The sequence below is a fragment of the Dermacentor silvarum genome, chromosome 1, assembly GCF_013339745.2.
Source record: "Dermacentor silvarum isolate Dsil-2018 chromosome 1, BIME_Dsil_1.4, whole genome shotgun sequence".
NCBI lineage: Eukaryota > Metazoa > Arthropoda > Arachnida > Ixodida > Ixodidae > Dermacentor > Dermacentor silvarum.
This window is the reverse complement of record NC_051154.1, coordinates 136,018,950-136,163,128: the sequence shown is the minus strand read 5'-3', so window position 1 is coordinate 136,163,128 and position 144,179 is coordinate 136,018,950. Positions and strand designations below refer to the sequence as shown.

At 44.6% G+C, this 144,179-nt stretch overlaps 3 protein-coding genes across 3 annotated transcripts in view; 1 reads left to right on the top strand and 2 right to left on the bottom strand.

Moving 5' to 3' along the window:
• The window catches only part of LOC119436082 (adenylate cyclase type 2), a 650,431-nt gene extending 621,968 nt beyond the window's left edge, over window positions 1–28,463 (top strand). The window contains exons 14-23 of the mRNA XM_037702828.2: window positions 4,332–4,475; window positions 6,158–6,271; window positions 9,557–9,723; window positions 13,677–13,758; window positions 16,148–16,306; window positions 16,969–17,115; window positions 17,226–17,327; window positions 20,470–20,584; window positions 21,583–21,707; window positions 27,486–28,463. Coding sequence (XP_037558756.1) covers window positions 4,332–4,475; window positions 6,158–6,271; window positions 9,557–9,723; window positions 13,677–13,758; window positions 16,148–16,306; window positions 16,969–17,115; window positions 17,226–17,327; window positions 20,470–20,584; window positions 21,583–21,707; window positions 27,486–27,620 — 1,290 coding nt within the window. The 3' untranslated portion in view covers window positions 27,621–28,463. The remainder of the gene's footprint in view (window positions 1–4,331; window positions 4,476–6,157; window positions 6,272–9,556; window positions 9,724–13,676; window positions 13,759–16,147; window positions 16,307–16,968; window positions 17,116–17,225; window positions 17,328–20,469; window positions 20,585–21,582; window positions 21,708–27,485) is intronic.
• Window positions 28,464–47,834: 19,371 nt separating this feature from the next.
• On the bottom strand, window positions 47,835–66,173 carry LOC119436081 (NADH dehydrogenase (ubiquinone) complex I, assembly factor 6-like). The gene is made up of 9 exons (XM_037702825.2): window positions 65,924–66,173; window positions 65,755–65,854; window positions 65,576–65,656; window positions 65,418–65,516; window positions 64,124–64,226; window positions 58,734–58,867; window positions 56,263–56,358; window positions 53,286–53,342; window positions 47,835–48,037 (listed from the first exon to the last, which is right to left on the bottom strand). Exons 1-9 carry the CDS (start codon window positions 66,085–66,087, stop codon window positions 47,909–47,911), a joined length of 963 nt encoding a protein of 320 aa, XP_037558753.1. The 5' UTR covers window positions 66,088–66,173; the 3' UTR covers window positions 47,835–47,908.
• A 3,975-nt stretch (window positions 66,174–70,148) lies between these two features.
• On the bottom strand, window positions 70,149–141,677 carry LOC119436080 (membrane-bound transcription factor site-1 protease-like). The gene is made up of 26 exons (XM_037702824.2): window positions 141,480–141,677; window positions 140,891–141,194; window positions 137,195–137,346; window positions 136,732–136,840; window positions 136,462–136,541; window positions 131,251–131,368; window positions 130,707–130,817; window positions 130,496–130,605; window positions 129,897–130,013; window positions 115,485–115,552; window positions 115,280–115,382; window positions 110,051–110,127; window positions 108,617–108,691; window positions 103,182–103,491; window positions 101,455–101,637; window positions 97,787–97,863; window positions 97,584–97,679; window positions 95,486–95,565; window positions 95,345–95,380; window positions 93,132–93,413; window positions 91,845–91,922; window positions 89,337–89,480; window positions 88,983–89,105; window positions 87,528–87,654; window positions 75,803–75,965; window positions 70,149–70,528 (listed from the first exon to the last, which is right to left on the bottom strand). The coding sequence occupies exons 2-26, from the start codon at window positions 141,081–141,083 to the stop codon at window positions 70,268–70,270; spliced, it is 3,273 nt and encodes a 1,090-aa protein (XP_037558752.1). The 5' UTR covers window positions 141,084–141,194; window positions 141,480–141,677; the 3' UTR covers window positions 70,149–70,267.
• Between the last annotated feature and the right edge of the window lie 2,502 nt (window positions 141,678–144,179).

Below are 144,179 nucleotides of genomic sequence, written 5' to 3'. Positions count from 1 at the left end.
AACTGCCAGTGTTTATGAAGTCGCCGCGCGTAAACACCAAAAACATATAGAGTCAAGTGCATGCGCATTCCGCCACTGGTACTTTCTGAGTATAGAATATAGCTGCCTGAAAGGTTCTTCCGGTTTCGCGCGCATCCGACGCGAGTTGGTGGTTCGATCAATCGCCACTTTTATTATCTTCAAAAGGTTGTTTACAACGTTGTGCACGTCAGCGTTAGTGCACGTTGTATTTGTAGCCAGTAAGCATTCAAATAAAATGCATTGCTTTTCTAGTATTTTCAGTGTTGCTACTTGTTCCTGTGGTTGAAAAAATTAAATTATGGGGTTTTACGTGCCAAAACCAGTTCTGATTATGAGGCACGCCGTAGTGAGGGACTCCGGAAATTTGGACCACCTGGGGTTCTTTAACGTGCACCTAAATCTAAGTACACGGGTGTTTTCGCATTTCGCCCCCATCGAAATGCGGCCGCCGTGGCCGGGATTTGATCCCGCGACCTCGTGCTCAGCAGCCCAACACCATAGCCACTGAGCAACCACGGCGGCTGCGGTTGAAAAAATGTTCATTCTAGTATATCAATGCACAACTATCCCGCTGATCAGCGTTAATTGAAAAAAACTTTATAGTACGGCGTCTCTTAGCAGCCACACTGGTCCAATTACTCACATCCACCGTTTCAAACAGCACTACTGTAACCACCAGTTCTGTCCACTCTTGCGCTTGCTATTTATTTATTTATTTATTTATTTATTTATTTATTTATTTATTTATTTATTTATTTATTTATTTATTTATTTATTTATTTATTTATTTATTTATTTTTAAGCCTGGGCCAGCTTAATTTCAGTTTTGTGAGCTTAAAAATGAGCCCAAGCGCCGATGAATACAAAGTGAGTCATAGCGTTTTCGTTAACACGCCGAGATCGCGCTCTCTGTAGTTTATTCGTGGTTACTAGAGCTGGTAACACAGCCCCGGTACATATTCATTTGGTCAACGCTCTTCTAACCTGCTGCCGCAAAAGAAACAACTCTACAGACTTGCGGCATGTGCTACATCCACCGCCAAGGCTATGAGTGGCGGCAGTGGCTAACAATCCCAGGGTCAGTTCTAGTAAATAGACATAAATACCACTTTCTGGATGGGAAAACGGCGCCGCGGTAGCACAGTGGTTAAAAACATCGCACGCGTAATGCTAAGACGTGGGTCCGTATCACACCTGCGGACAGTTGTTTTTCCAGCCACTTTCATTTCCATTCATTTATCATTTCTTAAATTGAATTAAGAACTGCAGAAATTTCCCCTTTGCTGTCCAGGGTGTGCCAACTATCATGCACCAGGGTTTAAAATGTGAAAATGCCACGTAGCTGGACAGAACCAAGGTAAAGTTGTTTGCCGTCGCTTAGAGATGCTTCGATTGTTTTCTTTTTTTTTTTGCCTTCCGCCTAATTGCATATTTAGTCCTAATGAATTAATCAAGTGCTCAAATATTATAAATAGATGAAAAGCGTCAATAAGAAAATTGTAGAGCAACATGAAAAACTCGCGATACAGCTTGTTGCTCAATACGTGCTACATAAAAGTGTTTTTCCGAGCGTGAAAGAAGCCCGCGAATACACGCAAAGTGCTCGAGCGGCCAGTCGTGTGGAAGTTTTGCGCGTATTCGCGAGATTCTTTCACGCTCGGTAAAACACTTTTATGTAGCACGTATTGAGCCATAGAAAGTTGTATGGAAAACAACTTTACCTTGGTTCTGTCCAGCTACATGGCATTTGCATATTTTTAAATCTTGGTGCATGATAGTTGGTGATGATGCTGTGTAGCATCTTCGGAGCGTGCGCGGTTGTTTTATTGCAAAATGCTACTCAGAGTGGACCAGCGTGCTTTTCTATCAGCTGCTTGCAAACCTTTGCGTCTTAAGCGTTCTATGCGTCGTCTCTTGACTTGTTTCACGTGGGGAACAGTTCCTAGTTGCTATGGTATTTTGAGCCCGCATGGAGCGGAGTACGTCAAACTTGCTACCTTGTTTTCTTTTTCTTTTGAAATTGTTAATTCGAAAGCTATTAGTTTACCGGACGCCGTCTAAGTGATGCAAAGTGGTCTTCGACGTAACACAAAATATAAGAACAAGAAACGGTGGGCCAGAAATGAAAACATCGCCAGACCTGAGCTTGATGCGATTTCCACACCTTCATGCCTATTGCGAAAACAGCAATGAAGCGCACAGAAACACAACAGAGAACGTTTGGTTGCAATAAAATGTAGAATAAAGCACTTTTATAATAAATCCGTCGCGAAAGAGAAAAGAAAAAGAAAAAATGATCGCTACACTACCACTATTGCTTTAATGAACGTTTTTTCATCATTTGGCCCGTACTTCTTCGGCAAGGAATTCTCTCTAAGCACAATCGGCCGATACTTTCTTTCAAATAGGTACAAATAGCATTTAGTCAGTGATCAAAAGCTACCACAATCACTTCCGTAGCTACTGATGCAGTAAATAAGTGTATTCTTCGCTATAATATATTCGTTTTCTTTAACTATAGACACATTCGCCATATAAGAAAATAAAAAGACAAGGAAGTCTGTAGAACTCCAGGGTTAAAATTGGGACCGGAACTTCAATTCACTATATATGCAGGCTGTATACTTAACGAGGTTATACGGCATTGCTAAACGAAAGAACGTCATCATTGTCGAGCACGCAAGGTCGCTAAGGATAACACCAGAAACAAAGCACAGTTACATTTCGTTAATGAATGAACCATTTATTTGGTTAGGGCGCCTCATTCGCCTAAGTGAGAAAGGGAACGGCAGAAGCAGAAAGAAAAAAGAGGCACACACTAACAAAGTGGTAGTTTGTTAAAGAAAATAATGAGCAGTAAACTATATTAAAACGCTTTTTTTAGCTACTTGAAGAACCAAATGCTATGCAGATCCAACGCACGTGTTGGAATCTACGTGAAGCTAAGCTTTCGCGAAGCGGTTTATTAAATGCTATAAAAATAAATGCGACAATTGTCCTTATTTTCTTACTATGCAACGTGTAATGTGATGCAATGTTTGTGTTTATGCAGCACACAAGTATTGTCATGGAATGCTCATGTTTCTGCAGTACACCGTTAACAAGCTATGCCGAAATGCAAACAGTAGTTCATGTGAATGCACACTGTGAGAAGTCGACGCAGCGATGATGTCACGAAAACGAATACAATGTTTGATGTTTGTCGAGGGTGAGGAGAGGTGTGGGCGGTGAGAGAAGTGCGACGCACATGTAACTGCATTTTAAGGATTACACACCCCTTTTGTCGCAGTGGCACTTATACATTCTGGGAGATTGGCCAGAATGGGCACATAGCCAGTGGCCCAATAATGGGCTAGGCCAAATACAAGAAGCCTTTGAAATCTATGCGCTATTCCATTACGAGGTCTGTGCACCTCGGATATACCTGTGAGCCGACATTGCATTTGCTGGTTTTGTGCAATGATTTATTGTTAGATTACACAGAACAGAAAGAACAGAAGTGGCGTTTGCTGGTACTGCTTTGTTGGTGAAACTTCCTGCTATAAAAGCCAGAGCATCCGGGGCACATACCCATTTGCCTAAGAATGAGGTAGCTTAAATTTAGAACATCAAAGAAGTCGTTTAATAGGTTGCACTATTCCATTAAGAGGTAAGTATGGTTTAGAGATATCTAAGAGAGGACATTTTATGTACAGGTTTAGGCTGTGTTATAATGTTTGATTATGCAGAACAGATGTGTGCTCACTGGCAGCGCTTTGTCGGTCACCATGCAGTGCTATAAGCCAATGGTAATATATATATATATATATATATATATATAATGTATATATGCAGTGCAGTGCTATATACCATGTAGTGCAGTGCTATAAGCCAATGGTAATATATATATATATATATATATATATATATATATTGTTACACTGCTCTGCACAACATCGAGGAAGAGGAGCACGAGCTTGGGGACGACGCTTCAGTGACTGGCCAGTTGTGTCAATCCTTGTCAATCGTGTACATATTGTACATACATTTCCTGTCTTGCTTCTTTCCTCCGTCACAATATATATATATATATATATATATATATATATATATATATATATAAAAGTATGGTGGGCTAGGAAAACAAAGCTTCGCTTTGACACTGTATCGTGACGAAAAACTTGCAGAAAAACACATACACCATTATACGCGTGAACAATGCTCCTATGGTATCCAAAAATAACAGCGTATCTTGTTGTGACTTTTTAGTGAGAAAGCCCTAAATCTTTCCTTTTTTTCTCACTATTTTTTTCTCTTATTTTATTTGTAAGAGCATGGACGGCGAGACTTCAGCGCACCCTACAGCTATCCATCACCCCCCGTGCATTCCTGGACTTGCGGGGAGTCTGCTGCTTCGCATCCTGTTCTTTATTACCACAATCCTCTTCATAATGTCAGCGACGTTCATAAACATGGTACGTGTGTTGCTAATTGCGGCCACCAGTTGGGCACTAATGTAAACATTATAAATGCATAAATTGTGGAAGAGAATAACTTTCTGTTATATGTGAAAGCAAGAAAGAGAAACCATAAGTAAAGACATCTGGTTACGAAAGAACAAGACGGAACAGCACATTTACAATTCTCGGCGTCTTGCATCACGTCGTCTACGGAGAGAGTTTTATATCTTTCCTGATATTTCAATGAATAAAATAAACGAATAAAAACTGAAATGTACAGTCTGGCGTTGCTTACGCTGTTTCTTACGGTGAGCACTATTCTCACCCAGCAGAGCCAAATAAATAAGCAATATTTATGTTTTATTGTGATTCAGTAGCAGACTAGTTACAAGTAGAAAGGTCAGTCACAGCAGTAAATTAAAGAATAGCCTAATGTACAGTAATCAGACGGCCGCGGCACCACTAATCCTGCTTAAGGTCAACAACGACTTAGAAATCGTGATCGGAATAGTCGCCTGCAATACAGTGGTATTTGACGTAAATTGCAGAACGTGGCCTTGCAGTCCTGTCACAAATTAATGTTCCCGGAAACCTAACAAAGAACAAAAAACGCAGAAGTCCATCATTTCCAAGGACAATTCCGTAAAGCGTCCTTGCTTCGCCGTCTACTTGCAGTGCTGTACGATTCTGCTGCTTGCCTGAAAGTTTTAATGAGTCTTACTTATGCAGGGTCTCTGAGATAAAATCGGAACATTTAAATTTTCCAAGCCAACAATACGGCTGTAATAATCTGTCATGTAGCACCTGCGCGGCTACGTCATTCGACAAAGAAGGACTGATTGATGAACAGACGCAGTTTTGTTCGACACTCCGCTGATGTCGGAATGTTGCTCAAGAGTTTTAGCATGATTAGCCTTAAGATATTGCACAAAACTTGCATGCTAAGAAGTATGAGAAATATATGAGTCGGTATACACCGGAAAAAACGACTTAACCACGAAGAAAATAATAAAAATAGAGCTAAATACGGAAAATTTAAAACAAAAACGAAACTCAATCGTCAAGTTAACGTCAGCGAAAGGGAAGGGAGAGTGGCTGTTGTCAGCAAGGCCAACGTGCTGGCCACTCGTGAAATCATAAGCTAGCGAGTCGGCAATAGGTGTAAGGCAATATGTGTTCGAGCATGAGTCGGCTCAGGCCAGTTGAGTGAAAGCTGCCTTCATAAGGAACGCACCCTACCACTTGCCTCGCTAATTCGGTTCGCCGCGGAACCTCGTCTGAAAACCCACTTGAACGTTGCGTCTGGAATGCATTCGAAATAGAGGTGAAAGAGCAATATGGTACTACTAGAAACGCCTGCGAGCTCTGCATGAAGTAGGTAATATTTCGGGTGGACGAGAATCACGTATAAGCTCACCTTCCCGAGATTCAGGTCCAGGCTTAAGACATATTTTGCTTCTGGCGAAGGCTGTTTCAAATTATGTAGAAATTGTTTATTATGAGCGAGTTTTATGGAAATTATCAATTTCTGTAAGGCATTTCTCGTGCTTTTTTTTTTACTTCGCCAATTTTTTCTCTTTTTGCTCGAAGACACTGAATGTAATTAATATGCCTTCCGATCTTTCCTGGCGACATAAAAGCCAGTTCTCAGAATCTGCGTGCACCGCATGTATATATTAGTTGCATTTTTTTTTCAGATTACTTGCGGAAGCACAGGTGGAGAACACATCATTTTGGCTAATAACGACAGCAACGGAAACTTCACGACTGCACTAATTGAGGAAATTCCTTACGACTGTGGACTCGTCCGTGTAAGTAGCTTATTTTCCTATATTAGGACTGAAAGTGCATGAAACGTCTGTTTTCACTGCCAATAAGACAACCCGTATGTTGTTTATCTCCCATGTAGCAATGATCCACCTGTGCAGATTTTTTTAACGTTAGCTGTATGTCTGGCATCAAGGGACGAGCTGACAAGTGGACTGGTGACGTCTGGAATACAATGAACGTACAGAGAGAGAGAGAGAGAGAGAGAGAGAGAGCAAGGCGAGGAAAGGCAATGAGGTCAACTAGACGAGTGTCCGGTTTGCTACCCTACACTAGGGGTAAGGGAAAGGGGGAATAGAAAGAGGGAGAGAGGGAGTACAGAGTACACATGGGACGATGCACAGGGACACTATAAGCGGTCTCTTAAACCGGTGCACTTTAAGTAGTGTGCTAGTGCCCGAATCGCTTTTTGTACCAGTGACGGGTGTAGCCACGGTCCGAGTATCTTTGACTCAAAGAACGGTCTCGAGTCCAGTCGGTTTAAATTTGTCCTGAGAGAGAGGCGTTGTACGTCGTAGCGAGGACAGATACACAATAGGTGCTCGATGGTTTCCTCGTACCTACAGGAGTCGCACATCGGCTGTAATAAGCATCACTAAGGTAGCTACTTGGGCCTGTTGGTATGCCATAAGTATGTACGATGTTGCGCATAAAGTACACGGACACAAGAAGGAACGATGGGACACAAAAGGCGCAAGCTTTCAACAATTTTATTTCGGAAGGATCGTGACCCTTTTATACACTTGCTACAACACAGCGCATGTCCCGAGAAATATATTTACATACGTGTGCATCCACTCAAAAAAGCTATCTCTTTTGCTGACAGTGCAATCAGTGAAGCTTCAATTGCACTGTCAGAAAAAGAGATAGCTTTTTTTTTTTTTTTTAGTGGATACACACGTGTGTAAAGATATTTTTCGGGACACGCGCTGTGTTGTAGCAAGTGTATAAAAGGGTCACGATCCTTCCGAAATAAAATTGTTGAAAGCTTGCGCCTTTTGTGTCCCATCGTTCCTTCTTGTGTCCGTGTACTTTATGCGCAACATCGTACATACTTATGTTATAAGCAAGACATTTTCAAAAGTACGAAATGTGCAGGAAACTTAATGACAAAATTGGTATACACCCGAAATTAGCACGAAGCTACAAAAGAAGTTCATATGGGTTCCACAAAAAGAATGTTCCACAGCTGAAGACTGTCGGAGCCTTCTTTCTGCGAAATAACTTTTTGTGTTACCTGTATGGGATTTTCTATGTAACTTCGTGCTCGAGTAAGGTCGATGCGAACTGTTCTTTTTCTGAATGGCATATTGATGGTTGCCTGTAACCTGGCCGCAAATGCAGGAAGTTGAGTTGCCTATGGTAATCGGTGAATAAATGACTTCAAATGTGTGAAAAACGCTAGATAGCAATTATTTATATTAAGTCAGGGACCTGGTCTGAAACTTGTGGCGTTCCTGAAGCTGCTAAACCACAAACAAAATAGGACAAACACATACGTCGCTATAGAGTTTATCAGTGAAGGAAGTCAGTGCTTCTGAGGTAACACACATTTCGCGGCTCTTTCTAATGCCAGTAAAGAAGAAAAGAAATTAACCCCTGAAATTTGAAATGTCCCAGCGGCGTTAGAAGCATGATCTAAGTTAAGAACGGTTATAAGCAATAATTACGGCCAACTAGTCCTAACATCAGCGATACTAACTTCACCTCAATTAGGGAACTTGTTCCCTGAGTCACAGTCTGCTATACTTTTGAATGTGCACCTATTTCGCATTCACTCTAGGTCCTTTTGTTCGTCTTGTTTCAGACAAATTCTTTAGGGGCTCTAGTGCATAGTTTTTTTTTTTTTTTTTACAACGTTCAGATAAGAGTTTGCGCTCGTGGCTGTTTTGTTTTCGTTCAAGTTCTGCAATATGGTGGAATATTTATTGTATTCAACATTCAACTTGGCATCGTTATTTGCATGATTTGTCCGGGCATTTCGTTGCCGACAGCTCAGCAAAACCTGTCCGCCTCTCCTTAGCAGCTCACTTTTCCGATGGCCAGTTGCGCTGACGGCAGATTTCTTTTTTTTTTCTTTTTTACAGCGAAGCTGTTAAGGGCTCACTCTTCTATGGTCGCGTCCGGCAATAGAAAAAAAGCTGTCATTAGCCGTATGCTGTATGTGTGAATGAAAGCACGCGCGGGCGAGGGACGCGCGCTTTCACGGGGAGCGAACGCACGGCGGAGAGCAAACGCACGGCGGAGAGCAAACGCGACTTCCCAGTGGAAGGGGAGCGGTGGGCGAGGAGGGCATCGAGGCACCCTATACTGTGCGTGCACTCTCTCCCACTGCGGCGCCTGCGCGCAGCCCAGCCGGCCTCTGCCGCCTGTACCGCTGACTCCCTCTGGGCTCTCGCCCGCCTCTCCCCTAACAGTGTCGACAACGGCGTTTAGCCGTTCCGTCACGTAGCCAGCGTTTTGACAGCGGTTTTGTGCGGTCACACAAACAATGCGCACAACTTTTGTCGACGGCGGCGGCGTTTTGTCCGCGTTCGCACCGAACGCGCGCGGCGTTGGTGACGTGTTTATGAAGAACGTGCCAACCTTTGCCGTACACCCTATGGCGGTGTACGTAGCAAGCATAAGGCCATGGTCCCTGTGGTCACTAAATAAATGAAAACCACCGGATCATATATATTTCTCATTCTTTAATCGTTCAAATATAACCAATTACATCATCACATCTTAATCGTCATAATTGGAAATACATAATGCCCACCATAGTACAGCTTCGCTGGTCTTCCATCTCCACCCTATAGTGGAAGGCTGACAGTTTTTTTTTTTTTTTTCAGACGATTCAGGCAAGCAAGGATAAGTGTTTCTGAACGACGCGGATTTTTCTTTTTTTTTAATGCAGTCTTGTAGCAAAATTCGAGCGAGAACAGCGCAGGGGTATAAGTGAAAAACCTTCTTTTAATGTCGTCAGAATAAAAACGCTGGTCCCTGTAGAATGTCTTTTAGGAAGAACTTGGATCCTTGGAGTTTCGACATTCCCATTCTACACAACTCCAAGTATACGGTCCCACTTTCTGCCAATTTTTGACACCGTTTTGACGCTTGTTGTCTTCTTTAGACACGTGCGTTATTGCTTTTGGCTCAGTGGCCCTCCAGTTTCCTTCTGGGCTTTTAAAAAGAATGCATACACAGTTAATTTTTTTTAACTGCAAGCAACTGCAGACAATAAATTCATTGAAGTGATGCTCTATTTTCTCTTCCCTCTTGAACAGTACCAGCTACCATGCTCAATGCTAGCGCTGACAGCTGTGTCGGTGTATCTGAGGATAAATTTCCTCTTGAAGCTGCTGGCGATGATCAATGGATTGGCCTCATTTTCCCTGGCATTCATTTTCTTTCGGTCGGACCTCTACGGAGACCCTCTGGAACCTGAACCTGGGTACGTGAAGCTCTTTCCTTTACTACGCCGCTCTTGTTCTGGTATAGTGAACTTAACTCGCACCTAGCACCGGGTCAGCTTTAACAAAGTAATTGAATCTTTAGCTGCTCCTCAGAGCGCTCCATTATGTTTTCAGTTTGATTTTTATGTATTCACATGCGGCCGCTCATACATATAGAATTCTAAGTAGCCCGATCAGCTGCCACGAGTAAATTACTTTACTTCTTGTTGTGTCCACACTTTCGCGTTATCTAATTTGTAAGGTAACGTAATGTAACACATACGGAACAAGCAGCCACCCCTAAGTAATAACGTTAAATGGAGCGAAACAGTGAGTCGTCAAAATACGAAGCCGAACCTTCTTTTTCTTCTTCTTTTTCGATATCCGCATAGCGCGCGTGCAAGAAAAGAACAATAACTTGCTTACTCTGGAATATTTTATTTTGGGCACAGGTAGACGTGCCTGCTACACACCTTAATAATATATCTATCACAATTTGAGGCCGTCGATGTGCACGTATGCGCTTGTTTGTGAGCAATGTGCTCTACCTCTTAGCTAGAAGAAATGAAGTGTGGGCTACTCACAAACTCAAGTAATGTTTAAGTACAGCCAGTCGCAAAAGTCCGGGTATCACTGGAGTCGTCAAATAACCAGAGTTTCTTCGTACCTTGCGCGTGCAACATTTGAGATACGCACCGAATCGGTAGCACGCACATGTACACTCTGCGCTATCCGATACAAGGCTCAGAAAAAATAATAATGCTAAGATTTGCTTCTTCCGCTGCTTCCTCGTGCCGTCTTTTGCTCCTCGATGCTGCAGGCGATGGGATTCAAGAAAAACCGTGAAAGCGTCGTGAATTCGGCCCCTGATAACTTGCAGCGGTATCTGCAGTGCAGCTATAATGAGGAATATTAACCAATTTATCGAAGTATTTTAAGATATATATGGCAATTATCGCATCGGATACAATTAATCCGCTCTATCTTGTAAGTGTATATCTAATACTTTTCGCCTCAGTATCTTGTATAAGTATCATAATACATTTGCAAGGTATCTTTGCCCAGCCCTGGGGCGCTGTAACGTAAAATGACTCCAAACTGTTTTGATTCCAAACTCCTGACGTCAAATTTACGTAACCACCGACGCAAGCATCGGGCGGTGACCCGCAGCGTTGTCTGAACAACCCAATCAAACACTTTCCTCGTTTTTAGGAGGTCACCTTTGTTCGCTTTCAAAACCAATAACATTGTCTACACTCAGTGGTTTTTCTTATCTAATTGGCTGACAAGAAGCGAGGAGCACGCTCTAGTGGAGAGGGTTTCGATGGGGCCGAGCCAGCACAGTGAAAATAGATAACCGCATGAAGAGGGTGGTGCCGGCGTCTCCGATTGGTCCGCTTCGCCTTACTTAGCTTGCGGTGGCAGGTCGAAAATCGCGGTGGCGTGCAACGGCAGGATAAGAATGCCGCTAAAACGGATCCTCAGCAAGGAAGAGTTGGCAGAGCGATGTCGTATGCATGCCGAAAGGGCTCGATAACGTTTTACTGCTACGCAAAAAGGTTTATCGTGCGCAAATAAATACATGCTCACCGGCAGGTGCGAGTAGCGAGCGCCTGAGCGATCGGCGGGCAGCCATCTTCTATTTCTTTCGGAACGGGGCAGTCTGTGGCTTTTCAGAAAAATTTTCAGTTTTGTTCGGCATATTAATGCATTTTTTTCGCGTACACGTCACTGTGACGTGGTGAGTTTTCGCGGTTTTGGGACGTCGCGTGACAGACAGGCGAAGTGGGCGTAGCCAGAAAACATTGGACCAATAGCAGAGGGCTAATGGTGAAAATGCGTCGAATCAGGAATGATTATTTTTCTTTTTTGCGGTTTAATCATGCATAATCAGTGTGCACACGTTATATCAGATGGGAAGCTGTCGCGGTTTTCGTGACGTCGCGTGACAGACAGGCGAAGTTGGGAGTGGCCCGAAAATGTTTTGACCAATCGTGGAGTTGATTGTAGAAATTGGAATCAAAACAATTCGGAATAATTTTACGTTATAGCGCCCCTGGTACATACAGAACGTTCCACACAATTTGAATCCAACCCGCCGTGGTTGCTTTGTGGCTTTGGCGTTGCGCTGCCAAGCGCGAGTTTGCGGGATCAAATCCCGACCGCGGCGGCTACATTTCGATGGGGGCAAAATGCAAAAGCGCCACGTTAAAGAACCCCAAGTGGTCGAAATAATTCCGGAGTCCCCCACTACGGCGTGTCTCATAATTATGTCGTGGTTTTGGCACGTAAACCACCAGAATTTAATTAATTTGATTCAAAGCTTTTGGCAAATAGCGGTTCAACCTACGCTGGTGGCAACAAAGCGGCTCTATTAACAGTCACCTTGTACAGTATTTGTGTGTTATAATTTATTTTAATCACATAAAATGAATATTTTAAATGTAGTTTATGGAGCACGAGGTCACGGGATCGAATCCTGGCCACGGCGGCCGCATTTCGATGGGGGCGAAATGCGAAAACACCCATGTACATAGATTTAGGTGCACGTTAAAGAACCCCAGGTGGTTCAAATTTCTGGAGTCCCCCACTACGGCGTGCCTCATAATCAGATCGTGGTTTTGGCACGTAAAACCCCATAATTTAAATGTAGTTTATGAACATATCAATTTTATGATTGCGTGTTAAACTCGTAGAGCATCGTTGAAAACGGCGAAATCGATAAGTTGCCAGTGCGCTATTGCTCTTCGCAGCCTTCCGTTCTCTCATCTTGCATTCGACTTCATATTTAAACAGTGTTGCGTACGCCTTGCTTGGAGCGATCACATCAGCATGGAAGATCGCTTATAGAATTTCGTATGGGCTATGATTCCTGTTACTCGCGCCGGAGATGTTGCACAGCGTTTCAGCATGCTTGCGATTATTTGAAATAACAATGCATTTAATTTGCACTGGCTATTCGTAAAAGAACGGCTTCCTCTCTCCCCTCCTCACTATTGTGCATCCACCATTTCTTTACTCCTGAACAAACAAGTGTAGCTTTGTTACATAACCGTTATGCCTTACAGGCAAAGCACGCTTTACAGAGTTCAGCGCAAACCATAGCACAATTTAATCCATTCCTTCATTCACCCGCCACGCTGGCTCAGTGGCCATAGCGTTCTACTGCTGTGAACGGGGTCGAGGGTTCGATTCCATGCTTCGATGGTCGCATTCTCGTGGGTCCGTAATGTAAAAACGCTCGTGTACTTTGATTTAAGTGCGCGTTAAAGAACCCCAGGTGGTAGAAATGTATCCGAAGCCCCCCACTAAGGTGTTCTTCATGACCCATGACTCGTATTGCTTTGGGGCGCTAAATCTCTTGATATAATTTAAATAAATAATTTTGTGATTATTTTGGAGACACATTCGTATGAACCGCTTGTAATACCGCGTGTTCGTGCGATGACTAACTCAGGTTATTAAATGTAGAGCATTCGAGACAAATTGGTTATTTTTGATGACCAAGCTTTATAGTTGTGTACATCGGAATTTGCGCGTTAATCTCGAATACAATTATTAAGGAGACTTCACAAATGAACTTTTTAATGAATTACTTGAAAGAGTATGTTGCAATTGCAGAATTTCAGTCGTCCGGTACGCAAGGGATTACAGTTTGCTCGAAACTTTGTGCCTAGCACCGGTTTTGAGAAGTAAACGCTCAAAATATGAACCGAGATGCATTGCTGCTCCACTTCAGCATTTTCCGTACTGTATTTTTTCACAGTAGAAATATATTACTGCGTATCAGTTTTAACTGCATATTGTCATGCATAATAGGTGAACACCTTCCAAACACGGATCACAACCAACACAACACGACAGACTGTGTGCTGATACTAATCCACCAGTCCTTAGCCCAATTCTTACTCTTAATGGCCGTGAACAGGTTTTTCTTTTTTTCTTTTTCCAGGCTGTCGAACGTACCACATAGCGCTTACGCAGCTCTTTTTCTCGTGTTCTACGTGGTTGTTCTTCACATTTTGGACAGGCAGGTAAGTGACAACTACCAAGTGTTTTAAACTCCGAATTCCATGTTATTGTTGAACCAAAGAGCCAGAAAAAGCGGTGAAGAAAGGGAAGGTAGAATGTGGATTTTTTTTTCAAGTGAAGCTTGTATACGCTAGCCTGCGCCGGCGATGTAACGCTACAAAAAACCAGCTGCTCTCAGAGCTGCACAGGTGGTCGGCACGCCCTCGTGCTCGGCACGCGCTCGTACCACTGCTCCCGCGTTCGTGGTTGTCGTCTGCTTGCACAGCTGGCTGCGTTGCCGCTAATCATTCCAGCATGGATTTCACTTCTCTTCTGTCGTCGTAATGGGGAGGCCGTGTTTACGTGGGTATGAGCCATTGCTTAAGGGGGTATGAGCCACTCATTGTCTTACGTAACGGACAGATTTAATTTTGAAGCAATTTCATGGAAATCCATCCAGAATGAACGCGCTCGGGAAAGGGCTCGTCGTCGACGGGACGATTCCAGCATGAGGGCTTCCGAAGCCCAGGCGAAACGTCAGCGAAGAGCCGCGGACCCCGAGTTGAGGGAGCGATGTTGAGGCCAAACGTCAGCGTCGTCCTGCCCTCCAGGAACCCGACAATGGTGGTGCACGCCTCGCCAACGCTAGCGCCAACTTCCCCGGTGCGGTGGCCAGGTTTCAACGCGAGTTTCTCAACCGGAACTTCGGAGCCGGCTGCAATGCGTGTGACCGGTTGTAGTTCGAGCACAACGTGGTACTCATTAGTGTAATTCGTTCGAAGGAACACCGAAGAAACACACCGACAAGCTTCGCTTAACCCCATTTCCTCGACAGGGGAAGGGCTACTAATTTGTTTTTAATTATTTCTTCCATGTGCACCATAATCATAACTGCGAGAGCGTTGTTGTTTGGCACTTCCGAGTTTCGTCCGTTAACTGCGCAGCCTACAACTGTGAACTGTTCCTCTTTGAACACGAATCAGTTGCACTCAGAAGACGAAAACAGTGCAGAAAGCTCAGGATTCTTGTGGACAACTCTCGGTCATATTATCTTTAACAACTGCGTTGTTTATGGTTGTGAAATTATCAAATATCCGACTCGATCCTGTTGAAGTATGCTACTTGCTCTCAATTTGGAAAACTAGCGCCGGTTTCTTGCTTCTGGCTGTGTTAGCCTGTAAGCTTTCGCAAAGGCTGATGAGGGCTCGGGCTGTAACAAAGGGGTTTTGCCTCCATTTAGGAAGCACAACGCCAGGGCATATGTGAGGCGTAGGTCGCTAATATCTGATTACCATTCCGGCGCTTATCCGGTGCTACAATTATGAATTAAACCACCATTTTCTTTTCTTCTCGTTGCGCGATGCACGCAAGGTCGTCCTCGTCCACTACAGTATTGACAGTTGTGGCCTCAGAAATATATGTACAAAAGCAACCACTCTGAGTATGTGCATGGCGCAACACCTTGCACCAAATAGCAAGCGTGAATGATGCGCGATAGCGTAGTGGTTAGCGCGTCTCCCACCGAAGTCCACATTGCCGCATGGTCATAAGTTCGAGCCCCAGTGGCCGTCCCTATAGGCAAAGTTCTGCTTAAAAGCACGTAAGCGCTTATTTGACTGCCCTCCGCGCGTATTTCCAATGTTCGTATGTAACACCTAGTGTGTTGAAATACTGAAAGTGTTAAATATCAAGCACTCTTCTATTAGCAGGTCTGTGTCTAGATTTATACCTGTGAAGCAATTGTATATATACGGGTATTATTTCGTGATTTATTGCTTTATTACGCAGAACAGAGATGCAATCACTGGCTCTACTTTGTGGATCAAGATGCCGTGCTATATAAAAAGGTTTGATTGGTCTTGGGTTGTTTGCAGCTCGAGCAATGCAGTGGCGGTAGTGGGCAAAGTTTTTTTTTTTTTACTTCCTTATTTTTTCGCCCTGTGATAAGGCTGAAGCTGAGATTGAGGATATGGCCTGATGACGACGATATAACGATGACGACTATCACAGACGGCGGCGGCGGCATAACGGAAAGGACGGACACAGCGAACCCAGCGAACCAAGCTTCTAACAGCTGTGGCAGTAACAAAAGTCGGTGATAAGCCATGGCGCACAGCCAATGCGTAAACTCGGAAAGGGCTAGCAGCGAGCACGGGTCTGCGCTATCAATCTTGTGTTTCGCGTCAGTCAAACTGCTCAATCAGCTGAAAACACAGTCATCGAGCTCAACAATACATATAAACTATTAAGCAAGAATACAGCAACTCCCACAAGAATACACAACTCCCACTTACTTACTCCCTCCTCTAACTTGTTAACCCCAAGATGTGCTGTGTTCGTTTTTGGCGTCTAGTGGTCACTCTACTATTCCTCGTTGTGCGCGTAGCAAGAGCAGCGTGTGGTCTCACGCAGGTGGAGTATATGGCACGCGTAGACTTCCTGTCCAGAGCCAAACTACGCGTCGAGCACGACGAGATGGAGACCATGGGAAGCATCAACAAAATCCTCTTGGAAAACATCTTGCCGGCCCACGTCGCAGCGCACTTCCTCAACAGTAGTAGGCTCTCACAAGTGCGCACCTTCGAGTTTCCATCTCTTGGCCGATTCTGTTGCACCGCGGTTTAAAACTGAAGCTGGCTTGCGGAACGCTGCTTCACTTAGCGCCCATCACATTTACGTGCGAAGTGTTGCAATTTTATATTGTTGTCTTATTATGTGCGCTTCATTAGCCACGCTTACACATCATCCACAGCACACAGCGTTAGACGCTGTAAAGCCGTGAACCATGCAAACGCAGCGCAATTGTAACACAGAAGTTTCATGTACAAGGCAATGTATTTGTTTTGCTTTTCTGATCAGAAAGATCTCGACTGATTTTCTTTCATTCTTCCATCTCGTCCTAGCATACATGTTTATAGCAAATTTTACTCGGCAAACAAGAGTAGGCTGAAGTTCACCAGATGTTCACCCACGAGGGGGGTGAACAAACTCTTGCCAGGGCACTATTTTTACTACTTAAAAGTGCTCCAGCTTACCTAATCAAATTCACTGTTGAAGACCTAGCGAGGAGAAGTTCGGCCTGGCGAGCGTATAGAGGGCTAAAGCATTTAGAGGAACATTTCAACTAAGGCCTAAAACGCAGCCGCATGACTGAAGCTAAATGGAATGTGTTTCCTCAAATCACGCACTGATTTAATGCTCAGTGTCGTTATGTTTCTGTCTATTCACGACAGGAGCTCTACCACGAACGCTACAGCAACGTGGCGGTAATGTTCGCTTCCATACCAAACTACATCGAGTTTTACGACGAGACTGACGTTAACAAACAAGGGCTGGAGTGCTTGCGACTTCTTAATGAGATCATCTGCGACTTCGACAAGGTCTGAAATTTACTGAACGACTTTCTGTTTTTTTTTTTTTTTTTTTTTTTTTTGCACTTCGAAGAAGCGCCAGCGCTTATACAACCATTGTACGCTCATTTGTGTTTCAGCTCCTCTTGAAGCCCAAGTTTAGTGTTATCGAGAAAATCAAGACTATCGGCAGCACCTACATGGCTGCAGCTGGCCTTCAACCCGGTCGTGAAGAAAATGGGGTGAGTGTAAGCAAAAAAAAAAATAACGAAAAATAAACATTTTATGCATTTACGCCAGGCGCCCATCGACTGCAAAAAAAATAAAAATACTGCTGTTCGCACCTTTAAGTCTGCGTGCGTTGTCACTGTAGCCTGCAGTTTCACTGGAGCCATATCCTCTAGTAGTAACAGTAACTACAAAACCTGCCATGAGATCTGTATGCATTTTACACATGTAGACGTATGTGTACATATACCCGTTAGTCGGATATACGCGGCAATATGCGTTGTGTGGGGTTGTATGTACATCATAACTTATTTTACATCGTTCAGACGAGAAGTGCTGTTTCAAAGCTTTCGAAAAGTCAAAGCGCCTCCGTATCGAGCACACACACACACACAATTATTCGAATGTCTTTTTTTATGTTATTCAAAATGAGTTAGCGACGTATATTCGTCACCAAAGAATATCGACCTATATTCCTGAACAAAGCTAGCAAAAGTACCGAGCTAACGGAGTCACCCCGCGCCGTAAAGCCAGTCTGGAGATTATCCAGACTGGCTTTCAAGAAATGCAGGATATACAACGCACTCGACGGCGCTCAACGACGACGCCACTTTGAGTGCCGAGGTCGCCTGTGATTCATACGACGAGGACGACTTCTCAGGCAGTTCCGACGCGACCCGCCGTGGTGACGTCGTGGCTTTGGCGTTGTGCTGCTGAGCCCGAGCGTGCGGGATCGAATCCCGCCCGCGCCGGCCACATGTCGATGGGGTCAAGTGCAAAACGCCCGTGTACCGTGCATTGATTGCGTGCACGTTAAAGAGCCCCACGTGGTCAAAATTTATCCGGGGTCCCCCACTACGGCGTGCCTCGTAAAAATATCGTGGTTTTGGCGCGGAAAAGCACAGAATTTATATATATATATATATAGTTCTGACGTACTGATGCGGCTTGTGACACCGACAGCCGAGATTTAGTAGCCGGGCCTACGGTTAATAAAGCTTTGTCATGGTTCAAGGTCTTTCGTTCTTTTTCTAAAAAGATACGGGTCGACCTGTATTCGAATTGTTTTTTTTTTTTTTCGACAAGTTCAATATATAGGGGTCGACCCATATTTGTGTTCGACGTATCTTCGAGTAAATACGGTATTAGTTTCTTGGTAAACTGGATCCATACACGACAGCAACGCTGCAGGCGCCTATAACACACAGGAGAATGAGAAGCGGTGAGGATGAAAGTCGCCAAAATTTCTTTTCGTTTTTTTTTTCTTTTTCATCTTTTTAGACGTGATCTTAAACTCTGGCGTTCCCAACCACCACCACCGCCGACCTTCTTCTTTTCTTTTTCTTTTTTCCTGGTCTAGAAAATGTAGCATTTTCGCACTAAAACTTGCCGCCATGCTACTCGTCCAAAAAATTGGCTCTATATACTACAATTGTATATCAAAGCATGTATGTCCTTCAAGCACCCTTCCTCGCTTGAAACACGCGAAAAATATAGCCGCTGGGAAGTTTTATTCGATTCTAGCAACAAAAGCGGCCGACAGCTAATCGTGACATATGAACCTGCGCGAGATGCCGGCTATAGCTTCCGCCAATTTGCAGAAAAAAAATAATGCAAACGGCAGAGAAGGCGGAGACAGATGATTCTGAACAAAAGCACGAACAAACAAATACGCGAAGTACGAGCTTACGCACACCTGTCAGCTAATTCTTCTTTTTTTTTGTTATTATTTTTCATTAAGACGCGAACCAACACGGCGGTAAGAGAAAATAACGCTTGTGGTGACATTTTGCGCCTGCTTAGGTTTTGGCGGAGCCATTGCAAGCATCACAGCCAAAGAAACCGCGACATACTTGTATGCTTTCAAACTACGCTCTAGGCACGGTTGCGCCGCGGCTCGCCTCCCGATATTTTCTTGCATGGCTTGTGGTATTTAAATCGCTTATACTTAAGCCCTCTCTCCAAGCTGCTTCGGAATTCTACCTAAACTTGCTGAGAAGCCGTCAGAAGGACCACTTTCTCACGCTAACGGCCGGCTAATATGTATTTGCTCGTCGTGGTAAGAAGGGTTTCTCAGATATACCATCAGTCGTGCAGCGTCGTTCTCTCTGATACTTCGATCTCAGCACAAAGTCGTTTAATACTGTTAGGTACAGCTGCAGCGTAAAAGGATTAGCACAAGTGGCCGATGACCGGTGCAGGGAAATTGCGGTGCGCGGCGCTCTTGTTCACGTGCACACTGGTGTCTAAAGTGCCAGATGATTCATGCTTCAAAGAGGGAGTGCCTGGCCCTCTCGTTTTAGGCGTGCTAGGGAACAACACCATCGCGTGCTGAAATTTATCTGCTCGGAGGATCGGTCACTTGTGCAAATATTTTTCCGCTGCAGCTGCACATTCACATTATAACCGTCTGTTCGGGCTTTAGTTGTGTTGCAATTTACTTTGCTTCTATGATCTCTGTATAACCTGCAGTAAAACACAAACTGAAGGTCCGATTTAAAATATTATAGCTGGCGTAAAGCAATGGAGGGAAATAGCATTGTGTTCACTTTCTGCGTCGCTTTGTAACCGTGAAAGCAATTCGAGAGAAAATGAGTGCGTACTTACACAGAACAAAACTAACGACACTTCCAGCATTTTGTACGAATTGGTGCCAAGGGGAAGGAAGCACAGTCGAGGACAGCAGAACATAAAGTGACGTTAAAAGAGAGTGCAAACAAGAGAGAGTTTCACAGGAAGATGTAAACATGAAATAATCAACTGTGCTCGAACGAGAAATGTCGCTGGAGCAAATGTTTTTAAAAGGTGACTTATCTTCGTGAGGACAAAGACAGGTCATCTTGTCTAAACGCTGGCTGCAGCGACATTCCTTGTTCGACTGCCGGTGACGAGACAGTGAAATTTTCAGGCATAGGATAGAGTAGGTTGACGCAACACAGGCGCAATTAGAAATCGCCGAGAGAGGTCTCCGTCTTGCAGCGGACATAAAATAGGCTGAGGACGATGACGATGAAACTGACTTGACATCGCAAGCCTGCCATTTAAATGTCACATGCATCTTTGGTTATATTAATTCTCGTCACATCTAACATGGTAATTCTATAGCCGTTTTTAACCGTGTGCTACTTGTCGGAAATGGTGCCTTATCTTTTGTAGGACAAGCCACGTGATGATCACAACGTCGTCAGCCTGGTGGAGTTCGCCATCGCCCTCACCGCGCTTCTCGAACAAATAAACAGAGAATCATTCCAACGCTTCAAGCTCAGAATTGGTACGTGATGTGGACTGCAGTCGGAGACTGGCCTTCGCCTTTTTCGAGCGCCAGTGCGCAAGTTTAACCTCACGCACGCTTTGTTAGTTACTATGAGTTACACGCTGTAGCGCCACCACAAGTTTTCTTTGGTCGCCAAGCTGGAACAGTTACAGCGGGCGTTAGCTGCAAATATTTCTACACAAATAATTTTCAAAAAAAAAAAAAACTTATCGCAAGAAGCGCGAGAAGGTGATTAATTCTAGCCGTAGGAGAAACCGGGAGTGAACAGCTTTTACCCTACTGCGGCATTGTTTGTATTGTTTGTATCAAAGCCCGTGGCTGTGAAACGCTAGAACCACCTGTCTGAAAATCCTCACTAACGTTAATATATGCCAGTGCTCCAACTCATCGAATCAATTTGCATTTACTGCACCTGTGTTGTTATGCACCTCCCCACGGATACAATTGTTTTGTTTTTTTTTTTCTTCTATCACCCACCGCGGTGGATCAGTGGCTATGGTGTTGCGCTGCAGAGGTAGCGCGTTCGATCCCAGCTGCGGCGGCAGCATTCCGATGGGGGCGGAATGTAAAAAAAAAAAACATTTACCGTGCTTTGGGCGCAATGCTAAAGAAACCCAGGTGGTCAAATGTAATCCGGAGCCCACCACCACGGCGTCCCTCATAACCCGTTGTTCAGTTTCGGGACATTAAAACCCCACATTTAACTTTTCTTCCTTTATCATCATCCTGGGTATATAAACGCAGCACGCAAAAATAAAATGAAAACGCGATTTCCTTTTTTTTTTTTTTTTTGCGCGCGTAGCTGTCTACGCGAGTCATGAACCATGCATGCATGAGCCGGAATAATGTCTTTCTGCACAAATGCATACTTTTTTCTGCTATTGACTTTTCTCTCTCTCTCTCGTATTTGGTACTCGCCGGAGCTGCGCGAATGATATGCACGAGCCTCGTACATTGCAAATAACACAAAGACTATTCTCACCACAACCTCTCAGGTATCAATCATGGCCCAGTGATAGCCGGCGTCGTGGGTGCCCAGAAGCCCCAGTACGACATCTGGGGCAACACTGTCAACGTGGCCAGTCGTATGGACAGTTGCGGCGTCATCGGCAGGATTCAAGTGCGTGAAATGTTCACCTATTCAGCTTTTTTTTCCGGAAAGAGACATGCCAAAATGAAGCTAGTGTGAACTCATTAAAAAAAGAAGCAAATGAAGCGAGGGCTGCTGGTTTCCACCCCCAAACCAAGCGAAAGCTCACTGAAAATTGCTTCAGCATGTTAGCTCTTAGCACAACAGTCGAGTACAAAGGAAGGCATTCTGAATGTAAAGCTTACGTGTAAAAAAAAAAAGGATGGGGGAGAGGTAAGCCTATATGTTCAGAAAATGGTGGCGTGTTTCAACCGTCGCCATCTGTGTGTCGGTGGGACAAGTCAAGTCAAGAAAAAAATAATAAACAAATAATGACATCACACCAGGAAGTTGAATCGACGTCGTGATTTACGTTTTTTGCGCGAATGTTTAAGTTCCTTTAAGGTCCGACATTTTGACTGCTACTCGAAGTTTCTTTCTTTTCTTTTTCTTTTTTCTGAGTTTGTAGCTCGCCTCAGCGTATTGACCCTTTTCGCGGCGATCCCGTGGGCGCTGCCATGTTTGATCACGTGGTGACGCGTCCATTGCTTGCCTCAACTGCCTCCGTTGCCTCCGTGTTTACAATGGATGCGTATGGCGCCGGTGCGGCTTAGCAAACCTCTGTTTCGAGAGATATCGTAGACCGTGACTGGGTGGACGACACGAAGATCTGGCCACAGCTTCAGAGAACATGCAAAAGCGCTTTCGGAGCTGATTAAGATATATGTCCAAACGGCGTGAGCAGCGTATACGATGCTTGCTCTAAAAGCGAGGCTAAATATGTATTCGAAGCTATCCAAACTTTCCGCTCATGAATTGAATCATGCAGGATCGTAGTGTTTTGGTCTTCGTTCTTTATTTGGCAAATATTTTGAAGCAGCGGCTTGTCACGTTTCTGACTCAGTAAGGTTCCTCGGTGCGGTCACTATCTGATCTTTTTCTGCCGAATCGCTCGTGGGTGTGCTGCAGTTCTGTTAGATTTGTTCTTGCTGCGCACAAGGCTTGAAACGTAGCTGTTCTGCAAATTGTAATACCTTGTAGCAAATGTGTATTATCGCTAGTAACTCGCTTACTCTTGTGGGCCGTCACGAAACATTCAGCTTCGACCATTCGTGCGCTATTGGTGTAGTACCATCAGTCATTTATTGTGCGTATATAGTGCGCATATATTCAAGTGTGCGCCCATTCACTTATTCTTGACACGTCGTCGAAATAACCGGTGTAAGTTTCCGTGCTGGTTGGCGTAGATGTACATAGATACTGTGCGCGAAACCTACTACTATAGGAAGCAGCGCTACTCCCGTTATCATTGTTTATCGAGCGGTACTCACTCTTGCCGACGTACCGGGGCTGAAGCCCTTTCTTTGAAGGTTAGCAATACAACGCTGGCGGACGAGCAAATTTGTGTATCTTTGAGGAAAGCCGTAAATCTCGAAGTGCCGGAAACATGTACGGACAGTTGCAGCAGCGGTCCGCGATCTTGGCCCCCACATATTCATTACATTCATGAATATGCCAGTCACTATTTTTGCAGCCGACTACTGCACACGTCTTCAATCCACATGATTTAAACCAGCATGAATGGAGCACAGTGCGTTAGCGAAAACTCAGTTGCATTTCCGACAGCTGATCGCACAGAAGCAAGGTAGAAGCGGTAATGGTTTCGTATTCGTGCGCGGTCGCTGAGGAGACGTATGGCGCGCCGCCTAAGCGCCATCTCGTTTCTCCAGAACAAATTGCTCCGCGAAAAGGGTCAATACGCCAGCGTGCCTTTATAAGAGTGGCCTGTGTCTCAAGGTGAACACGATTACGCTTGTATAATGACGGCCACTGGTTTTGTACGTTCCTTAAAGGGACACTAAAGGCAAATAAAAATTCAAGCTAAAGTGATACAGTAATGCTTTACAACGTCTAAGGCGTCAATATAATCGCGAACAGAGCTTTAGTAACCGAGAAATGGAGGTAAATGCAGGACAAGATTAGAGACTCCCCAGGGACATTCAGGTACTTACCCGATGACGAAGGCACTCCTCAGAAACATTGCCACTAGTGCTCAACCACTCGAATTAAAAAGATCATTTCATTGTATTATAAGACGGAATAAAATGCTACTTGTCTACTTCTATTAGATTCTTAGAATAAATATCTTTTTTTGGAGTTAAGCCCATTTCACATGGTGCGAATTTGACTGCATTTTCGCGCTTGCGAATTCGCAGTTGCGGCAAATGGGCCGTGCGACCCTTCGTGCGTGCGATTTTTCGATGTTCGGAGTGCTGAACTTCTCTGCGAAAACGCACATGCGGCAAGTACGGGGAACCAATCACAACGTGGATCGTAGACACGTCGTTGTGGCCTGCCTGCTTAATTTTTGTTTTGATAAAGTAACGCAGTCAAACACGAACAACTGTCACGAAAACAGTTTCCAAGTTGTTTTACTTTGTTTTCACCGAAGCGAACCGCCGCCAAGAATAATTCAGTCCTCCGCTAGGTGCTCGCAAATCCGAAAATCGCAGCTGCCGCACTCGGTGCATGTGAAACAACATTGCGAAGTTCGCATTTGCAGAAATCATAGCTGCGTAAAACGCAGTGCAAGATTGCACCATGTGGACCTGGCTTCACCCTTGAAAACGACATGGGTGGTGTAAAGGTTTCGTTTTCGCTCGACTCTGCGCCGCGCTCTTTCGAGCTTCAGTAGTTCCGTTATCGCGTAGTGCTGCGCTGGCGTTACATGGCTCACTAAACTCGCACTTGAATTTGCAAGCAGCAGAGAATGACACGTCCATGTGATGTCGCGGGATGCCCGAACGGTCCGCACGACGGCACGTCCAGACGGTGACCAGCTTCGCCGCCCGACGTCGCATTGCTCGCTGCTTTCGCGCTCGGAAAAGCCGGTGTCGAGGCCGCCGTCGTAGTACGCAACGACGCCGGCATCGCGAGCCCCCAGCAGCATGTCACGCTCATCGGAGCTGAAATCGCTAAAATTGAGCCCAGCATCGCGAGCCTATGAGTCGTTGTCAGTATCGTGAACAAGGCCCATTGCGACGAGCGTCGACGATCATGATTTACAATTCGGCGCACGCTTTTCGTTCCGCTTTCGCACTGCTGTCGGCTCTGTCTTGGCTCTGTTTCTGGTCGCGCATCTGCGTTTTCCGCAAAAAGCCGTAGCGCCGTCTGCGGGCGGCGTTTTACTCAACGGCAGCGCAACGTCACTATGAGACCTGACGTCACCACTTCTCGCTCCGAAGGGCGGGCGACTTGAATGGCGCTAGAGGTACGCGGACGCTTCAAACGCAATTTTCTCATAAAGTAAGTCTTTTCTTGGCACGAAACAACCGTTTCGAGGTTTCTGTGATCGTATTTTAACATCCCACGTTGACTTAATATTTGCCTTTAGTGTCCCTTTAAGAACGTGAAGGATTAGGATGAGAATGATTGACAGTGCGAAAGAGATTTCAAATGGCAATTAACTTTTATTAGCATATAACTCTAAAGCCAATATACGTGACCAAATAAGAAAATATGTTTCAATGGATGAAAAGTATTATGGCCAACGCATAGTCACAATATTGCAATATATGCAAAACCTATATATATATATATACTCACAGAATTCTCGAGGCACTCCAAAATTCTTTGCAACGCCATGTATTCATATGAGACAGTTATCAGACAAGACAGCGTTGCAGCATATTATCATTTAAAAATGCATTTCAACCAACCAACTTTGCTCCCTGTAGTGTGCTCAGAGCTTGTGTTACAAAAAGTGAACAAAAAATTGCCCGGCATTTCTTGCACGGTATACAGCACTTCGGATGCAGCAGCATCAAGGTTCACCATAAGGCACAGTTTGCAGTCACATCTTCCTATACCAAAAAATGCCTTTTGTTAAAAAAGTGAAGAGCTAGCTACGCCTTTAGCCAACACGCAAAGAAATGAAAGAAAAAAGAAAAAACTTTGACCCAAGCGCCGTGCTCAATCCAGCAACGCCATTTTAAGTAAAAGCTGTACAGTTGCTTTTTTTAGGACGCCAAAATAATCTGAAAGTGAAGTGTTACTTTATTTGGCAGTATTGTGCTAAAACATGTTTTCCCTATAGGTTTGTTTTACTTCAGTGTTTGTCACCTCTCACCTAGTCGCGCTTCAAGTGCGCTGCACTATGTCTCTATCAATAAGAGTTTGGCACGCTTTTCGTTCCAAGTTTCGCGACTCGTGCTCGTGCTCGGCACGAGCTTATACACGGCCGTATAAACTTGTAAACATAGACATACTAATTAAATTATCAAGCACGGGAGTATGAGCCATATGCTCAAGTGGGTATGAGCCATTCATTGTCTTACGTAACAGACAGATTTAATTTTGAAGCAATTTAATTTCGAAGAATCGCAAGCGGCAATGGTGGGCGAATGCTGCTAACCACGCCGCCGAGCAAACTCGAGACATCGCGAACGCAAGCGACAACGGCGGACTGCGGGTATACCGTCAGAGACGTCGTTCTCTCCATCGCAGCTGAACGTGTACGTGTGTAACCTCGTAATTGAGAAATACTTTAATGAACCGATCGGGATTAACCCAATGATAAACACCGGGACCGCACATTTCAGCTTCGCTGGTTAACCATCTTGACGGAGTGAAAGGGCCGACAAATTTTTTTTCAAGAAACTGTAGAAGTTCGCAACATTAAAAATGCCGTAGTTTCGCCCGAAAGGCGAAACATCGATTGCGATAGCAAACTAGTGGTCAACTATACGAAGTAAGGATAGTAGTTTTATCGGTCGTATAAACTTGTAAACATAGACATACTAATTAAATTATCAAGCATGGTGTCACGCGCAAACAAGCAAACATGAACGCATCTCACTCGATGAACGCGGAAACTTGCTGTCTAAACGCTGTAGTGAGTAAGCGCGGCCGCAGTAGCGAGCGAATTGACCTTCGCCCCGCCGCTCACATCAACGCGAACTCAGCGCGAAAACACAGCGCAGGGAGGAAGGACTCTGCCCCCAGCCGCAGATGGCATTCAAGATACAGCCGCCCGGGCGGGAGCGCGCGGCGTATTGTGGCCTCCCCCCTTCCTACCCTCCCTCCGGAGCCTGCGGAGCTTTGCGCCCGCGGGCCGCCGGGCCGCTCGGGCGGCGCGGAATAAAACGCCCCCCCCCCCCCCCCCCCTCCGGCGCGTTGCGTGCGACTGGAAGATGGCGCACTTCCTTCCCGCTTCCTGCCCTTGCGTGCGCGTGATTGGTTCACCCTCGCACGCTTTCACTCGTACATAGAGCATACGGCGGGGCGACGATTTTGTCGCCCGTGGACTTTATACGGAACCTCACGGTGACGGCGACGGCAGAAATGCGCCCGGAGTGTCCATGTAATTTCTATCGCAATAAAACTGCTTATTCGTGAAATGGCAGAAAATTACTCACTTTCGGCCGCTATTGTGAGGGACAGACACGGGTTACCTTCTAGCAGCCGGTCACCTGGCCCCAGAGGGATTGTCTGGGGCTGTAGAAGGTCAACGCTCCTCACAGAGTCCAGAACTGCGGGCCATAAAGGCCGAATCAAGACGTCGGCGATGTTGACGAATAGTATGTGTGCCGATGTTGACAGCAGACTTCAAGGACGTGTTACGGACGATCGCATACTTGGGTGGTGTTCGCATCAGAACCGATGCGTTATCGCGCTTACACATTTCTAAACCCTTTACATCATTGCAAGACTTCGGTACGCATGTACCGCCGATTTTCGCGATCACAAAAAAAAAAAAATTTCTCGCAGGTCACCGAAGACACAGCCAAGAAGCTCCAGGAGTGCGGTTATGAGTGTGAGTGCCGCGGATCCACTTACGTCAAGGGGAAAGGCACCCTGACCACGTACTTCGTCAAGACGCAGTTCGACAGGAACGACTCGTGAGCGACCACTCCCCGCATCCGCCGGATCCGTGCCAGTTACGCAGCCATTTCAGCTGGCCCACCCCTTCTTTCTGGTTCGGCAGGCACAGACCGCCGAGTGGAATATGAGAGTCCGAAATCGAATGCCCGGTTCCTCTGCAGCACGACGCCTTTCAGCGGTGCAGAGGAGCGCACGCGCGCAGCAGGGTGAAAGTAACTCCCCTGCTGTCCCACACACCTTCCAGGAGGTATATAGACGTTCTGCGTCTGCACCCGCGTGACGTAGCCACCATGGACAAAAGAGCTGTCCCTTAGACAACCAGCACAGACTGAAAACATGTATACATTAAGAAACAATGCCACTGCGCCCGAAAATCAAACTCTACTGGGAACACGTGCAGCCACCCCATTGAGTCACGTACTACTTTCACGCGGCCTCGTGAGATTGCTTCTTCGATAGCCTGAGAGATAGAGGCGACCATCATGGTGCACACTATACAACGCACTGAGAGCATCCCTAAGGCGAATCCCATGAATCGACTCGGAGCATCGGAAATTAATCCTAGCTCGCGCACTCACAGAGAAAATCCACCACTCGATCATAGGAGCTCCAGGGATTTCCAACGCTTCATCGTTGAACTCCAGACAGGCGAGTGAAATTTATGATCAAACTGACGACTCCAAAGTCATTCGTTGTTTAACGGCTGCCCTTATTGTTAATATTGTGAGCAAAGTATCGCGTATAGCGTGTATACAACGTCGGAGGAATCAGGAAAACTATATATTTATCTTCAGAGAACCGCTTTACCATCCTGTAGTATGAACCTGTTAAGCATCGTACATTAAATATTTTTCTCTCATCGTATCTCACTTCTGTGTATGTCTACTATACTGGTTACGCACACGACGAATTGCACTCAGTGGTCTGCTCGTACGTGCATTTCGCGCCATACAGAATAGAGAAAGTGAAAACTTCAACAAGAAACGTGGACCACTCACAAACACGGTAAGTTAAGAAAGGGTGCTATTTCCTGCTACGGAACCACTCTCTGTCCCTAATGCTGCAGCAGGAGTACTGGAAGTGTTAGGTAAATAGGCCGGACCGGGGTATGCAGCTAGTACTTGCCCGCCTGAGTCAGTGTACTTTCACGTGGCCAAGCGAGATGCGACCAGAATGTATGCGCGTGCACACCACATCAGAGTGCGCGAAGGAGAGGGAACAATATTTCCCTTCTCTCTTTTTACTTGCAAAGCCATTGTCCCACCGCCTTCAACACGAGTTAGTAACAGCCAGATAACGTGACAAATAGGGACACGGTTCAGCTTAAGCATTGTTGTTCGTCGCTATCAGGTTCCTTCAGGTTCACGATAAGTCCGCACAAAAGAACTAATGCGGCGCAGCGCTCTAACTTCGTGAAACAACCCCTAGATATAAGCAAGAAGAAAGCGCCCTTCCATTCAAGTACAAATCTTAATGCTAATGCGGCCAAAATTAGAGCGTCGCACTTCGCGATAACGCAACGATGTTCAATCAAAAGCACTGAACAGGTGCTGCTTGTTTTCTGCGCGGTGTAAGAATAGTATAGGCCATCGACCTTGGTTTAGGCTTTGGCACTCGCCGCCGGCACGGCGGAGAACCCGACCAGATAATTTCGCAGCTGCGCCCTTGTGGATTATAATGATGTTAATTTAATCATCCCCTTTGTAACGGGACGGCGACAAACAGTCACCTAGCCTGCTTGAGCTAATCAGGTTTTACTACATCTATCGTAGTCTACCATTTTGCCTATCTCGATTTGTTATTTCTTCATTACAACGTTTATCTCTATATTGTACACTTACCTATGCATGCGACGACACCGGTTCTATCAGTCTCTTCCCTGCTTTTCTCCACCAATACTCTAAACGTATCTTGCTTATCTCGACTGCTGACCAGTTAATACTTCCATCCGCTTTGAAACCCAGCGCTTCTGGAAGATGGGCGTTTCCTAAAAGTCTTGCTGGGAGAATATCTTGGCATTCCACTACGATGTACCAAGTCGTTTACGGACTTTTGCCAAGGTAAATACACCTGGTAGCGAAGCTTCCATAGAAGCCCATACGTTCAAAACATGGCGGCTTATCGGCGGTCATAGAGTTAATATAACCTACTCTAGAGGAAAAGCTCCCCATAGCGCCCATGTATTGAAATCGGGAACCGCAAGGGCGCAGCCATGATGCTACTCCGTGCAGGCGCGCAGGCGCAGACGACGAGATGCAATTTAGACGAGGCGCGCAATCAACGCGATCCCGAGCCTCCGTCGGTATGGTAGCGCCATCTAGTTAAGGCGCCTGCAAACGCAGCCTTTCAGACACCGTAAATTTTACATCAAACTTTTCTAAAAAGCCATCCAATCTTTCTGAAAAATATACGGCATTAACTTCAAACGTTGTCCGTGCCTACGTGCTACGTGTAAGTGCTTGCTTTTGCATAATATTTTGAATATTTTTATGTTACAAAAATGAGTCGTAGCATAATGGCGGCGCCTTGGGGTTCCCACATTTTGCGCCCAGCTTTTCCTCTAGAGTCAGTATTGACCCTTTTCGCGGCGATCCCGTGGGCGCTGCCATGTTTGATCACGTGGTGACGCGTCCATCGCTTGCCTCAACTGCCTCCGTTGCCTCCTTGTTTACAATGGAAGTGTATGACGCCGGCGCGGCTTAGAAAACCTCTGTTTTCGAAAATATCGTAGACGGTGACTAGGTGGACGACACGAAGCTTTGATCACAGCTTCAGAGAACATGCAAGAGCACTTTCGGAGCTGATTAAGCTATGTCCAAACGGCGCAAGCAGCATATATGGTTCTTGTTCTAAAAGCGGGGCTAAATATGTATTCCAAGATATATCCAAACATTCCGCTCATGAATTCAGTCAGGATTAGTGTGTTTTCCTCTTTGTTCTTTATTCGGCAAATAGTTTGAAGCAGTGGCTTGTCAGTTTCTGACTCAGTGAAGTTCCTCGGTGCGGCCACTATCTGATTATTTTCTGCCTAATCGCTCGCGGGTGTGCTCAGTTCCGATAGATTTGTTCTTGCTGCGCACAAGGCTTGAAACGTAGCTGTTTTGTACATTGTAATACCTCGTAGCAAATATATATCAGACCTAGTAACTCGCTTACTCTTGTGGACCGTCACGAAACATTCAGCTTCGACCATTCGTGCGTATACAGTGCGCATATATTCACGTGTGCGCCCATTCACTTATTCTTGATACGTCGGCGATAGAGTGGGCGTAAGTTTTCCTGCCATTTGGGACAGATGTGTATAGATAACGTGCAAGAAACTTACTATGACAGGAAGCGGCGCTACTCCCTTTGTCATTGTTTAACGAGCGGTACTCACTCTTGCCGGCGTACCGGGGCTGGAGCCCATTTTTTGAAGGTTAGTGATACAAGGTTGGCGGATGAGCAAATTTCTGCATCCTCGAAGAAAGCCGTACATCACGAAGTGCCGGTAACACGTTCGGACAGTTTCTGCAGCGGTCCGCGAACTTGGCCACACAGATTCATTCTATTCCTTAACATGCCAGTCACTATTTTTGCAGCGAACTTCTGCACACGTCTTCAATCCACATGATTCAATCTATAGCATGATTGGAGCACAGTGTGTTAGCGAAAACTCAGTTGCATTTCCGACAGCTGGTCGCACAGAAGAAAGGTAGAAGTGGTAATGGTTTTCGTATTCGTGCGCGGTCGCTGAGGAGACGTATGGCGCGCCGCCGTGAGCGCCATCTCGTTTCTCTAAAACAAACTGCTTCGCGAAAAGGGTCAATACTAACTTTATGTCGGCGGTTCATGGGGCTTAGCGCCATCTGTGTGAGGAGGGAACACTTGCGGCGGAAAAAAAATAATTTGACGTCATATCCGTTAAAAACAGAAGTGACGTAATTTTGTTTTCAGGCGCGAAATTTGTTTTCGGAGGCCTGCCATTAGAGCTGTATATTCAAATGCCCCGCCATTCGACTTGATAGGCGTTCCGAGCTTTCAGCGCGGAAAGCGATGCAGGAAAATTTCAGCCGTACGGGTGTCGAAATCGCATCGCTGCACAGAACATACTTTCTTTGGAGGCCGACGAACGCTTCGGGCGTAGATTGCGTAGAGTGCTCGTCCATTCGTCGGACGCTAAGCCCGTCGGCCAGCGCTGCCGCACGAAAACAACTAAAGTAAACAAGTATCTGACGGTCGCAACTCACTAATTTTGACTGCACAGATTAAGAAACAATAAAACTACCCGCGTCACCTAATTCAGACAAACGTCGACATGCAAAACAACACAACATGAGAGGGAGGCGTATTGTAACAGGTGAACTTTGCGAGCGCGTTTCTACGCACTCCAAGAGCTGCATTGCATTGCAAGTGATAGCGGCGTCAACGCCCGCCGCTAGAGTTACTGTATATGCTATCAACTCCCGTAGGGAGCATATACAGTAACTCTACCCGCCGCTATCGATGGGCGCTCTCACGGTGGGCACTGAAAAAAGGTATTTATTGATAATGATCAAGTAAAATAGAGTTGTATCTTCTCGCCATGCGTATATAAAATTAATTAGGAACTTTATTTTCGTTGAATAAATTTAACTGCGTGTCGCTTTAATAAAAAAAAACGCTTTTTTTCTTTCCCAGTGTTTATTCCCTCCAAACATGGTCGCGCTTCAATCGCTGCTCCCATAACCACCCTTGCTGATGTTGGTGACAATTGGTTCTGAACCGCTTTTCGCCCGAAGCTTCGCGACCTATGTGGATCGACCTTGCTTTTGCTGCGGCAGACGCATGCCTCATCCTGCTGCGAATATTTCAATGCGAAAGCATTATATGTCCCATGAGGGAGAAAATACGGCGTGATCAAGCGATGGTACCAAAAATGGCCGTCGGCGCAAAGATAAAAAAAAAAATGCTCGGATTGACAACAAATTTCTCAGGGAGGATCCTGCAAACAACATTCTGATAAGGCTCTGAAAAGAAAATTTGGGTCTGGGTGGGAATCGATCCCGGGCCTCCGGGGCGCGAGACGAGCACGCTTCCCCAACGCCAGAGGCTCCACGATTCTGGCTGACTAAAGGTGTGCCTAGTACGTGCGTCAATCCACACGTCACGTCGCAGCCACGTAGAGTACGGCGACTTAAGGTGGAGTAAGATGAATTGAGGTGAAGTAAAGTGAATGAAGGTGAATGAAAGTGGATCAAGGTTGATTAAAGTTGATTAAGGTGGATTAAGATTGGTACAAATTAAAGTGAGGTGGATTAAGGTAGAGTTGTCAAGGACACGTGACAATGTAACGCCACGTATGGTGGTCACGTGATAATTGGAAGTGAAATTGATTTCGAGATGCTCGTGTATGACGTCACGTCACGTGTCACGTCTTGAAATCACATCATGCCACCTCATGCCATGCGCTACCATTGGTCCACGTGCCGCATCATACGATGCAACGTGTCCACAGATTTACTGCGCACATGATTGGAAAGAGTAGTATGGAGAGGAGGAAGCGCCGCTACGGTAAATGAACGCCGTGGCACGCGGCTTCGTCACTCTGCCAGCTAGATGTCCGTCTGTGGTGATTCGCGTCCCATATCGTGATGGAAAGTGCTTCTATGTCGACTACGCCGGATGTACGACGTACCACCCGTTTCTGTGCCGTCTAAGCGCGGTAGAGCGCGCAATTACGCCAACAAGGCCGAAGCGCAGGAGGCAAAGAATGCAGCGAGGACGGCCAAGCGCCAGGAGCTTGCTGCTCTTCCAAAGATCTCGATGTCTGCAAATAACTCACTAACATCTGTCGCGTGTGTGTCATGGTGGTATAATGAAGCAGTCACAATATGAACTTGTAGCTACTTGGCGACGAGTTCTGAATGGTTGCGGTCTGGTGATTAAGAATGCAGAGAAAGGTAGGCGAAGAACGGAACGCAAAGACGTTGTAGTACTGAAGAAGTCATTAATTGTGATTAACTTAGAGAACTCATAATTTATAATTTCGCTTTCAAATCATGTAAGGATACTTAAGTGACTGTCAATTTTATTCTGATATATTTTTGTCCTCACACAGGGCTCAATTAGCAACACACTGCCCTTTGTGTTATCGTACGTAGAGCTTTTCCCTCCCGATTTTTTTTATTTATTCATTTGTAAATCTCCATAGTCTATTTTGTTTCCTTCCCTTGCATCCAATTTACTGCCTCTCTTTCTCTCACTTTCTTTTTGATGACTGTTGGTTTTCTATTTAAACTTTCAATTACCCTGTACTCGGTTGCAAACTTTCTTGACTTCTTCCTTCATTTCCATGTCCACGCTGATGATGATATGTGGCTGTATCTTTTTTTTATCGGACAGACAAATTGGGATTGCCCTAGCAAAGGAGATTAAAAAAAAAGAAAGACGAAAACAAATTTACCGCAGCATCAGTTCACTGCACACAATATTCTCCACGGGTGACATTGTGGACATTGACAAATTCCGCCACATTGTCAAATTCGCCATCCTGTCAGCTCTGATTAGCTGAGAAGGCTGCTACGCCCTCTCCAGGGGCTGATTCAGTCACTTCGCGCCTAATGTAGAACCCGACTGTCCAGACTGTGGCGAGGAGTACTACTCTTTATCTCATATGCTCTGGCAATGCCCTGCGTTACGCAGCTCATCGCTTACCACTCTAACGGGCTGGGAGGCAACCCTTAAGAGCGGCGACCTCTCGGAGCAACTACGGGCTGTCCAGAGGGTCTGCGACAGGGCGGTGGACCACGATCTTCCGACCCCAACGTGGGTGCGGCCCGCGACGGATACAGGGACTCCCTGAAAAGGGAGGCACCCTAAAGCGGTTCCTGAGGACCACCAATAAAGTTCTTTGTCTGTCTGTCTGTTTGCCCTCTCTTATTGGCTCAAAACGGCTGGCATTACAGAATTTGACAATATGGCGGATTTGACGATATCCAGAATAGCACCCCAGGTGTTCGACTGTCATGTACACTCGCAGCATTAGCTAACGACGTATCGAACGCCACCACTGCGAGTCTCACCTTGGTTATGCGGTCAACCACGGCGACGTTTCTGTGTGTCTTTGTGCAAGGTAAAGTATCGACTGAACCCCAGCCCCAGCAATAATGTGGTGCCTCTGGCTGTAGCGAACCCAAACGGCCGAAAGACTTCAAGGCCTGTTTCGAAGTCACCGCGATTGCGTGAAAACACCGGATGTGGCAGCAACACGGCAATGTACTACACGTAGTTACATCTTAATCTCAGCGTTTAAACAATGAAATGCAGTTTTTACCACAGCTAACATGAGGAGATGATGGAGATATTCACTTTTTTCACGTACATGGAGACGGAGTTCTTGGCATCTATCCGTGGTATTCAAGTTTTAAAAATTGTTTTTCAAGTTCATGACATAACAGTCGACAATAAAAACTACCTTGAAGAGTGATTATGTCCCGTTGTTGTGTTTGGGTCTCAGGGGGATATTAGTGAACGTGAGTAACTTTCTATTTGCAGATCTGAAGCGCAGTATCCGGACTGCGCATTTGAAGACCGAAGTGGAAAGTGCCATATGTGTTGCACTTGTAATAGACGAGCACCAAAGTTGCAGTTAGAGATGTCTAGAGTATTTCCGGTGCTGCCTGAAAAAAATTCATCTAGGAGCGTTTCTTTGGATTCTTTTTATCTTCAGATAATCTGCCGCTGGCGATGTTCAAATTCGTATAATATACGTAGTTTGATGTGATTTTTAAATTGCTCACTTCATTTTGCCGCAGGATTATCCGACACTATATTTTGATTTTAAAAATCAAATGTAACATTAATGTAACGACACGTTCCAATGTTAGAAGTGTAACTGGAACGCGTTCCTTTTGCATTAAAGTAACTTGTAACGGGAACTCGTTCCAAGATTGGGAAGGATCGAGGAACGAGCTTTCGTTCCTGTTTTAGAGGAACGTGTACAAGACCGAGCGCCAGGAGGTCGAGTGTCTCCTCCTTCGCATATATCCGGCACACGCCGCCACTGAGTTGGCAGATGTGTTGAAGCGGCCACGGTACACAATCGTTCGCAGTGCTCCAACGAGTGCTTCAAAGAGCAGACGACTCCCGCTGCCATTATCGTACTGCCGTTCCATGGAAATAGCACTCCTGTTTGTGCGATAGACACACATTGATCGCCTAGCTCTCCATCGCATTCCGCCCTTGCACAGTCTCTTCTTCGCGCACCTGGGCTTGAACGGATTTTGTCCATATAGGTTCGGCAACTTGGTTTACTGGTAATGTGAAAATAATGGGCCAATGGTGGCGATGTTTTAGAGCGCAATTCTTAAGCACCCGTTTCCTGCGACGAGAGTCGGCGTCCTCAACGTAATTGAGCGAACGAGCAAGGCAGAGGATGAACGAGCGAACGCGGAGCGCAGCGGGTGATGAAAGACGGCGATGGCGAAGAGAGCGTGAGGAGGAAAGCGGAGAAGGAGGTTGTAGCGGAACCATGAGGCGGAAAGCGGAGAAGGAGGGTATGGCGAAAGCGTGAGAAGAAAATTCACCGACGATTACACTACTTCCTAAGGCAAAATTTGAGCGCAGCTCTATACGTGTTTTCATTGCCCAGTATATTGGCTGGCGTGGACAATGTCTCGTGCAGCACGTTGCAAACGGAAGTGTGGCGTGACTGCCTCGCTAATTGGGAGATCGCGATAGGCAGCGCGCGGCTGACGCGTGGGTGCGATTCACCGCAGCCGCCGCAGACAGACCTCCGCTAATGCAGTGCTTTGTTTTCACACGCTCGCCGCATGCCTTATCGATGGCGTAATCGGTGAACAGATGACGCGCGCTACTCTGGCGCTATCTCGAAGCGATCGTCGCCGAACACGTCTTGCGCGGCGCTCCGCTTACCTCCTCACCCTTTCGCTATACTCTCCTCCACTTTCGTCTTCATGCTTCCGCTGCACCCTCCTCCTCCGCTTTTCTCCTCGTCTTTCATCTCCCGCTCCGCGTTCGTTCGGTTACGCCGAGGTAGGACGAGGGACGCCGATGCTCAATGCAGGAATGGGCGCCTAAGAGCTGCGCTCCGAATAAACGAACTTCCTGCAAAGGTTGTGCACGCGCTTTCTCCACTGAGTTTTTATGCCTGAACAAGCGACGGGCCCATTTTTCGTCGACCATTCGACGTAGACGGTGCTTGAACATATGATGATGGAGGCAAAAGCGCATCAGAAACAGGACACAAGGAGAACATAGACAACACACACGTTTGTGCACACACTTTCATATCTCACGGACGAGCAGGAAACAGTTTCAACCTCACGTAGGCTCCTCCGGCGTGGTACATTTGCCGCTCTACGTGATGCTTGGTAGATGTTCTTCTCGTGGGCAGTACACACATCCCTAGTTGTACTGAACGTCACCGCTAGATATCGATACTCCGTGCTTCCAGATATCTACATCCCACCAAGCAGTAACACATCAGCCTTGGTCTCTGAGCCTTAAAATACGAGCACCGCGGATTTTTGAGGTGAAACGTCTTTAAAATTGGTCAAAGTGGGTCGCTTACTAAAATAAATCTAACGAAAACATGCTATAGCATTATCGCTTATATCTTTATAACCGTAGTACCCACGCGCCTTATTTTGGCATCGTTAAGAATCGTAGTGTAGAGGAAAGAAGCCTTTACTCGATCATGCATGTGTCGTGTCACATATGGCGCCGTTGTCACGCCTTAGATGACGCAATCGGAGCTAAATTTAACTTTTCGCTCGGCATTCAGAAGGCAGTACGTTTGTCGATTCGATCGGGAGTGGTTGTGTTAGAGCTCACTCGACCCAAGTAGATATTATCCATCAAATTCAAACCTGTGTTCATCAGGAGTTATAAGGCCTACAAGTGGTGCAGGTTTTTGCAGAAAATTCACGCTTGCTCGGTTATGGCGCCGTCACGTTTGATACGCAAGGTCCAGAAATGGCACGGAGAGACTGGGGCAGCAAGACAAAGGGATGCCAATTCGCGTCCGGCACATCTGACCAACGACTAGGGAGCAAGCTTGATTGCAAGATTATACCGTAGGAACCCCACCATCTGTATCATAACTTAAGCATGTAAACTTTCCAATGCGTGAATAGATGTCATGCGCTTTACTTTGGTATCTCTGTGTAGAGGAAAGAAGCCATTACTCAATCATGCATGTGTCACGTGCGCAGATGGCGCCATCGTAGCGCCTCGCATGACGCTATCGGAGCGAAATTTAGTCTAAGAATTAAAATTAAATTATGGGGTTTTACGTGTCAAAACCACCATTTGATTATGAGGCACGTCGTATTGGGAGACTCAGGATTAATTTGGACTACCTGGGATTCTCTAACGTGCACCTAAATCTAAGAACACGGGTGTTTCCCGTATTTCGCCCCCATCGAAATGCAGCCGCCGTGGCCGGGATTTGATCCCGCGACCTCGTGCTTAGCAGGCCAGCACCATAACCACTAAGCAACCACAGCGGGTTGAAATTTAGTCTCGCTCACGGAGTTGAGGCGTAGCTCTGTAGTACGTTTCAATTCAATTCAATTTTTTTTTCAATTCATTTTTATTGATAAGTAAATTATAGTGCATAGACTAGTATACAGGAAGGGGTCCCAAAGTAAAAACTGCAGGCGGGACCCCTTACGATGAATTAAATATCGAGTAATGAAACGAAACTAACACTGCATAGGTGAAAAATAAACAAGCACATTAAAGACAATATAATTACAGTAATATCATGCATAATCATATACTAAAAAAAACCAAGTTACAAAAATGAAAGCTGTACAAAAATACAAGAAAACCGGCACAACATAACAAAAAAAAAAGAAAAGATAATAATACCATGGTATAACATGTCAGCAAAATAAATTTGAAAAAGTGACGAATACATTCAAAGGCAATAGCATGTTAATTAGAACAGTTATTTTTTTATTCAAATAGGTAGTCCTTTAAATATCAGATTTAAATATGGAAAGGGAGTTACATTGTTTTAAGTCGGTAGGCAGGGAGTTCCAGACGGATATAGCAGAAAAAAGAATAGTTTGTTTTGCATAGTTAGTGCGTCCTTAGGCAAAAGTAGATTGCCCTTAACAGAAAAACGGGTGCAGTTAGAATTAACGAATACAGATGATGGAATTATATCGAGGTAGAGAAAGCGATGAAAAACTTTGAAAAATAATAGACCAAGATTATAGTAATAGGATAGGGATAAAGGTAGTACGCGATTGTTAAAGGGCCCCTAAACCACCTCGGATATTTTTTGAACATTTCAAGTAAACACGCGCATCGAGTTCAGAATGCAATCACGATCAACGATGCCAAACGCTGCAGCGCTACGCGCCGCGGGCGCGCCACAAAACCAAAAAAACAATGCCGTCCTCCTCCCCTCGCCATTCCGCAACCCCAGCGGTCGTCACGACGTCAGCAGGGGGAATCTGGTGATGTCAACGGTGGATACGATGTCCATTGGTCGAACAAGAACCTACGACTTCCGGTTTGTCTGCTAGCAGGTACGCGCGCTCCCTGCTCATCCTTGCCGTGTTGCTCGCTTGTGCGCGCTTGCGCATCGGTATTTACAGCCCGCAACGCAAGTGCCAAATCGCTCGTGTTCCAACACAGTCATGCTTAGCGGTCTGAGTGTGACGGTGTTGGCCTTTCCAGACGTGCGCGCAACACTGGGTCTATAGCGGCACGCTTCGCATAACACGCGCCGGCACCGCAGCAACATCGGGTAGCCGAGAAGCGCCGAGTCCACGTCCACGTTACCGGCACGCTAACTCGCCGCACGCCGTTTGCCATTCGCGGGCCGCCGTTCGACAGCGGTTTTGCTCGCGAGCGGCGAGATTTCCTTGCCGTACGTAGCGAGGATGAGACCGGGACTCATTTGTGCGGCAGCCTCACCGCCGCTGATCACTCGACGGCGCCGATATCGTCGCTAGGCCTTTTCCGGTTCCCTTCAAAGCTAAAGCGGACGGCGCTTCGAAATGAGTTACCGACGCTCACAAGCCGCAATATTTTCTTACCGTTGTTATCGCTCTTCGCAATAATTGTACACAAAGAAGAAAAATACGCTGATATTAGTGGCGCCGTCGGCTGCGATGCGAGCACAGCCGAGCCGGTCGTCTCCCGTCGGTAGCCGTGCACTCAGCAGCAGCCGATGTTTTTCGTTGCCGGTGGCGGAGGCGCGCAGCTTCGCGGTCGTCGATTGGCCCGTTGATGGTGCAACCGGCGGGGCGCCGGCCGTCTACTTTGGACACCTCTCGCGCGGCAGACAGGAGGCCGCTAGTATGGCTAGCGTGGACGTGCCTTAACCGGAAGTAGGCGTTTTGAGAAGCGCGCTGGCGATGACGTATGTCACGTGACATTTCGAGCAGCACTCGGCGAGGAGGGGAGACCAGCCGACGAGGAGAGAAGCGAAGGAAAGAGCGAAATGAGCGAGGGCCGTTTTTCGATCATCAAACGCGTGTAACTCCGCTATTACGGCACCATTTCGAAAAATTCTCGCGGCTGCGTGTTCGTTGCAGACTCGTGCAGAACTGCAACACCACAACTAAATTTCGACCTCTGGGTGGTTTAGGGGCCCTTTAAGAACGGGAGTGAGTGAGATTGCCGAGGTGCAAAAGAAATAATACGAATAGCTTGCTTTTGAAGGGTTAGGAGAGGTGATAGATGGATATTATATTTGCTGCCCCAGGACTCAATACAATAATTGATATGACTGAATAAATGCATAATATAAAGTGACAAGTGTTATATCAAAAAAAGCTCGAGCGCGAATTAGTGCCCGAAGTCCTGGTGCGGTTTTTCTAATAACAGACAAGATATGGTCGCGGAACTTTAGGTTAGAGTCAATAACAACACCTAAAAAGGTAGTGCTACTGTTAGTTTTGATTTCTTGTGATTGAATATATAGAGAACGAGGAATTGAATTTTTTTTATGAGGACACGTAAAAAGCATAAAGCACGTTTTCTTTACGTTAATTGTTAGTTTATTTATAGAAGACCAATTATCAAGAGAGTTTAAATCTGTTTGAAGGTTGGACATTAAGTTGTCAAGTTTAGTATGGGAAGAAATAATGGTGGTGTCATCTGCATATAATATACACTGTGAAGAAGATAGACACTGGGGGAGATCATTAATGAAGATTAAGAAGAGAATCGGTCCCAAAATAGAGCCTTGAAGAACTCCACAATTTATAGTAATTGGGTCGGAGTTAGCACCATTAATAGAAATGCATTGTTTTCTATTGTTCAGAAAACTCCGTAAAAGGTTTAAGGGGGGACGTGGCTTTGAAAATCAACTTCCTGATTTCTTCATGGATTTTGATGAAAATTGGCACAAATGTTTAGAATGCCTCCCTGATACTTCCATAATAGTTTCAGAGTGATACCTTGAGAACATTTTATTGAGCAGAATTTTTCTCTCTTGAACTTTCTGGAGGGCCTGGGGAGCTTAAAAAACATGATGGAAGGCTCGTTGAGTATTGACTGCATAGCTCAATGCGTGCTGAAGGTCGTGACAGTCTTACTTTTTTTTTTTCGCAACACAAATTTTTTAGATAGATATTTTTCAAGTTACCTTCGCACCAAGTACACTTTCAGGGTAAACGAATAGCCACGCCATAAATTTATAAAAAGTCAAGATAAAAATGCGACTGTCTCGACCTGCACTGTAGTCCAAGGAACGTGACAAAAAAAACAGAATCAAAATAGGCTAAACGGTTAACGAAGAATCAGCTCCAGAAACTGAGCAGAAAGGCGAAAAAACAGTTTTGAGAAAACGGCTCTCAAAGTTTCACCTTCTCTCAGTTCTCTAAAACGCACCAAATTGTAATCTTTGATGTTTTGTGATGTGGGGCTTCTTGGACATGTGGCCTCTGGTCTGCTGTGCCTTTGTTCTGCGTTTTTCATGTTTGTATGGCATTCTTTACTGCTGCTCTACAAAGAGCATGGTGCCTGGGTTTCAACCAAGTGAGGTGCAGAACTATGTGGGCATAAATATACAGTAGTTCTAGCGTTGTATCTGCAGACTGCCTCATTGATAGCAGCCTCTAGTGCAGTCAGTGAGGCATTGTTTTCTTTTGGTAGAATCGACCCATGTTACTGAATGAAGGCTCTCAGCAGCGTTCTGGATCATCTTCCATTGACAATAGCTATGGATGTTAGGAGAGTCACTGACAGATAGGCAGCAATGCAGCTGCTAGGTGCTTTCCAGCCTGTACATTTGTATCATGCCTCACTTCTGCAGCCAGGTGTCTGTGCCAGCCCAAGTGGCCCAGTGAATAGAGCCATGATGAGGTTCTCTATGAATTAAAGGGTGGTATGATAGGTATTGTTACGAGATATCGTAGCATTACGATAACAGAGTCGCGCGCGATGTGATAAGTCGCGGGTCCGAGGTACCGATGTGCGAAATGCCTGGTCGCGGGTCCGCGGAATAGACTCGACGAGCGCGCAGTCCGAGGTGCCGATACGCGAAATGCCTGTGCGGGTCCAAACGCTCGGTAAGCTCAATCGCGCAGTCAAGGTGCCGACGCGCGAAATGCCTAGCCGCGGGTTCGAGGAATAGACGCTCGAGGTGTCGAAACTCCATGAGCGATGTGCCGACACGCGAAATGCCTAGCCGCGGGCTCGAGGAGTCGACGCTCGAGGTGCCGACGCGCGAAGTGCCTAGGCCGCGGGTCCGAGGAGTCGACACTCGATGAGCGATGTACCGACCGCGCGAAATGCCAAGCCGCGGGCTCGAGGAGTCGATGCTCGATTAGCTTAGTCGCACAGTCCGAGGTGCCGACGCGCGAAATGCCTAACCGCGGGCTCGAGGAGTCGACGCTTGCGGTGCCGACGCGCGAAGTGCGTAGCCGCGGGTCCGAGGAGTCGACCCTTGTTGAGCGATGTGCAGACGCGCGAAATGCGTAGCCGCGGGCTTGAGGAGTCACGCTCGATTTGCTTAGTCGCGCAGTCGGAGGCGCCAACGCACGAAATGCTTAGGCAAGGATCCGAGAAGTCCGCGCGCTATGTGCTATCGCCGAGTCGGAGACGCCTACGCGCGAAAAGCTTAGCCGCGTGTCCGAGCATTCCGTGCCCGAAGCTCGGTCGCGAAGTCCGCGTCACCGATGCTCGGAATGCTTAGCCGCGTGTCTGAGACGTCCACAAAAAGCGGGATCGGCCACGCTACTGCGATGTCCGCATAGCGCCCGCTTTAACACTCGTCGAGATTACGGAAACCGCGACGCAATTCCTCCTTTTGGCCTCATCAATTCCAGGGTCATCACCATCAGCGCGGCGCATTTTGTTGTCTCACACACATGGCAGCTTTTGCGCGAATACATTATTATTCTGTGCGCATCTCTATACGTGCTTTCATTTCGCGATATATTAGCTAGCGCGGGGCAAACCATGACAATCTAAACAAGCGCGAACGAGACCAAACAAAGCAAACCAAACAAGAGCGCGCGAGAGCTGACGCGAGCCGACGATAGTATAAAACTAGCGGTCCGGCTGATACCACATACGAGTCCACATGACACGTTTCCCGCGCGCACGTCACTGAAGCGGCCGCTCTCATTGGTCTCCGCCGTTTGCGGCTCGCGTCCTTCATCTCCCGCTCCACGTTCGCTCTTTCATATTTCGCTGTGCTCGTTCGCTCGGTTACAGTGGCTGTACCTCAGTTACGCTGACGCTCATCGCAGGATCGGGCGCCTAAGAGCTGCGCTCTAAAAAAGTAGCAATAAATAACACTGACGCAGTGGCGCACCGACCGGGGGAGGGGGGGGGGGGTCGGGGGTTCTAACCCCCCCCCCCCCCGAGGCCGAGTTAACACCCCCCCCCCGCGTCCAGCCCCAACAGTCCAACGTGTACCTTCAGTGCTCTGTTCACATTGTCATTACAGTTCAGGAGGTGGCTTGAGGTCGAATTTTCCCGTTTAACAAAAACACTCTATCATTGTCTTGTATTCATTCATTCACTCTTAAATTCAAGGAGGGCCAACCGCGTGCTAGATAGAGCCGTTAGCTGACCCTATATGAAACCAAAGGGAAAACGGCACATTCAAGTCGTGGAAGCAGCAACAGGGGTTAGTACCGGAAAAAAATAGAAAAAATTGCTTGGTCCAAGCGTTGCGACTCCATCCATCGCCAGACTTGCCAGAACTCTTTGCGACTTGTTGCTTCCAATCGTCGGGGATTCGCGAACGCTGCCAGTGGACTAATGTGTGCCATAACTTCTGTATTTTTTAACTGTCATTAGTTACTGTTAAATATAACCATGTACATTGTAAGCTCTAACTGACGACCTATCCTAATGCCTGTGTAATTGTTAACGTCCCCTTACGTGTATTTTTTTACTTATCATCGATCAATAGTATGTGTATGTCGTGGCAGTTTGATTTTATTTGCTTCATTCATGTACTCGTATCTCGTCAGATATAAAGCAATTTTTTTTTTCAACCCGTCTCTGCTCCCTTCACTATGTCTGCTTACGTACAGAACGACCAAATCGTGCTGTCATTTCACGTCACCGCCTTCGCGCTGACGATGTGCGAGTGACAGCTTGTAACATACAAATTATTATTTTGGTGGTCTATCAACGCTATTATTGACATTCCCGAGTTCTCTCACTCCATCAGTCATAAGTGACCTCCTCAGACACTGCCACCTCTCACTGCTGCCACGACCGTTTAGATAGGAGCCTCAACGGATGACCACGTGCACTGCTCCGCAGACCAGCTTCTTGGTCCTATCAAGCTCTTTCAAGACTGAGTAAAACACTGAAGAAATAAACATCGTCATCATCCTTGGTGTCATTATTATAATTCTTAGGCATTTTATTTGCTGACGGATCCTCTGACTAAAGCAAGGAAATTGCATATTATGCAAAGTGCTTGCTCCCCCCTGGCAGAGATCCTGGGTGCACTACTGCACTGACGAGAGAACAGCCTTGAACGTAGCCCCTGCACGAACGAGAGGTGGCTTCACTGCACAAAACTGCATTGCAAGATGGCGGACCTATGCAACGCTGCATCCTGTCGGAATTGGTTGGAAACCACTGTTGTGTGATTGTTGGTAGAAGACAGATGCCGGGTTGAACCATGTGTCTCTACTTATGCTCGCAATACGTTTCCACGCAAATCCACGGAAAGATCGTCACTGAGGCTTAACAATGTGACGTAACCCGCCTGGATAAATCGACCAGATAATTGTAGTCAGAACGTTCTGGAATAAAGCAACTGGTTCATTATAATATGACCTTACATCAGCGAGAAACATTAACGTAGAAAACCTCAGAAGAAACGTCACCGTTGCCAAACGCTGCAACGAAAGTTGCAGGACCAATGCGGTGATATGATGGCAGTTCGGCCTACATTCGAGGTAAGTTTTTTTTTTTCTGACTTCGAACTTTTGGGGGGTCGGCTTAGAATCGGAGTCGGCCTAGATTCGAGTAAATACGGTACTTAAAAATGCAAAAAACTCAACACAATACGGTCATGTCAGAACTCCATTAAACAAGCTGCCAGGCATATTTATCAGCTGTGTGATTTTGTTGCATGACAGCTTTCTATGTGACTAGCTTTGCTGATTCCACTCGCACCAAAACATTGTGCAGAACTTTCTCTGGATCGCCAACATCAAGTCAGCTGATGTCGGCGATCCTGAGAAGTCAAGGCGAGCGGTCAAGGGAAAATCGACAAAGCAGTACGGCACATTTTGTCAGCAAGCTATGCATGAAGGGGGGGAAAATCTGCAGGCTTAGCGGTTCTTCCAGCTCCGAACTTATTTACTGTGACCGCACCTGGCTCTCATAGGGTCCTTGCATATGGCTTATACAGGAACACTAGGCTCTCACAGCAGTTACCACCACCTGATGATGATGCTGAATTTCTCCGAAAATGGTAGAAACCCACTGTGGGGGATAAGTCAAGAATTGGGTGGTTTTATAAGAACAAATATATTACAATGCAAAAAAAATTTGCCATAAATCAAATAAAGGAATGCGTAATATGTTAGTCAGCCTTACAAAAAAAGTATTACTAATAACAAAAAAAAGTGTCAGGGCAAAGAATGAAACAGTGCTCCATAGTTACAGCTAGGTTGCTAAGTCTAGAATCCACACTCCAGAGCACAAATACATTTTTTTCCCGAAATTGTGTTTTTACTGGCAAGGTGCACAAAGCTCTCAGGAACTTTGCAACAGCATTGCAACTTTTGTGGCCTCCAAAAATACATGCACAGATGCCACCATTCTGAGGCTGTGTGGGGCCCAAAACCATGGACAAATTACTAAGCGCCAAAGCTACACTTCTACCTTTACAGTAAAAATCTAACTCCCACACAGAGCTGTCCAGTTCACATGCGTTTGCAAAGTAACATATGTACTGAGGGTAGTCTAATACACTCAGGAGTGTATATGTAAGCTCCATAGATTAGTTATAGTCAAGCTCGTTTAAACAAGCCTTTTCCTAGTATGGTAATCACTTCAGCTGGTGTACATAACCTTATACTCAAGATCGATACTATGAAAAGTACTGGGCCAGACAATATACCAGATATGTTTTTATGGCGATATTCTGAATGGAGCTCGCGGTATTTATCCCTAAATTTTTTCAAAGTCTGTAGAATCATCTACTGTTCCAATACTCTGGAAATGTGCTAAGGTTGTTCCCATTCACAAAGACGGTAATAAGCAGTTAATGTCTAACTACAGACCTATTTCTTTAATATCAACATCTTGCAAACTATTGGAACACATTATTCATAAATATATTATTGAGTACTTATCCAAACATAATGTTCTCTCGCATGCTCAACATGGCTTCCGTTTGGGATTCTCGACGGTAACTCAACTTCTAGAATTCTCCCATGATATTGCAACCACGCTCCACCTCAGAGGACAGCTTGATGCCATTTTCATTGATTACAGTAAAGCTTTTGATACAGTGTGTCATAAAAAACTTCTTATTAAACTCAAGGCAATAATTCATGATGATAAACTACTAGGTTGGATACAGGACTACCTAAGTACAAGAACCCAGTTTGTTGCATTTAACCATGTTCACTCATCTCGTGTCAATGTTACATCCGGTGTACCACAGGGGTCTGTCTTGGGTCCTTTGCTGTTTATTGTCTATGTAAATGATGTCGTTGAAGTAATTACGGGTACTTCTGTCAAAATAAGACTATATGCTGATGACTGCATCCTTTATTCTACTATAACCAGTAATCATGATCAGTTAGAGCTGAATGAAGTCTTTGCCCGTTTTTGCGAATGGAGCAGAACATGGCAAATGTCACTTAATTTTAAGAAAACCGTTTCAATGACTTTTTCAAATAAAAAACAACCATTACGATTTACATAATTTAATGAAGCGCACAAGCTTGCAAGCGTCCACACGTTCAAATACCTTGGTGTTACTTACTCCCCTGATCTGAAATGGCATGCTCACATAAAATGCATAACCAACAAGGCTCTGAGAAAATTAGGTTTTCTTAAAAGAAACTTACGAGATGCAACTAAAGAATGTAAATTAACGGCATACAAATCACTAATAAGGCCTCTACTTGAGTACGCGTCGGTAGTGTGGTCACCACATCATTCCAAAGACATAGACATGCTTGAGTCTATTCGGAAAAAGCCATAAGATTTATATTTAATGGTTATGACCGCCATTTCTCACCGACATCACATGCTAGTAAGCTGCTACTAAAGCCTCTGGCCCATAGACGTACTTGTGACCGTGTTGTTCTGCTACATAAAATTGCTCATGGGAAAACTTACGTCAATGCACCTATTGTTTTCACAAACCCTTCTTCTCGGCCCACCAGAAGAAGTCATCGTCTTAACATTGTACCTTTGAATCCATCGATTGATTGTTTTAAGTTTTCCTTTTTTCCACATACAATTGCGATTTGGAATGGCCTTGACGGGTCCTTGCGTGAGTTATCGAGTGATGAATTTGCCGACCTATTTCCTAATTATGTTCATTAATTAACTAGCTCTTCCTGATATTTGATTTTTCTATATTGTTTGTTTTATTTTTTGCCACCAAAATGTATTCCTCAATTGATTGACATACATGTGCACTCACTCCTGCAATATCTTGCTATGCAAGATGGCAGTGTATATGTAAATAAATAAATAAATCAATCAATAAATAAAGGACGGTGGCGAGCCAGATGACCTTGCTGGTTTGAGCCAGCGGGCTGAACTCAAGTAAATATGAGTGATTGTAATGAAGTGTTTATTTAATATACATCTCCAATGAGTCGATGACAAGGAAAATATACTACTAACCTAGCAGTCTAAAAAGTTCTCTTTACTTTATGCCACCATAAGGATAAAGGCAGCAGGCCATTGCGCACATGTAGTCGTCCATCGTACACATTGAAATCGGCATGACGTAGCTTTTCCAAATATGTGCTGGAAGCAACCTGCAAGCAAAAAATATATCATCAGCCTATATTTATGTACACTGCAGGACGAAGGCCTCTCCCTGTGATCTCCAATTACCCCTGTCTTGCGCTAGCTGATTCCAACTTGCGCCTATAAATTTCCTAACTTCATCACCCCACCTAGTTTTCTGCCATCCTCGACTGCGCTTCCCATCTCTAGGTAACCATTCTGTAACTTTAATGGTCCACCAGTTATCCATCCTACGCATTACATGGTCTGCCCAGCTCCATTTCTTCCGCTTAATGTCAACTAGAATATTGGCTATTCCAGTTTTTTCTTTGATCCACACCGCTCTCTTCCTTTCTCTTAACGTTAGGCCTAACATTTTTCGTTCCATCGCTCTTTGCGAGGTCCTTAACTTGTTCTCGAGCCTCTTTGTTAACCTCCAAGTTTCTGCCCCATATGTCAGCACCGGTAGAACGCAATGATTGTACACTTTTCTTTTAAACGACAGTGGTAAGCTCCCAGTCAGGATTTGGCAATGCCTGCCGTATGTACTCCAACCCAATTTTGTTCTTCTGTAAATTTCTTTCTCCATGATCAGGTTCCCCTCTGAGTAATTGACCTAGATAAACGTACTCCTTTACAGACTCTAGAGGCTGACTGGCGATCCTGAATTCTTGTTCCCTTGCCAGGCTATTGAACATTGTTTGTCTTCCGCATATTCATCCTCAACCCCACTCTTACACTTTCTCGGTTAAGGTCCTTAATCATTTGCTGTAATTCGTCCCCATTGTTGCTGAATAGAAGAATAGGAATAGGAAAATATATATATGTTTGTTTTAGTGCACCTGTGACATCAAAGAACCCCTGAAACAATTTTTGTTGTATACCTAAAAACAATTTCACTGGTGAACAGAGCTCTCCTTTCCGCATTTATTGGTTTCAGTAGCACAAAACATAGGTTCCTGGCAATGAATACGTGGAGCCGCAGTGTGCCTGTTCATCTCAATTGCACTGCAGTGGGAATTTAAAAAAAAATTATTGTGTGAAAAGCTTTGTCACATGCACTGCACACAGATCAAATGTACATGACAAATTGCGTGTGACATCAGTGTGCCGGCTTCCAGCACACAGATGAAGTCGCTGAATGTCAAGCTGCCACAAAATGCTTGTCCACTCACTTCACATTCAATTGAATTCAAGTTTATTATACATACTTAAGAGGTTACATAGTTGTGTATATACAGAAGGAGGTCCCAACGTTTTAATCTCCGTTGGCGGGACCTCCTGCATGCAGCAACTGAGAACCGCAGCCTCTGAACAAAATTCGGCAGAACCCATTTCCCAATGACTGTCGACAGTAATGCGTTTAGCATTAAATGAATATACAGTGGAATCTCGATGATACAAATCTCACGGGGTCACGAAAAATATTCGTATTAGCCGAAATTCGTATCATCGAAACACAATTAAAACTAGCTAAATTAAAAAGTCAGAGGTGAACTAACTCGGGCACACGCACGTAAAAAGCATTTACAGTATAGACCACTTATAACATAACCGTTTATAGTGCAGAACTGGCTATAACGTGGCCTTTTCCGACTCTATTTTACCCTCCTATAGAACTCCATGTATACGCATACCGCTTACAGTGCAGCCGCGCGAGATGCGGTTTCCGCGGGAAAATGTCGCCGACAAGGGCGATAGCGAGCACGCTTCTCAACAAGGTGCGCCCACCGATGGGAGAGGAGATCAACGAGGGCGATGCGGAGGAGGAGCATGAGACATGGAGCATGAGTCCAAGGGCGATAAAATCGTCGCTGCGCGCCGTATATGCGAGTGAAAGCGCGCGGGAGACGCGCGCCTTCACGGAGAGCGAACGCACAGAGGAGAGCAAACGCGACTTCCGTCGCGCGAAAGGCCGTGGGGGTATGGAAGGGAGGGAGGGGGGGAGGGGCGACGCTGTGCTGCGGCACCAAATGCCTATCTTGCAACCTGACGAAAGGGTAACTGGCGATGCAATCTCCCACGCAAAAAGAGCAAAGCGGGAAGGCAGCGCGGAAGGAAAGGAGGGAGGGGGGGGGGGGGGCGGCTTCTACTCTGCCAACAAATGCGTTCTTGTACTTTGTGCCTGTGCCGGCTGTCGGTGTTGTCGCGCACACAGTATCTTGAAAGCGATCTCTACACGGCTCTGACCTTTGTATGCTCTGTGCCTTACGCTGCTCAGTTTCCGTTGAAGCGATAGACCGCATGAAACTTCGCTCGCTGCGGCTTCCCACGCCTGCGTGGGGAAAAGCACAAAAGCAACAAAAGCGCCACCGCTTCAAACTCTTCGCGCCCAGTCGTGGCCTCCGCGCTGTCCGGCGCCGCGTCCGCACCAAAAGAGAAAGGGAGAAAGTGCATGACTGCGTGCTGTTCTCTTTCGCGGCCGTTGGTGGGGCAGCGTTTATTCGTATCAACCGACGCAGGTCGAAAATCGGTTCGTAACAACTGTTCTCTAGCATGTTCCAAAGTAATGGGGCTCGGTTGGGACCACAGGAAAATTCGTATCATCCGGAAATTCATATTAGCCGTGATCGTATCATCGAGATTCCACTGTATCGAGACAATGTATTGCCACTGTCAAAACTAGTTATGCATTAGGTAGGTACTGCAGCGGGACTCCTTTTTCGCAGTTCCTTAAGAACACTCAGTGCCATCTAGAAGTGTCAAACAAATGAATGTGAAAAAAGACCTGTGCATGTGATCCCATACCTCCATAAGGTATCACACAATCTCAAAAAGTAGCAAACCGACACACCGTAAATGTAGTTTTTACCGCATCTTGCAAGTTGTTAACAGTGTGCAATCTTCAAAAGAACCGGTGAAGTATGCAATGCGAGAATAACCACCAGACCAAATACACCATATGCATGTCTAATGTTGTATATGAAATACCCTTAAGTTGTGGACGTGTTTATACAGTGGAACCTCGTTGATACGATCCTGCGTAATACGTTTTTTGGGATGATCCATTTTTTTTTTCTTTTTCCGATAATACGATTTGGTTGGATAATACGTTGAATGATACGATTTTCAGATGCTACACTTTATTTTCTGGTTCCCGTGAAGATTGTATCAACGAGATTCCAATGTATAGGGCAGACCAGCCAGTGCTTCAATGACAGGGCAAGACAGCACAATAATGACATTCAAAAAGGATACGGAAGCCACTTGGCTGAACACTGAAAAAAGTGTGCATGTATACTTGTGTTTGCTAACACAATGTTTTATATATTATATATTGTGTATTATATATATATATATATATATACTCTGGGGTTTTGCGTGCCAAAACCACAATTCTATTATGAGGCACACCGTAGTAGGGGGCTGCGGCTTAATTTTAACCACCTGGGATTCTTTAACGTGCACCCAATGCACGGTACCAGGAATTTCAGCATTTCACCCCTATCTAAATGTGGCTGCCGTGGCCGGGATTCGATCCGCGCCCTTGGGCTTAGTAGCGCAACACCATAGCCACTACACCACCACGGCGGGTTTAACACAATTTTTTTTAAGCAAAAGAAAAACTAAGACAGAACTTGAAATAGTTGACGTGCATTACATAAAGGAAACTGGTGATAAGTGTGTCGCTGTCCTTCTCTGGCATTGCATGAAAAAGAAGTCCAATTTATTTCCTGATAACAGGTTACGTGAATCGATCGACTTGTGCAATCTTTTGTATGATGATGTGCACCTGACGTACAGTGTGTATAAAACAGCCGGCCAATTGAAATAAACGCTAGTTGGAAGTTCAGTGCCCGTCCTGTCGTTTGTGTACTTTTCGTCCTCATCCATAGTGCTGTATTAAGAACACTGTCAAGATGAAGCCATTCGCCCAAATCAAGGAATTGTTGCGCTCACAAGGCACGACATTTTTAAAATCAATTACTAAATCAGTAAAGGATTTATGCAGAGCTCTTGAACTTGGCCCTGATGTCCTTGTCAGTGAGAGCGACAGATGGGGTACTGACGCAACCAACATAGAATTTCTCTCGCTTCAATTATCTCACGCGTGACATGATCTCTGTATTTGGGATGATACTGCATTTTTTGTATCTTGCCCTGCATCCACACGTGCAGCAGTGGGCAGAAAGCCATCCCTGTTTTGTGCGGTCTACATTGTACATGTGTTCCTTCAGCCTTTCATTTACTCATCAGCCTGTCTGTCTGGTGTAATATTTGCCACAAGACAGAACAATCCGGTATACCACGTTGTTTACACAATCTATAGATTTATTTTGGTGTGTGATAAGGCACCCTCGTTCGGGCCTATATGCTGGGATGGTCATTTTTTTTTATAATGCTTTATTTAGACAATTCATTGTCTGGGATGTAGGGGCTAAAGGCAGATGCAACTGCCTGACAAAGGTCCCCCTACCCATACATTGCTCAGGGGGTGGAACTGTGGGGATGCGCGACTCTCGCGTGTCCCCAGATGTTGTTTTCTCCACATAGCTTGCGTCTCCTGTAGTCCGGCTTCTCTGCGTGGCTAAGCGCTGGAGGCGGTCGTAGTGGCTGCGGCGCATTGCGAGAGATGGCGCGAGTGTTGCGATGCTAACGTCACCGAACGGCGGGGTGCCTTGGGAGGAAAAGGTCAAAAGTGCTTCCTCTTTCGCTTGGTATCGGCGGCCAACACGCACGAACGCTTCGCGCGTGCGCCGGCCCGCTTCGCGGGACTGTCTCGCAAGGCTAAGAGCAGGACACCGGTATGGACGAACACGGATCATTCGAACGCGCCACCGTTCGCGTGACCATACACGTGAACGACTAGGCGATGGTGTCACAGCATGGGGCGAACATATTCGCTCGCTATCGGGTCGCGGTGAGTCGGACTTCCTTGATTTGTCGCGCGCCCATGTGAATGTTCTATTGGTAGTAATTCGGCTAACGTGCATTAGTGTATGAAAGGCGCAATAAATGCCCCTTTGTTTATTTGCACTACTGTGTTGTCGTTCCTTTGTCCCAAGAGTACTAGACTTATTCTGAAAACATGGGCAACTTGTACTGCTAAAATACGCATACCTTGATCTGATGAGTACACTATTTAACTATGTTTTTGGCTTAAATTACACCCTCATTATAATAAAGTCTTACTGTCTCTCTCCCATGAGGTTAATTATCGTGGTGATCAACTCTGACATGCATTCAATAATTTCTTTCTAAGTGCATCTCAAGTCAATCACAGAAAGATAATGCTGTGTATTCTAGCTTCCCAGGGACACACAGGAGACAACTTACCGCAGGAAGGTAGACTAGTCTTACATCCCTTGGTACATCTTTCTTCAAACTGCGTGCCTGCAAGAGCACATAGTGATGTTAAGTTCTGCTACTCAAGCTGCATCATTTTACCTTCAGAAGCCACCTCTAGAGGAGCTGCCTGTGCCAAGGCACTGCTGGTGATTACCACAGCACAAGTGCCTATGCTGTAGGCAGCTGAAAGTGCACACATTACGCATCCTTCTTAGGACACATGCAGGTGCTGTGCACACTCGCAAGCAAACGTTTGGAAACAACGGCATCAGCAAAAAATTCAAATCTCTTCTAGTACAGCTCCACAACGTGCAATTACTGCAATACACTGCATTGGTTGAACATGCTCACATAGGCTGTACCAGTTAATTTCAGCCGGCGTGACCAGGCTGCAAAGAATAAATTTTTCACGGCCCAATTGGTCTTACCGCAAATTTTTGCTCGATTGTACATTGTAGCAAGCTCTTACCAGTGATACACTGACACCTGGTTCTGAAAGGAAACTGCACATCATACACACCGCGACAGGAATGTATGATAGGAATGGGCAGGAGTTAGTAGTACTGCCTTTGAAATGGTGGTGTGATTTTGTAAAGATCTTGTACATATGGTCTCATTCAAGACACCCTACCATACATAGTATGCAAACCAGCCTCTTAAAAAATGCAAAAAATTGACTGCATCTCAGCAAGCTTCATTCAAAATGATGACTAAGAGCGCAAGTGTCATGGTGCTATGTCTGTGCACTGCATGGATATCAGTCAGTGGCAGCATCATAGCAATGCCATAGCAGCCTAGCCTTGGTAATGTGCAACAAACAAGCTATGATTTGTTTATGTTCCTGAATACATGACTAGACTTTTAAAACCAGATAAATTTATTGCCCGTGTTTTACACGGGTGTTTTAAGGCAGATTCTTTTATTAAAGGGACACTAAACAGAAAAATTATTTCAGCTGTGAAAGTAAATTACCCTTGTACAATACCAAAAATGCCACTCTTACCACGAGAAGACATTCGGTAAGCCAGACAAGACACAAAATCAAAAGACAGGTAGCGATGCTGTCTTGAAGTTCCCGCACCAGCTGCCGTGACATCATCGATTTTCACGGCATCTTCTTGGGCCTAGTTAAATTTTCATCAGAAAAATGGACCACATTGTATTTTAAGAAAGCCCAAGACTGAACTTAAGAATTTTCAAGAACTTCTACTGAGCCACAACAGGCCAAATGTGAAAACAAACTTTGAAATCCTTGATGTCACACTGACGCACCGCCTCTGGAGTTTCAGTGCGAAATTAGAAAAATGGAACTTTGATCTTCATTTTCTCTTCTACTAATCAAGCAATTAGCATGAAATCCAAATAGAGTTCTTCAAGAATACTTTATCTATCCAAACTGATTTAGCGTTTCTCTTTAGTGTCCCTTTAATAAACATGTCGACAAAAATACAACATTCTCGACTCAACATGTGTACAGCATGTGCAACCGTCTACACATAGTGTAGATCATGGGTAATGTGCATTGTCTTTCTTCTGCAGGAGCACTAAAATGTTGCACATTAGCTGCCTCCTGAAGTTTCTGTGAGTCAGTAAGATGCATGTAGGAGAGCCAAGGATGAATTTACTGAATAATTTTATTTAATTAGTTAATTACAACAGTCACCCAAATGCAAAATCTTCATGACTTAATTCACAATATCTGTAGCTAAATATCAGCAGCTAAAACAGTACTAAGCGTGCTGATTTTAGGATTTATCCTGACCAAACACAATGTGGATGGCAGGGCCAATGTGGATGCATTAGCTACAACAGCCACCAGGCAACAAGCTTACAGCTACAAGTATGCCGAGAAAATCTTTTCGAGAAATCATTGCACAGAATGAAGCCCAACCAGAGTCTCAATATGTGTTTCGGTCCAGACCCACTTTCTTTTCATCTTGCTGCTTGCCTTCAGAATCTGAACTTCGAACACTATGTTGCCTACTGAGTTTACTGCTTACCGTTGGGTGATGAATCATGATGGTGATGAACACGAAAGAGAGAATGGAACCTTTGAAAAGGGAATCCATAAAGTACGTGTTTAACATATTGCTGGAATGACCTTGGGCCATATTTTCTCTTCTGAAATGCACACAGTTTCAAATACCCACATCACTCTGATGCAGCACTAGAACTGCCTCCGTTAACTGGGTCTAGTTTCAACAAAAGGACAGCTCCTCTAAAGTGCAAATGAAAAAGTGTCGTCAAGTCAACTGAGAAGAATCTATGAATATATATGGGAATGTATGCAACAAGGCCAAACCGTAATCAATTTCCTTTACGTCTTTTGCAAGAATAATGCTTCATTATAAAGGTGCTGTTTCCATTTCAATGTAAATTACTGGTAGATCATCTTCAAACCAAAAGTTCAAGGAATGCTGAAAAATAGGACACTCAAAAAGAGAAAAAAAAAAGGGAGGCAGCTAATTATTGCAATAAATAAATTAAGTAAGATAGCATGAATAAATGTAGACTGTGTTGAGGAAGATAAAAGTTCATAATTAGTGCCCATCAAATTTTGAAAATAATAAATTTCAGGAACTCAAGCAAACAGTCAATACTCTCAATGTTAAGCCGGTTTCTGCCATGCCATGAAACTGGCTTGTCCACTATGCACTACTGCATGAAATGAGTGTGTGTATAAACATCATCATCATCATCATGATCATCAGCCTATATTTATGTCCACTGCAGGACAAAGGCCTCTCCCTGTGAACTCCAATTACCGCTGTCTTGCGCTAGCTGATTCCAACTTGTTCCTGCAAATTTCCTTATTTGCAGGCGCTAGTTATCATTGACTGCTTTTGTTGGTATAGTCAGATAGTTATGAGAAAGGTCTTAAAACCCTATATGTCTAAAGTGACTCCATGGTACATTCCGACAAGCAGCTTAAGAGCATACAGTAATGAGCAAAACTGCACTGTACCGTAGCTAAGTGTTGATGGGCTGTGCAAGCAATGTCATATATCACTTCCTTTAGGTCCGCTTTTCCACGTGCAACTGACTCTTGCGACACCTTGTGCTGCATGGAAAGGAAAAGGGAAGAAAATGTAAAATTATTCCACGGGGACATCAAATATAAAGTACTAAGAGTGATTGCTCTCCAGCTTTCAAGCCCACAGTGTTAACAGTGGCAATGTACCCAAAGGATGGCTGGCTACTAATTCAAGTGAAAAGCACAACATAAGCAAACCAATCTACCACATAGCAAAAAAAAAAATATATATATATATATATATATATATATATATATATACAGTTTAACCTGCTTATAACGAACCTCCATATAACGAATTCCTGGATATAACAAAGTTTTTCTATTCCCCGCCGTTACTCCATAGAAGCACATGTATTTGAGACCCCTATGTAACGAAGTGGCAGCGGGAGACCCCCTGGAAATAACGAATTTTCCCCGCCGCCAACCTAGAGATTTCGCCCTAAATTCTGTCATTTTTGCGTGAGCAGCAACCGGAAGCACCTTCTCCGCCGCGACAGAATGCGAAGCGAGCGCACGTGTGCGTGCGTGCGAGCGTGTGCGAGGCGGGCCTGCATCCCTCGACCCGGCGATCTTGCCGCCGCAGGCGTGACCTTACCCCTCCCTTCATTCAAACCTGATCCTGCCGCTTGCTGCAGCTGGACTATCCTGCCAAGCCAGCACTCTCCTTTTCCAGTTGATGTTGCCGACGTGCTGGCAGACACTGTGACACATCACACTCGATGAGCGAGAACATGCGCTGTCAAACGCTGGCGGCGTGTGGAAGCGCCGCTACAGAAGCAAGCGAAGTGACCTTCATGCTGTTGTCTATCGCTTCAACGCAAACTGAGCACAGAGAACACACAGCACACACAAAGCTACGAGCCGCCGACGCACCTACACTGCCTAGACTCTGCCCCAATGCAGATCGCTTTCAAGATACCACGCGCCGCCACGCTGCCTCGACCGTAACGGAAGAAGGCGCGCCTCCTCCCTGCTTTTCTTTCTTGCGCGCGCGAGATTTAGACGCGGTCGTCGGCTCCACTCGCACGTTTTCACTCGCACATACAGCATACGGTGCGCAGCGACTGCATTATCGCCTTTGGACTTTATACGGAACATCTATGAGCCAAAACCAATTTTAGGGCCACAACGCATCATAGACACCATCTTTAGATAGCAAATACAGATCTCAAAGGCTATACTTTTGCTGGCGGGAACTGAAAATACGTCATAGTTGTCGCCCCCGTCACTTTGGGCGGCCAATACCATCATCAAGCTACCAAGCCAAGCGACATGAAAAGTCAGAATGGCCGCTCGGGCCGGCACAGGGTGGCAGTTCGCAACGTATGATGCGGGAACAGTTGCGACGCAACAGCGGGGTTACCAATGCATTGGGTTCTATGGGAGCTGTGCCGGGACCGGCCGAAAACGACTTAACAGCCGGGAAAACGCAGCACCCAGGAACGTAACAGCGGGGTTCTAATGTAACACTATACGACGCTACGACGCCATCGTGACGCTCGCTCTTCGTTTCTGATGCCTTGCGCTTGTGCGAAACGACACGAGTCCACGCATCCAGTACCTGGTGTGACATTCCAAGGATGAGTGCTTCGACGAAAACGGAAAACGGGTGCGCGTTACAATCGAGGACGCGGTAAAATCGAGTAAATACGGTAAGCGTTTCTTTTTCGAATTTTCGTGCCGAACCTGCATATAACGAAATCCTCTCTATAACGAAGTTTTTCGGGAACTTGTCAATTTCGTTATATCCAGGTTTAACTGTATATACACAAAGCGCTCTTGAGATGACATTATTACTTCTTTTTAACAAAGCCCTGCAACATAGATTTAATACGTATAGTTTATATTAACTTTATACAATTACCATATTTGCATGAATATTGTGCAAGCTTTTTTTTCCCGTAATTTCTGGCCTCAGAACGCGCTTCTTTTTTTATTTCTCTCTAGCATCTGAAACTGCAGTGAGCTAAACCATTAGGCACCATTTCACCCGCTGCCAGATTGCATTGTACAAGAATGGTAAGCTGGGAGTTGCCACTGTGCATTTTGCGCCATCTTTCTTATCTTGATTTAAAGCGCTGGTAGTGCTGTATTAATGTGGTTATGGCATATTATTCGCAACCTTAAGCAAGACAATCGGCACAGTTACACGGGCGCATCAAGCGAGCAGCCTTTGAAGTCGTGTAGTGGATTTCGTGGGAATCCACCACAAGATACATGCTGGCTCCAAGACATGCCAGCTGACAGCAATGAGCCTTCTGGTACATAGCCCATAATTTTACAGGGAAGATAAAATGCCTTGGAGTCATCTTTACAGTACTCTTTACTGTATATCTTCTTTGGTTAGTAAAGGCTCAGATTCCAACCTCCAGAATGTGCATCTGTGGAGGCAGTCTTACCTTGGCCATTAGCTCAGATGGAAGATACACACGGCCTCTTGCAGCATTGAAAGGGATTCCTCTTATCAGATTTGTTAACCCCTGCAGTTTGCCAATGTGGCTGGCAACATGATCACATGCTACATCTTGCACACCTAAAAATAAAAATTCAGTGGCAATTTAGTGGTAAATGCGAGAAATACGTTAGCATTATGTCGCACCCCTTGAAATGGAATTTTTCAAAAAATACAGTATAGACCACTTATAACGTAACCGCTTATAGTGCAGGACCGGATATAGTGCGGTCTTTTCAGACTCCCGTTAATTTTCCCATAGCACTCCATGTAAACACGTATCGCTTTTAATGCAGTTGCGGGAAACGAAATACCGGTTACAGTGCGGCTGCCTGGGAGTACGGAAGTCAGCGGGGATGGCGAACACTCCCCTCAAACGGGCGCCCCAAGGAGTGCTCGAGGAAGAAAGAGAGACGAAGTGGAGGAGAAGGGCACGTGGTGCGAACGAACAGCCAGTGAGGCTGAAACCAGAATCTTGAGTGCGAGTCATGAAATATCACAGCGCGCATAGTGAGCGAGGGCCACGAAACTGCCAATGCCGGCCAACGCTCGCTTCACGATAACGGCAGTAAACGAAACTTCAGGGAGCGGGCGGCGCCGGCACAGCACCACGAAGGGCGCACGCGGAGACCGTAGAATGTAAGGGAGGAGGGCGCCAGGGAAGCGGATTTCGCCTCGGCAACTCCACCGCTTCGGTAGCTCCCCTCGCCCTCCCTCGTAGCTCCCTCACTTTCGACTGTCACCGTGCGCGCCCGCCGCCGCTCCAGCCAGCCCGGCGCCAGCTCCCCGAAGTTTCGTTTTCTGCCGTTATCGGGAAGCAGGTGTTTGCCGGCGTGGGAAGTTTCGTTGGCCGACCTGGGACAGCGCCGCTGCTTCCCTCTGCGCCGTAGCCACAGCATGCAAGGTAACACGTGACTAGAAAGTAGAGGAAGCATAAAGGAGTAAGAAGGGTTCACTGCCATCTTCTACGCGTGGGCCGTGGCTACGGTAGCGTGGCTGAGACGTGGGCACGTACACGCATGTTCCAGCGCAATGCAGAATCAGCGACCTTGCCATTTGAGAGAGGGTGAAATTTCCGCCGCGTTTTTTTCTTTTTTTTTTGTTCGCACGCATTATTGAGGGGTCTCTCGTAAGCTTTTACTCTATGGCGGTGCCGGAGCAATGCCGGTCGGAGGCGCCGCCATGTGATTTGGTTTGAATTAACGAGATTCGACTGCAAATTGAATGCAAACGTTCTAGCAGCATTCCTCGACTGTCGCATACGCGTGGCGGCTCGGTGCACATGTTTTGCATATGTGCGGGTCTTGAAAATTAGTTGTTGCTTTGGTTATAGTGCAGTACCGCTTATATTGCGGACATTCGCGACTCCGGCGACTTACGTTATAAGCGGTCTACACTGTACCAAGGAAAAATAATTGCACAATAATGTAGCACCTCCTTAGCCACCTGAAAGCGAATAAGTGAGAACATAAAACACATTACACTTTTTCACATAGATCATAAATCATGAAATAATGCACAGGCTACAATAAGCCTATTTGTCATTATTTTTGCAGAAGCCGACACCCAGTGAAATGCTGAACATCTGAAAAGTTCTAATTGGCTTTCAAACACCCTCCTGTATGCCGCATTTGCATTAAAACTAAACTGGTTTTGCTAATGAATGCCCTCTTTTTTGTTTTCATGTTTGTAATTAAGCCAGGAAAAGACACCCAAGCAGGTTTTCAGTCTGTCAACTTATGGCAAACCATGTTCAAGCTGTGGAAAATAATATTTTACAGAACCAAATCATCAAGCATAAGTAACTCATCATGTTGGGCCAACCGTTATCCAGTACTGCCATTGGAAGATTGCAGTTGACAGCAAAGGCATAAAAGATTTTCACACTAACGGTGGAGAATACAACAGGTTAATGTCATAGCCTGTTATAGCTAGTTCAGTCAGGGTGATTGTGGCTCCAATTACAAGAAAAATGGTCATGTGACCTTCTGATAATAAATTAATGATATGAGAAAACATTATGCAGGTCCAACACATGTTGGAATCCATCGAGGGCAAAGCTTTCATGAAGCAGTTAATTAAATGCCATACAACTATATGCAATGTGTACAATTGTCTTTATTTGTATTGTATGCAATGAGTAATCTCATGCAATGTTTATGTTTATGCACTACATCATCCACAAGTTATGCCAAATTGCGAACACCGAATCAGGCAGATGCACTGTGTGAGACACCAATGCAGTGATGTCACAAGGATGAAGGGGATGTGTGATGCTTGTTGAAAGATGAACTGTGATGAGAGGTGTATGCATAGAGACGCACAACACAAAGACATTTAAGGATTCTATACCCCATGCATCACGGTGCATTTTCCTGGAGGATTGGACAAGAATGGATGCATATCCAGTTGCACATACCCAATGGCACAATAATGGGGTATCCCAAATATAAGAAAGATAAGAAAACAAGAAAGCCATTAAATATTATGCACTATTCAATTAAGAGGCCTGTGTGCTTTAAAGATACCTATAAGCCAACATTATATAGTAAAACGCTTCTACAATGAAGTGCTTGGGGCCTTCGAAATAATTCGCCATACAAGTCACTTTGTTGTAAAGGTCGCGTGCACCGCACAACTCAAAATAGAACCGGGACAGAATTATTCCTTCGTTATACAGGTCATTTTGTTGTGAAAGTGTTCGTTGTAGAGGCAATTAACTGTATGTACAGATTTTAAGCCGTGGTTTATGTTTTATTACACAGAACAAAGGTGTGCTCACTGGCACCACTTTGCCAGTAAAAATTCCAGGTTTATGTAAGCAGGAGCATTAAGCCAGATACAAACCCAGCAGCTACATGAAGCGGTGGGGGGAGTAGGCAAAGAAATCTTCACTTTATTAAACTTTGTGGCACACAGAGGATTAAAACCTAGAGAGTGTAGAAGGAAAACCACTGTTGACCATTCAGCCATGACACATTCCCGATGTGCACTGCACACAGTAGGTCTTTGCGTATCATAACACAAGCTGGTTGCTCTGCCTCAAGAATTAGACTACCGGTTTAAACCTTCCAGCAGAAAGCTACTAACAGATTGTGTCCCTGAAAAATACTATGGCAAGGCTTTTCTAAAGAATCAAGAAGAGTGCCAAAAAATTTAGATGAAGGACAGAACTGTGGTTGTGAACATTGGTGTGGCAGTTCAAAGAACATTAAGAATCTATAATGCCTGACGATGGAGCATGCAGTATGTGCACTGCAAGCTGATCATTTTAGCATCCTTTAGCAGTCAAGTATCATGAACGATCAGGCATGATGGCAGTACTGAAAGAGAACAAATGTGGAAATGCACACAGCTATTGGTTGCAACAATACATTTGAAAATTATGCCCCTGAACACTGAAACATTTTAAATGCAAATTAACACACATCACTGTAGTAAGCTCAGCCATACTATTACTGCAGAAACTCCTTACAAAAAAAATATTCTGTACGCGGTTTGGCAGGCTCTAAACATTTGTCACAAAACTTCTTTGAACTCTAAAACCTCATAAATATAACTTAATATCAAGCATATTTTAAAATTAATGACAGCTAACCTCTAAAAAAAAATTATAAATACTGTACTTGTTTTAGCATTTGTGAAGTACTCGACTAGAGAAGAGTAACTAATGTTCACAGAATCAATGAAATTTTTCATTTGATATGAAAAACATATGGGAGGAGTAATTGTCATAGTCCCTGAATTCCTTCCAACAACACTGAGCGCTTTTATGTTTCCTTAGTCTCAGAAAACTATCATCACACTCTCCACTGCCATCAATGTCTTTACAGCAAGGAAGTAAATATGCGAGCTCATGCCTTATGGCAGAACGTTAAAGAGATGAATACAAAGCAATTAAAAGACATTAAGAAGCCCAAAACAAGGCATGCATGCACATTCACTATGATATCACTATGAAGACAAAGCATGGGTGAAATTTTAAGCCACAAGGAACACACTGTATGTGCAATTACAAATAAGCAAATCACAAGTTGATTGACGGAGCTTTATGTCCCATAGCTTCATAGTGGACGCCATACCGTATTGGAGGATTCCGAACTAATTTTGGCCACCTAAATTTAAGCACACAGGCATTTTTGCATTCTGCCTTCATCGGAACATGGCTGCTACAGCTAGGAATCAAACCTGTGACCATATGCTCAGCAGCAGAACATAATAGCCACTGAGCCACCACTCATCACAGGTATTCTTCTTGATTTGTATATTTATATGCAACACAACAAATACTGTTTAAGACTCCGAAAATTAAGAGCTGGGGAGAAAAGTGGTATACCAGCACTGTTGAAGGGACTGACAAATGACCAAAACACATTATAAGATTATGGTGTAAATTGAAAGAATGTGTTTTATACTGTTAGCATCAAACAGGATGTTAGAAATTTAAGGAGAACTATAATTTTGAATTGGCACAGAAAGTCATGTAAATCTGCATGCCTTGACACACTACTGCAAAGCTTTGATACTAATGTTGGAGTTCCCCCCCCCCCCCCCCTTTGTGATCACAAATTGGATGTAAGTTAGCTGTTAAGTGCACAATGCTTTTTGTATAAAATAGCATTCACTACATTTTACATATGTTTTTGCTCTTTTTAATGCATAATGTGAAGTTTACAAGTGCCACTGCATTGATAACAACGAATGGAATGGCAGAATAGCGACCAGAACTGAAAAGCCACAGAAAACATTTTGTGTGGAATATTATTTCTAAGAGTGATACATTGAACTATATGAACAGGTATGATTTTCACTAGAGCACAATAAATCACTTGTCATGCCACTGCCGTCGCCGTGCAGTCAAGCTGCTGCTGTCACACATTCACTCACGTCGCACACACTGTGCATGCCTTACATGGACATGCAACACCATCTGGTATCACTATGCTGAACCTGTAGCCATGCTAGATAACAAGCTACCTGCAAAATTCTTCACATAACAATGATTCCCACAGTGCATGGGATGTGCTATGATTTTTCTTTTGCAAAACTTTGTTACTCCTTTCAATTGATGCAATGTTTTCAGCAGTAAATACTGTATCTTGTTTGCCTGTGAATGGAACAAGCTATGGCTCTCAAAAGGCACCCATGTTGCAAGTTTATGAATGAATGCAAGCATTGAGGGCAGAAAAGTGAGAAGCTTCCTTTAAGTATATTTACAAACCAAAAACATTAATAGAAAACCGTGCAAATAGTGGATTTATCCTAAAGCATAGAATGACACTTGAAGATTTCTTTAAAAAAAAAGAAAGAGAAAAAAAAAAACACTTGCACACTCACCCATGGCTTGCAGGATAAAATACAAAGTAGATGACACACTTTTTTCAGCATATTCTTCAAGCTCATTAACAGTGCTATGTGGCTGGTCACCTAGGATACTTTCCTGAAAAACAGAAAGAAAAGCAGTGCTCACATAATTGCAACATTATATGCTTCCCAGGCACATCAAACCAACACAGGCATAGAGTTAATTATCTAACCAGGAAGAATAAAATAATAGATATTTCTGATATACAACAAGATACGGCTGTGAGACAACCAGTACCACTGTTTCCAACTGGTTCCAATGACATGTAACAGGTGTGCGAGGTATTTGAGAATGCAGGTTTGGACTGCCATAAAAATTAGCACTTCTGATAAATCTCACTTGGTGCTTTCCTTCGCTTTAGACAACCCCTGTGTCACCTATATGGCTGACTTGTTTCTCAGTAGCAGGTACCATTTTCTGACGGAGGATATAAAAATGCATGCAGTTTTAGTCGCCATCCACAGGGACTTGGAGATCGTCATCTTCTTGAATGTGACACAGCTCTTTGTTTTGGAGGTCAGAACAGAGCTCATGGCTTCTAACAACAACATGTCATGTGTGCCAAAATGAAGCACAGCCAGTGCTTCATTCGCCATCCATCAGATGCCATCCAGACGGTCGAGTTTGTCCAGCAGGTGCAGGCCATTGTGAGCAATGGAAAGTCAATGATGGCCATTGCCAAGCCGCTCCAGGTGGCAGTCAACAGTCAGGTTTCCTATGCATGTAATCATTGTGCAGGAGTCTTCATGTGATGAAAGGTAAGTTTGCAACTTTCCATATGATCAGCGCGACCCAAGGGTCGGCTATTTGTTAAATTCTATGTCACAGCCATGATGACCTTCTAGTTAGCAAGATGTAAACATGCAATACGACTATGTCTGGGGCGTCACTGTGAAGCAGACTAAGACGACCTACCAACAAACCCATAGTAGCTGCTATTAAGAAACGGCCATGCAATGTGAAATACTCGCTGAAAGCTGCCCTATTATGGAAGACATGTTCACCATCAACATGCATATTCCTGATCCGCGAGCATGCCGCCGTTTTCGATGCCACATTATTGAGGCTGAAGGTGGTTTTACTGAACAGATGGTCGAAATAAAACTGCAGTGAAACACGTGTACAAAATGTTCTACACGTGTACTCCTGACAATGTCCCCGATGGCTCGTATAAGGCAAACGTAAGTTTCACAAGTGTTGTGCGTAGCGGCTTAGGTTTCGTTGTAACCAATACGGCGGTTACAGCAGATTACATATGTTACGTACCCTTGATTCAATCATTCTGTTGATCCAATGTCGTGACAGCTGTTTTGAATGAACCATCACGCTCAGCTCCTGTGCAATTGGATGTTCGGGAGGGTTTCCCTGTAAATTTAAATATAATGTCCAGTTCAAGCCACAAAACTTGCAAGAGGAGGTGCCACCTTGTAAACCCTTTCGACAGCATCTTTCCAAAAACGGATCCTCATCAAACCTATGTCCGCTCTTGATACAACGTCTCTAATCTGCGTACGGAAAGGAGGAAAACAGATGAAGGTTAGGGAGCATATTCCAGTAAACAAATACTTTTGCAACAAGCCAACATGTAATGCGACACGATCACCTGAGCGAGCTCAACGTTGAACGCCCGGATAGCGAAGGCACTCCTTTGCAGGCCAGCCGGTAACAGAAGAGAACAGAGATAATTTTCATAGTCGTACTGCCTGTAATATAATGTTCACATGTAATATGCAACGAAAAGCAGGCGAAATTGCAATGATACTGATACCTACTTGACTTGATCCATACAGTAGGCAGCTGGAGATGTCCCTCGCCCCGCTATAGTCGACTTGAATATTTTGGACATTGATGTGCCCTTTACAAGTGATCTATGATAAATACATTTCTCTTGTAAGCTCCCGTATTGAGCTGTGGTTCTTAAACTGATCCGAAACATACTCCTTAACGGTTCAATGCAAATGCCGTAAAATGTGCAGCACACTGCTGATAGATGCTTCGTTTTGTACAGCACAAACTAAACTCGATTTTTTTATCCCTACTTGTCTTGTCTCGACTTGGTATTTCATCCAGACAGCACAGAAACCGAAACCGAAACATCGGCACATGGTGTGTGTGCGTGTGTGCGCACAGTGTGCACGCAGCGTGCGTACGTGCGTGGAGCTCATGAGGAGCTGTTCTGGACATAATTATAATATACTATCATTTGGACACCACTTCCTCCATGCTGAACCACAACTGTGTGTGTGTTTTTTTTTTTTTCCTTCCTTGTTTCACGGTCGCTCATGCAGTCCGCCATTTGTCAATTAAAGAGAGTCAATAAAATATATGTTTCTCTTTCTCTCTCTGTGTGTATGATGTTTATATACATGATTAATAATAGTAGCACAGGCAAAAACAGCAGACGCGACTACGCCGTCATTCTCATTTACACTGTTCGCGCCGCGTCGCGCAATATATGCAAAGTAACGTCATCGTTTTCTGAAAACTGTTGCAGCTACCTTGCACTTGGAACAATGAACCCCAGATTACCTATGCCTGCAATGCCAGAAAAGCTAGCTCAGGGAAATCGAAACCATTTAGCTCAGGAATAAGTGCGCTCAGTCGCTCCCAACCAAGTGCAGATGAATTATTAGCTCGTTAGTACACGCTGCAGGGCGCAATGCATCAGCTCATGCATTTCCTCTCAGCATTCATCTGGATCACATTGACCTTTCAAACCAAGACAGTCTACAACTAAGGAGTGCTTTGCATTCACAGCGCTGTGTTTATGCTGTCAATCTCACCTTTCGGCTGCCATATGAGCCATTATCACATACATGCTTCATGAAAATTATAGCTATTCTATGAAACATTGGATCTGAAAGGCTCACAGACACTGCCATCGCGTGCTCTAGAATCTATACATGCTATACGCGTCCAAGTGCTGATCAGCACTTGGACTTGTATGCATGTATAGCTCGGAAAAAAGTTGAACGGTTTTCTCGCAACTTCGGATAACATGACGGGGAAAAGTTTAAGGAATTAGAAATGAATCGACTTACGACAATTCATTTGTCTGCTACTAATGAACACCTGAAAAAGCGTTCATTGCGCTGCAGCTTATAATGTGCCGATTCAGGGAGAACGAGACAACTGGCAAATGGTGTGTCAGTGTTGGGGTCGAAATGGCAACCAACACCATGAATGAGGTTGGGACATTCGAGAAACCACCCAAATGGCAACCCTACTCTGTGGAGGTGACTCTTGCACTGTCAAATTGTGACAATTTTCACGAAATCTCTTACACAGCAAGCATGTCTTGCAGTGATCAATAACACAATAGCGATACAATTCTGTGCAAACTTTTAAACAGTCACCAACAAAGAGCGTGTACCACTTCAGGTCATGCACTACCATGATTACATAACTCTGTCAGGCACAACATTGTAGTCCATTATTGTGTTCAAACCTAAACGTGTCATCAGGCTAGTATTCCACGTAATGTCATCAATCCTAGACTGTCGTGTCAGGTGCCGATCCTTTGTTGATTCTTGGTGCACAGGTGGGTGAGCTATTGGGCTTCTGTGCGCTGAAGATGGACAGCGTTGTGTTGTATGGGATCTCTTCCCTAGACTACGGTGAGCATCATCCACGTAATGGTGTTGCACAATTGTAAGTGAAAGTCACATAGATCCAGAAGAATGCAGTCACACCTTTTGTGCTCGACGTCGACGTACTTAAACTGACAGCATGTCAGCGATAGTCTTTGTAGGCATTCACCTGAAGATGGTCGGCTGTTGTCTAGCTATGGTTGTAAATTGTACACAATGTTCTATAATAGTCACAATCGCAGTTGTAAAAATTGCAAAAGCTGAAATTTTCAGTTTAAAAATTATGGGGAAGGCGAGGAGGTGCTAAATAGTAAACTCTTGAATCAGTGTGCCAATTATGATAAAATTTTCGCGGACAACTTACCTTATTGCCATTCAAATATATTCCAAATTTTGTTAAGCCAGCGTTAAAAAAAAAAAAAAGCTATGCTCATTGCATTGAGCAATTGTGTCAGCTTAGGAAAACTATCATTTAAAAATATTAGATATACTCATTTTTCATAAATACAATACCTTCAGGGCAGCCTACAATACAGAATAATGGCAACCACGTGCAGTTTTATGCTTTCTTTTGTAGAAATCGCATCACTTGAAAACTAATTCCCAAGTAGCAGTTGCCAATAGCCTACGATGGAAAGCTTGTGCATTTTCTTGTTGGCTTCCTTAACTATTGGCCACTGACCAGTCTCTGAGCAAGAAATGGTTCCGGCTACCACACTTAAAATGGTAGATTTGAAAAATCCATCATTTTAAAATCCATCGATGGATTTTAAATATCCAGAGCGTTGGCCACACCCTTGCCAGAAGGTCCCTTGTTGCTAGAAAGCGTGAAAAACAAACCTTTTAATGAAGGCACTGACTCCGTGTTCATCTTTTCTCCCGCTCTGCAGCTGTTTTAAAACTACCGTTAAGGAGAACTTTCAATGGCAAATGTCTGCCAAAAAAATTTTTTTTTCCTCTGAAATGAAAACTTGGTGAGAAGGTTCTTAATTATTGAGCAATCCAGAACACCAGAAACCGCAAAATAAGTTTTTATAGTGAAAATATTAATTTTAGCCTCATATCCTCTCTTATTGTTGAAGTTTGATGGCTCAAAGCTACACTACAGGCTTGGAGAGATGCCGTAGTGGACTCCAGAAAAACAGGCTCCTAAATTCAAGCAAACAAACATTTCTGCATTCCACTTGGTACGGAATGCCAAGTGTTGCTGCCAGGACTCGATCCCATGTTTATGCGCTCAGCAACACAACGTCACAACCACTAAGCCACTTGTGACAATTCCTTTACAAGTAGTACTTTCAGGTACCTAAACATAATGACTAACAAACAATGACATGCAGAAATTATTATTATTATGATTTGATTTGAAAACATATACGCAGGAAAGGGAAAGCGAGGAGCAAGGCTGGCAAATGCCACCGGAAGGGGCACAACGCCTGCCTACTCTTCAGAAAGGAGGAGACAAGCATAGAAATGAAAGATAGGAAGGAGGGGAGGAAAGAAAGAGCGAGATGACAAATCTCAAAGAATAAAGTAGAACACACAGCAGGGCCCGTCACTGCAGGTCACGCTACTAAAGAATGTAAAATAGAAGAAATAGTTTCTGGGTTACAAACCTGCTCCTAAGTTCGTTACTTCTAGAAAAGTAAGAAGAGCGCGATGAGCCTGATCGCGTCGAGACGCACAACCGCTTGGGTACAAACATTCGTCTGGTGTGGTATACCGCAGGCCAAGGAGATGATAGTCCCTCACTAGTGACATGCGCTTCGCACTGAAAGCGGGACACTCCAATATCAGATGCTGAAGTGTCTCGTAGCAACCACAAGACGTACAACATGTGTTCGAACAGTAATGATGCATGCAGAGGTATTGTGCTTGTACTTTCAATGTGCTTAAAAACACATACACACTCAGCAATTCAAGGATGGGTTGCGTTGCCATATAGTGGAATGCGTGGCTGTAAATAATAGGTATAATTTCTCATTTTTGAAAAGAGAGGCCTAAGAGGTTTTTATACAACACATCATTAGTGCTATACTTGGCTGTATGCTAGTATTTTGGAATTAGTATATACTCTTCCACCATGAGTGGCACTTTTATGGCACATGACAGTTGCAAAATAAGTGCACAGACACAGCTGTCTTCTCCCTGCGTACCTTCCATGCAGGTCTCATGAAAAGTGCACTACCAACACATTAGAGTGATATTTTAAGCTCTATAGAACTGCAACAAGCCAATTTTCTATTGCAAAAATATGCTGTGTTGTAGAATTCACCTCACAGAACATGATAGCATTATTATTGTGTGTGACCATCATCTTTTCAGTGAAATACTAATTTGCACATGAAAGGCCTGCTATAATAAACATGACTAAAATCGTGAAAAAAAAGGGAACAAACACTGTATAAAAAAAGAAATAGCTTTTTATTTTCTATCGGAGTGGGCCTCTCCCAGATGCACAAAGTTTCAAAGAATGCACACAATGTACTGTTAATATAAATACACTAGTGTTCTTAAATAACCATGTCACAGTTCAACGTGTTGGTGCAAGTTCACACTGACATGAACCTCAACATGAACATGATTGACAGAGTCATCGATGGCCACACCAGGTGCCATGTGTCCTGCTTCATGTTGATCAGAGATGCGGCGGAAAGTTTGAGGCACAGCAGACCAGTCAATAGGGTGATGGCCATTTTCAGCACGTTCAACCAGGTCACGCACCACACCGCCATCTTTCCTCAAAAATGGCTCACTGTCTTTTGCCACACTGTCCTCTGAAACCACCTGCAGAAGACACGACAGAGTTGTCGGGCCCAGTTGGCATTAAGGTAATCCCCTTACTCAGAGTCTTGTTAGTTCTCCAGAGTGGGTTAGTCAGCAAGTACTCCAGTCACCTAGATGAAGGCAACAGGCAGCTGCCCTCACCAGAAAACACAGGGGCTAAACAACCTCCACCACCACGCTCAGAATCTTATGGCTTAGCTTGATGAAGTGCTAGAAATTGCAGCCATACTGCACATGTGTGAAGCTAAACAAAATCCAAGACTTCAAGTCAGACAACAATGAGCAAGGCACTTCAGTGTACTTTGTTGCAATACAATTAACAGTGATAACTCGCAACCATTACCATATGTACAAATAGCAGAGTACTCCATGGATGGTTGCACAGTACAGATTTCTACAGTGAGAAACGAAACAACATTGGCTGTGACAAATTAAGCTCAATAAATATCACATGCAATTCTGAACAAATAAAATCACAAAGGCTCAATCTCTACGTCAAAGCTGCTAGTCAAATTCAAGCCAACACAGAGGTAGAAAGTGAAAAAAGGCACCAGCAAACAGGTGTAATTATACCAATTCAAACTTTTTACCAGTACATGATTACAAAAAATCTTATTCACTGGCAGAGCTATAATGTTCAAAGAATCTCTACATTAGCTTTCATTTACAGTCAAAACACACCACATTGCAGAACAACAGTAATTACGTAGCACCAACAGACCAGACTACTACAAGACAATGAACAATTCTACAGTGTTTCGAAGTTGTAAGGTACTCCAGGCTAAACCTTTCAAAGACACTTGCTAAAGAGAATAAATATGAAAATCTAACGGCTAGGCACCAGACGTTACAATGTCACCATATGTGTAACAGTTTTATCGGTTGCTTATCTGTCGAAGCTTTTTGGTTGAAGCAGTTTCTTCGTTTATGTCAACCATTGCAAAAACGCATATGGTTGGGATAATTGTGTAGGCAAGGGAAATTCTATGAAATTAAAACATACGTTTAACCTGAACACTTCAATTAGGCTCCTGAAACAGGTATGCGAGACTGATAACATTACATATGTTGGTTAAATGACAATGCGCTGCACATTGTTATCCTTTGCTGTTTTAATCAAGATGCAGTACATGAACCGAAACAAAAATATCTGCAATTTCAAAAGATAAGAATTCATAAGATAAAGTGAGATAAAAGTGAGCATACTAAACTGCTGGCACTGTGAAACTGGTTTCAAAAGATTTTTAAATTTCTGCCATAAGCCAAAATCAAGAACCAGATTTCATCCAATACGCAAGGATGAAAGGATGGACAGCTTGGGGAACATAGTTTTAAGAAGAAAGCTTCCACAACAGCGTGGTGGGCATCACAATATTTCCACAGTACGGGCAATAAGTTGGGATTTTTCAAGCAATGTAATTATACCATTTTACATCTCTGTTCCAACTGTAAGAAGTGTTTCACACATTTTTTAATGTTACTTTCCTGTTTTCTCCTAAATCTTGCTTGGAAACAACATTTCCTGTTGTGTTTAATGTGACACCTCATTTGACACTGCTCGTTCTGTCAGGTTCTGTAAAAGGAGTCTGCTACTAAAAGTGGAAAAGGATAAGTGCCAGAATTGCACTGCGAGGCTTCATGAATAATACTTCAAAGGCTAGTGGCATCAATAATCGTCTTAAATGTTTGGGGAAGCCATGTTGGACATTCCTTCCATCGCTCTCAAGCAGTAATGCCACAAGCTGCGTCGGAATATGGACCCTGCACTCAGTGTGGGCTCATGCTGCACAAATGTGCAAGATATTTCCTCATTATAAAACACTAATACAGTAAATACCATCACAGAATGTGATGTCTGAAAACTTCAGACGTGATACATCTCAACACAACACAGGAGGCTGGTTTCAAATGTGATGCTTTTTTACACCATGTAAAAAAGGCCAGATGAAAGAAAAAAAGTGGAAATATGCCCGTCCCAATAAAGAAGTATGTACTGCTTGATCCTCAAAGCGATGGATGAATATTTGCTTTTGGGTAAACTGACGAAACTAACTGTTTTACTGTTTATCCCTACTACAGAATGCATTACTAAATTGAGCCAATATATAAGAAAAACTTTTGTGAGCTTAAAGTGTACACATGACAGTAATCCATCTAGTATAATTTCACTGCATTCTGTCCAGTTACTAAATTCTCTTAGTGAGACACACAGTATCATGTGTGGCAAAGGATAGTTTTCCGTAAAGCCAGAGAGATTTTATAAGTGTAGCGTTTAACACCAAAAGCACATTTTGCTCCTACTAAGTTTATGATGTGCAGTTCAATACTGAAACACATTACTTTCAGAAAGCAGATTAAGAAAGCTGCACATGACAACCAACTGTTTTAATCAGTAGTCAGGTACGTTGACAGAAAAATGTAAGCAGCAGCTCATTAGCAGCTCATATTTTAAGACATTTACAGCAGAATAAAGTAACCTAGTATGCACACAACAGTCCAATATGAAAACATTAGGTGGATTCCTTGGTACTTTTCACCTTAAAATCATAGCTCTTATGAATCTCAGCTATAAAAGCATGAGCCCACTTTGCAAAGCAAACCAGAAGCCACATTTTAATATAAAACAGCCTGAAGAGGCAATGTTAACAAATAAAAAAATTCCCTTGTTTAATAGGTAGTAATGGGGGAGTTGTTTATTCATGACTCAGTTAAAGTGGCACACTTGAGAAACTCAAGTGGGCTGAGAAAATACAAGATGTCTTAACATGAGACTGACGGGGCACCATAACAGCAGCACAAGAAAAGGTTCAGGGCATCTGGCTTTTTAATGTAGAGCTAGTTGCAGCAGCTCACCTACACTGACAAAAGCCAAGCTGAACAGGGAATGCAATAAACTAAAAAAATTTTTTTTTTAAATAAAAATAAAAAGTAGCAATATGAAATTGAAAAATGAAAGGAGATGTGCATTGGCTGCCCCACAATTGCACCTTCAGAAAAAGCATGATGCTTCCTCGGTATTTGATTGCTTCATGGTCATACACACACAATGATAGTTATCTTCAGCTTTGTTGTTTTTGCATAGTGGCCTTCACAGTGCAAGCATTAACCACGCACTTACTTAAAGTGTGTCTGAGTAAAAAACCAACAGTTGTAATGCAGTGCTTTGTACATGGTATTTTACGCATGTCCACGTTTCTCAGTGCACTGCTCTAAGTTAAAAATGATAACTGATCACCACGATGCAACAAGCTCACTGCCTTAAAATACTGATGCCACTGTTCTGTCCATTTCGTAGACCCCCGACAGATATCAAAGTGTTTATCCAGAACAAAGAGGTGTAACCAGTTCTGAAGAGAATTAAGTTCACTGCTGTTTATTTTTCTGGCCATTTCATTAAGTCCTTAGACAAGTGTGATGCACATGCAGCATGTTTGCAATCCATTGATATGCTTGACAAACCTGCCTTCCAAGTTCCTGTGCACGCCAGAATGAGTAGAAAAACATTTGCACCACAAAGGCACTAGATGCTTGCAGGCCAACAATGCGGACCATCAAGTCTTGCCCCCCCCCCCGTAGCTAAAAAATGCAAATGTCTTCAATTTCACTTCAATATCTTACTGTATTTATTCGAATATAAGGTGGGTTTTTTTCCCCAGAATTTTCAGCCTCGAAGTCATCCCCCGCCTTATACGCGAATGTTAAGCAAGCAATACTACTCCAAAGCCTCGCTACTTTCCTGAACTGCAAGGTCAACCACTCAGTTCTGTATTAATGACAGTTTTTGCACTTTTTTCTGTTATATCTGCCTTTGCAACAAATTGTGCCTCACATTCATCGAACAACTGTGTCTTATTGCGATCTGTCTATTAATCTTCATGCAATGGCATGGATATAAATAAACATGCAACCTCTTGCTACAAGGATGTCAGAAGTATAACAGCCCGTAAGTTACTTAGTGTAAAGGTAGTACTACTTTAACCAATTTGGAACAGAACATCTAGGTTCCCTCTTGCAAAATAGGCCAGTATTAAATCCAAGGCAATAATGAGATTATTCTAAGCTGTCATAAATTTTCTGAGCCATAAACCCCACAAATGGGCAGATAATCAAAAGTCACCACCTTCTTTCATAAGTGATTAATTTGACAGATTCCTTGCTGTACGCACATAATCAAAAGTACTTTTGCACATTCTACAAACAGGACAATGCCTATGAGGTTAATAAATGGTTGAAGCCCAAGGCTAGCTTGAAATTAAGGGTTGTTTGTTGTAAGCAGGTTTTGGCTCAAGTTGTGCTACATTCACAAAAATGAAGTCATTTGTAAAGGAATATTTAGGACTGAAATTCTGTCCAAATACTACAATAAAGTAAAAGAGGATGCAAGAGGGAACTTCAACGTGCCGAATATCTGTGTAACTTTAGAAAGGGTACAACTAGGTCTTCATATGACACAAATGTGTAAAAGCTGGACATACAAGTAGCCACAGTGCTCCCAATAAAGTTCTAAACTGAGACAAGAAGCTTTAACACAGGTAAGCAGCAATAGCTGTAAAGATTACTACTACTAAGGCAGTTTTATATATAGATGTACACAAATTCATTTGACAAAACAAATTCATCAAAGCTTTTGTCATAGTGATTTGATTCATGCACATGAGATTAAATGATACATAATTATGTACATGCCATACATGCAAGTAACCTTCAAAATTGCTTAAATTTCACTTAATGCTGACTGCAGTGAATACATAAATTGGACTGACATAAACAGAAACTGCAACTAAGAACTTTAACCTACTGCCGAGTGAACTATTTTGGGCTTGGCTAATAAGTAGCAGTTTAACTTGTTAATGCTAAAATAGATGTAATTATCGTTTTAAACCATCATTTGCAGTAGCTTCAAACACCGGTCTTCACATTCACCGTGGCATAAAAGGCGAGAAAAATTTAGAAGTGATTTGAAAAAAAAAAAAAAACAAAACAACAAAAACAACAATAAAACAAACAAGTTGACTGCAGTGCACAAGACAGGCTGGAAAACTTCACAAAATTACATCACACGCCTCGCAGAAGCTTGCTAATGGGTAGCGAGAGGATGCGCCGACGTGCACGACCCTTGCGGCCCTGCACTCTGCGAGCGGCTGCACGGCAGCAGCAGCATCGGCGGTACAGCAGCCAGCCACAGATGGCAGCTGTCAGCGCCCCAAAGCACAGCACCGTGCGGCGCTGCTCCAGCGCCAGTCGCAAGGGAGAGAAATATTCAGAGGCGCTCACAGCCTGCCTGCTGTCGTCTTCGTCTGGCTGCAAGGCCCAGCCACCCCAACGCTGCTTCAGGGAGGGAAATGCCAGGTCATCGGCAACATCAACCACACCTCCTGCGCCAGCTCCGAGTGGTAGGGGCTCAACAGAGAGCAGTTTCTGGGACTTCCACAGGACACTGCACGCATGGCAAGAAACGAAGCTTGATCAATCAGTTGCCACCAAACATTACATATGTGCAATAAAGATGTACTCTTCAGCATGTAGTCAAGCTCTAGAGATATCAATGTCATAAACAACCCCAGTTTCCTTCCTTTTTCTTGCTGTAATGTTTTCTTATTTTATTATTGCGATAGCAATTATATGGACACTCCAAAGCAGATTTCTGCCGTCGTCGTCGCCGTTGCCGTCGCCGTGAGGTTCCGTATGACGTCAACGGCGATAAAATCGTCGCCGCGCTCCGGACGCTGTATGTACGAGTGAAAGAGCGCGAGGGACGCGCACTTTCACGGGGAACGAACGCACGTCGGAGAGCAAACGCGCGTTCTGCGCCGTGCTCCCTGAAGGGCTGCAGAAGTAGGTGTCTCTTTTCTCCTTTACAATCACCATATATGTCGAGCAAACGCGCCTTCTTCCGACGCGCGAAAGGCGGTGGGGGGGGGGGAAGGGAGGCGACGTTTAGCTGCGGCACCAAGTGCGTATTTATGTAAAAACATTGTGAGGCGAGAAGGTGGTAAAGACTTCCGACGCAGCTCGGCGAGTGTCCCGTTCTGATGTCGTCGAAAACCTCCGACCCGCCCCCGGAGGCTCCGGCAACAGTCACCAACGCCGCACGCGTTTTGTGCGAACGTGGGCATAACGCCGACGGCGTCGACAACAGTTCTGCGTGTTGCCGGTGCTGCTACATGTCCAAGTTTATACAGCTGATAAAGCTACTATCATTACTCCAAATAGCTCTCTACAAATTTGTTATCGCAATTGATGCTTCGCCTTTCGGGTGAAACTGCGACAACTTTTTTGTGAACATAACGTAAACCAGATGTTCCAAAACCATTTTGTTTTCGGCAGCACCACCTTCTTCCAAGTAGTACTGAGAAATGCTCTAGTCCTTGCCCCGTAAGCATGCAAGATAAATAAAAAGAAATTGGCCCAGTATGTATCAAAAAGGGAATACCAAAGAGTTAGGGATGGAGCGCCAGTTTAGGGATGGAGGTTCGTGGGTTGTGGTGGTACGAGATGGCGCTCCTCGATGGCTTGAGTGCACGGTGGCAACGCGAAGGAAGAACGAGTGTCTGGTGGGGGACAACGTTTATACCGCAGCAAAGCGTCTGGCCGGGCTGCGCCCAGACCACTCCTCCCTCTTTTGTGCCGAGCGGACGTATTTAAAGGCTCGGTCGCGCTCGGTCAAACAAAAACAATCCAACAAAAATGCGTACATTCTTTGACTGTCTTGATTTCACCCGCCCCTACGGTAGCAACACTCAATTCGTCAAACCCCGCAAGCATTTTTCAGTCACTCGCTGCCGGTTAATTGCCATCAGTCATGCCCGCTTGAGCAAACAACTACCGGTTGGTGGCCCTCTGTCGCAACATGGCTTGAAAAAGCCGCATCCAGTGGAATTCCATTCCTCGCTAAACTAAGGAGCAGCCGCCATGGCTCATTTCCATGAAACACACTTTCCATGCGTGCTTTGTCATTTCTCCACCCACTGGCTCGGGGGGCACTGTTACGGCTTTCAATGTAATTTCCATGACAGCCCCCGTGTGCATTCCTGAATGCTCGGTGCCACTGCAGCTGCATCCAGTACGGAGACAGCTAAGAAAAGCATGGCGAACCGTAGCAAACGACCCGACCTATACACTCTCAGACTGACTTCTGACGAAGACAGTCAAGAAAAGCATGGCGAACCGTAGCAAATGACCCAACCTATAGGAGTGTGCTGGTCTGGGCTGGTTGGTACATCATTAGGAAGGGAACAAACAGCGCTCGGACGGGACGAAGCGAGTAGACAGACAAGGCGCTGAACTAACAACCACTGGTTTATTGCTGGGAAAGCAATAGATACAAAGCACAGGTTCAGCACAGAAGGCCAGAAAAACACGGTTTCTGCGCCGGGAAGGGAATAAAATCATCACATCACGCGCATCGTGAAGGCAGGTTATCATGTTTTTAACAAGTAGTTAATCTCGCAGCTATGTAGAGAAACAGAGGGCACGCTGACGCAGGAGTTTCCGTGCGATTGAATGCAAAACGCTTCCCAAATCTCGCGTGCTCTTTGATCTTTATACCTACCTAGTATTGTGCAATCTTCAAAGAGAGGTTTGCAGCCGCATTCTTTGCAGTGCTGGGCTAAATGGCTCGGTACAGACCCTTTCATTGCGTACGCATGCTCCCTCAGCCGGTCACTCAAACATTGGCCTGTTTGGCCAATGTAGCAGCGTTTGCACTTGAGTGGGATCTTATACACAACTGCACATGCGCACTCAACATGAGGTTTTCTGTGTTGTTTTTCACAGATTGCTTTTTTGGGGCCTTCCTTGTTTACCTTGGGGCATAGCGCCAACAACTTGTCCCTTGCGCTGAACAAAACGCGAGTGTCTATTTTTCTGGCGACCTTTTTTAAACTATGCGAGACCCCATGGACATAGGATATGATGGTGGTGCTCACATGAGGTCCCTTGTCCTGGGCGACCCAACCTATACACTCTCAAACTGACTCAAAGGAAAGCTTACCGTACTTACTCGATTCTAACGCGCCCTCGATTGTAACGCGCACCCGTTTTCCATGACAAAAAAAAAAATCATTTACAGTACTGCGCACCTCATGCTCTCATACAGAAATACAACTTTCTCTCATATGGAAAAACAAACATTTACTCCCGATGCACTAAAGTTGCGATGAATAAAAAAAAGTCGCAGTTTCGCCCGAAAGGCGAAGCATCGATTGCGTTAACAAATTAGTAGACCGCTATACGAAGTAAGGATAGCAGTTTTATCGGCTGTATAACCCTGCAAACATTCGCTTACTAAATAAATGAACAAGCATGGTGTCACTTGCGCACAGCAAACATGAACAGATCTCGCTCGTTGACTGCAGAAACTCGCTATCAAAATGCTGGAGTGACGAAGCTCGGCAAGCGAATTGACCTTCGTGCTAGCATGCCTCGCTTCAACGCGACCTATAGGCCTCTTGCGCTGGAGTTTGAGGTATAGTAGCGGCGCGTGGTGGGAAACCAAAACTGCGAAGGCGGTTTTGGTTTCGTGTCCGATTGCACCACGCAGGCAATTTCCGGCCCAATTTTTCTTGGAGAACAAATAAATAAATAAAGGCGCACGTCAGAATCGGGTAAATACTACGGGTGTGTGAATACCGATTATTATATCAGAAAAGTTTTAACAAAATTTAATGCTTACAAATGTTGGGCAAGGAAACGTGGTGCTGCACATGCTCGGGAGTCTCTTATTACTGCGTAAGAAAAACGTGGTAAGCTATCAGTAACTTGTGTACAAAGAAATCAAGATATACAGTATGGTCTACACTTATTTAAGGGAACACCAACTTACTATGCCAGCACTGATTACAGCTCAGCTCAGGTCTGGAATTGTTTTTTAAAAGCGAAGCTTTTTTATATTGCAATAGCAACTATATGGACACCCCAAGCGCATTTGTGCCGTCGCTGTGGACATCGCTGTGAGCTTCCGTATAAAGTCCAAACATGGTAACATTGTTGCCGCGCGCCGTACGCTGGATGTGCGAGTGAAAGCTCACGAGCGTCAGACAACGATTGCAGCTCAATCTCAAGCGCGCGAATAAGAAAGTGCTTCTGTCACGCACAAGGCACAGGGAGGGGGGGGGGGGGGGTAATCCGGCACTGGCTGCTTACGGCGTGGCCGTGCGGGCACTGTATCTTGAAAACGATGTGCGACACGGAAAAAGTATGCGTCCGAGCGGGCCTCATCTTCAAAGCGACCTGCGATGTGGGCAAAGTGCAACTAGTGCCGGTAGCTTCGTATGAGCTGCGCTTTTGACGTATAGTTCGTGTTGAAGCTAGAGACAGCATGAAGGTCATTTCGGTAGCTGCTGCTGCCACGGCTCCTCACATCAGCGTTTTGACAGAGAGTTTCTGCTGTCATAGGACGAGATGTGTTCATGTTTACCTCTGCATGCATGACACCGTGCTTGTTAATTTAGTTAGTAAGCGAATGTTTACAAGTTTATACAGCCGATAAAACTACTATCCTTAGTCAGTATAGTTGTCCACTAATTTGCTATTGCAATCGATGCTTCGCCTTTCGGGTGAAACTCCTACATTTTTCTTTCCAAACCTCGCCGGGTTTCGTGGCCGTGGCTGCAGCCTGGCTGTTCCCTTGCCGAATAGGCCAACCAATCACAGCGGAGTACACGGGCCGCTGAGTTCCTTGCACCACCTACAGATGGCGCCGGCCACGTACACCTTCCAGAAGCGCTTGGGTTTAAAGCAAATGGACGCATCAACCGGTCAGCATTCGAGATAAGCAAGAGACCTTAAGAGTATTGGTGGGAGAAAAAAAAAATCGGGGAAGAGATTGACACGACCGGATCTCTTACAGTCATAGGTAGCGATGCAAGGTAGATTTTTAAGGAAAAAAAAAAGATTAAGGAGATATATGCAAAAATGCTAGATAAAAACATGTCTAGCATACCTGATTAAATCAAGCAGGCTAGGTGACTATTTGTCACCGCCCAGTTTCAAAGGGGATGCCATTAAATCATCATCATCATCACCGGCCGCGCGGGGGAAAGAAAAATAAATCCAGAAAGTTCACCTTCGCGCATCCACGGCTGTTCGGTAATGAGGAAGAAAACACTTCTTGCGGATAGAATAGATTCGAATTGCGCTACGTACAAATGCGCATGCTGCCTCTGAAACCATAATGAACCGTGAACCTACAATGACACATCAACAGGCTAACACACGGCGCTGCCTCAAATTCCTCCACCGACTATCCCGTAGCGCATTATCTTTCTTTTCAATTCTACACCCGCGCTGCTAACACACACTCACTCAATACCTCGCCCACCCGCCTTACCTTCTCTCCCCTTTAGAAGAACCGAACCTATATATACTGTGCTGAGGAAAGCATATGTCACCTTGAAAAAGACAAGTCCACTTGTCGAAACGTTGGCTCCTGCTCTTACCTTGTTCTCGTGTTACTCGTGGTCTTGAATTACCGTCTCCCACATTCCCCGTGTTTTCTCTGGATTTCTACCGACGGAAGATGAAGGAACAAGGTGAGCGCCCTCTGCTTTCCTTGGCACACGTAGCATTAATTGGCGACAGTCATTACAAGTACATTCACGAACACTTCCCGACAGGCAAACATACACCACACATTAGCTTTAAGAGCGGTGCCACGACACGCACCATCCGAGACCTCATTGCTGTAGCACCACAGCATATCACACATTTCATCATTCACTGCGGGACTAATGACCTGAACCATGACACAGGTGACAGCACAATTGAGGCCATGAAAACACTCATAAATGACTTCCACACCAACAGACCAAATGCAAAAATCAATCTGACAACAGAACTTCCCAGTATTGTAAACAAGCACAGGCCAATTAATCAACAATCACAGACACTCCTGGCTGATGCACTAGGGACACGTAAGCTCAGTGATTTTCTTCTGGATATTGAACACCAACAAAAAAACGTCAATGTCATCCACCAGGCTGAAATACACCAGGACCCAGACATTCTACTCGCCAGAGACGGACTGCACCCGAACTTTTATGGCGTCAAGGTAATTGCTAACAAGTTACAACATCAAGTACAGGCTCAGGAACTCATTTAAACCAACGCAGCCAACAACACCAGTAAAGCCTCCGCCCCGGTTAGCTACAACACAGAAACACACGCCTGAAATCGTCAACACCAGCTCGTACGCATGCTCCGCCGAACCTAGAACCCAAGAAGCATCTACACGAACGGTGGACGCGGAACCAACACCACCTGAACAACACCCGCTCATACAGAAGCCCACAACTACCCGCAAAACCTTCACGCAAACAGCTACATACACTAATAAGCAGACAGATACAGAGACAGACACTGGTGCAGGTCTCAACAAGCAAACAAAGCGTAAAAACGACACCACCTAAAGATCTTTCGTCCCGGAGGTCTGCCCGAGCCAAACAGAAATGACTACCACGCACTACGGATAGCACATGCAACAACAAATCTCGCTCTTTCCTCTAATCCCGCAAACTCACCGCCAAACAGACAAATTACAGATTTCACCTAATAACTTACGCTAGCTGCATAAAACACAGGAAAATCCCAAAAGGCCTTAGAATTAAGGTTAGATGTGCCCTCGACTCTTTACCCTCAGGCTATTATTGAAGTGGAATGCTGTCCTAGAAAATGCGTCACTCTCTTTAATTCAAGAGAATTACCCAAGAAGAAATGATGATGCTTATTAAGGCCCAAGATCAGACCTCCCAAATCCTGGCAGTCCAGAGGGCCCGCGAGAGGGCCGTCAGGTTTGACCCGATGGTCCCCGAGTGGGCCTAGCCAGGTGACGTCGAGTTTACTCGCGTCTATCGTGGACCAAATAAAGTTCACTCACTCACTCACTCTCTTTAATTGATATTCTCGGAGAACACTGCCGGGAACAACTTGCGATAATTACTAATCAGCTTGACAGCATAAATTTATCTTAACCGGAAAAAAGAAAACTTGAACAATTAATCGAAACTAGGGAGGAAAACCTACTAGATAAATACCAACACAAAGGTATTGGAGCCCCAGATCCACCTAAGAAAACTACTATGACTCCTACAGCACATAGCTCCACCGATAGTGCTACGAGCGAGCATCCAGAGCACTGCAGCAACGTAGTAGACATATCACGAAGTTTAAATCCCAATGAAGTTGATCTCCCCAAACGTGGTCTAAGGTTTTGACCCACGAACAACGCAGATAAACAAGTATGAACTCCACAAAGACATAACAGAGTTTTCAAGATGCATGCGCTTCAAGGAATTCTTTTTCGATAGGCCAAACGTAGGAAGACAGGATACAGACTCTCTGAGACCACCTAGCACGTGGACACCAGAAGCCGAACAGTGCCCAGACCTTGATTTATACATAAAACTAACCTCAAAGGAAATTCTAGAGTCAACACGGCATTGTCGCAAGCACAAAAATTTGTCCCCCGCTCAGCACAAAATCCTTAAATAACTTGCGGAACGAAAGGATATTGTAATAAAACCAGCAGACAAAGGCAGCAGTATCGTAATCTGGCCCATAGAAAAGTATAAAAATGAGGCCTTCAAGCAACTGAGCATCCACACCTATTACACAAAACTTGACTGTAACCCAACTTCGGTTTACGTTCAATAATTACTAATTCACTAATTAAGTTCCAGTTACTTTCTAAAAAAAAACGTCGTTTTATGCACTGAAGCACATAAGTAACTGGAACGCCAATGCATTTCTCCACAAAGTTTGGGAATTAATATATCAAAACTGGTGTCATCTTGAGAATTCATTCCAATGGGATCCGCCTTACGAACTGTACAGCTAGAATTAGTAAATTGCAATATGGGCCATAAGTTAATTTAATTAGCTAATTTTTGTTAATTAGTCGATTATATATTTAATTTTTTGTGCAATATCCGCCTCTTCGCGTAGACCAGCTCGGGAACTAGAATTGTGCTATCTGCCACAGGCAATCTTTAAAAATTTTTGAAAGTGTTCGCTGAAACACCCGGTATGTACTTCTCACTGACACAAATGGTACAGTTAGAAACGAGGACAAATGGTTTATTTTACCGTTTCACAATGAACTATTCCGCAAAGCAAAATCCTTCACTGAAGAGAATTTTTCATGCATTCTGGCACTTCTAAGGCAGATCAGAATTGAGCAGCGGCTTTCTTTTGCACGGACGACTCACGTGCGAGCTGTCAGTGGCAGACGCCATCATTGCAAATCTGCCAAAGGCACAAAAAAAAAAAAAAGCCCGATTCCAAAAACGTGGTCTTTGAGCACTGCCAAAGTGCTGCCATCTATGTAGTAGAAAGCAAAGACCTCAATAAACGTGCCCCTCCAGCGCTGACGAAGTGGCTGCTATCTACCCGTCGTAGAACACGAAGACTGAATTAACACGGCTTTCGAGGTGCTGAAAAATGTGCTGACATCTATATAGTAAACCAAAAAAGAGTGAAATAACCACAGATTTCAAATGCTGACACTGCAGCTGTCTATAGACCTTTTCATCGGGCGAGGAGGAAAGGGCGCGCGACGAGCCTTTCCTCCTCTCTGACTTGTGCGAGCCGGCGCGGCGCGGCTTGAATGTGTTGCCGGTCGCGCGCTGCGGAACGATTTGGAGGTGTTTCAACTAGTTCTGAATGCAATTTACGGGATGTCAGTTCTTACGAGATCGCCGAGCAACCACTGTGTAGCCTTTAGGTGCAGCAGTAGCTACAGTATCTAGAAATTTCTCTCTGATGTGCAAAAATGCGACGCGCATCATCAGCCATGGTGTGTGTATGTGTTATGAACTCTGTTGGATGTATCAGTTTTCACCCTACGAAGAGTTGTTGTAAAACATTTCCATCAGCCACCGGCATCGTTCTCACACATTTTAAGTCTAGTAGACTTCAAATCACAATGTCTACGTTAGCCTCCTGCAACAGGCCGAAGGCTTTGCTCAACGCAGCGAGCACTGCGGTTGGCAAACCAATATGATACACACAAGCTACGTGCTTCACCCTGTAAGGGCGAAGCACGTAGCTTGTATATATCCCCTTTGTATATTTTGCCCTGTAAGGCACAATATACAAAGGGGATCGCATAAAGAGAATCCAACAGCTATTTGTAATGACACAATTTCTGCAAGATGGGTGAATGACGCGCGTCGTAGGGGACTGAACTTTTACGAGACTGAAAAAAAAAAAAGAGTTCATATGTGCTCCCTTTTCGGCAAAATAAAACAGAACACGGGATAACAATGCAATAAGACTTTGCATGGTCGTGCCGCATGCTTGGACCACTTGAACCATGCGCTATAGAGAATCTATAACACAGCATTTAGTATTGCCTCGGAAGCTCGCGCAGTCTGCAGCTGGTTGTTCGACCACTCGAAAAGTGTGATTCCCACTGTACAGTATGCGGTTATTATTAACCAAACTATTTTATTTGTGGGCGGAAACCATGCCCAGCAAACAAGGCAGTCGCCCAATGTATCTACAGATAACAACTTGAACGCTTGTCAAAGTAAGCAGTACAACTTATTCGCCAGCAGAATGGTACCCACACTGTTAGGATCGCCAAATGTTTCGTAAGTACTCGTTGCAGCTAAACCAGAGTTTAGAATTTCAGTGCTGATAATGCTGCAGTAAGGTAATATTCGGGAAACGAATTTTCAGAAATACCTAACTGATATCCGAGGCTGATTGTAAGCTCAAACAAACGCGCACACCTCGCGCTGGGTGCTCCGTCCACCCTAACGCGCCAGCAGAAACTCCAGCCGCTTAATTACTTCAGACTTAAATTCCTTCACTAGGCCTCACAGGACCATACCCCACGTAGCAGACACCATTTCATGCTAAATAGACTGCGAGAGTGCGAAAAAATCCACCAAAAACTGCCGCCGAGCGTATGCCATAGCATACAACAGGGGCATTCGCCCAAGCCAGCATGCCAACTGCCCACAGATGGCGCCACTGCCTACGCAATGACGAGGCCAATGAAAAAACGGTCTATATATATATAGTAGAAGAAAAACAAAGTGGGCATGCTGAGTTTGTCCAATCACACTGAAAACTGGATTATTACCATTGACGAGCTGAGCTTGTCCAAAACACTTAAGGGGAGACACGGCTTTTAGGAGCCGAAAATTTGCCCGAAAATCGAGTTTTCAGAATTGTCATTTTCGTGTTCCTACTACCATCCCGCACCTGCCTGCAACTTTTTATTAAAATAGTACTTTTTTTTCTTCACTAGACAGGTTCACAGGAAGATGGGGGCAAAGTGATCAACAGTGGTCAAACAAGGGATCTCTAAGGCCAACATTTCGACAAAGACTTGTCCTTGTCAGGATGTGCCCCAGCAATGACAACATCGTGGAAAAAGTCCCCTTGTTGAAATGTCGGCTACAGCCCGAGACATACATTGTTGATGTAAAGTATTTACATGAGTATAACGGAACTATGAAAATAATGTGAAGTTAGGCTGGAGAAAATTGGAGTTAGGCTTTTGGCCTTAAGAAAAAGAAAAAAAATTAGTATTACAATTATAACGCGAGCTCAGGACCTTGAAGGGCAGCCATGGCCAAGGGGGCCAAAAAAGGAGACATTACTATTACATTACTATTTAGGAAAGAAAAAAAAACTCGCATCATAATAGTGTAAATACGGTAACTTTCTGAGCCCACTTGTCCAGATTGTGCATTAAAGATAACTACACGTGCATGGGTGATAGCCCACTGGTCAGCACATTGTGTTGTCTGCTGTATCTGGGCGCTGTTGGCTCTGTTCAAATGCCACTGCCACCAAAAAGAACTTTTCTGTTTTACCCTCACTTTGTTGCTTCGTGAAAGAATGACTTCTTTTGGTAGCCAATGAATTTACTATATATTTCAAAAAAATTTCGCTTGCATTCCAAACAAATTCTGTTGAATTCTTAGTTAGCCTTGCCAACACTTTAGGATGGCACTATCTTGTATGACAGCACTTCTTGTGCCGTTCAAAATCCTCCTACTGTTCCGCTATTAGTGCGCACCATTAGTCTTGGCTGGGCTGGGATGGGCTAGGTTAGGTTAGGTTTGCTTTTAAACTACAACAAAACTGACAGTTGGGCAGGTTGATGGTTATACAGTATGAAAAAAAAACCAATGCAAAGTATAGCGGAAAAAAAAAAATGAGCACTAGACAAAAAGCTGTCGCAGTTTCGCCTGAAAGGCGAAGCATCAATTGCGATAGCAAATTTGTAGAGAGCTATACGGAGTAATGATATTAGCTTTATAAGCTGTATAAACTTGGACATGCAGCAGCACCGGCAACACGCAGAACTGTTGTCGACGCCGTCGGCGTTTAGCCCGCGTTCGCTCAAAATGCGTGCGGCGTTGGTGACTGTTGCCGGAGCCTCTGATATAAATAGGCACTTGGTGCCGCAGCTAAACGTCGCTTCCCTTCCCTCCCCCCCTCCCCCAAGGGCTTCGCGCGTCGGAAGAAGGCGCGTTTGCTCTACATATATGGTGATCGTAAAGGAGGAAAGAGACGCCTACTTCTGCAGCCCTTAAGCGAGCACGGCGCAGAACGCGCGTTTGTTCTCCGCCGTGTGTTCACTCCCCGTGAAAGCGCGCGCCCCTCGCGCCCTTTCACTCGCACATACAGCGTTCGGCGCGCGGCGACGATTTCATCTCCATTGACGTCATACGGAACCTCACGGCGACGGCGACGCCGACGGCAGAAATCTGCTTTTCAGTGTCCATATAATTGCTATCACAATAAAACAAGAACTGAATCTCAACTAAAACATACGTGGTACCACTCCAAAAGAAGGTTTGTGCACTATGGCTCACTGTGGTTTTAACATTATTTTGGACTTTTCCTTTTAAGTGTTTCCTTCCATTGAAAGCAAAACTTAAGGATAAAGGTTGTTTAAATAAATTAGTTAGGAGTCAGTGCTTTGTTCACTTGGACTTCCATTTTTCCAGTCATTTTCATGTGGTTAAAGGATGATCACCTGGGTGCTGATTCATTGAGTGGCTGTGGCACCGCCCAATTCAGCGTTTGGCACGGAGGCAATGCTCGCAGCTCTGGTACCCCAGGGTGGTTCTGGAAGACCTTGGAGTACCGGTACAGACGGTTTCCTAGAGAACACAAATAATGTCTCTTGACCTCAGCACAAATCACCTGACAACCACTCCCTGAAATCTGCTGGGCAGGAGAAAGCTCAAATGCATAATTGAGAAAGCTCTTCTCACGGTAAGGATAGCTTTTTGGTATTGTAGGAGGGTAATTGACAGGCACAGCTCAAACAATTCTTCTCTATGTATCCTTTTGATTCAGGGGCTCATTAGAACTGGATAAATACAATACACTTTTTTAATACTTTCTAGATGGATATGACAGTGACAGATGCCCTGTTTTAAAGAATGTGGTTAATGCAGCTTTCTATACCTCACCAGATGAACTGCAGCGATAGAGAGCACATGTAGTGTTGGCAACCATGTGCTCAAACATGAGTAATATGTGTTTGTAAATTGGCGACTTCTCAAGCTACAATGATTGTGCTGTACACATTTTTCACTGTTTCCTGGTTCAAAATTTGTCTTCACTTCCGCCAAGCAAAAGTAAAATGTCTGAGCATAATTTCTCAAGCAAATCTCAGACAAACATTTTAAAATTAAATTTTGAAATGAGCATCTTTCTTAGAAACCTATAGCTTCTTGACTCTCCTGATAAGCATGGCACAATGTGCACTGCTGTACAGCACACATTTGATGATTATGAATGCAAATGTAAGACCTAAAAAGTGTATTCGAAGGTACCACCAAACAGCTCCTGTTCACTGCACTGCTTATATCAAACTTGGAAGACGATGGGGCTTAAGTGAGAAATTTTTGAATTGAAGTTGTACATATAAGGTGCATTTCATAAAGCTGAGGTCTCAACTCACATATGAAAAAAGAAAGAAAGGTGACCCCATAATGCTGAAATAACTGTCATTATTTAACACAATCACCCTGCAGTGACAGAAATAGAGAAAAGGGCTGACAATGCTGTACTTTCAGCAATAATGTTGCCATTTGCAGCATCTAAAATGCTTCCGTCACAGGACAAACAAATGAAAGTTTTAAGGAAGGTAAAGCGCAAAAAGTCCGGACAGTGAAAAGAATGAGAACATACAGAGTGCTGTGTATGTCCTCATTCTTTTCACTGTCTGTGTTTTTTGCACTTTACCTGCCTTAAAATGTTGCCCTACCATCTTGGATACAGACCCTAGTTCAAATGAAAGTTCTTTAAATTGGACAATGCTCCATCTGGCAAGAAGCCCGGCATTAACAAGTTGCTGTATTATTGATGCAAACTGCAAGCTGGTACCTCAATGCACTCCTGACAAAAAGAGTAAGTGGACCTTAGAACTCAGGTACACTTCTTATTTGGTATAAGTAAAATAAGAACATGATGTCTATACCTTCCATTCGTTTTGGCAGCACTGGATCACTGGGAAGCACAGCTGCATCGGTGGTTTCAAAGAAAGGTGCAATCAGGCCTGTTGTTGAGTATTGAACCAGTGCATGCAGCAGCCAATAGCAATCTGTAAAGAAATATGGAAACAATAATCCTTTGACTTAGATACTGAGACAGGTGCATTATGCCTTCAAATGTCCCTGCAAATATAAGCATGAAAGCAGAGTGAACATGGCAAGACGATGCCATGGCACAGGAACGAAGAATAATGCATACAACTTTGCAATAAAACCACAAGCCCTCACTGACAAGCATCATCTAACCACTAGCCATTTAAAAAAAAAAAAAAAACAAGAACCTTTCTGGATGTGGGTAGTGTCAATGCAATTAGAGTCTCCATAGACAGCAATGCGCCCAGAAGTCTTGGAACTGCCAGTTTGCAGTAAACCAAGGATAGGAACCCCTTCCACGTGATCTGCCTTCTTCTCCAACACTTCTTGGCCTGAAATGCAACAAAGGGTGCTGTTTAGTCACCTTCTGTTCACTCCACCTAAGTCCAAAATGATACTAAAACATACGAATAATTACAGGCAAGCACTTGGGCTTGCCTGTACAGTTTAGCTCTATGGAGTCTAAACACAATTCCACATCAAAGAAAGTTTAAACAACTTGTTCACGTTCATTTCTGGCAATGGCAAGTATATTCATACAAAAATACAATGAAATGTTGCCTGAGCAAATATATATATTATTATAGCAATTAATTAATTAGTAATTGGTTTCCTCAGCTATCCACAACTGAAAGCTCGCTTTGGAGAATAAAAAATGCTACTATGGGCCTTGCTTTAAGTTTGCCGTGCCTATATATAAGAATTCTGAGGTATCAAACTCAATGTACAGTGAAATCTCGATATAATGAACTTCAGGGGACCGCTGTAAATGGTTCGTTATTCTGAAAAGTTGTTATAGTGAAAGCCCCAAAATTGACCATTCTGCCCATTAACCCATCAGTTCATAAGTTGTCACCATATGAGCTATCCACGAAGATGTCGCTGTTGCTATTTGCCATAGATTCCGGCCCCACACACCACCGAAGCACCGTGTAATAAGAGTGACGTGCTCAAAACAGACGCTGACGCCAAGAAAAACTACCAACAAAAAGGAAGCTCCATGTCGCCTCCAAAGCGCAATGTTTCTTGTTTGTTTGTTTTTCACATTAATTGCCATGGACACCGCAATTGTCTCGCTCGAGGCAGACACCTGAACTATTTTAGAGCGCAAGCGCACGTAATGACACCGCCCAGAAAGTACGAAGTGTGACCGTGTGGCAACCCCGCAAGTATGGGGGTTACATTTCTCCGCACGCGTAGCTAGTACGGCCGCAGAAAGCGCAATAGAGGCGCGCGTAAAGAAGGGCAAAAGAAGGAAGGAACACGCCTCCGTTGCTAAGCGACACTTGTCTGGGCAGAGCATGCGCTGGCAAAACCTGATGCGCTGTCGTCTCAGCTAGTGTTCAAACGGTCCTGCGCGTGACAATCGCCACTTCAAGACCTTCTCAGAAAGAACGACTCGCCTGACTGTTCAGCTGACACACTGTTACCCTGCCTCGGAACGAAAAAGTGTGAATCCAGAGAGAAAGTATTTTGCGGTGATTCCCGACCCGATGCGCGCCTTCTTGCCTGGCTGGTCCTGCTGCTTTACTGAGCTGCGCTGTTGGAATGTCCGTACATGCGGCACCTTTGGGCACACTGCGCCGTTGTAGAGCACAAGGGCGCCGTCCTAAACCAGGGACGGACCCATTGCAACGTGCATGAAAAAACCTGTATCCGTGGACGGGCGGCAGCTGTTTCCCTTGTGACATGCCGCTGTCACCGATTCGCGTGATCGTCGCGCTGCTTTTGAGTCTTTTTCAGAACTCGTGGAGTGATCACTATGGGTGATTGGCCTTTTAAGAGGCGGCTGCCCCGCTTTCTGCTTACTGACGCGCCGATGCTGCGTGCCAGCATACTTCCCCCCCCACGCACCTACTCCGGTTTTCGGAACCCGTGCGCCGCGGCGTCCGCTTTCTGCGCTGTGTCGTCTGCTAGCCTCCTGTTTCGGCTGCCGTGACTGGATACACGAAAATCTAAGAAAAGAATCCAGAGGTTTTGGAATATTAGTTCGTAGTACTAAGGCGTTGTTCACATGACACGGAAACTGAATAACGATCGTTATTCTGAAAAGTTCGGTATCCTGAAGTTCGTAGTACTGAAATATTTTTACATTGAAACTATAAGAAGTCAGCGGGGGATTTCTGAAAAGTTCACTAATCTGAAAAGTTTGTTAATGTGGAGTTCGTAGTAACGAGATTTTACTGTAGCAAGAACAATAAGTTGGGCTTTGTGTGTTTAACTCAGTTTCTGCCCTGATATGCCTGAAAGAATGTATTTAAAAAGAAGAGAGAAAGAAAACTATGTTTTGAACACAGGATTTCACAGTGGCCCAGCCCCACATAACTACCTCTCTACATTTTCCTATTTTGTCCCCACATTCCAAATAGTTTTCTGTTTCTTTTTGTCGTTTTTCCTTCACGGAGAATGTGTATATTCTTCATGACGAGTGGCTACATTACCTGGAAACACATTATGGCAGTTTTCATGTCATTCCTCAGTTTCAATCTTTGTAGATTTCTGCCGTCATCAACAGCACCTTGTTGCCACACCTAAATTAACTACAAAACTAACACGCCATGGATGATGAGGCCACCTTGACAAATATAGGGCGCTCCAACACAATGTTGGCCAGCCTGTCTAGGGCACTTTAACCAAGTTTGCTGCAATCAAGAACACAGTAGTATTCAGACCCACAACCAGAGTACGATTCTAACCTTGATTGGCGAGTGATCTCCTAATCAGAAGACCGTTCTCTGGAAACTTGATTATGCTTGTACCAGAGGCATAGTACACTGCAAAACAAAGAGAAGAAAGAAAAATAAAGAAAAAAAAGGAAAAAAAAATACAGAGGCCTACAAAAGACAAGGCACTTAAATGGCTACACACTTAGTTGGCACAATAGTATTGTAAAACATTCTGTCCTTTTAACAAATTCTTTTACTAACTTCTTAGTCACTTTGTTGTATTAAAAATTCTCTTTAGACTCACTCAATATCTCAATATCAATAATATCAATATCAATATTTAGACTCACTTAGTACTCCATAAGACACAATGAGCCTGTCTTGTAGAAAAGGTTCAAATGGCTAATTGGTAAGCACAGACAATCAGCAGTCATCATTACCATTTTGGAACTTGGCATGAATGGGCATTATTAAGCTCACGAAATAGAGTTAGAGACTGAATCAGAAGTAACAAAATACCATAATAATAATAATAATAATAATAATAATAATAATAATAATAATAATAATAATAATAATAATAACTGATAACACAGTTGTGCGTTTGCAGTAGTGCAGAGCATGTGTATGTAATTGTGCTTCTCGTGCCTCGTATCGGCACGGCAAAATGCTGATGGGCCGCTGATGGGCCATCAAAATCTGCAGGACACCCAGTGTTGGCCCATTGGGAGCCCCCGCTTGCATTTCCTTTGCACAGACCTGATCACGATTTCATCTTTTCACCAATACCTGTGTGTATGCTTATAATGAATATCATATATAATGAATGTATTTTACGTCTGATGTGACTTCGTTACAATCTTTGACTCGACTGTATAAACTTTTTTTTGGCACCACTTCTAACCTAAAAGTTCTTAAGCTTTCTGCTCTAAATTATGGCCATTCAAACAGCAGGTATGATAAATTTTATAAGTTTAACTGTGAATGGCCTTTGCACTCATTGTACGTTAACATGATAACCAGAGAGAAGCCCTACACAGCAATTATGGCATTAACATGGCAATGTTTACTCGTAAACCGGTTGTAAATAAACTAGAATAAACAAACACAGCTTCTATAAAAATGAAGGAATATGGTGCAACTCAACTGTTTGGTGCACCATGCTTCATTGTTTGTTTGTTTGTTTGTTTGGCTGGCTGTACCTATAAAAAAATCGAGCCCGATGGATCCCCTTATTTTTCTCGTTCATGCCCCAGAATTGGCATTCGGTTGCCAATTCTGGTGCTGCAAGTCAAGTCACGCTTAAGGTTGGCTTACTTTTATGGTCTCCAATGGTGAACTCTCCTTCATAGACGTAGTCACCAAGGCCAATGTTCCAGGATGACAACAAGTCATTGATTGCTGGCACATTTGAGCCTCCAGTGTCAGGCATCCACCACTGGCGTGTATTCTCATCAAAAAACTTGATCTTGCGCATGACAGAAACATTGTACCAGTCAGCAAACACCACCAATGACAACCCATTCTCTACGTCACGACGCAGCTTGGCCAGCTCCTCGGGAAAGTATTCTTCTTCAAGATCAACAAGCAACAAAGTTCCTGGAAACATAAAAGTACCACATTATGGCTTCTATACTAACAGTACTTAAAATGCAAGAATACTCTTCCAAAGTTTTGTCATAGCCTGCATACATCAAAAAGTTTGAGACATACTAGACTCTTCGTCGCATAGCCTCGGCATTGTTCCGTCGATGCTCTTGTATAGGGTCACTCGTACCACTCGTAGAAGGTGCAGGTCCATCGTTACCTTAACTATACTCTCCTAGGTCTGGAGAGGATGATGTATGATGCACGCTTCCTCCTTTCCCCTCCAGCCGCGCTGCACCTGTGCTCCCCACTCCGTAGTGCACTTCCTCTCTCGTAATGTCGAGTAACTCCTCCCCTTGCACCTGCGTTGGCTTCCTCTCTTCTCCATTCCTCTCCCCTCTTTTGCATACACAAGCCGACAGATGCGTTTTCGTTCGCATGAGTACTCTAATGCTAACGCAATAAAAGTGCTGTTTGTTGTGGCTGCAAGCCATGAAAATTAGGTACCTACATGGACATCACAAATTGCGCCCCCCCCCAAAAAAAACAATGACACCAGTTATGAATATGAATATGGAAACCATCTAAATTTTAACCCTTTGGTTGATTATCACCTAGAAATAAGCTTCAATGACTTCACAGTTGCTCCACTGTTTTCGCACACTCAATGCTGATCTGTATCAATACTGAACAAGAAAGACTTAAACCACTACCTGATATTGGAGACCCAAAGTATTGGCACAGTGATATCGTTCCCCACCATCAGATGGTAGGCCTGCCCATTATTCACCCTTTAAGAATGGAAGACAAGCTCAGCTTGTCAAGTGCAAACTTGCTAAAAAAACAAACAATGAGACCAGCTGGTCCAGCACTTTTTTTTGTTTTTCATGCAGGCCTGAAGACGATTTGAGCTCCTGTGTTGCTCCACGCTTCTTCCAGATGACGTACATTTATTTTGTGCTTGTTGTAAAGAAGGACAGATAGCACAATGAGCTGTTAGAGTGAAGTTGGGAGCATAGGCACACTTGTATGCAGTGAACCCTCTTTTGCTAGTGAAAAAAAAAAAAAAAAAAAGCTTTTTCTAGTAAAATTCATATTTCTCACAGAGATTCTTCTCATTGCCTTGTTTTATATAATCATCAGAATAATTTCCATGCAAAAAGAAAAAAAAATCTTACGCCTTGCAAGTTTTTTTCAATTTTTTACCATCTTTAATGGTTAATGACATTTCTCCACGTTTCGTTCTGACAGAGGCACAGCTTTGGACAATGTCCATTGTGTAAATAAGTGAATAAAAATAGCTGCACCTTATTATAATGAAATGGCAGTAACATTGCCTACAGAGAACCATAATATATTTGTGGTGAAGGTCAAGAATTGCAGTGCCCCTTAAACTTAGCCATAATGAGGCTTAACTGCATACAAAACGTATTTCAGGAAGTTGCAGAAAAAGCAAGGAGTCTTTTTGAACAAAACTGTAGGCTCCCTGCACTTTGTAGCTGCTAAGCAGATTTACTTATTATGTTCAAAAACTGCTGCAGGCCCTCTTTAAAATGAGAAAGAAACATAGTTACAACACTCTTACCATAGCATAAAAACCAATCAAGTCACTTCTAGATGAAGAGCAATTATGTGGCTTTGTGCACAGTAGTAAACAAATAATGCACATTTTCCTTTGACCTGTTAATGACTGATAGTTTGCAAAGTTTGCAATTACTCCTTGAACTGCTGCTCGGTTTCATTATGGATAATGAATGCTTTTGTCAAAAGCAGTGGGGATGTAATTCTTGCCACCACCATTTCTCAATGCAAAAACCACATAGTAGTAGTATCATAAGGAAAACAGAGGGGAGGAGTGAAAACATTCCATAGAACATACCGCACCACAAGAAATATGAAAACAAAAATAACAATTTGGAGAAAGTATAATTCAGATTGCATACCATAGTTTTGTGCATCAAAGCAGGTGAATGGGAAACCTGCAGACGTAAGAGAATGTTTCAATATTCATTAAAACCAACACACTTCACAAAAAACAGAGCTGCATTTAGATTCTAAGTAGCATGACAATGTGTTGTGCTTACCAAGAACTTCAATATAATAACCATGATTTCTTAAATGCTGGTACATGTCCTTAAAGTTAGTGTGGATGTGGTCTCCACTCCTGCAAGGGAGAGCAAACTACCAGTTATACAAGGAAAAATTTGTTTCATTGAAACAGTACAGCTGTAAAGGTGAAAAGATGGGCTGGTTAACTGATGACATGTTGACAGCACAATTTAGACAACACAGACTGTAGAGTAGAGAAAGGAGCAGTGCATTGAATGGACAGTGTAAGTCCTGCACAGAATCCATGCACCGTTTGAACAAAAGCAAAGCCTTCTATGTGGATGAAACGAAGTGTATGTTGACAGCAGCAACCTCAGGATACCTCTGGTATGTTTAGTGTTTTATTGCGATAGCAATTATATGGACACTTCAACCGGATTTCTGCCGTCGTCGTTGCCGTCTTCGTGAGGTTCCATATAAAGTCCAAAGGCGATAAAATCGTCCACGCGCGCCGTATTCCCTTGCGCGCTATCATGGAGAGCGAACGCACGGCGGAAAGCAAATGCAACTGTCGCGCGAAAGGCCATGGGGGTATGGGAGGGAGGGAGGGAGGCGGGGCGACGCTGTGCTGTGGCACGAAATGCGTATCTTGTAACCGGGCGCAAGGGGAACCGGCCACTCAATCTCCCACGCGAAAGCAAGAAAGTGGGAAGGCAACGCGGGAGGGAGGGGGGGGGGGGGGAGCTTTTACTCTGCCAACAACTGCGTCTGTACTTTGCCCGGCTGTGGCGGTCGCCCACACTGTCTCTTATCTCCACACGGCTCTGACCTTTGTATGCGCTGTGCCTTCGCCGCTCAGTTTCCGTTGAAGCGATAGACCGCACGAAGCGATAGACCGCACGAATTTTCGCCCGCTGCGGCGGCTGCGCTTGCTGCCAGCGTTTTTACAGTCGTTGTCTGCGGTCATTCAGTGTGATCTATTCATGTTTGCTTGTGCGCGCTCACACCACGCTTGGTAATTCAGTTAGCAAGCGAATGTGTCCAAGTTTATGGAGCCGATAAATCTACTATCCTTACTTCGTATAGCTCTCTACTAATTTGCTATCGCAATTGATGCTTCGCCTATCGGGCGAAACTGCGACATTTTAATTGCTACATTTACATAAAATATGTCAGTACCATGTTTTAGAACACATACAAAAATATCAGTTTCAGTGGTTTGTGGCATGCTATTGATTGCACGGCTCTTTTTTTTTTCATGTTTCAAGCCCAAGAAATTTCAAAAACATCATGGCAGCCTCCCCATTGCGCACCGCAGCAGTGATGCTGTCAATCATACTGCCAATGAGCTAAACATGCTCTGTGCCTAACCTGCCAGTTGCGACCTGACAGTACTATGTTTATGTTAGTATGGCCAAGAAATTACTACTAGCAGCTAGCTACATGGTTAGCCCGAGCACAAGACTGCTTGTGACAGCAATAAGCAGCCTGCCAAAGTCATCAATAACTGCAGCGCAAGCTATCAAATTGCCACGTGAGGTAAACCCAGCAACTCAGCAACTGAACTGGGCCTTCCACTTTGCTGTTACAAAGTGCTGTAACACCATACTTTTTGAAACAAGTCTACGACTGGCAGCCTCTTGTCAGCCTTTCGACACTTACTTGAATAAGGTATGCACTTTTGGTGTGATTTGTAGAACTGGTAATTTAACCACTGATAATCAACTTTGGATGAATAATCTGCTATTCAACAATTCAAGTTAAAGATAATGATCTTTTATCTTTATAGAAGAACATCGACACCCTTCTGAACTTTTTAATATGGTCATACCACTAGTGCATATACAAAACATGTACCTCACCCAATACAGTCGAACCTTGATATAACGAAGTTGAACTTGCAGCGAAAAACTTCATTACATCGAGAATTTCGTTAAATCGAGGTTTGACTGTACTTACTCAACTACAGTAAACTGACATACAGAGAATGAGTTAAACAAGTGTTGCACATGTTGTTGGTATAACAAAGAACATGCGTTTGTTCTCCAATATACAAAGTAACTTCTGCTAGAATAGCTCAGCATGTCAGGTCACTGGTTTATATAACACCAGTTAAGACTTATCTGGTCTTACCAATCTAAAGGATCTGTTTTTATTTTCAAGTTGTCCCTTGGAAAATAGCCAGGAGGATAACGCAAGTTGTGATACTGATCCCACAATATGCGCTTGCTGAAACAAACAGAAACACAAAAAGATGATGCATCATATGTTCTTTTCAAAAACTTATTAGTTTCACCAGAGCAATATGACTACAGTAAAAGAATAAAGAAGGTTACCTGCGAGGAGGGGTCGGAATAATCTTTGCCTTAATAGGCAACTTTAGATTTGATCTCCGCGGTTCTGTTTCCCCTTCCTGAAAGGAAGAAAAGAGAAATGTAAATTTTTTCAATAAACAAAGTAAGTCTCTGAAAGAAGATAAAGGAAAATCACGTGAACGCAAATGCCAGATGCAAAGAGAATGCAATGAAACGAATTTAACAGTACACCACAGTGAGAATAAAAAGAAAGATAGCAAGAACTGCAAAACACATTCAATTAGTAACAACAGAATATGAAAGTCAGCAAAATGAGGCCAAGAAGATATTAATGCGGGACTGGACAAAATTTCTAAGTATCAAAGCACAAAGAAACTGAATTAAGTGCCACGTGATAAAGAACTCACTATTAACTCACACTGACAGCACTAGAGCTTCAGCTTGCAATATTAGCTAGACAGGGCATGCCATGCATGCTTGGAAGCCCAAGACTGTGTGTGCCTCCATTCTATGAGGCTATGGGGAAGCAATGAAGTAGCCAACTGGTGAAAGCAACCTCGTTTTGGGAGCCCCGCCAACACAGTCACACTGTATGTGTGTGCAGCCTGTGCAACGGTTGTGCATCTACTACGCTTGCTCATCTAAAATCATTAGGCTTCTCTGGTTTAGCTTTGGCTGCTCTGGTGAGTACCTCGTGTTAACATTCTTCATCATTCTTCACCTCTCTTTAGAGAAATCTGTGGCCGTTTCACTTGGACATTTATTCTTGTCCATGCACATGACGTCTTCTCTGAGATCCGCAAGCAAGTGTTTAACTTTCAAGCAAAAGATAGAAGATATTTCAGGAGATATAAACAATGAAGCATATGCTGGACTGGCTGCATTTGCTCCGCAACATAACTGAATGCAGCAGCAGCCACGACAATGGCCTCATATAATTCCTGAAGAAGTTGAAAGAAGCCTCGCCTACATTCGGCAGAAACTTGTAGCAGAATAAACTGACGTTAATTTTTTTTTTAGTGCTATAAAATATAAGGCTGGTCATCATAAAGATGAGACTGCTAGGGTATCTACAGTAAAAGCTCGATGATACGAATCTCACGGGGTCACGAAAAATATTTGTATTAGCCGATATTCGTATCATCGAAACACAATTAAAACTACTGTCGAATCTCGATAATTCGAACTCGAAGGGGCCCGAAAATTTGTTCGAAGTAAAAGGACGTATTTTTGAAGTATTCGCGCACCATAGCATGATGCACGAACGGTGCGAGTCGTGAAATATCGCGGCGCGCAAGCGCATAGCAAGTGCGGGCCACGAAACTGCCCATGCCGGCTAACGGTCGCTTCCCGATAACGACAGAAAACGAAGCTTCAGGGAGCGAGCGGGCGGCGCCGGCACACGGGTGCGCGCGGAGACCGTCGAAGGTGAGGGAGGAGGGCGCGCCAGGGAAGCGGATTTGGCCGCGTCAACTCCGCCGCTTCGGTGGCTCCCCTCGCCCTCCCTCTCAACTCCCTCGTAGCTCTCTCACCTTCGACTCCGTGCGCACATCTCCGTGCGCGCCCGCCGCCGTGCTGGCGCCAGCTTATTTTAGCCGCCCCCTGAAGTTTCGTTTTCTGCCGTTGTCGGGAAGCGAGCGTTTGCGGGCGTGGCAGTTTCTTTGGCCCGACTGTGCCTCCGCCGCTGCTTCCCTCTGCACTGCTGCCGCAGCGTGCAAGGTCAACATGTGACTAGAAAATAGAGGAGAAGGGTTCACTGCCATTTTATCCGCGTGGCTGAGACGTCTGCACTAGTGTGTGCTAGAATACGGTTGTCTAGAACACTCTAGTCGGCACGTACACGCTTGTTCCGGCGCGATGCAGAAACAGCGACCTTGCAATTTGAGAGAGAAGGAAATTTCCGCCGCGGGTTCTTTTTTTTTTTTTCTTCCCCGTTCCTTCGCGCGCGGCATTGAGGGGTCTCTCCTGAGCTTTTGCTCTATGGCGGTGTCGGAGCAATGCCGGTCGGAGGCGCCACCGCGTGATTTGGCGCACTGCTAAGAGCATTGTCGGTGCGCGGTATGTTCGAAATAAGCGTGTTCGAATTCGCTTGCTTCGCGTTGACGCTGAATGAAAGCACGTTTTTCATGATAGTCTCGCTGTGCAACAATTGTGCTCAGTGTTGACGTTGCGAGGCCTAGCTCCTTAGCGAACTCCGTCCGCTTCTTCTTGGGATCCTCATCGACCTTTCGAAGAATGTCTAATTTCTCTTTAAAGGAGAGTGCTTTCCGCTTGCGAGACATAGCTCGCTGCGACTAGGCAAAATGGCGCAAACACGAAGAACGCGGCCCGAAGCGCAGCAGCCACTCCATCTGACGGCTCGCAGAAAACGAGAAAAAGTACAAAAGCACCAAAAGCGCCACCGCTTCTAACTCTTCGCGCCCAGTCGCGGAGTCTGCGCTGTCCGGCGCCGCGCCTCCGCACCAAAAGAGAAGGAGAGAAAGCGCGTGACTGCGTGCTGTTCTCTTTCGCGGCCGTCGGTGGGGCGGCGTTTATTCGTATCAACCGACGCAGGCTGAAAATCGATTCGTAACAACCGTTCTCTAGCACGTTGCAAAGTAATGGGGCTCGGCCGGGACCACAGAAAAATTCGTATCATCCGGAAATTCGTATTAGCCGTGATCGTATCATCGAGCTTTTACTGTATTCCTATGCTTACACAGAGGTGCCAAACAGTTGGGATGCTACATCATAGTTTCTGCAGTGCATCTGCTTTTATCAAATTACCACTTATATATAAAATATTTCTGTCACCTTTCCTCACTGACTCAGATGTGGCTCATGCTGCCACATGGCGCATTGAGTTGCCAATCTCGAATGCTGCTGGGCTGTTGTTATTCCTGAGATTGGCCACTCGGCACGCACGGCACGGTGGCATCCGAGCCGCGTTCGAGTCAATTAGAGCGAAAAGAACTTAAAATGAAATAGGTAGAAAAATATGGCCCTAGCACAAAAACAGGCAACTATTACCTAATTCTTGTAATAATGAGGTGGTTCTTCAACTACCGTGCCCAGTAACCTATGTCATCATTGATTTTTATTTTAAAAATTAAATTTCAAGACATTACGTGCCAAAATCCCGATCTGCTTATGAAGCATGCCATAGTAGGGGCCTCCGTAATAATTTTGACCACCTGGGGTCCTTTAATGTGCAAACAATGCACGTTAAATGGGTGTTTATGCATTTTGCCCCCATCGAAATGCAGCCGCCATGGCTGGGATTTGATCCTGCGACCTTTTGCTTAGCAGCACACCATAGCCACTAAGCCACCACGGTGGGTTTGATTATTATAGGAGTCCAGATATTATGAAGTACGATAAAACCACCACTTTTCGCAGAATTTTTGCATTTGTTATAAGTGGGTTCAATCGCACTACCATTACAACGTACAAAGTAAATGTGACATTCAATTGCGCACTGTTTTCGCATTTTTTGCCTACAAAATATGTGACATACTATGTTGTGGTCACAAATGAGAGCAATGCAAGATGTCACTCCGGCTTGCACAGCACTGCTTGCTAAGTGTGAAAAACAATTTACACCTTTGTATATGCAATCTGACCAGTACATGTGTCAAATGATTGCTGCGCGACCAGACACACAAGAAAATTATATTCTCTGAGCATGAGCCCTGTCTGAACTGCCTTACCCCAGGTGAGGACTCTACAGTGAGAGACACGTGGCCCTGGGCAATGCCCTCCCACTGTGCAGCTTCTGCAGTCACCAGGAAGTGGATGGAGAGAAAGCCTGACCAGGGCCACAGTACCTCAGGATAGCCAAATGCAAGCTCCAAGTAGTGGCCATGTTCCGGAATGTAGGGATGCCACTCGGGCTGGGCAAGAAAGAGTGGACATTAAGCTAACAACTTCAGTCATGCACAGACTCAAAGGAAAATGACCACAATGTGCTAAGACAACATTGCCAGATCCACGGCTAGTGTAAGACAGATCCACAGCCTTAGATACAATGACACGATCGGGTATAGCTATGATGAAACAATGGACACCACTTGAGCAAAATCTGCACTACACATGATGGTAATGCATTTTTCATTCCGGATCCGTGACTCATAAGAGTTAACACACCAAAATTGCTCATTAGGCAAGCACTTATGTGCTGTCCCCTTTTAGCAATGTTTTCTTGAAGTGAAAATCTTCAGAGCATTTGTTGAAAAACTAAATATTACCTGCATAAATCATTGTAGACATGTAAACCTGAACACGACATTATTTCTGCCTCTTTCAAAAACAGTCACCAAGGCCACAGTAAATCTAAAACATTTCTCATCAATATCAGCATGTGTAGGATACATGCCTATAACAAATACAGTCGAATCTCGTTAATTAGAACACGCTTAATTCGAACTGCCGGTTTATTCGAACTGACGCTGTGGTCCCGTCAAAGTTATATGTATTTCAATAAGCGAAAACGCTCGGCAATTCGAACGCAAATGCATTTGCGACGGTTAATTCGAACATACCGCAGACCAACAATGCTCTCAGCAGCACGCCAAATAACGCGGCGGCGCCTCTGACCGGCATTGCTGCAACACCGCCTTAGAGCAAAAGGTTAGGAGAGACCCCTTAATGTAGCGGCGGAGGCCCAGTCCGGCCAACGAAACTGCCTACGCCGGCAAATGCTCGCTTCCCAATAACGAGAGACAACGAAACTTCAGGGAGCAGGTTAAGCTGACGCCGGGCCGGCTGGACTGGCGGCGCCGGCACCCACGCCGGCAAACGCTTGCTTCCCGATAACGGCAGAAAACGAAACTTCAGGGAGCGGGCTAATCTGTGCCGGCCGGCTGTTCCGGCGGCGGGCGCGCATGGAGACAGTCAAAGGGGAGGGAGCTGCGAGGGAGCTGAGAGAGAGGGCGAGGGGAGCCACCGAAGCGGTGGAGTTGCCGAGGCCAAATCCGCTTCCCTGCCGCCCTCCTCCCTCACCTTCGACGGTCTCCGCGCGCGCGCGCCCGTTGCCCCATCCGGCGGCGTCCGCTTTCTGAAGTTTCGTTTGTTGCCGTTATCGGGAACCGAGTGTTGACCGGCGTGGGCGGTTGCGCGCCGCGATATTTCACGACTCGATCGTTCGTGCATGGTGCTATGGTGCTCGAATACTTCAAAAATGTGTCCTTTCTTTAATTCCAACTTCTTTTAATTCGAACAAATTTCCGGGGCCCTTCGAGTTCAAGTTATCGAGATTCGACTGCATGTATTAGATACAACAAAAGTATTTTCATGTTGGATGTAGCTTCGTTATAACAAGGCTCGACTGTATTTGCCATATGGTAGTGAAGCTAGAGCTGACTAAGCTAAACTGAGTTTTAACATAAAAAAGAATAGAAAGCAGAGTTAGGATGACCCTTGTACATGTACTACTCACCTTCCCAACAATGCGGCCTGATACACCCATGCCATTGAGAATTGTGACATTGGCAATGATGGGCAAGGCACCATGGTAGAGTGGCTGGGTGCAGTAGGGCCACATGTAGGGGCACTCACTGAGGTCCAGATAGCTGGGACTCAGTGTTGCCTGAGGACGGTAGTTGACCAAAGCTCGGTAAGCTTCAAGCAGCTGCAGCTTGCCCCAGCCTTGTTCAAACATGGGAAAGCCCTGCAGTCGGCCAGCTGATGCCATCAGAGCCTGCTTCACACTGGCAGGGTTCAGTGCTGATCCCAGATGCAATGCTCCACTGCAACACGTACAATGCAATATATAAGCTTCCATACAAAAGTAAATTCTGGAAACTCGGATATGCATTATATGTATTGTATATCTAAAGGACAGATGCTCAAACTACAGATACAAACCCTATGTATTCGGTTAGAGCAATGTCCCCAATGTGCATTTAGTGATTCAAAACCTAGCAAGCATTGGTGATGATCACAATAAACAGGGCACACAAAGAGGGCTGAGGGCTGTTGTACATTTGCCACTTCAGTATCTTCCTAATGCTGCGAGCTAATATAAACTGCCAGCAAATGATCCCTTACTACTCTACTGTGTGATCATTTTTAGGCTTTATGCAATTTTTAAAAACCGCCTGCAGCAGATAGCATAATTCTAGTCATTCAGCTGTATTATTCGAGGAGGTAGACATCACTTGCTTGAGAATTAGGACACTTGTTGATGCAAAAGCATCAAATAGCCCATTGAGCGAAAAAGCCAGTGGCGTCTGTAGCAGTTAAACTTCCCATTAGCTGAAATGCCACGTCATGAGCACATCCCCATTGGCTCCAACGCCACATCACGAGCGCACCTCGCACGCTCTTGATGATGGCTTGCGCTTGCTGGCTCAGGCCTCGACAGAGCAGAGCAGGCGAAAGGGAAGACTTGCTGCCGTGGTGTTGCATGAGGGGAGAGGGCATCGACACGATGCCACATCACCCTCGCTCTAGCTCTTGGAAGCATGTGTTGTCTGCACAAGCTCTCGCCTGCGTTTTAACTGTGCCTCGGGGTAAGGCCAAATCAAAATTCGCCAAACGTCTGAACGTGCTCGCTTCCCCGTGAGGAGTTCATAACTCGAAGGACCGCTCAGCGACGTTCAATAGGACATTAATGCTTTCGCATTCACAACTCACAAGAAGTGCTTAGGTGTCCTCAGGATTTCCAACTAATTAACAAAAATTAATTATCTTCTTAATTAATTACTTTACAGCAACTACTGCAATTACCAAATTGTAGCCTGTGAGTTTGCAAGGCGTATCCACTTGAATGAATTTTCAGGATCACACCAGTTTCGGGATATTCATTCTCCAAGTGTGCAACAAAATAGTACAGGGGAATTCCAGTTAGTTCTGTGCTTCAATGCACAAAAGAGTGTTTTGTTAAAAAAGTAAGTGGAACAACAGTGCATTTTTACCACAATTCACACTGCATTTTTACTGCAAGTTTGATGGTGCATATCTCGAAACTCGTGCCATCCTCAAAAGTTGTTCCAAGTGGATATGCCTAGCAAACTCACCGGCTACAATTCGTAAATTGGAATATGTGCTGTAAAGTAATTATTTAAGAAGTCAATTAGGGAATTTATGTTAATTAGTTTATTATGTGTTGTGATTTCTCGTGCATGTAATGACTGCCTCTTTGAATAATTCAGCTCAAGGACTAGAATTATGCTATCTGCCACAGGCGATTTTTTAAAATTCTGTAAAGCCTAAGAATGATCACATCGTATATAGCATATATAGCCCGATTACTTCATTTGCATTCACTCAGTAGTGCTGTCATGAAATGCGAAACATATAACACAAAAAGCAAACACTCGTAGGAACTGGTAGAAGCTAACTAAAATATTCGAAGGAGTGGGCTACATTTAGATAACACTAATACAGTGGTGCCACTGACGAACTGAGATTTGGAGCAATTTTTGGACCAGCAAAATCTTAAATTTGGAGCAGTTTGGAGCATCCAGATACAGATTTCGGAGCACTTTGGAGCTAATAAATGCTAGCTGCTGGACACGTCCTAAGCTATTTCAAACACTTAAAATTGACAAGCGTTATTCCAGAAAGTATTTGCTTGCTGTAAAACAATGTTGATCTGCCTCTAAATACATGAGTTTCCCTTTAATTTAAATGAAGACAACAAACCGGTTCACACAGTGTGCTGTAATTAGTTTATTTCAAGTTGAGTGAAGCTGCTCAGATGTCTTTACATCGATGATTTTTTCATTGACAGCTGACACTTTGTTATGTTTTCAGCAAGGCTCTAGCATCAGTCGAGAAACACCTGGCCAGACTCAATGGCATCAATGCTTTTCTGAGCCAGGCCAGCCTTGATGAGCCCCTCGTAACGCCCAGTCATTGCTTCAGACGACACCAGATACTTTTCAATGGTCTGTTTTTCCTCATAAAGCTGAAGCCTCTGTTCAGCAACTGGCCGATTCACAACTGGAGTTGACCGATTATTTAGACTCCAGCAATTCAAACAAGCTCGATTATTCGGACTACTTTGAGGCACAATCACTGGTACATAAATTTAAAGTATAAGTACGACCGAAATTTCGGACACCTTAAGGTACGCCATTCTATATAATTCGGACTCCGACTGCACGACTACGTGCTAATTTGACCGCCGAGTTGAGCGGAAATAGCAATATTTTGGCGTTGATACGTCGCTGGCATAGCCGTAGCATGGTGGTCGGCCATGTTGCCGACACCTCCTGGAAACCGAAACTAGCGAAGCCTAGTTAATCAAGCACCGACCGAGCCCAAACCGTCGGGCAAGCAAACTCTGGCAAGCCATTCGGGAGTGCATTCGGGTTGGCTCTGCACGTCCAGCGTTTATTCATTGACGGGTTAATGATACGACACGGTCGCGGCGACTTAAGTTGTTTAAGCGGCGCCGACTACACCTTCAATGTCTCCGCTAACAAGGACAGAGACTGTATCAAACAAAAAAATGTTTCACAGTTTCACCCGAAAGTGAAGCATCAATGGCGATAGCAAATTAGTAGAGAGCTATACGGAGTAGGAATAGTAGTAGTTTTATCGGCTGCATAAACTTGGACACATTAGTTTACTGACTCAATTAACAAGCGTGGTGTTAGCGCGCACAAGCAAACATGAATAGATCACACTCGATGACCGCAGACAACCACTGTCAAAATGCTGGTATGAAGAAGCGCGGCCGCCGCAGCGAGCGAACGTTCGTGCGGTATATCGCTTCAACGGAAACTGAGCGGCCAAAGCACAGTGCATACAAAGGTCAGAGCTGTCTGGAGATGGCTTTCAAGATACAGCATGCGCGGCAGCTCGCACCAGCGCAAAGTACGCAGTTGTTAGAACAGTAGAAGTCGCCCCCCCCCTCCCTCCCGCACTGCCTTCCCGCTTTCCTCCTTTCGCGTGGGAGATTGCTTTGCCAGTTCCTCTTGCGCCCGGTTGCAAGATATGGATTAGTTCACTAATTTTGTTGCCGCATCACAGCAACGCCCCCCCTCCCTCCCATACTCCCACGGCCTTCCGCACAATGGAGGAAGTCGCATTTGCTCGCCACCCTGTGTTCGCTCTCCGTGAACGCGTGCTTTCACTCGCACATACGGCGTGTGGCGACGATTTTATCGCCCTTGGACTTTATATGGAACCTCATGGTGGCGACGGCAGAAATCCGCTTCAAGTGCCCATATAATTGCTATCGCAAAAAAAAAAAAAAAAAAACGCTGTCATTCGGCTATGATAGCGCGGTCGACTCCTGTGCGGCAATGTTGTAGCGATGCATTCCACTCGATTCTACAGTTACACCTGCTTATCCTGAGCGTGCGCGAGGCGGGCCTGCATCCCTCAACCCGGCAATCTTGCCGCCGCGGGCGTGACCTTTCCCCCTCCCGATAAAACGGGTCCAAAAATTGCCTGCACGTTAGAATCGAGTACGACCGTAAATTTGCGCTACCATATCGCCATCGGCATTTCAATATGGCCGCCTCCTACGCACTTTGAGCCTAGCTCCTGTAGCTTCGACCATGTGCTGTAGTACGTGTGCTTAGGCATTAGTCTACCAATTTAGTTAAACAGCGAATGTTTGCAAGTTTATACAGCCGATAAAACCTATCCTTACTTCGTATAGCTGTCTGCTAATTTGCTGTCGCAATCGATGCTTCACCTTTCGGGTGAAACTGGGACCTTTTTGTTCATCACAACTTTAGTGTATTGGGAGTGAATCTTGAGCGATAGTTGTATTTCTGTATGAAAGCATGAGGATGCGCGGTACTGTAAAGAATTTTTTTTCCTCTCTTTTGGTCATGGAAAACGGGTGCGCGTTACAATAGAGGGCGCGTTAGAATCGAGTAAATATGATAAGCGTTTCTTTTTCGAATTTTCGTGCCGAACCAGCAAAAACGAAACCCTCTTTATAACGAAGTTTTTCGGGAATTTGTCAATTTTGTTATATCCAGGTTTAACTGTATATGATGCCCTTATCATCCACCGTTCTCTGCCAGCTGATACCATATAATGCAGGCGGAGAGCCGCTCTTATACAACTGACGAAGCGCAAGGAGTGACAGCGGAATAGGCATCGCTACAAAATCGTGGTCCGGTTGCCAAAGGTTGAAGATTCGGTGCATGCATTAATTGTACTTTCGTCTTTTTGTGGCGACAGCATAACAATGGTAGAGATACGGACTGACCAGATCGTAGGCAAGCGTACGTGGGCGCAGGACCGCGTTCTTCGGCTTTATTTTTGGACAATCCCTTTCCGGGATACTTTCACTTTCACGACATTTCGCACGACTAGCGCTGCATGGACATGTTGACAGATGATAGCGTTCCTGGCACACTACCAAGTATGCCGACGCTGATGCTAGTGATGCGAAGTCCCGCGAAAGTGAACGTATCCCTGAAAGTGGTCAACCGAGAATAATGTATTTTTTGCCACTGGCGGAATAGTTACTTTCTGGCAAATTTGGTTATTTCCGACTGCCAATTATTTGGACATTTAGGCAGTCCCCACCGAGCCCGAATTATCGGTCACCGTTCGATTTATGAAGCCGCTTTAGTCATGTGCGCTACGCACGTCTATGGGCCACTGCGGCCACACACAATGCGCAGGCGCTAATTTTGGCACATTTTGGCACAAAATCGTGTATTTTTATCAGGATGGTGCAGGAAATCTCGTATGGCGCAATGGGAGCACTGCTAATATTAAGATTACCTCACTGCGTGTTAAAATTCCACCCATTGGATGAATAATATTTGAACTTTTGACCTATATATTGCAAGGTGAATGCATAATAATAATTTCTAGTGCCCTTAGCCGAAACTAGAAAATAAATAATTTAACTTGCAAGCTTAAGAGTATGCTACAATGCATTTGCCTCACCTCATGAGAAGTGTCACAGCTCCAGCAACCACCGGCGAAGCAACACTGGTTCCTGACAATGACCGGCATGATCCTCTATGTTGAGGAACAAAGCAAAAACATTATAGGAAGGAAAGAGTGGAGAAGAAAAGGCAGGGAGGTTAACCAGTTCAGCACAACCGGTTTGCTACCCTACACATGGGAGCGGGATGAGGGGGAATTAAAGATGGGAAGGAGAGAGAGAGAGCACACAGCACAGCACACACATCGTCACAGTCCGTCACTCTTGCGTGGTACGTGACATCACTGTCACAGCCGCTTGTCCAAGCCCGTTTCTTTTAAGAACCTAAGTAGTCCTTCGTCGCCTTCAGCTGTGATGTCTTCTGTCGATGACATGTGAGAATCACTTCAACTGACATTTGTCTGTTGTCAAGGTGCGCTAGAACAGGACGCCAGGGACTGTCTCTGAACATTATATTCAGGACAGTCGCATAGAAGGTGTTCTAGCGTCTCCTCGCATTATAAAACATTAAAAAACATTATAAAGTGTAGAGGAAAGCTATTGTAGTGCCTATACACATACTCATAATGGGCAAAATTTTAAAGAAATGGGGGAAAAAAAAAAAGGAAACAGGAAAGAAGCTAATGTGCAAATCAACTAACACAAAAGCAGCTTGTATACAAAGAACCACTTCACTGCTAAGGTAGCAAACAACAAATAACCTTTGCCCAAGTTTCTAAAGCTACTTTACAGATAACCAGAACTGTTGCTGAAACGCATGCTTGGGCCCCTATGCAACTTCGGAGGCTTCAAAGATAGAAATATTAAAGGGGACAGTTCTGTCGCCCTTAACTGCAGAGCAAGAGATGAGATAAGGCAGTTTTTCTGCATTGTTGCCATTTATGTCGTTCAGCTCTGTCAAATGACCAATTGATTTCGAGCTTGTCATATTCTCATTATTTATTGAGTGCTTAAGCTTTCGAATTCCACACCAAAGTATGCACTCACTTTGCATCACATACTCCCCATCATTTTCAGCTATACTTGAGCTAAAACAATCACAAACATTATGTGTTAATTATGGATACGCCTTCTATCTGTCATGCTGCTTCACATCAGGTGACACAAGAATACTTTTTATTGAAGCATACCAATCCACGAGATTCTCCTGATTACCTCAGTGTGTTGAACTGTGTTGAACTGCTATGTTTGATGTGAATCAGTCCATTTTAAAAAAATCTGTAATAATGTAAAAGTGACACAGACTGCAAGCCATTCAGTGTGCTCCTAGCTTGAAGTATCCATTTGAACATGTCCAAAGAAGAAAAAGCCAGTACAAGCTATTCATAAGAAACCAAAGAACACAGCAGTCAATGAATTAAATTTATACTGAACTTTATGAGCTAAGCATTAATGAGTTAGAAATGTACATTGTACACAAATAAGATACTCACGAAACAGCTGAACCTCGGACGGAAGAGCCGTACGTGACAATGTCTGGCTTTAGGCGCCCATAGCCACCAGGAAGTTCCTACATGGTAACCGTGCAACAAAGTATGTTTGCCATATAACAGCCCAACACATCTATTGAATAAGAAATTTCCTATGTTAATGAGGATTTAAGGGATGATCCAAACATTCTTGAAAACATGCTGCCATGCCTTGACAGAGACTGCTCTACCACTAGATGGCATCTCTAGTATCAGTAATCCATTAAAAGTTTTTGTTTCTGCAGATAACAGCAGTCAATCAAATTGTGTGTTTGAGTAATCAGGGATGGAAGTGGGCAAGGAAATTCTGGAGCAGCTCTGGGAGCAGCAAATTTGGCGCTTTGGAGCAGGTTTGGAGCATGAATTGTCCATTTTGGAGCAGTAAATACGCATTTGGGAGCAGCTTGGTAAAGCTCAACATGAGTGAAAAACAGGCATATGAAGAAAAGGTGTTCCTTATTTGACTTTGCAATACACTATTAGGTTACGGCAGATCAGTTCTGTGGAAGCCCGCAAGGTGAGCAATATTCATGACAGGGAAAAATTGTTATCCACCTGACTGTACATCAAGAAGCTACAAAGGAAACCTATACAGGTTTCTCAGAAACCACCTTTAAATTACATACCGGATGTGCCAACTGAACGTGGCCAAGAAAAAAATAACCGAGGGCTTTCCCTGAACAACGTCCACTCTATGTTGATAGGCTTGTGTTAATGCTAGTCGAGTTTCTTTTTCATTGTGAACAAGCAAGTAATCTTTAATTTTAATGAACTAGCATTTATTACTGTACTTATTCCATAAGGGGCCAAGGCAAAGGTTCTGGAATACGTCGAGAAATGACCGATAAGAGCGTATATGGTGACCTAGGTCTTGTGTGATCCTTTTTTCCTGACAAAAAAAAAAAAGAAAAGAAAAGAAAAAAAAAACATGAGAAAGCCTGCGAACATTTTTTATAAATCCACGTGACAATGCGTCTCTGCACTAGTAATATAAGGGGTCTAAGACGTAAACGTCATCATCAGTGCATTGTGTATACAGACCAAACCTGGATATAACGAAATTGACAAATTCCCGAAAAACTTCGTTATAAAGAGGATTTCGTTATATGCAGGTTCGGCACGAAAATTCGAAAAAGAAACGCTTACCGTATTTACTCGATTCTAACGCGCCCTCAATTGTAATGCGCACCCGTTTTCCGCTTTCGTCGAAGCATTCATCCTTGGGAATGTCACACCAGGTACCGGATGCGTGGACGCGTGTCGTTTCGCACAAGCGCGAGACATCGGAAACGAAGAGCGAGCGTCACGATGGCGTCATATAGTGTTACAGTAGAACCCCGCTGTTACGTTCCCGGGGGCTGCGTTTTCCCGGCTGTTACGTCGTTTTCGGCCGGTCCCGGCACAGCTCCCATAGAACCCAATGCATTGGTAACCCCGCTGTTGCGTCGCAACTGTGGGACCGTTCCAGCATCATACATTGCGAACTGCCACCCCGCACCGGCCCGAGCGGCCATTTTGACTTTTCATGTCGCTTGGCTTGGTGGCTTGACGATGGCATTGGCCGCCCAGAGTGCCGGGGTGACAAATATGACGTATTTTCTGTTTCCGCCAGCAAAAGTATGGCCCTTGAGATCCGTATTTGTGATATAAAGATGGTGTCTATGACGCGTTGTGTCCCTAAAATTGGTTTTGGCTCATAGATATTACGTATAAAGCCCAAAGACGATAACGCAGTCGCCGCGCGCCGTATCTGTATGTGCGAGTGAAAACGTGCGAGGGGAGCCAACGACCACGTCTAAATCACGCGCACGCAAGAAAAGCAGGGAGGAAGCGCGCCTTCTTCCGTTACGCTCGAGGCACCAGCGAGGGAGGGATAGCGGGGCGGCGTTGTACTGTACTCTGGCATCAAGTGCGTACTGCGCGGCGGCGCGCAGTCGCGCGGGCCGTATCTTGAAAGCGATCTGCGTTGGGGCAGAGTCTAGCAGATGGTGTAGGTGCTTCGGCGGCTCGTAGCTTTGTGCATGCTGTGTGTTCTCGGCGCTCAGTTTGCGTTGAAGCGATAGACAACAGCACGAAGGTCAGTTCGCTCGCTTCTCCAGCGGCGCTTCCACACGCCGCCAGCGTTTGACAGCGCGTGTCCGCGCTCATAGAGTGATGTCACAGCGTGTACCAGCGCGTCGGCAACGTTAACTGGAAAAGGAGAGAGTGCTGGCTTGGCGGGCTAGGCCAGCTGCAGCAAGCGGCAGGATCAGGTTTGAATGAAGGGAGGGGGAAAGGTCACGCCCGCGGCGGCAAGATCGCCGGGTCGAGGGATGCAGGCCTGCCTCACACGCACACACAGGTGCGCTGGCTTCGCATTCCGTCGCGGCGGAGAAGGCGCTTCCGGTTGCTGCTCGCGCAAAAATGATAAATTTGGATCGAAATATCTAGGTTGCCGGAGGGGGAAATTCGTTATATCAAGGGGGTCTCCCGCTGCCACTTCGTTACATAGAGGTCTCAAATATATTTGCTTGTATGGAGTAACGGCGGGGAAATAGAAAAACTTCGTTATATCCAGGAATTCGTTATATGGAGGTTCGTTATAAGCAGGTTTAACTGTATTAGCAGGTTTAACTGTATTACGAGCGTGCAAACCTGGGCCTCAGCCTTGTAATGCTTCGGAAAGCGAACCGCTACAAGATTGTGCTACTTCACGTTTGATAGGGACCGAAGATGCACGCCATTAACTACTGACGCAGCGAGAAAAAAGCACGGCTGCTCGTTCTCAGTGCCCCTATTTGACGAGGTCTACATAAAGATTGAGGCAATCTTTGATGCGCAGAAGCGTTGTCGCAGTCACCGCGTTTTTCAAAATATATTTCATGGGCTTTCTTTCTTGTTAAAAAAAGTCTTGACAAATCCTAGGCTGTTCTAAATGCTGTTATCGGTCATTTACGAACGTAATCCACAACGTTTTCATTGACATCTCATCAATTAGCTCAATTTATAAATTTAGCCAAGTAAGCATATTCGTGCACAATGAACGAGAAATAGCCACAGTGGCCACCATGAACAACACCCATCAAGGTACAGTGAACGCCGTTCGCGTAGTGCCCTCAGGTAATTTTTAATTCATGGTAACCTTCAGTTAAGATAGCAGAATACCGCAGAATAAATGTGAAGTGACATACTAATCATTGCACGTTTGCCAGTTTTTCACATTGGTTGCCGAGAAAACGTTTTAAGAGATTTTTTCAAAACAATAAAGGGATAAAAATGTTCATTTCCGGTGTCGCTGGCCAATATTTTGAATAAGTTCAATTATTCGGGCTTATTCGCGGTTGTGCCACAGGCGCCATAAAGCCAGTGTAAAAAGGCAACCAATATTTCGTGTGGCGAACGATAGTTTATTAAACATTTTCAGCTCGATCTGCACACGTCACGTTGTAAACATTGTTGCCGCGAACGCAATTTCGAAGGTTTGCGATTTTGTCAAACGTTTAATTACTACCACAATCTGGCCGCAAAGGTTGACTAAGTATGAAACTTCACATCCTTGGCTTGCGTTCTGCGGCAGCAAAAGCCAGAGTTTGTGTGGTGTAGCCGGGCAGAAAATAACGTACAAAATTAATGTGATCATTCTGGCCCATTGTAAAATTAATTTGCCTGCAAATGGGAACACGGTTTATCATGCACTGTGTATATGCAGGTATGGTGCAATGCAACTGGTAAGCAGGAACGATGTCTTGCTCTACATAGCGAATAGTCCAGACTGGCAGTACAGTCACGCACGCGCATAGTTGTAAGGACGATCAACACGGTGTTGGCTAGCACGCTGTTGTTGTAGCTATAGTGTGAGTGTTTGCGATACTAAATTGTACATACAAAATACTCTTGCACTAACCATGAGTTCGTAACAAACCTGCGGGAAGTGGCCTGGCGAGTTTCAGTGCATCTCGTGAGAGTTAGCGGGTGGTAACAATCATTTTGTTGCACGCGGCGACAGATCCTGTTTGAACGCAACCACTTTATCGCCGGCAATCTTGCAATAGAAAGTTTCTCGCTGTGAACGCGCCATAAGAGTGGCATAAAATCGAGCAGAAAGAATCGCTACATTATACAGGCCCTGGTTTGCACTGGCTGTGTATCACGTACAGCAAGTCTGCAAAGACCTGAAACACACCACCAGGCACATACAGGCACATATATCAAATGGCAGCAGCATTTTAATATACAGTATACTGGTGTGTGTTCTTGCAAAGTTTAGTTGAAAATAATTTTTTCATGTTCCACTTTTACAAGCACCCAGCACATATATGCCCTGTATAGAATGCATCTACCTACCGTATTTTCTAGTGTATAAGTCAAGTTTCTTTTTTCTGAATTTTTCGCCGATGTGTCTTAAAGAATGGTGCGACTTTATATGTTTTTTTTTTCAGAAAAAGTACCATCAAAATCCGATTGGATGCTATAACCACACGAAGCGCGCTGGGTTGACCTCCTCTCGCAGTTGCTACTAGTTGTGTGCGTGCTATGGAGGTACCGGGCTCTTCTCGAGATCGAGTTGCCGAGCACCTTGCGAGAAGCACGGAGCAGCAAAGCAAGTGGCAGCAGGCCAACCGCGAGTCAACCGACCCCGAAGTCGTTGCATCTGCAGATCGCTTTCAAGATACGGTGCACGCCGCAGTGCAAACTATGCAGTTGCTATCAGGAGAGTACAAGCCACCCCCTCTCCCTCCCGCGCTGCCTTCCCGCTTTCCTCCTTTGTGCGCGATTCGGCTCACCGTCGCTCGCTTTCACTCGCACATACAGCATATGGCACGCGGGGACGATGTTATCACCCTTGGACTTCACATGGAACATCGTGGTGACCACAAACGCAGAAATGCACCTGGAGTGTCTATAACGTTGCTATGGCAATTATAAAGGAATGGCACCGCTTGCGCGTGACCCGCATTCGCAAGGTAAAATGTCACTAATTTTTTTTTCTATCTCTTACCGAATGAACAGGTGCGTCTTATACACCGGTGCAACTTATATACTTTCTTTCTGAACAACTGCTGTTTTGAGGGGGGTGAGATGTATACAAAGGTGCGACTTATAGACCAGAAAATCCGGTAGTCTCGTATAGTTACAACAGTAATTAAATTGCAGTAGGACAGCCAACAAATAATTAACAATGTCACAGCCTTTTAACATGCTAAAAACACTCACCCAGGTTGTCATTCCTCGGGATGAAAAACGGGCAATTTGGTCTTCGAAGTTTATTCCACCAACACCAATCACATCCATCTGATCAGCAGGATTGTTGAGAGTACTTGAAGAAGCATGCAAAGAAAAAGCATTTTAGAAGCACAAAAATCAATAAATGGAGCAGAGAAAATTCCTTGAAAATTTAAAGCTTCAAAAATGGCCTTACCCGTACAATGGGCCATCATTGCCGATTGCAGAAATCATGATGACATTGTTCGCTGTTAGCTCCCATACCTGTGTTGCAAGACCAGCAAAATTTCTCATCGACTATGCTGCCTAAATTCACAAGGAAGGGGTTATTAAATTATCACGTTATCATGCTACTAGCAAAGCACAGTAGGGTACTCAGACTTAGCCTTGTTGAACACAAGCACATTATTCTGACATAATGTGTATTACTTCTTATAGTTCTTATGGAGATGTATGATAATACTACTACACAAAATAAGCTTTTGTAAAGTTCAAGTTGAAGTCAACGCTTTTTCGCTCAAGTAACCTTCTGTATTATAAATAGGTTTACAGACATAATAGAATAACATAAAATTATAATTCTAAACTGATAATGTTAAGCAGGCTTCAAAGCAGACTTCTAACTGAAGGCAAATCAAATTATCTGGATAACTTGCAGCAGTCTAGCTGGCATCATAATTTAATGCGCAACTATTCATGATGCCAAGCTTGAATTCAACACATTTTATTAAAATTAAACTATTTGACTATGGGATTTTATATGCAGTGTCTGAAACTATGTTGAATTCTGTTCAATTAACATAAATTAATTTGACCTGGTTTTTGATTCATCTGTGTTCAAAAGTCCCAAACGCCAGCTGACTCATTTCAAACAATTTAAATAAAAATTCAACATTGCTTAATTCACACTAACATTGCATGCCCCTTGGCATCAAAGTAATGGAAGTTGACTGTATTTGTTCATAGCAGAATATGCTAGGTAACTAGTCAATGCAACATGCCTGCCTGTCTAAGAAAAATGCCGTGGTAGCTATCCACTGGAAACTTTCAATTGAGCGCTGTTAAGCCAATCTGGCCAAGAATGTTTTGCTGCCAACACTAAGATCTCAATCTATAGTTTACTATTCCATGCAGTAGGCATCATTGCTGCACAATGGAAAAAGTTGCTGAGCATGTATGTAGAAAATCGCATTTTGTTTACGTCATAACTTGTGGTAACTTGAACAAGGACACTTCCTTTTTTTTTTTGGACTGCCTACATATTTATAGTGATTTATGTGAAGCTTTGTTTTTGTGGTAGAAGTCAATAATTACTTATTCATGTGCTGCATGGTAATGCATCTACATTAATTCTTTTTCTGAACAATATAAGCAATCACATTTATCAACATTACACTGAATTAGTAACCAGCCTAACATTCTATGTTCACTTTAACATGTGATGGCTTGTTCTTCTATTATAGTCAGTGTCCTGATCACAGAAATTATGAACCTTTATCTTTTGTTTAAGTATTAATTATAACACACCGTCAGTTGAGCACACTTGCATTCACGAATAGCACTATGTTGAAGGAAATCATACATCAAAATTTCCTTCAATTGATTTTCGGTCTCATCTGTCTTTTTTCGACTTTTTAAAAACAAAAACAAAACTATATAATACCAACTTTAGCATCTTCGCTTTAAGGAGAAGCTTTAGCTTGGGAGCTCAAATCTAAATACATGGGAACAGGGAAATCGTTTTTCTGTGCAACCACCGATGATGATATATGTTGTTTTCTGGCGCAAGGGCCAGCTATGGCCAAAGAGCGCCAAGACGTGGTGTACTGAGTGAGCAATGGTATGGTCAATGACAGTGGGTAGGTGTAGGGTGGCTGTAAAGGGGCCTAAAATTCTGCGCACTAAAGGTGCGTAAAATACAAAATTAATAAGATCATGACAATGATGTGGTAGGGCGCAATGAATATGGTATAAAAAAATCTGTGAGCGATACAAGGCACTACTGCCTCACAGAGACCCTTAGAAGCAAGAGCCTGGAGGAGAGTGCATTTCAAAATGCTGTCGCAGCAGCGTCCTCTGAAAGAGGACCCTGCTACGAATCTCTCGGGCGAAGAACTTGCAAAATGTCGATGTCGTTTAAAAAGGCTAAAACTGAGTCGTGCTGAAATACCGGGTCATTAGCTAAAAACATCGCTGGGTGAAGGGGTATGTTCTCTCTATAGGCTTGAACAAAGTGTTTCTTTCTTTCAGGTTCTATTAATGGACACTGTACTAGGATGTGAAGTACAGTAAGTGCTTCCCCGCATCTAGTACAGGTTGGGGGTTCGCCTCCAGACAGCAGGTAATTATGCGTGCTGTAAGTGTGTCCTATTCTAAGCCTACAGAATAGGACATCATTTCTTCTAGATTTCGTGGTCGATGGCCAGTTTCCTAAATGGGGCTTAATTAAATGATGCTTGTTATGAGTCTGGCCGTCCCACAAACGCTGCCAATGGACTCGAAGTCTCTTGCGTAGATATGGCTTCATATCATGAACAGGGACGGGCATAGATGTGTTGCCAGCTTTTGCCTCGACGGATGTGGCAAGCTGGTCTGCCAGTACATTTCCCTCGATGTCTCGGTGTCCTGGCACCCAGCACACCACAACATGCTGCCCAGATGCATAAATACTACATATGAATGAATAAAGCGATACTATTATGGGATTTTTGTGCCTTTTAAGTGATTTTAAAGCTTTTACTACGCTCAGCGAGTCTGTGTAGATGATTGCTTTGGGTATTTTCGAGTCCTTGATATGTTTAAGAGCCGACAGTATTGCATAAGCCTCTGCTGTAAAAATGCTCGTTTGTGGGTGCAGGGCGTCGGCATCTGAAAATGATGGGCCAACCGCTGCATAAGAGACGCCAGCATGAGACTTTGATGCATCGGTGTAAAATTCCGGACAGGAGTATTTATGCTGCAGTTCAAGGAAGTGCATTCGAATGTGTGCAACGGGGGCGTGCTTCGTAACATGTAAAAAGGACAAATCACACTCTACAATCTGCCACTGCCACGGTGCGACCTGTATAGTGGGTGTCATTAGACGATGTTCAAAAAGTGGGACATCCATTTCCTCAGCCAGACTTCTCACAAGCAACGGGAAGGGCTCTCTTACTGCAGGGCGGTTATGAAAGAGGTGGGAGCTGGACAAATCATTTACGGTGGAATATGAGGGATGTTCACTGTTTGCGTTCACTCTAAGGAAATATATGAAAGCTGTGTAGGTCCTCTGCAAGTGGAGGGACCACTCATTGGATTCCACGTAAAGGCTTTCTACAGGGCTTGTCCTAAAGGCACCTGTAGACAAGCGAATACCTAGATGGTGGATGGGGTCCAGCATCTTCAACGCGGTTGGGGTGGCTGACTGATAAATTATGGCCCCGTAGTCTAGGCGTGTTCGTATGAGGCTTTTATACACGTTTAAGAGACATTTTTTGTCGCTACCCCATGTAGTGTGTGACAACACTTTTAAAATATTCATTGTTTTCATGCACTTGTTTTTTAGATATTTTAGGTGTGGTATGAATGTCAGCTTTGTGTCAAGAATTATGCCTAAGAATTTATGTTCCGTTTTTACAGGTAGACTCTGTCCTTGCAGGTGAATGTCGGGGTCGGGGTACAGTCCTCTCTTTCGAGAAAAAAGGACGCAGGTGCTCTTTTGTGGATTTAGGCAGAACCCATTCTCGTCTGCCCATTTAGCCACCTTGTTCAGACCAAGCTGAACCTGCCGCTCACAGATGGCAAGGTTGCACGATTTAAATCCAATCTGTACATCATCGACGTACGTTGAATAGAACATGTTGCGTGGGATGCATAGACGCAAGGAATTCATTTTTATAATAAAGAGAGTGCAACTGAGCACCCCACCCTGCGGCACTCCGGTTTCCTGCACAAAAGGTCGTGATAAAGCATTGCCAACTCGAACACGGAATGTGCGATTCAGCAGATAACTTTCAATCACATTTAGCATATTACCACGTATACCAAAGTGGGAGAGGTCTCTCAGTATCCCAAACCGCCATGTGGTGTCGTAGGCCTTTTCCATGTCTAGGAATACAGACAGAAAGAACTGTTTGTGAACAAAAGCTTCGCGTATCTGCGCCTCAATACGTATCAAATGGTCAGTGGTGGATCGACCCTCGCGAAAACCGCACTGGTATGGGTCAAGTAGTTTGTTTGATTCTAGGAAATGTAGTAGGCGACGGTTTATCATTTTTTCGAAGACTTTGCAGAGACAGCTAGTTAGTGCTATAGGCCGGTAACTCGAAACAGACGATGGATCCTTGCCCTGTTTCAGGATAGGGATCACTATGGCCTCTTTCCAGGCAGACGGGATCTCACCGGAAGACCATACAGTGTTGTAGAGGGAAAGGAGGGTTTTCTGTGTTTCATGGGGAAGGTGCTTCAGCATTTCATATATTACACGGTCAGCTCCTGGAGCAGAATTATTGCAGCAGTTTAGTGATGCCTGTAGCTCAGCTAATCTTAATGGCTCATTATATGGCTCATGTTTTTTGCATTTTCGTTCCAGCTTCTGTCCTTCTATTCTGGCTTTGTACCGTTTAAACGTTTCGGAATAGTGCGATGAGCTGGACACTAGTTGAAAATGTGCGCCCAGGAGGTTCGCTTGGTCTTCCAAGCTGTCGCCCTGTGTGCTTACCAAAGGGAGTGAATATGTTTGTCGTCCTCTTACCTTATTTACCCTGTTCCAGACTTTGGATTCATCTGTATACGAGTTTATACCTGATAAAAACTTCTGCCAGCTCTCTCTTCTGGCCTGTCGGCGCGTTCTCCTGCCTTCGGACTTTACCTTCTTAAAATTCATAAGATTCTCCGCAGTAGGAGAATCACGTAACAACCCCCACGCTTTGTTCTGTTTCTTACGAGCGTTCCTACATTCGTCGTTCCACCATGGGACACGGCGTTTGCATGCCACACCACTTATTTCGGATATGGATTTAGAGGCGGCATCAATTATGAAGGTAGTGAAATACTCAACAGCAGCATCAACTCCTAACGAAGAGATGTCAGCCCAGGAGATGCTACTAGTAAGAGTGCGAAATTTCTCCCAATCGGCTGTACCAACCTTCCATCGAGGGGCTTGTGGTGAAGACTCATTTACTTTGGTTGTTGTAAGTAGTATTGGGAAATGATCGCTCCCGTAAGGATTTTTGATAACTTCCCATTTAAGTTCTGAAAATAGAGATGGGGAAGCTATGCTAAGGTCAATAGAAGAAAAGGTTCTGTTTGCGATACAGTAAAACGTAGGTTCCTTCTTATTCAGGAGACACGCGCCAGAGGAGAAAAGAAATTGTTCAACAAGACGACCTCGCGCATCGATACGAGAGTCGCCCCACAGACTACTGTGCGCATTGAGATCGCCAAGAACAAGATAAGGTTCTGGCAATTCGTCTATAAAGGACTGAAATTCATGTTTGTGTAAGTGGTAATGTGGGGGTATGTAAAGCGAGCAAATGGTTATGAGTTTGTTTAGAAGAACAAGTCGAACTGCCACTGCTTCAAGGGGCGTTTGTAGCTGCAAACGTTGACATGCTATGTTTTTGTGAATCACAATGGCAACGCCTCCTGATGATGCGAGAGCATCATCGCGATCTTTACGAAACGTAACATACTGTCGGAGAAAGTTCGTATGTTTTGATTTTAAGTGCGTTTCCTGTACACACAGCACTTTCGGATTGTGTTGGTAAAGAAGTTCTTGGATATCGTCGAGGTTCCTAAGAAGGCCTCTTACGTTCCACTGCATAATTTTCGTGTCCATAATGAAGTTAAATTGGTGCTGTGTGTACGAAACGAAACGTGTTTTAGCCTACAGAGCCGTTTGCGGCCCTGTAATTTTGGTTTTGTCTTTTCTAGAGCGGTCCAAAGAATTTGGCCGCTCTTTAGGTGCTGGCTGCACCACTTTGCTTGGAGTAGTGTCCATAGCCTCTTGTGAAGCGCTGGACACTCGCTCTAACGAGCGATGTGTACGTCGTGTAGCCTTCGCCTCGAGGGACGAAGGCCGTGGCCTCACCAGCCCGGAGGCCGATGGGTCCTCCTTAGCCTCTGAGCTGCGATGGCTGCTGCCAGCGCTAGTGGAGGCCTCGGGTGTGACCGATTTCGAGAGGGGCAGGGCAGCCTTAGCTGCTCCCACCATGGGGGCGGGTGGCAGTCCCCTCAGTACGCTGCGCGTGCCTTGGGCGACCGCCGGGGTCCGTCGTGATGCTGCCCCCTGTTGCACCACTTCGGCAAAAGAAGTTTTCTTTGAAAATGAAGGTGAAAGACGCTGTCGTGCTTCCCTGAAACTGATGTTCTCTTTGACTTTGATAGTGATTATCTCTTTTTCTTTCTTCCAAGCTGCGCAAGATCTGGAATATGCGGGGTGGTTGCCATCGCAGTTCGCGCAATGGGCCTCAGCAGTACATTCATCAGCAGAGTGATCTTTTGTAGCGCACTTCGCACAAGTTAGTTGTCCTCGGCAGCTTTGAGAGGCATGGCCAAACCTCTGACATTTGTAGCAGCGTCGTGGATTTGGAATGTAAGGTCTTACACGCAGTTTGAGGTAGCCTGTTTCTATTGCATCCGGGAGTGTGCTAGAGCCAAATGTAAGTACTATGTGTTTGGTTGGTAATTCTTTGTTGTCGCGCCTGATTTTTATGCGTTGTACATTTATAACGTTTTCTTCTTTCCATCCATTCAGGAGCTCTTCGTCAGTCAAATCCATGAGGTCGTTGTCCGAAACCACACCCTTGACGGTGTTCATTGTTCGGTGTGCGCTGACAGATATGGTTTTATCACCAAATGCCACCAGGTTTGTGAGTTTCTCGTACTGCATTTTGCTTTTTACTTCAATCAGAAGGTCACCACTAGCCATCTTGGTGGCTTTGTAGCCACTTCCAATGACCTCAGTGAGACATTTTGACACTAAGAAGGGTGAGATGTTTATCGCTTTTTTGTCAGTGTTTTCACAATGAATCACGTGGAAACGTGGGAAAGTTTCAGTGGTCTTTGCGAAGAAGTTCAGGGATTCATCGGTGCGCCCTCTTTTAAAAAGAGGGCGATCAGGGAGTTTGGGGTATGAGGATGCCATACAGATTAAAATGATTTCGGCAGCGGTGCCAGCCGCCCACCGTGGAGCCCAACAAGGGGACGCGACAGGGTTGTTATGAACAAGACCTGCCAACGCCAGCTGTACACAACCACTATAACCAAATATGATATAACCAAGGTTGGCTATCTCACACAAGGTTAACCCTAGCTGCCTGGAAAATCAGAAGTTCAGAAGTGAGAAGAAGACAGGAAAGATTCAAAGTGAGAGAAAAAGACGAAGGATTGAAGAGGAGGACAGGAAAAGGCAACTACCGATTTCCCCCGGGTGGGTCAGTCCGGGGGTGCCGTCTACGTGAAGCCGAGGCCAAAGGGGTGTGTTGCCTCTGCCGAGGGGCCTTAAAGGTCCAAACACCCGGCTTCGGCTCAACCCCCAGGATCCCCTTTTCCCCGGACACGGCTAAGCCACGCATGGTTAAACGCGGGAGGGTCCGACCCTCATGTGCTCGGGTCCGTGGTGTCGCAACACACCAAACGCCTGCTGACGCAGACACCCCTGCGGGGGGCAACCACCGAGGTTTGTTGCATATGAAGGAAGTAAAAATCTAGTGACAGTAGGAAGTACATTTTTATTTAGGCCTTCCATTGTTTTAGAAAAATCGTTGAAAATTGCAAAATTCAAATATCAAGTTTAATGTACCTCAGCAATATAAATATCACAATTCTGTAAGTTGCACATAATAATGCATCTAAAGTGGACAAAATTGGTGTATCATACAGTGTTCTGACATATAGCACTAATAATTTGTGAGTAGGACTTTTGCAATACCCTCGTAAAAATTGTAACAATTTTAAATGAGCTGTAAGTTAATCTAGCAAATTTGTTTGCTTGAGATGCCCCAAAAGATGCATTTTACAGAACTGCAATATCTCATTTTTGTGCAGAGCTACAATTTGTAAACCTAGCGCTTCCATTTTTTAAAACTTATCACTTTTCGGTAGGGGTGTGCGAATATCAAATTTTTCGAATACAAATCGAATACGAATATTCATGTTCAAATATTGAATCGAATATCAAAGGACAAATGCCTCTACAGTAACAATAATTTATTTAACATGTAGTTATCTAAAAAAATACACAACAGCCTGTCTGTTAACACAACATACACTGCTATTTGGAACACAATGTCCATGCTAGCACAATGCAAGCAAATATCACAGCACAATGCAAGTAATGACTAGCTGTTATCATGAAGAAATGTAATGACTAGATGTTATCATGAAGAAATATAAGCTGATCCACATAATCAGGCAGGAGGTGCTCCCTCCAAACAGAGACAACCTCCCCTGCCACTGAAAAGGCATGCTCGCTTGGAACCGAAGTGGCTGGTATAGGTAGGTACTTGGGGCAAAGCTTTGCCAGAATGGGGTATCTGAAGGTGCCCACGGTTCGCCACCAGTCACATGGGTCACTCTCTTTCTTCAGTAGGGCTTCTTCAGAATATGCATCAATTTCCCATTCTGAAGTAGACAATGGTGCACTTGCTACTTGACTGCTTGCAAGATTGTCAAAAGCACTCCAAACATCGGAGGATGGCTGCACACAATGTTGTGGCTCCTGCACTTTTGCTGCTTGCTGTGTGACTTCCCCAGCAGGGCATAGGGCAACATCTTGAAGCACCAGATCTTTCCAGCACATCACCTTTTGTTTGTTGTTTCTGAATACCGTAGACTTGAAGCGTGGGTCCAAAAACATGGCCAAGCATGTTTCTTTGTCCTCAGCATACAAGGGGAATCTGGTATTGAGAGACCTTGTAGGTTCCTTATGAAAGCCTGTTGTGCCGCTAAAGTTGCTGAGGCAACTTAGCATGCCAAAAATAATTGGTATCTGAGTGGAAAGTGATGGGTATTTGTCTGCACTAGTTATCACAGTTGCATCGTATAAGGGCTTCAGAGCTTCCACATATTCAAGTGCCTCTTTCCATTCTGCTGAGCAGAGACCATCAATGCTGCTACTTGACGTACGTTGCCAGCTCAACAGAGACAGCCTCCTTCAAGTCCAAGAGGCGGGACAGCATTAGCTGTTCCACCTTGTATCTACATCTTGCACCAGACGAAGTGGATCTTTGCCCATCTTCTTCTGGTACTCACCAAATCTCTTTTGCGCAGACTAGCTGTGCTTATAGTGGCCCACAATGTGCCTCGCTTTCTTGCACAGACGGTCAACTGACGGTGTGTTGGAGATTGCATCGTGAATAGCTAGCTGCAAGGTGTGGGCGAAACACGCACACTCAGTCCACGGGAGCCTTCTGACCGTGGCACGGATGTTACGTCCGTTATCTGTGACGATGTACAGTAGCCGACGGATTTTTCGGACTCCAAAAATTCGGACTTGTTGGATATTCCGGACTTCATAGATGTACCGGCAGGATTCCCATAGAGCTAATGCATTTTCGCGACCGATTTTTCGGACGAATATAGGTGCCAATGTTCGATTTTTCGGACTGAATCGCTCGCTCCGAGCCACGCTATCCGATCTTGGAGGCCGCCATGTTGGATTTTCCGCTGGCTTGGCCGGGCTTAGCTTCCAGTGCCCCCCTGTATAGCCTTCAAGATTAGTACACGCACGGTATCCTCTCGTCTCCGAGGCCATGCCTGCTCTTCCTTGGCCAACAAAACGTTCCAAAAAGTGGCACTTTTTTTTTCGGTCAGCTCGGCACTATCGTCATATCACTTTAAGCGGAAAGTGTCGGTTGCGCCGTACGCTGTGCGCGGGTGAAAGCTTGCGAGGGTCAGCCGGCAACCACAATTTAATCTCACGCACGCGAGAAAGGAAGGCGGCCGGAGGCGCGCGCGGACTTTGTTCGCTCGCGGGGCAAGGGGAGAAGGCGGCGGAGACGGTGGGGAGTTGCATTCAGCTCTTGCGGCTGCTGCCGACGGAGCTGCCACGCAGGCACCGTATCTTGAAAGCGATCTGCTATGTGGCCGAAGTGTGCGCCCGCGATCTGCGATGGGTACAAAGGGCGTGCGCTGAGTGCCAGCAGCTTCGTATGCGCCGTTTTTTTTTCGTTTTTTTTTTCGACGTTCGCGTTGAAGCGAGAGAATAGACAGTGAGAAGGTCAATTTGCCCGCGGTCATCGAGCGAGATGTGTTCATGTAACCTGTGCGCGCGTGACACCGTGCTTATTTAGTTAGTAAGCGCATATTTACAACTTTATACGGCCGATAAAACTAACATCCTTACTTCGTATCGGTGTCTATTAATTTGCTATTGCAATCGATGCTCCGCCTTTTGGGCGAAACTACGACATTTTTCTTAAGCCGGCCTCATAATTTTTTTCTCTTGGGGATGGGGGGGGCGAGTTTTTCGGTCTGTTCGGTTTTTCGGACTGCTGGATTTTTCGGACTATTTTTCAGTCCCCGCGAAGTCCGGAAAATCGGTCGGCTACTGTACTTGCGGCAGCCATCCGGTATTTCCCATTCCGCGCACATCTTGAGAAGCATTTGCGCGATGTTTTCGGCGGAATGGCTAACAGCCATGTGGCGAGTGTTAAGCGTGAACCGCTTCATCCTAAAACTTGGAGTGAGAAGGTGGCAAGTGAAGCCACATAACCCTTGTTGGCGCGTGATGTCAACATGTCACCGGTACAGGTGACAGCAGCTATTCCCCCTTCAAAAGCACTGCTGAGCTCGTCCTTCACTTTCTTCCGTGTGTCATCAAACAAGCGCAGAACAAGGGTACGTGAAAACGTGGTGCGCAACAGTAGGCGATAGTTAGAAACAGCCTCTGCCATGAGTTTCTTGAATCCGCGGTCTTCAACAACACTATAAGGTTGCAAATCAAGCGCTACCATTGCAGCCACCTTGGCATTGAGTGTTTGAGTTTTCTTTTCTGACAAAGGGTCAGTACGGCGCACAAAGTCAAATATCATTGACTGGTCTTTCTCTGGCGCACCTGCTGCAGTCATCCGGTTGCATCCTTCATCGCGGTTGCATGCTGTTTTAGATGGTTGACAAGCGGACTACTCGTACCCATCGGCGTTTGAAGTATTGCACCGCATGTCTTGCACTGCGCCAACGATGACAATGTCTTCACAAAGTGCTTCCAGATAGCGCTTCTTTCCTTTGGTTTTGGCGCCGCGTCTCGATTGTTTCTCCGTTTCGCAGGCGGGTCGTCATGATCTCCGCTATCTGCCATGGCACATATTAACGAAGCGAGTCTATCACAGGTTACAAAAGCTTCATATATTCAATACGTTTAGAAGGCAGTACAAGTTATTTAAAGCATACTTGCCGGGAATGCGATGTAACTAAGCAATAAAATCCCAAGTTGGGACTAGCCGCTCTCGAGTATGTTGACCCTGCAATCCCAAGTATAACTGTGCGACTGCTCACGTGTGCCACTTCCACGAAAAAGGAAATAAATGCAATGTCACGGTAAAAATTACCACTAGAACGCTTTTTGTCACTCTCTATTATGTTTTCTAACCGGAGCGTTTGCCGACGGTGACGAAGTTTCGGCTTTAGCACACGTGTGGTCGTGCGTTATCAAGCGATATCAAGCGAATATTCAAAGTGATTCGAATATTCGAACTTTTCGAATACACTGTTTTCGAATCGAATACGAATCGTGCGAATGTAATATTCGACGAATATTCGAAACTGGAATTTTCGCACACCCCTACTTTTCGGCAATTTTTGTAAAAAAAATTGGAGGTTCTAATTCAAAATTCTGGTTCCTAGAGTAACTAGAATTTAACTTTCTCTCTCTCAAATGCAGCACATTTCATTCAAACCAGTCCAGCAGTTGTCTCAAGAGCATTTATGCATTTTACATGCATTTGAATAGGGAGATCAGAGTTTGGCACTGAGCCAAAGCTTCCTTACATGCTTACTTTTAAAGGTGTCCTTTGGAAGGTGCACTAATCATAATGAACAAAACAAAAGCACAGACACCATATGGCATGTACACCCACATAATGCCAAGGTTGTGGGTTCAGACCCCATCGGCGACAAATTACCTTTTTGTCCACTTCCATTTCCGCCTTTTCTTCACTATTTTCTAGATTTCAACTTCAATAACAGCTAATTACCCCTATGCTTTCTTTGGCTTCATTGCCTGCTGGTTTTATATGGTCGAGTGTACAATCACTGTAGCAGATGAGGTCTTGCTTATGGTTACTACAAGATGCCTAAAACACTGACTTTTTTATTGTACTGCTCTTTATTCCTGTTCATCAGCAAACAAAAGCTAGGCCATCAGTTAAGATACGTCTCCCATTTTCTAATACAGTGAAATCTCGATGATACAAATCTCACGGGGTCACGAAAAATATTCGTATTAGCCGAAATTCGTATCATCGAAACACAATTAAAACTAGCTAAATTAAAGAGTCGGAGGTGAACTCACTCAGGCACACGCACGTAAAAAGCATTTACAGTATAGATCACTTATAACGTAACTGTTTATAGTGCAGAAGTGGCTACAACGCGGCCTTTTCTGACTCCCGTTTACCCTCCCATAGAACTTCATGTATACGCATACCGCTTACAGTGCAGCCGCGCGAGACGAAATACCGGTTATAATGCAGCTTCCGCTGGAAAATCTCGCCAACAAGGGCGGTAGCGAGCACGCTTCTCAACAAGGTGCGCCCACCGACGGGAGAGGAGATCAACGAAGGCGATGCCGAGGAGGAGCATGAGATGTGGAGCATGAGTCCAAGGGCGATAAAATCGTCACCGCGCGCCGTATGTGCGAGTGAAAGCGCGCCTTTCCGCGCACCTTCACGCACGGAGAGTGAATGCACAGTGGAGAGCAAACGCGACTTCCGTCACGGCCAGGCGCGCCAGTCGAGCCCGGCCCTGCTTCCGTCGCGCGAAAGGCCGAGGGGGGGGGGGGGGGGGGGGCGACGCTGTGCTGCAGGGCACCAAATGCGTATCTTGCAACTGGGCGCAAGGGTAACTGGCGACGCAATCTCCCACCGAAAGGAGCAAAGCGGGAAGGCAGCGCAGGAGGGAGGCTAGGAGGGAAGGGGGGGGGGGGGGGGGCGGGGCTTCTACTCTGCCAACAAATGCGTTCTTGTACTTAGCGCCTGTGCCGGCTGTCGGGGTTATCGCGTGCACCGTATCTTGAAAGCGATCTCCACACGGCTCTGACCTTTGTATGCGCTGTGATTACGCCGCTCAGTTTCCGTTGAAGCGATAGACCGCACGAACCTTCGATCGCTGCTGCGGCGGCCGCGCGCAATAGCAAGAAAAGCGCCACCGCGTCAAACTCTTCGCACCCAGTCGTGGTCTCTGCGCTGTCCGGCGCCGCATCCGCACCTCCGCACCAAAAGAGAAAGGGAGAAAGCACGTGACTGCGCGCTGTTATTTTTTGCCGCCGTCGGTGGGGCACCGTTTATTCGTATCAACCGACGCGGGTAGAAAATCGATTCATAACAACCGTTCTCTAGCACGTTGCAAAGTAATGGGGCTCAGCCGGGACCGCAGAAAAATTCGTATCATCCGGAAATTCGTATTAGCCGTGATCGTATCATCGAGATTCCACTGTACACAACACCATGTGTAACAGATCGTCTAAACCACTGCCCATTTTCCTTATTGCAGACTCTGTTCTGGAAGCCCAGGCCAGAGACATTATTTTGCTCGAACCAACAAGATTCTTAAGTGTAGATGATTTTTCAAAGGACCAAATTTTTTTTTTTCGAGAATGAAACGAAAAGATAGTTTCACAATATAAAGGAATTAACTGTAACTTTAGATCTCATGTCAGCAGGTGCTGATTCAATGTAACTAGTACAGACATGCATAACACACCAAACCATAATTATGACATTATCTTTTATTAAAAGTTTGGTAACATTTTTAAAACCATGTGTTTCTTGGTTTTCTAATTGCTTTGTATATAACCAAACTGAACTTAACCACATACAGCATTCTTTGCCTCAACTACTGATGTTTATAGCCTGTTCCTCGTGCTGTGCTCTGGCCATGAAGGCAATACTGGATAGCCCCCTAGAGATCTCTCCAGCCCTTCAAAGGTCCAATTCCTACAACGTGCGAGGCATGGGCGAGCATCCCCACTCAGCGCATGCCCTCCATCACTAGACACACAATCCTTCTCATCAACCATTAATCCAGGGGGTGCGTCCTTTTTCTTATTTAGGTCGCCAAAGATAATGGCACAAAATACATAAATTGTTGATTTATGCATAGCTTTGACAGCCACTGTTAATTCACCAGCCCTCAATTTTCACTCATACAAGAAAACCCACCAAATACCAGTGACAACAGTTTGGGCTCTCTGGCATATCGAGCAGCATTTACCCATGAAGACTTATTTGTGAGGGTTTCTTAGAACGCTGGACGCAAAACACCCCACACACAAATGTAATCGTGCAAAAGTCTAATACACTTCTGCAAAAGTGAACACAGCTTGCACATAATCTGACAATAATGTGAGTATGCTAGAATGAATCGAGCTTAATGGGTCAACAATAGGAACTACAAAAAGAACAATCACCTTGTCCACAAAAGGATGATCCATGAAGTCAGGCCCGCCAATGCTCAAATTAAGCACATTGATCTTTTTCAGAATGGCATAGTTGAATGCATCCAAAAACCAAGATGTGTAGGACAGCTGCAAATTACCAAAGGAAGGCAATGCTTTAGAAAATGCAAATGAATCTGATCAAAATGACACAACAGACCTGCAGCACCAATACCGTACTCAGTATGAACACAGTGCAATCTCGTTGATACGATTCTGCATGATAGTTTTTTCGGGCTATGTTTTTTTCCAATTTTCCTTTTTTTTATATACGATTTTCAGATATGTTTTATTCTCCAGTTCCCGTGGAGATCGTATCAATGAGATTCCACTGTACACGTTTTCACAAACTGACTCAATAGGTGCAATAGGTGGCTTTTCAACGATCAAGTCAGTTTATGACTACTCTGTAAAAGTATAAATCTGAAATTTTTAAGTCACCAACATCAGAAGTCAATGTTGTTGAAAAAAAAAAGTGCTACAAGCAGCCATCTATCATGACTAATGAAAAACAAAATGAGTGACTTCACAACTTCTACTCTGCAAGTAGCTACACAACAAAGTGTACTGACCTGATCCTTGTTGAAGACACGGTACACATGCAGCTCTGACTCGGGCGCAAATCCAAGGCAGTCACGGCTGCTTGCAATCACACCAGCCACAAAAGTACCATGGCCTAAACCTGCCGGTAAACTCAATGAGAAAATTTCTACCATGCACTTTGCACTATAGCCATGCACAATTACTTTGCAAGCTTTGTGATCGCAAACGCTGAAGACATACCATCATCAAGCATCTTTTCATTTGTCCAATTTGTTCGCTCTTTCACTTTTTTAAAATGAGGATGGTTTTTTGGAAGCCCAGTGTCAAACACTGCCACCTTGACCTTAGCACCTTGGCACAAGAAAAGTAAGAGAACAAAAAGAAGGAACAGTACAAATTTATGAGTTACTAAACAGGCAAGCAAGCATGTATACAATGCAAAAAAGCATAGCTTACAGTTGTGTTGACATTTCTGAAACAAGGGTGTGCAAGCACAGGACATGATCTTATGTTCTCTGCCAACACCAAGAACAGAAAACAGAACATGCTTGCCGTAACCCACATTCACACCCATAGCATAACAATTGAAAACAGTAAAACTTAAAAAGAAGCTAAAGTTAAACAGACAAACATATGATTTGTAAATTACACTAGCAATTATACAAGCAAACTGAATGACACCTATTGGCAATATTAGTAAGCTAAGCAGTGCTGATGAAAACTGCTACACATCCAACATGCAAATTCTGCCAGTGTGATCTGCATTTGTACACTAACTACATACCTCTAATACCAAGATTCCAGAGGACATCAGCTTGTAGTGCCTTTGTGATTTGCCTAGGAATAACACGCATAAGCTTGCGTTGTGGGCTACGCTCTGGTTCATGCGCAAAGGCACTGTCCTGCACATGAAGTAAACAAAAAGTCCCACTGTATATGTCCACATACTTGGAGAATAAGAGAACGCAAGTGGCAATGATTGATAACTTCATGACCTCCGACTTCAGAACTGCAGCACATAAGGCAATAAAAACAATAGACTGCACTACAGCCAGAATTGATTTTAACGACATACTATGTGTAGGTACGGGGTAATCATTTTCAAGTTTCCCAGAATTTTTAAAGATCGGCTGTTTGAAGGTAACATAATTCTTGTCCTTGAGCTGGATTATTCATAGAGGCAGACATTATTTGTTTGAGAAATCTAAACACACATTCAACTAGATAAAAAAAGATTCACTAATTACCTGTTTAATTATATACTTTATAGCACATATTGCAATTTGCAAATTGTAGCTGGTGAGTTTGCAAGGCGGTGAGTGTGCAAGGTGGTGAGTTTGCAAGGAAATTCATTCCAAGTGGATACCACTTGGAATGAATTTCCAGAATGACATCACTTTGGAAATATGTGCCATCAAACTCGCCGTAAAAATGTACTATTGTTCCACTTACTTTTTTAAAGAAAATTCTCTTTTATGCACTGAAGCACAAATGTAATTGGAACGTCTATGTATTTCGTCACGCACTTTGGGAAATATCTTGAAACTGGTGTCATCTTGGAGATTAATTTCAAGTGGATACGTCTTACAAACTCACCAGCTACAATTTGTAAATTGGAATATATGCTGTAAAGTAATTAAGAAGGCAATTAGTGAAATTGTCTTATTAGTTGAATATGTGTTTTGATTTCTAGTGCTAGTAATGTCCGCCTCTTTGAATAATCCAGCTCGAGGACAAGAGTTATGCGATCTGCCACTGGCGATTTTTAATAATTACAGAAAACTTAAAAATTACCACCTGTATACTTGTCTAAGGGCCACACCCATGTAAGGGCTGTTTCCCTAAATTTGGGCCTAAATATTCAATGTGAAAAAATCCCTGAAGAGTTTTTCACGCATTGGCTACACCACCCTCCATAAGTGTGCTCTTCATAAGCCACGGACGCATTGCACGCAATCACTATCTTTAAGTAGTATTCGCTCAGTGTATGAAGGCAAATCATGCAGTATATCAGACTCCTCCCCTTTCTGTTCATTGATTTTACAGTTGACAGTTAGTTAGGGGAAGCTTATTGACTTGAAGCATTGGTGTCATCACAAAGTTGGTATCCTGGTGCCTCATGGCTTGTCCCATTGCGATGCACCTGGCAATATTTGTGCAGCATGAGAGCCTATGCTGGTTTCTGTAGACAGTGCTTGCAGCTACAATAGTATACTGCCTTACGATCCCATAGTGCACGTCATGCACCAAGATATTTCACACTTCCTGCGTGGTATTGCAAACTGCAGATGCACACCTCAGTCAGCCTGGCGCAGTAATTCCAGGCTACACCATGACTGTGTCGAAAGCTGAACACTGGATGAAATAAAAGGGGTGAGAATGAGAGTGGGCCACTCCGTGCTTCCAGAAAATAAGCTCCCTTCACAGTGAAGCGTCATGAGAAGATCGGGCTTATCCCACGTCAAATGCAAAGAAGCTCAGAGTGAAGGATGAGAGAGTGGCCGATATGGCAGCAGGTGCCTAGCTTCCGGTTACATGGTCATGTTGCATCAGCCTGAATGATGTACACGTAAGCAGGGTGGCTGCTTGGGGAAGTTTGTGATCTGTCATCGTCAGTATACAGCACGAAAGTTAAACGTCGACAAGATAAGTGACAAGCACAGCGCTTGTCCTTGTCACTTGTCTCATCACCTTCGTGCTGTACAATCGCACATAAGCGGTTTGTGACACCATGTGACCCCAACCTCTAATTTTTGAGATGTCACAAACAGCAAATGACACCATTTGTGCCCATTGAACTCTTCAGTGATTCGTACCGTTTCTGTACCTAATTTGTAGGAGTGCTTGTGAAAAAATTTCTTTTTGGCATGCGAGTCACGACACCAAATAGACCGACTAGGAAAAAGTAGTAGTGCCAAATATTAAGTGCCAACGAAACATGTGCAATTGAAATTACATTTCAATTCCAGGGATCAAAACTATGACATAAAAGCTGCATTTTTATTTTTCTTGGAGATGTTGCACAAAAGGTATCAAACACTGCATTTTTTTATTTCCTAGTTTCTACAGTAAAAGCTCGATGATACGAATCTCACGGGGTCACGAAAAATATTCGTATTAGCCGAAATTCGTATCATCGAAACACAATTAAAGCTACTGTCGAATCTCGATAATTCGAACTTGAAGGGGCCCGAAAATTTGTTCGAATTAAAAGGACGTATTTTTGAAGTATTCGTGCACCATAGCACGATGCACAAACGGTGCGAGTCGTGAAATATCGCGGCGCGCAGCGCATAGCAAGCGCGGGCCACGAAACTTCCCACGCCGGCTAACGGTCGCTTCCCGATAACGACAGAAAACGAAGCTTCAGGGAGCAAGCGGGCGGCGCCGGCACACGGGTGCGCGCGGAGACCGTCGAAGGTGAGGGAGGAGGGCGGCAGGGGAGCGGATTTGGCCACGTTAACTCCGCCGCTTCGGTGGCTCCCCTCGCCCTCCCTCTCAACCACCGTGCTCTCAACTCCCTCATGGCTCTCTCACCTTCGACTCCGTGCGCACATCTCCGTGCGCGCCCGCCGCCAGCTTATTTTAGCCGCACCCAGAAGTTTCGTTTTCTGCCGTTATCGGGAAGCGAGCGTTTGCGGGCGTGGCAGTTTCGTTGGCCCGACTGTGCCTCCGCCGCTGCTTCCCTCTGCGCTGCTGCCGCAGCGTGCAAGGTCAACATGTGACTAGAAAATAGAGGAGAAGGGTTCACTGCCATTTTATCCGCGTGGCTGAGACGTCGGCACTAGTGTGTGCTAGAATACGGTTGTCTAGAACACTCTAGTCGGCACGTACACGCTTGTTCCGGCGCGATGCAGAAACGGCGACCTTGCAATTTGAGAGAGAAGGAAATTTCCGCCGCGGGTTCTTTTTTTCCGGTTCCTTGGCGTGCGGCATTGAGGGGTCTCTCCTGAGCTTTTGCTCTATGGCGGTGTCGGAGCAATGCCGGTCGGAGGCGCCACCGCGTGATTTGACGCGCTGCTAAGAGCACTGTCGGTGCGCGGTATGTTCGAAATAAGCGAGTTCGAATTTGCTTGCTTTGCGTTGACGTTGAACGAAAGCACGTTTTTCATGATAGTCTCGCTGTGCAACAATTGTGCTCAGTGTTGACGTTGCGAGGCCTAGCTCCTTAGCCAACTCCGTCCACTTCCTCTTGGGATTCTCATCGACCTTTCGAAGAATGTCTAATTTCTCTTTAAAGGAGAGTGCTTTCCGCTTGCGAGACATAGCTCGCTGCGACTAGGCAAAATGGCGCAAACACGAAGAACGCGGCCCGAAGCGCAGCAGCCACTCCATCTGACGGCTCGCAGAAAAGGAGGAAAAGTACAAAAGCACTAAAAGCGCCACCGCTTCAAACTCTTCGCGCCCAGTCGCGGAGTCCGCGCTGTCCGGCGCCGCGCCTCCGCACCAAAAGAGAAGGAGAGAAAGCGCGTGACTGCGCGCTGTTCTCTTTCGCGGCCGTCGGTGGGGCGGCGTTTATTCGTATCAACCGACGCAGGCTGAAAATCGATTCGTAACAACCGTTCTCTAGCACGTTGCAAAGTAATGGGGCTCGGCCGGGACCACAGAAAAATTCGTATCATCCGGAAATTCGTATTAGCCGTGATCGTATCATCGAGCTTTTACTGTAGTAGGCCTGTGGCCCCAACACAACTCAGTGCCCAACTACATTTCGGTTGAACTGCAATTACTATCCATCACATTCAATTCAAGCTTCAGCAACCTCACTAAAGCAGACAGCAGACAAACACAGAAAGCACAGATAAGTGTGTACCAGAGTACAATGCGTATTTGAAAGCTATCAAATTTAGCTTTTACACTCCATTTATGTTATTTTTTTTTTTTCATGTTCTGAGAGTCACTTTTAGGTTCAGTAAAAAAAAAGGAAACCCAGACACAATCTGCAACATACATCTGCATGGACCAGAGCCCTATAAGTACTTAACTTCAGTGAATTTGACATTTGCACCTTTTATTGCGATAGCAGTTATATGGACACTTCAACCGGATTTCTGCCATCAGCGTCAGCGTAGCCGTGAGGTTCCGTATAAAGTCCAAGGGCGATAAAATCGTCACCGCAGCGCCGTATGCGCGAGTGAAAGCGCGCGGGGGACGCGTGCTATCACGGAGAGCGAACGCACAGTGGAAAGCAAACGCAACTGTCGCGCGAAAGGCCGTGCAGGTTTGGGAGGGAGGGAGGCGGGGCGACGCTGTGCTGCTTTAACAAATGCTTATCTTGCAACCGGGTGCAAGGGGAACTGGCCACTCAATCTCCCACGCGAAAGCAAGAAAGCGGGAAGGCAGCGCGGGGAGGGAGCAGCTTCTCCTCTGCCAACAACTTCTCCTCTGCACAACTCCTCTGCACTTCGCCCGGCAGTGGCGGTCGCCCGCATCGTCTCTTATCTCCACACGGCTCTGACCTTTGTATGCACTGTGCATTCGCCGCTCAGTTTCCGTTGAAGCGATAGACCGCGCGAACCTTTGCCCGCTGCGGCGGCTGCACTTGCTGCCAGCGTTTTGACAGTCGTCGTCTGCGATCATTCAGTGTGATCATGTTTGCTTGTGCGCGCTGACACCACGCTTGTTAATTCAGTTAGTAAGCGAATGTGTCCAAGTTTATGCAGCCGATAAAACTACTATCCCTACTCCGAATAGCTCTCTACTAATTTGCTATCGCAATTGATGCTTCCCCTTTAGGGCGAAACTGCGACATTTTTTGTTCCAATTTTCAAGCCACATGTAAACAGAAAATGTCACTTCATATCTCAATTTTTGCTTACTCAGTGGTATATTATGTAATAATGGCTACACTCTCAAATGGCCACTGTTCACTTGAAAACAGAATACTTGACATGGACAGGTTTAGAACCCATCGCAATTGCAGCACTCTAATCCCTGCTTTAGGAACTTTCCATTCATGCAAGTCTTCTAAAATAAAGGAGAACTCGAGACATACCCATGCAAGGCTGTTTCGTCTTGAGAATGAGCGTGACGAGTGCCAACAAGAAACGTCCCTGCATCGTGCTTCATCAGAGGCTATAGAGTAAAAAGCAGCATGTCAGAGCATAGGAATATTTTCCTATGACAGGGCAGTCAATTACATTATAATTAAAGCTCCACAAGGAAGTTCCAAGAATAGAAAAAGGGTCGCACAGCAGCTGAAACTTGACAACACACTGCGAATTTTCATGGCAGCTTGTAGAGACAGGGCAAAAGAGTTACTTACCATTTAGAAACTTTAGTGTACGAGTCACACTCCGTTGTGGCGTAACATATTTGACAAGCGGGTGATCCTGAAGAGCTGCCAGTCCCTCTTCAACAGTTCCTTCAAGTAGCTAAGGGTAGGTCAAAACAGTTGAATTGTTACTCCACAATAGCCAAACTATGGTGCCACACTGAGAGTAAGGATAAAACTACTGGAATAGTACCAAAACTAATGCCAAAAAGAATTAGTCAAAATGTATTGGGACTTCAGTAGTTACAATGGTTTTGCAACCTTTCGACATTAGGAACTGCTCAGGGATGAGATGAACAAAGCAATTTTCCATCAGCACGTAAAAGTAGTTTTGCATTAACAGCGTGCAAGACGTACTCATTTATAGTTACTTTACAACACAATTCACAAGGCTTAAAAAAAAGGATTAAAAAGGAAGGTGCATCTGTCTTTTTTTTTTCTCTCTCTGACGTACCCTTATAAGTTCGAAGTCACTGGGATAGTCTGTGGCTGCATTTTGGCGGGGCAACCGCTCCCAGTTATGGATTCCCGATCCTCTGAGGGCTGCTTTGATGAATTTGTCTCGTGCATTTGTCCGGTAATAGTGCTTGAATGTGATGATATACTCTGTAATAAAAGGCCTGATGTAGAAACAATGATACAGACTATGCACGGTTATACTACAGAGCATAATTATTGGCGCTGAGCCGTGCTCCCTCAAGGGCTGCAGAAGGCCAACCTTTCCTTTTCTCATAATGAACCACTTAGAGAGCATAATTAAGAAACCTATTGCTGCAATGAAATCACTGCAAATGAATCCACTGTACCTCCAATACAATGAAAATATATATGAAAGAGGCCTATATTATCCCTTAAGAAACTTTATATCACTGGCTAACACTTCCAAGGTTAAACCTTGTACACATACACAAAGACCCAAGGAAGTGGATGGGAGAAAAGCAATTGCTGTAGCTCAGATGGTAGAGCATCGTATGTGTAATGCGGAATATGTGGGTTTCGCTGCAAGTTGTTTTTCACCCACTTTCATTTCCCTTTACCTTATCGTTTCTACACGGCAATTGAAACCACAGGTTATTTCTCCTATGCTTTCCTTGCCTTCATTGTCTGTTGGCTTCATGTGGTTGTGTCTAATAAAGAAGTCAGGCCCCTCAGTTCCCCTTCTATCTCATTAAAATATTTAAACATCTTATTTTTATCCAAATCATTTAAAGATGTTGATGTTTGGCATGTTACCCAAAATGAAGTTAATTACTGTAGCATTAAAATTGAAAATTTCGCCTTAGTTTCCTTTTATCACAGAAATATTTAAAAGGACTGGGAACCGTCTTTCAAGGATCTTCTATCTGTAGCGCAATAGACAGCATACCATTCAAAATGTCTAGACATGCAGTGTTTTTTTTTTTTTTTTAAGTGAGTCGAAATTCGTACAACAAAAATTTTTCAATCTGTGTAGTCTTTTGTTAAAACTGTGCATGGATTCTAGCAACACTGATTACTGAAGGCAATGGTAATGTCGTGCATGTAAAAGTGGGAAACTGGAAGCACATAGGGTATCGCAGGAATAATTACTTTGTGTTAAACACGAATTATGACTCTAATAGCCATCCGCAGCACAAATCAGTTAAAAGCTTTATTTTTTTCTTCGCCACCTAAAATCTCACATGTTGCCTGCAAGCGCAGATTGTGTAGGCTGTGTCTTTCTATTGGTGCTCTGCTGAAATCCAAGCTTTTTGTGCATCACTCTAGCAGGAAAATTGTGGTAAGGAATTGCTACACTTGTGCTGTAATGGCGGCAGCACGGCTTAAAAGCGCAAAGCATTTTCGACATTCTGAATGTGACCCTTGCCCCCTCCCACAATGCAACTCGCACTGGTGCACAACACCATGTCAAAAGGGCACACTTGAGGACCCATCGATGCACCACTCCATTTGTCTGCACGAAGTCAGTACCACTTCTCAGCACGTACTGAGAAATTACTCTATGATGCCAACAAAAGATAGCAGAAGCACATAAAATCAAATCTTGAGCAATATGTCAATGTAGTTGCATGACAGCAAAAACTGTTTTACACTGTTACACCGTTGAAGGATGCCACATGTAATTTTTGTACCACTTTCAGAGCCAAATTAAATATATAATTTCTCGTTTATGAAACAAAAGCATGCTCGTTTCCGTTAATGTGACACACAATATTCTCCTTTTCACCACAATCTAAGAATATCTTCTGAATGGTAGACAGTCCCTTTAAGAAATAAAATTGCTATTTTCAAGTTGACTAATATTTTTAAATCAACACTGCCAATCAACACATCATTAAAGAGACTGACAGATGGCCAGAATGTGTTGCGAAATGTTGATGGAAATGAAATAACCATGACTTATAGAATTAAGCACGCTGTTTGCAATTGTAGCAGTAATTGTAATGTTAAATTGGCAAAGAAGGTCTCAAAAACCAGTAAGTGGAGCGAACTGGTGGTGAACCTTGGTACTTCGGACTGCAGATGTAGTATACGAAATTGCTTATGTAAGTCGGCTGTTAAGTACCACATACTTATTGCTTAAAATTGCAGTTTGTATATTATTAGGCTTTTGAGCTTTATTCTATGCATATTACGAAGTAAATAAAGTCCACGCTCACAAGTGGCGCTCGCGTCCCTCAATGCATGGCAGTGCACACGATTGCTGTTGATTGCACGCAACATTCTGAGCATGCATGCGAGTTGAAATCCTTGTTTCAGCTCGCTCTGATCTTCAAGAGACGACATGCATGCTTTGGAAATCAAAAGAGCATGCGTGGCTACGACAACAAGCTGAACTGCGTTATCACGTGTAAAAGCGTCGTTTCACTTTAGAGAACTCAACTTGGTTTGGCTAAAAAACACCCTTGACTTGTTAATGACCAAAGCTGTTGGACAGGAAACCAGGAAAGCATGTAGCTATTATTGTAGAAATAACTTAACACTTCAGAAAACATGAATCATAGGAGCATCGGCTTGATAACCATACTTTCTCACAGCTACGACCACACTTGTCTGCCTCCCACCAATGCTGGTGTATAATCGCTATCGAATTCACCTATCACTGTTTGCAGCATGCTTCCATCCTCATTGCAGCATCCTCACTGCAGAAAGAAAAATTACGATAAAAAAAATTTTCCACGGCGTTTTCTGTGTTACCATTGCGTTATTCAACACTGTCTGGCAAGCTTTCCATTGCACTAATAAAAAATGGGTACCATAAGAATTGGTTGTCAGTCCCTTTAACTAATTTTAGCACTGTAGTTTATATTTCCTGTAACACTTATCATAAAATAAAAGTACTGAAGACTACCTTTTCTACTGTGCTAACTGGAACATTTTCACTAATGATTAAGAATTGGAGGTGCTTCCCTCAACACAGCTAGACTGCAATTACTGCTGGTACAGAGCCTTTTGAAAATTATAAAAGTAAATAAGAGACTTTTAAGAACATCAGAACTACTACATTACCTATTTTAATAACTACGCAGAAATTTGCGACATACATGGCATATTTTTTACCGAGGCCACATTTGAAGAGCCCAAAGGCAGAGTAACTACAAGATGTGCAAAACAAGTTGCATTTAAATTGGTAATTTGTGTGTGTGTGTGTGTGCTTCTACACATGAAAAAATATATTCAAAATGCTATATGTAGTAGAGCAACAGCTGAAGACTAAACATTTTAATACATAGAACCATTAATATTTTTTATACTTCTACATGCATCAACCCGTCTAAATTTGAAGAATTCGATTAACTTTTCTAATTGTGGCACCAAACGGTTTTCAAAGTGCACTGGACTTTGTAAACTGTTTGGAAACAACAAAAGCTGTTTCAAACTAAAACACATTAACCAATGTCTTATAACATTCTACAACTACTAGAAAAGCTTTATATTTTGTTTTGATTTTTCAAAAGGAAACCGTAACTGATAAAGGTGGCGATAGGATATCAATTCACACATGATGTTGCAGTTGAAAAACACTCGAGTCCGTTAACAATCCACGTTACGATATTTGTCTTCCAAGTTTCACTGCCACATGCAGCTTGTTCTCGTGATTGGTGCTTGACAATGTGCACGAATTAGCAGACAATCGATTCAAGGAGGCGGGTAACGAACAAATGCGTACCGTTTCGCACAACTGAAGTGGAGTATTGCAGCAAAACCCTCTGCTCAGGATGGCTAGTATTGCACATAGACTCCACCAGTTGAGCTTTCAAACCGCTTGTGGCTCCGGTCGGAGCGCATAACAAGCAGAGGACGGGCAACCAGGAGATAAAAAGAGGACTTCTCCTGCGCTTCCAGCGCGCCCTCAGTTTCATGGTGACGCAGCGATGAACGCGAACGGCGTTTTTTTCTGAGTGCTTACTTCAATGGCAACAAGCATATTCAGTTACCGCCATAACCACATCCAGGCACGTGCACTGTGAGAACTGAAAATGAACAAAAAGAAAATGTGAACGCATGGACTTAATAGCATCATGTAAACACGACTGGCACTAACCACTTAGTGCATGAACTACAGAATACACTTCCACACCGAAACCGTATATTAGCTTACTAAGATTTAACCAATGCGTTTGCAGTCTAGAATCTTTCTGGATGCTTCCTACAAGATGGAGCAATGCAAATAACAGTTGTACTGTGCTAGTTCTACATACAGCCACAGATACAGCACCGAATACAGCAAGTCGGTAGTGTGTTCGAGACCAAAGTACCTGATCCATGTTTGGCGTTCGTCTGCTGATCCCCTGTGAAGTAAAATAAAACGTTTCCGCCGTCTCTTGCAAATCTCCGGCGTTATGTCATGCATTGCGGGATCCGAAATGACATCACTCGTATGCTCCTACAACTACCCTAATTGAACGACTCCGTACCTCCGTACCCACAGCAAAGAGGCGGCCATTTTTAAAGATGACTCTTGCTTGCCCATGGTTGCCAAAAGGTAACCGTGATATCATGGCTTGTGCCATTTGTAGCCAGCAAGGCCCCTTCACGTGAGTTTGAACTACAGTGCCTAGAATATACTATATTCTAGGCACTGTAGTGTGAACCACGACCTACTGAACTCCAGACCTGCACAGATCTCCCGGCTCCAGCACGCCTGGTCTAGTTCACCACTTTTACCGCTAGGGATAGAACGTACGAGCGGAGTGGCGCTAGCTATAACTTGTTCGCTGTCGTCTGCTTCTGCGATCTGTTCCAACGCTCGTGCCGCTATTTCGGTAGCCACAAAGCGTTTACATTGTTTGTAAATGCATGAATTCACGAAAATAAAAACGAAAACAAAATTTGCGGATCGCTAGTGCAAGAAAGGAAAACAACGACTATAACTTGCTTTCGCAGTAGGGGAAAAAATCTGTACCAGATAATTCTGGAGCAATAATAAAGAACTGAACGATACACGGAGCTAGACCACACACAGACTGCGAGAATCTGCAGACCGCTGCAGAAGGCATGTAATTCAGCCCAACAGCTTTCTTGAGTTAATTACACATGGGATAACGTAAACGCATTATTTCGGTATCCTTCTGTGTGCCATCATGTAAGTCAGAACAAAAAGAATCGTTTCACAGCTTGATAAAAGCTTTGCGATGTTTAACAGGCCGAGCGAACACGTAACTCGATGCAGTTGTGTGTGGGGTGTGTGTGTGTGTGTGTGGTGTTGTGTGTGTGTGTGTGTGTGTGTGTGTGTGTGTGTGTGCGTGTGTGTGTGTGTGTGTGTGTGTGTGTGTGTGTGGTGTGTGTGTGTGTGTGTGTGTGTGTGTGTGTGTGTGTGTGTGTGTGTGTGTGCGTGTGTGTGTGTGTAAAAGGGGGAGGTGGGAGCAACGCAGCAGTCGGAGAGCGCGGCGTTGCCGCGGATTCGTGATGCCGAGTGGTGGGGCGCGCGTCGACAGTAAGATGCCTCCGCTGTAGCATAAAAAGCTTTAAGGGACTATGACTGTAGTTAGGCCGCTGCCGGAGCTAGCGAGTGCGCTCTTTTGGCATGGTTCTGTTCGGTTCATTTTGCTCCACGCTCGTTTCTGTTGGCATTCACGCTGTGCAGCTGTGCCTCCTTGTGGTGACAACATTGTTACACGTTGCCATGCCGTAAGAAGCAATGGCAAGTCGCATGAAACGACAGACGCACTGCTTTGCGCCGGGCTGCACAACAGGCTGTTTCTGCTAGAAAAGCAGAAAAAAAAAACATCCCTTTTCTCGGTGCCTGATGACGATGAGGCACTTAAAGAGTGGCAGCGGGCCGTGCCCCGTGCAGACAAGGCCTTAGACAGGACTTCGAAGATCTGCGAACTGCACTTCGAACTCCAGTTGAATCATATATATGATAGTTGGGACCCCAAATATCATGCAACAAGATTTAATAATATGCAAATGCCCCGCGCTGGACAGAACGAAGGCATTGTTGTTTGCCGTCGCTTAATTGTAGATACTCAGATTATTTTTTTGCCTTCAGCCCAAATTACATAAATAGTCTCAATTAATCAACTTCTCAAATATTGTAATTAGATGAAAAGTGTCAATGAGAAAATTGTAGAGCAACGTGAAAAACTACCGATACAGCTTTCTGTTGCTCAATACGTGATACATAAAAGTGTTTTTCCGAGCGTGAACGAAGCCCGCGAATACACGCAAAATTGACGCGCGACTGGCCGCTCAAGGCACTTTGCGTGTATTCGCGGCCTTCTTGAGGTCTGTTGTATTTTAAAGAAAGTGTTCAGATCTATAGTGACTACAGGAAGTGGATTTTGAATTTATGCCGGCAATATTTCATTAAAAGAGTTCTTTAAAATTACAAAAGAATAAATAAATAAATAAACTATCATCGTTACAACTCTAACTCAGCAATAAAAAACGATATCACTATTCTATCTAAACTGCACCTAATAATACATCTATACTGTACAAAACTGATGTATTATACACCGCACTAAAATCGACCGCTAATTGTGAGTTGGACTTTTGCAGAAACCTCGTAAACACCGTAAAAATCCCACATAAGCTGTAAATTAATAATAAAATTTGTCCACTCGAGATGCTCTATAACATGTCATTTACAGAACTGCGATATCTGTTTTTTGATGCCTGCAGAGTTACGGACTTGTAAACTTCGTGCGTCTATATTCTTCAAACTTGCCGATTTACGGCAATTCTTGTAAAAATAAAGTTTGGTATCCTTAGTCAAAATTTTGCTTCCTAGAGCTGCTATATATAGTTTAACTTTCGCTCTCAAACGCAATAAATTTAATTCAACTCTGTCTGGCGGTTGTTTATTGAAAGCATTTCTGCGTTATACATGTAATTGAATAGGGAAGTTGGAGTTGACTCCGAGCTAATTAAGGCTTCCTATAAATCAATTTTTTTTAAATTTCAGATGATTGCTGTCCAGCTATTCATGAAGTATATACTATATATGACAC

Excerpts from the sequence above, each read along its gene's own strand:
- LOC119436081 (XM_037702825.2), bottom strand. The coding sequence starts at position 66,087 with ATGTTTCGGATCAGTTTAAGAACCACAGCTCAATACGGGAGCTTACAA. Across the intron at positions 65,657-65,754 it reads TCAACGTTGAGCTCGCTCAG|ATTAGAGACGTTGTATCAAG; the intron begins GTGATCGTGTCG and ends TTCCGTACGCAG. Across the intron at positions 48,038-53,285 it reads GACTAGTCTACCTTCCTGCG|GTTGCTTCCAGCACATATTT; the intron begins GTAAGTTGTCTC and ends TTTTGCTTGCAG.
- LOC119436080 (XM_037702824.2), bottom strand. The coding sequence starts at position 141,083 with ATGAAACTGAGGGCGCGCTGGAAGCGCAGGAGAAGTCCTCTTTTTATC. Across the intron at positions 130,014-130,495 it reads GTGTCTTCAACAAGGATCAG|CTGTCCTACACATCTTGGTT; the intron begins GTCAGTACACTT and ends GGTAATTTGCAG. Across the intron at positions 97,680-97,786 it reads ATTCCGACCCCTCCTCGCAG|CAAGCGCATATTGTGGGATC; the intron begins GTAACCTTCTTT and ends TGTTTGTTTCAG.